General features: G+C 37.9%; 2 long non-coding RNA genes, 1 other non-coding gene and 1 pseudogene across 6 annotated transcripts; 3 read left to right on the forward strand and 1 right to left on the reverse strand.

The window, feature by feature from the left end:
* The first annotated feature begins 6934 nt into the window (after positions 1 to 6934).
* LOC143662691 (uncharacterized) lies at positions 6935 to 11204 on the forward strand. Of its 3 annotated transcripts, none has more exons than XR_013165551.1 (5): positions 6935 to 7189; positions 7275 to 7354; positions 8012 to 8065; positions 8200 to 8384; positions 9148 to 9288. It is a non-coding gene; the product is annotated as an uncharacterized LOC143662691 (long non-coding RNA). The 3 variants fall into 3 exon arrangements; XR_013165548.1 differs by lacking the exon at positions 9148 to 9288 and adding an exon at positions 11059 to 11204 and having other exon boundaries at positions 6936 to 7189; XR_013165555.1 differs by lacking the exons at positions 7275 to 7354; positions 9148 to 9288 and adding an exon at positions 11059 to 11204 and having other exon boundaries at positions 6937 to 7189.
* Positions 11205 to 12029: 825 nt separating this feature from the next.
* Positions 12030 to 97235, forward strand: LOC143662710 (uncharacterized). 2 transcript variants are annotated; one of them, XR_013165566.1, is made up of 3 exons: positions 12030 to 12238; positions 95379 to 95487; positions 97018 to 97235. It is a non-coding gene; the product is annotated as an uncharacterized LOC143662710 (long non-coding RNA). The 2 variants fall into 2 exon arrangements; XR_013165565.1 differs by lacking the exon at positions 12030 to 12238 and adding an exon at positions 94973 to 95011.
* On the forward strand, positions 86964 to 88039 carry LOC143654356 (ubiquitin-conjugating enzyme E2 E3 pseudogene; annotated as a pseudogene).
* A 20473-nt stretch (positions 97236 to 117708) lies between the features above and the next one.
* On the reverse strand, positions 117709 to 117779 carry TRNAG-ACC (transfer RNA glycine (anticodon ACC)). Its single transcript has one exon. It is a non-coding gene; the product is annotated as a tRNA-Gly (tRNA).
* Between the last annotated feature and the right edge of the window lie 26400 nt (positions 117780 to 144179).

Below are 144179 nucleotides of genomic sequence, written 5' to 3' on the forward strand. Positions count from 1 at the left end.
CATAAACTAATTAAGACCCACCCAAATGGGTGGAGACTTGCCTCTACCTAATTCAGTTTAACAATCACTCTTGATTAAATCATATCTCCAGGGAGATGATCTAATTACAGTTTTGAACATACAATATTGAATAGGGATTAGAAGAAACAGCTGCCTTTACAAAATGGGGGTAGGATTAAAACATGACTTTTCTAGGATACATACATCCTTTCAAACCAGGACACACTGTGATGATGGAGACACAAACAGATCCATAGCACAGAGGGGCACATTATAGGTGTTCAATAATTGCCTCTCCAAAATGCTGACAGCTGCATCAGGTGCTGAATCACATTCTTTGGATGAAGGAGGTCCTCTTAGTGACTTAAGTTATTGTGCAGGTTGGCTTGGCAGCAAAGCCAAGGTTAGAACTTGATTCTTTGCTTCCATCCGTGGCTCTTAACAAAGGGCATGTGTATCTATTTCAGTGCCTTGGTCAGTTAGGAGAGGTAGATAGGTGACAGTCTCCCTACCTGTGGGCTGGAGTATGTGCTCAGGTGCTATTTAAGAATGGAGAAATCAAGAAGTAATCAATGGAGAAGTATCATCTTTCCCATCCACTCTGATCAGGAAATGGATAAAAACTAGTTTGTCTTTACATAGTAGATTTGGTCATTAGCAGCTGAAGATAAGTAAAATGTTTGTGGATTAAATTTGTGGGGACCCTGGGCCCAGGACCCCTCCCCACCTCCATACTGAAAGTAAGTTACTGCATTTAGCTGCCTACAATGACCAGGACAGAAGTTAAATGTCATCAGGCCTCCTTGGGGTTGGGGGTGAAGAAGGTACAGATGGTATCATAAACAAAGCATTAAAACTCCCCTCTCTTAATCATTGTTGATAACAAACCTCCAGACTCCTGTATCATGAGACCTTGCTGAAACTTTGTTCTCACACCCTATGGAATGTCTTTGTCCTAAACCCTTATAGCTCTTCCCACCCCTTTTTAGAGCACTGACTTCCATTTTCTGGATGTCTACCACCAGGAAAGTTCTTCTGTTAGTAAGTCCCAATGAAATTCATGTGTAACTCTCTGTCTAGTGTGTTGTTTTATCTTGGGACTGCACTGACCTGGGCTTTTCAAGAGCTGAGTTGGAACAAAGTTGTATTTTCAAAACTGCTCTCTGACAACAGGATTGGCAAACTGTTGGTAATTGTTGAGTTGAATGAATGGTGTATGGGGACTCATTATACTAGTCTCTCTATTTGTGTGCAAACTTGAGAATGTTTCTAATAGAAAGTAAATAAATAAATGAATGGGTAAAATATCTCTCCTTCTGGCAGAGGATCTCTATTAAAATGGAAAAATTTCTTCTTTAAAATCAAGTTTTTAAAATTATTTTGAATTGTTTTCACACGTTTTTTTTTTTCTGAAGCCAAGCATAGCATATTGAAATGATTTGCAATATTTGCAGTATTAGTCTTGCCTCTCATTTCTGATAGTGGAAGAATTGGATAAAATTTCTACTTATGAGAGATATGTTAAGAAAACATCAAAAGGAGACAACATGGTTGACATGGTCATAAGAAAGAAAATAGATGTAGCTGGAAGTAATGAGACTGATGTCTGGCCCCATCTCTCTTCTGGCCTGGTCTGTGGCCATGGGAATGTCTTCTCATTCCTCAGGGCTTCAGTTTTCTCATGGGTAAAAGAAGAGTTTTCCCTGGATTACCCCAAGGATCCTTCCCTTGAGTGATGTAAAGACAATTCTTGGAGTTTAGAAAGATTGTAACTTTGTGGAAACACTGAAATCCCTGGAGAAGGTCAGGACAGGGAAGAGCTATTACCATTACACAGTTTCTTAAAATAGGAATTGAGTGCAACCCTTCAAAGTCTTCAACAATTTCCATATCATCCATAGGTTCCTCACTTGCTTTGCTTTCTTTAAGCTAACATTTTAAACAGCGTAATAAAGGAAACTGGTAAATAATGAAAAAATGACCTCTGGGTAGTGAAAACATTTTCACAATAGATGGAAGAATTTCTAAGATAACACTGGACATTATTGTCATTCTCTTCATTTGGAAGAATGTAAGAAGACCTTTAACCAAACCATGACTACTTGGCAACCTTGTCAAAAACTCTACACCTGCCTCCCTTACCTTATCCTACCTCTTCTGTTCTTTCACCTGGACAGGTAAGGCAGCCTCACATGAGTTTCACTCTTCTTTATTCCACCAACAATCCCAACTGTATATATATGAGAGACAGGAAGAAAGACACCAAATGCTCACTTTTTAATATGCTTATAATTCTTTCTAGGTGGTAGATCAGAAATTTTAACTTTTCTTAAATTTCTTTCATCTTAACCTTTGTTTTAGTGCTTTTCTGCATTCTACAAGTTATCTTTAAATGAACATGCATTCCTTTGTACTCAGAAAGTGAAAAATGCACACTATTTCTTTAAAGTGAATATTGTTACTCCCTGTGCTGGTTTGAAAGGATTCATGTCCCCTAGGAAAGTCATGTTTTAATCTAAATCCCATTTCATAAAGGCAGAATAATCCTTATTCAATACTGTATGTTTGAAACTGTAATCAGATCATTTCCCTGGAGATGTGATTTAATCAAGAGCAGTTGTTGAGCTGGATTAGGTGACGACAGGTCTCCACCCATTTGGGTGGGTCTTGATAAGTTTCTGGAGTCCTATAAAAGAGAAAACATTTTGGAGAATGAAAGAGATTCGGAGAGAGCAGAGAATGCTGTAGCACCATGAAGCAATGTCCACCAGCCAGTGACCTTTGGAGATGAGGAAGGAAAATGCCTCCCAGGGAGCTTCATGAAACAGGAAGCCAAGAGAAAGCTAGCAGATAATGCTGTGTTCGCCATGTGCCCTTCCAGTTGAGAGAGAAACCCTGACTGTGTTCACCATGTGCCTTCTCACTTGAGAGAGAGAGACCCTGAACTTCATTGACCTTCTTGAACCAAGGTATCTTTCCCTGGATGCCTTAGATTGGATATTTCTATAGATTTGCTTTAATTGAGACATTTTCTCAGCCTTAGAACTGTAAACTAGCAACTTATTAAATTCCCTTTTCTAAAGGCCATTCTGTTTCTGGTATATTGCATTCCAGCAGCTAGAAAACTAGAACACTCCACTACTTATAAGCTTTCATGGACCCTCCATTGCCTGTAGCATAAAATCTAAACTCCTTAGTTTGGTTCTTTCATCTCCAGAATCTGACCATTCTTCTAGTATTACATCTCAGCACTTCCCTGCTGTGCTGGTTTGACAGTTTTATGCACCCTAGAGATGCCATTTTAAGCTGACCTAATCCTGTGGGAGCAGATGTTTCCTTTAATCCTGACTCAATATCATAGACTGGAAACATTTGATTAAATTATCTCTATGGAGATGTGGCACCATCAGTTGTGGGTGTGAACTTTTGATTACATGGAGATGCGACTCTACCCATTCCAGGTGGAATGTTTTGTTTCCAAATGTTAGGAAACGTTTGGGAGAGAGCCTGAAATGATAGAGCCAACAGAAACTTCAGAGCAGAGCTGACACAGATGCCAACACTTGGAGAACGAGACATAGATGTTTGGAAGCCAGCAGATGTCACCATGAAATGTTAAGCAAACCAGAACCCGGAGAGAGCCAAGGGAAGCCAAGAGATGAAAGCCAGCCCTGAGAAGCAAAGTGAGGAACTTCCACAGGAACAGAGTTTAAAAGCAATGGAGCCCAGGAGCAAGGGACCAGCATGGGACCAGTGTGACTTCCCAGCTGACATAGGTGTTCTAGGTGCATTGGCCTTTCTTGAATTAAGGTATCTTTCTGAGGATGCTTCGTTTGGATGTTCCCATAGGCTTAGAACTGTAAGTTTATATATTCCCCCCTTTAAAAGCTGGTCCAGTTCTGGTACATCACATTCCGGCAGCTTGCAAACTAATACACCTTCTTCTCCCCACCCCTCTGCCCATACCCTCTCCAACCCTGTCCCTGTTCCTCACACCCACACCTTACCCAGCTGTCTTGAAAAACCTGTGGTTCCTGGAACTTGCACCTTTCACTTCTGTTCTCTCCATTCAAATCTTTTCCTTCACCCCCCTCCCATCCCACTGTAGCTTTCCCCACATACCCCTAAGCTTTCTATAAAGCCATTTTAACATTCATCTGTGCTGATTCCCCCAGAATGTTTCCTTGCTCTTTCTTGGGTTCTGCCTACACCCTGTCTGACCATTCTCTTGGGAAAACAATCTCCATCCTGCATCAGCCTGTATCCTGAAAACAGGTATTATTTCTGCTTCTTTTTTCAGTTCCCAGTATACAACAAGTGACTGATTGTTCATTGAATTTTTACTTGAATTTGAAAATGCCTATACAATTATATATAACCAGAGTCTTTTTTTTCTTCCAATGAATGGCACTTAGGTATAAAACCATGAAGAGTTTACATGCACAGGATCATCAATAATACACGTAACTTTCAGGGGACATTACCTGAAGCCAGGTTACCTACTCTATGTGTGCTTGACTTACCTTCTACTGAAACACCCTTCTTTTTCTTGCCTACTGGCAAATCCTAATCAACCTTCAAGACTCAGAGTAAATGTTCACTAAAGGGCTTTTCCTGCCCTCCCCAGCAACCCAGAGAGACAGTGACTTATGGCTTTACAGACCTCTATGCCATCTATTCTGCACTTCCCTCCCTGAATAGTGTTAAACACAGCTGTTGTCACCAGTAGTTCCCAGGGCACTCTTTGACTTTCAGGATCCAGCACACTATATGTGCTCATTTAATGCTTGTTGAAGAAATGGATTTCACACTTTAGATCATCCAGGTACCCAGGAAGTGTTCAGATAACATGAACTGATGGAGTTAAATGCTGGGATCACAGCAAGGACATTTGCAGTTTGTTCCCTGAACTGGGCCTAACCAATGGGGTGAGTGGGTTAAAATCTATACCTGCATCTCCCACTCTCCACCCAGGGCTGCATGCCTAAAGAAGACATGTTCTAAATTCATCTGAGTGTATTAGTTTGCTAAAGCTGCTAGAATGCAATACCAGAAAAGAAAAGGTTTTTATAACAGGAATATATTAAGTTTCAAGTTTACAGTTCTAAAGCTGTGAAAATGTCCAAATTAAGGCATCAACAAGAGGTTATCTTCACTCAAGAAAGGCTGATTCCACCTGGAACACCTCTGTCAGCTGGGAAGGCATGTGACTGGCATCTGCTGGTCCCTTGCTCCTGAACTCCTTTGCTTTCAGCCTCTGTTTCTATGAGGATCCTTAATTTGCTTCTCTGGGGCTCACTTTCATCTCATGTCTTCCCTTGGCTGTCTCCGTGCTTGCTTAGCATCTCATGGGAAGACACATGGTGACATCTGCTGGGCTCGGCCCATGTGTAGGCATCTGTTGTCTCTCAGCACTCGAAGCGTCTCCCAATGTCTGTGTCTCCATCAGCTCTGAAGCAACTGTTCTCTTCTGGTGAACAGTTGAGGTTTCTCTGAAATGTTTCCCCTTTTAAAGGACTAATCAAGACCCACCTTGAATGGGTGGAGTCATATCTCCATCTATTCAAAACACTACACCCACAATTTGGCATGCCACATTACTGTAGAGATGATCTAATCAAAAGTTTCCACCCCACAATATTGAATCAGGATTAAAAGAAATGGCTGGTCCCCACAAGCCTGGATCAGGATTAAAATGTAGCTTTTCTGGGTACATAATAGTTTCAAACTAGCACACCAAATTTCATGTGGGCTAAAAAAGTAAGCCAAATGTTTTTAAAATGTTTGTCTTTCTTCCTTCCCATATTAAGCTCCAAATCCTCCATTATTTTTGAATTCTCCTTCTCTGTAATTTTCCAGAGCTTTTTCAATCCTGAAACCAAGATTTTCAGAGATCAAGAGTTTCATTCTTTAGGCATGTAGATGATTCTTGTCCCAACATGGCTTTGTTTAATGATACACTCAACAAATTCAGGGAGGTAATTTGGGTCAAATACAGTTTTTCCTTTTCATACATTTACTGCTTTCTTAAACAAATTCTGGGAAAGAATGCAACATCAGCAATTTGGCAATTTGGAAATAAAATAGAAAGACCAGAGTCTGGAATTCCATGTCTGTTCTAATTAAAAGAACAAAAATTTTTTGAAGTAATCTATCTGTGTTTGGTAATGTTTTCATCTGTTGTGGTTTAATTTTTCACAAACCAAGGTAAAGTGAGAAAAATTAACTCCTCAGTCCTTTACCTTTAAGATGATATGCCTTCCAAATTTTTCTAATAACCAGGGCAAGACTCTTCTGAAAAGCAGTCTAGACTCCTTCCATCAAGCCAGACCACAGAGAAGTCCCCTTGCCTCTTCATCATCCCAGGCACTTTTTCCCTACCCAAAGGGATACTATCACAGAATTGCAACACTGATTGTGAGAGATTGAGTTATGTACCCCAATTTAGACATGTTCTTAACCTTAATTCACAATTCTGTGGGTGTGAACCAATTGTGAATAGGACCCCAGGGAGATGTGGCCCAATTAAATAATCTTAATCTGGATTACTCGAGACTGTTCTAATTAAAAAGATAAAAATTCTTTGAAATGGATCAATCTGTGCTTGGTGATGTTTTCATCTGGCATGGTTTAATTTTTCACAAGCCAAGGTTAAGTGGGAAAAATTAACTCCTCAATCCTACACCATTAAAATTCTTAGCAAGAAACTAGAAGACAGTGAGAGAAGGCCATAGGGAGGAAATGGAAGTCAGAAGTCAATGGAACCCATGAAAGAAAGGAGAGATCATTGCCATGTGATACAAGGTAAGAATACAATTCAAGGAACCCTAAGAAGCACTATAGCAACATCAGAATGTTACAGACTTTTGAGAGAAAGCATCATCTTGCTGACACCTTGATTTTGTACTTCTCTTAGCCTGATAACTGTGAGTCAATAAATTCCCATTGTTTAAGTCACCACCTTGTGTGGTATTGACCATAGCAGCCTGGCAAACTAAGACACTGTCCACCAGGCATCTGATGCCTTCAGAAGCACCCGAAGATGGAAAATGGTAGCAGGTTTAGGTTGGATGACTATCACCTCAGTGGCCATCATGCAAGTCTCCTTCTCTTCTTCTTCTTAGATGACATGAACATTGGGTTGGAGGTGTTTGACATTTCAGGAAAGAGGGCAGCTCTGGTTAATGAGGTGATGTCTATACTTTGCTCTTACCAGGGATTCTGCCTTGATGGTAGTAATAATGTCAGCTAGTTGATCTGTTGTCTCCTCACAGAACTGTGCACATAAAGGTTTCTAGATTCCTTTACTATATTTTGGAGCACAGAAAAATGTACCACTTGAATTTTGGAAGAGGTGAAGGTAAAATAAGTATGTTGAAGGGCTGCTTAATCCTACAGAAAACAAATTTACAGCACCTGATATTCAAGAGAATAATTTGGCCAGAGCACCTTAGCCTCTCCCTCACCATATGCCCTAGGAATATGCCTTTGTTTGCCATGCTGTTATAACAAATATCAGTTGGCTTAAACAATAACAACTTTCAGTCTTACAGTTTTTCAGGCTAGACATCCAAAATTGAGGTGTCAGCAGAAACATGCTCTCTCTAATGTCTGGAGTGTTCTGGTGGGTATTGCCAGCAATCCATAGCTCAATCTCTGCCTCTGTCACATGACTGTCTCTCCCCATCTGTCTCCTCCTCCTGTGTCCAAATTTCTACTGCTTATAAGGATTGTCATATTGGATTAAGACCCACTGTGATTCAGTTTGGCCTCACCTTAACTAATAACATCTTCAAAGTTCCTATTTACAAATGAGTTCACAATTCACATTCACAGGACAAGGAGTCAGAACTTGAACATGTGTTCAATCCATACTAGAACCATGCAAGAGTGCCTGGTAGATACTGGTTTTACAGTATTTTGAAATTGGACAGACATTTGGGGGTCTAAAAAGGTTTTTTACTTTCTGAGCCAGAGATAAGAATATCTTCTAATTTCTCTTTATTCCCAGAGGGACTCTTACCCATTGTCTTGAGGAAATCCTGAATGCAGTGGAGTAAGCCAGGTAGAGATGCTTTGAATTGGATGTTGTATTCAATATAAGTTGGGCACTTTACTAGTACTATTCCCTTGCAGAGGTGGAAAAATAAATTAAGTCTGTATTTACGCTGTTTTATGACTGCAAATTTTTGTTCTTAGAAGGTGTGTGCTCGTGTCCAAACAGTCGCTTACAAGAGTTGGGAGCTAAAGACTAAGGCAGGAGTGACAGTTTCTCTTCATCCAAAATTGGAGAAAAGCTTATAAACGAACTGGAGCAGCTTGGAAGAACACCCTGGGGCTGGACTACTGACATCCTCTGTGTGGTGTTTATTGAGACTGAATTAGTAAGACATTGGGAATGCATGATGGGTTATTTTGGATTTTTTTTTTTTTTTTTTTTTTTTTTGCTTTGGAGTGTTTTATGGACTATGATTGCCTTATTCAAGCCATGGAGACTTACCACACACCTGGGTGGGAGTGGGGCTTTTCTTTTGAAGGGAATTGATGTTCCCAACATTTGTGGAAAAGATTGATCCTAGGGTAGGCTATCTGGGAATGAAAGACCTTCTTTTCCTTGGAGCTTAAAGGGGAAGGGCCACTTGACAAGGAACTGAGGATAGCCTCTGGTCAGAATCCAACAAAGAACTGAATCCTGCAGCAGACGCTTGAGCATAAATTGGGATCTTTTCCCAGTTGCCCCTTTAGGTGATACACTATCTGTCGCTGACAATTTTATTGGAGCCTGTTAGAGATCCTGCTGCAGAAGACCCAACCAAGCTGGGCTCGGACTCCTGACTCGCAGAAATTGCGACATAATAAGAGGAAGTTGTTTTAAACTGTTAAGTTTGTGGCTTTTTATTATATATCAGATAGACAAATAATACAAGTATGGTCTATAAACACACTCAGAAATATCTGACAGATGTAATTGGGAGTGCCATTACTGGCAATTAGGGTGTTAGGGAGCTTTTTTTATAAAAGTGTATAAAAAGGAAATTCAATTTAATTTGTAGTCATACATTGATAGAGTTACAGAAGACTGGCTAGTCAAGAAGTTGCTTGTGGATTCTTTATTTCTCATAACTGTGTATCTCACTCTTTTCTCAGTAAACTCTTTCCTGTTCTTCTTCCTACTGCCTCCCACATGGATTCTGCCTTTCACTTTGGATAAGTGACTCAGTTGAACTTTTTGCCTGTATTTGACTTGAGTTTATTAAAAAAGAATTGACCCCCATTGTCTCTTCTCATTACATCTAGCGATCAAGCATCACTCCTTCTGCCTCCACTACCACCCCAAGTCCAGGTCTGGTTTGGGGGACATCATACCCTAAATAGAACCAGGGTTTGAGAACCCTCACATATTCAGAAGGGGGATTGGATATGGTATGCATTTGTTCAACAAAGACTTTGAGTAGTTAATGTGTATTCATTCCACAGAGAGTTAATGATAGGAGCAAAGGGTGGTATTTAAGGGATCATACAACTTCTACCATTGAAGCCTTTGGGGGTCAGCCATGCCCATTTACAATCTGCATGTTGGAATCACTGTTTTTAATGGGATATGGGACAGAATATGGAATAGAATACAGGTCAACCCATTCTAGTATGTCACTTTTGCTTGTGGTCCTTTGATCAGATGTGATCTTAGGTATCTGTTCATGAATGGTGGCAATTCCGAATTGAGACTTGCCACCATGCAAGTCTGAAGAATAGCCAGAGAACTTTGTCATCTATAAAGCTGCTTCCTTTTGTCATTCTATACATCCATCTCAACTTTACTCTGATTAAAATTGAGACCTAAGTTCTCAATATGGTTTTATTTGGTAGGAATCCAATTGAAATGGAGAATCAGGATATTTCTATGTTTGAAGTTAGAATTATATTATCCCTAATTTTTCATTAGCCTTTCAACTTTAATTTCTCAGATATGGTGCCAATGGGCACTGCCTTTTAGGTTTCCTTCATGATACTGCTTATTGTATTGAGATACCTTCAAGGTTTGAGGAAACATTGAAAAATATTTCTGCAGCAAACACAATGATGTGCTTAAGAAATTACTCCCATTTTGTTTTAAAAATATTTTCCTGCTTAATAAACTGTTTGGAAGGTTTTCTTTAATATGCTAGCCATTTGTACCCTCTCATTCTGAAAGACTACAACAATATCACCATTTAGAGTTAAAGAAAGATAAAGGATCCAGGTGGGTGCAACTTTCTCATGCCTGACCCTCATACTAATGCTCCTAGACCAAGGTTCAGGGTGAATAATATCTTGGCCATTTTTGCACACAGCATTCTTGGTCTTGGGAAGCTGGTTGTTTCTCAGACCAGGAGGGAGGTTACCTCGGTAAGTGAGATGTCTGGTTAACAAGGTTGGAGACTACAAGGTGTTAGTGATGCCACAGTTTCTGGCTGAACATTGGGCAAGTTAATTCCAAACTGTTCTATCTTGATAAATGTAGCCAAATCCTGTCCTCATACCACTGTTGGAGTAGGTAAGTCAGGGAAATTATGTGGAGCAGGAACTTGACTGTGGGTGTGCTCATTTGAGGCAACAGGAAAGTCAAGAGTGACAGAAAAATCAAAACTGAATTGTGTGTTCGAATCAAATTGTTTCCCTTGGCAGTGGGAATTGTTTCCCTCTGACTTTGGTCTGGGTTCTGGGAGGCGGCCTACAATGGAGGCGGGGGTGGGGTTGGAGGCCTTGGAACCTGAACTCAAGGTCCAGATTCTAAGAGTTAGAATGGCAAATCAATTGGAAGGGGCTGAACTGAAGGGAGGAAATAGTCTTGCAACAATGAGACTACAACTGGAAATGCCAAGACGAACCCCTTAGAGATGGTGCCACTAACAAGTCACGTGCCTTCCCTGGGATGCAGCATTCATCTCTGGTCAACGGAGGTGGGAAAAGGAAGAGTTCTAAAGCCCTCCCAGTTTAAAGGCTATAGGTTAAAGTTCAGGCCTACTTCAAAAATTATGTTCTGGCATTTCAGTTTCAACTTTTTCTTTTGACTTTCAGCACTGGCACAAAAGAGAGCCCTCAATAATGCCTTTTGCCAACAAGAAACAGATGTTTTGTAGAAGTGTGAGTTTTGAATGAGAAGAGTCTTGAGAGAGTAAGTAACTGGTTCATCCCTCTGATTTTGAAGCAAGACCACAACTCAGCCCCTACTACTCAGGAAGTAGTTCCTGAGTAAAGGTGAAGCTCTGAAATTGACGCCCCATTGGCTTCATGGTAAATCTTTCTTGACATGAAGGGATGGAAAATAAAATCTTTTCTCAAATATTCTAGTTTCTTACAAGTCATGTCTTCAAGATTTCATTTTTGTTCCTAAAGACGTTTTTTTTTTTTAACTCCTTCTCATTTAGCACATTTTCATATGGAGAACACTTTAAAAGTGGCTTCCTGTATGTTGACATGAGGTAGTTAGGATTCTTTTATTTGTGGTTATCATTATTATACTCAAAGTACAAATTTTTCAAATGTAAAAATAATTTGTTAGCATTATACAGAAATACAGGGAATGAGCAGCTCACTCCATTCTCATGACAGATTTTTTTTATACCTCTCTCAGTGGCTCATCTTTGGATTTAGAAGAGTTTGTAAGGTATTGATATTGCAGGGCTCAGAAAAGGATATTCAACTTCCAAGGTTAACATTTAGGCCATTATATTTTAAATCACCAGCTTAAAAAACAGTCTGAAAAATTTAAACCACAAGTATTTCTAAAATGTTGGAAACATTAAAAAATAGGATGTTGGTAAGTGTAAGGTTTCTTAGTTCCATCCATTCTCACTCACATGTGATGATTCAGGGTATTGGTTTTAGGCAGAATGTCCAACTCTGCATGATGTCTGAAATGAGCACTAGATGCAGGACTAGGACACTTAAAACACTGGTGTCAGTCTAGCCACTGAGAGACGGTGCCACTAACAAGTCACGTGCCCTCCCTGGGATGCAGCATTCATCTCTGGTCAACGGAGGTGGGAAAAGGAAGAGTTCTAAAGCCCTCCCAGTTTAAAGGCTATAGGTTAAAGTTCAGGCCTACTTCAAAAATTATGTTCTGGCATTTCAGTTTCAACTTTTTCTTTTGACTTTCAGCACTGGCACAAAAGAGAGCCCTCAATAATGCCTTTTGCCAACAAGAAACAGATGTTTTGTAGAAGTGTGAGTTTTGAATGAGAAGAGTCTTGAGAGAGTAAGTAACTGGTTCATCCCTCTGATTTTGAAGCAAGACCACAACTCAGCCCCTAGAAAGAGAGGGGAAATATGTTCTATTTAAGAATCACCAAACAAGAAAATTCAAGAACTCATTCACTCATTTAATAATCATTAATTTAGCATCTATAGGAGCCTCAAATTATGTGTTGGAGACTCAAAGATACAAGACATGTCTGGGATTCACTTGTAGCTAGGGGGTGGGATGTGCACTCTAGCAAAGTCCTCACAAAAATGGAGACAGCTAAGACGGCATCAAACACATGCATAGTCTTCGGACCTGATTTGGTTCCCAAAAGTTTCACAATTCTGAAATAGTTGCCAATATTTGAAAATTCCAGGCACACAAATGCATACACGCTTCCCCTCCAACATACATTTACAATTCAGATTTCCAATTTCTCTTTTAAAACTTAGGAGATTCAGCATCAACCAAGTCCACATTTCTGCTTACCTATTGTGGGCTGTTGCTGTGGAACATAGCTTCTTCCTGGGGCACGTACTTAATCTCTGCGGTCATTTGACTTTGTGACCCATTGATGTAGAGCTGCTGTGTCCAATAGAAACATATGGCCAGCCATGAATGCAAGTAAATGTATAATTCAAAATTTTCTAGAAGCTGTATTTAGAAAGTAGAAATAGGTAAAATTGATTTTAATCACTTATTTTAACCTGATATATAAAAAAATATGATGCAACCAATATAAAAATGTGGAGATACTTACATTTTTATATATGTATATATATGAAGTCTCCAAAATCCAATGTGTATTTTATACTCATGGCACATCTCAATGCAGACTAGCCACATTACAGGTGCTCAGTAGATAGCTCCATGTGCAGTGTTGGACAGTGCAGGGTTAGAGCTAGGCAATGGAAGGAGAGCTGATGAATGATAGAAGATTAGGCTGGAAAGAGATGCCAAGGCCAGGTTATGGATGGCCTTGAAGGAGCTTTTAGATCTTCCTTGTAAGGATAATTACAAGCCATTGGAAATCTGAGGGCTCCAAGCAAATGTTTTAAATGACCTTCACTTTATCTAATATTCTTCCTCTCACATTTAAAAAAATTTGTATTAGAGAAATTGTGGGTTTATGGAAGGATTCCCATATAACACCTCACCATCAATACTTGCATTGGTGTGAAAAATTTGTTACAATTGATGATAATATATTTTTTTATTCTACAATTTTTTTATTCTACAATTTTTAACAGTAGTTTAACATTTGTTAAATAGATGAAAGATTCTTAAAGTAGTACTGAAACTACTGCCTGCAGTTTACATAGGGCATTTTTTCCATATTCCCAACCTATTATCATTTTTTTCATGCATGTCTTTATTTTATTACCCATTTCCCTACACACTGGATAAAGGAAATGGCAATCACATGGTTTTACAATCACATGGTCATATGATAAAAGCTATGTGGTTATGTAATCATTAGCAAAGATCAAGACTACTGGATTGCAGTTCAACGATTTCAGGTATTTCCTTCTGGTTATTCTGATACACTAGAGGAATATTTCTATAATGAGTCAGTAGTCATACTCATTTGTTAAATCCTAATTTCTTAGTTATACCTCCTACTTCTCATTTGAACATTCTCTCAATCTTCAGGTATATCTGGACAATGACCAGTTTAGCTTTTTCATGCTGGAAAGGAATGTTGATCTTTTGGAGTAGAGGAATGAAACTGGCTGATGTTCTTGGAGAGTCTGGCACCTCTAGGTTTCAGGGCTTATCTGGCATAGAAACAATCTGGAGGCCTTAAGTTTCTGGAAAAATAAATTTACTAAGTAAAACATTCATAGAGTCTTAGATAGAGCTCAGGGTATTCCTTAGGATTTTCAGGAATACTGTGGGTTAACATACTGTGGCAATTTGCAACATTTGGCTAAAATTTGCAAAAGAGTAACCTCTAGAATGACTTCCTGACTCTATTTGAAATATTTTAGTCACTTAAGCTTTATTTTGTTTCATTTCTTGTCACCCTTTTGGTCAAGAAAGCATTCTGAATCCCATGATGCCAGGGCCAGGCTCATTCCTGGGAGTCATGTTCCATGTTGTCAGGGAGATGTACACACTTGGGAGTCATATTCCATGTAGGGGGGGAGGGAGGGAGTTTATTTGCAGAGTTGGCTTAAAGAGAGAGGCCACATCTGAGCAACAAAAGAGGTTCTCTGTCCTCCCACATTTTAAATTAATTGACTCTTAGACTGTCTTGAATGTATTAGAACAGATGATCAAGAGATTCTGGAAGTATCCAAATTTTTTTCTGTAGAGCCCTGGAGTTCATAGACAGTGACTAAAGAGGAGTGGGTGATGGAAGAACTGGATCTAGGACATCATCCCAGCATCAAATGCTTTACATATTGCACGTTTGTGCACAATTTTATTTATAGAAAGAGTTCTAGTGTTCTTTTAATGTTTGAAAAACACTCTATAATCCTCTAGAATTTATAAAATATTCTCTTCCATAGTAGTTATTTAAGTCCTTGCTATATTCCACACCCCCTTCCTTTATCTTTTATGGATCCTCTATTTATTTTAAGTCCCTTTGTCCTGAGTGATCCAATATAAGTTGGGCACCATACTATGGTCATGCTGAGCTAAAAGAGGCCTTTAGGGAACATAGTGAGGAGGACTGTGGAAAAATAGTAGTATAAGAAACTACAGAAATCAGTCCATCCATAAGAGCAACTGTTAAATTGGCAGAAACCACCTGAATCAACCATTTTGAAACTGTAGAGTCCAGTAAAACACTGTACAGCATCTAGGAAAAAGTGGGAAGAAGAAGCTGGTAAATTATGGTAAAGACCAATAAATTGTTCTCTCTGTGTGGCAGTTACCAGTAAGCCCATTTCCCACTCTCACTGCAGCCTACAATAGGATCCAGCCCTCAGTGTAGCTTGTTGGTACCAGATAGGGACATACAAATCCATTTCCCAAGATCAGGGGTGCACATGGGTCAGTTGTTGATTATAGCTTTTGATAAATGACTTAAAAAGCACTGGGGGCCCAGCTCTGAGGATGGCCAGTGTTCCAACCTGCCCCAGACAGAAGAGATAGAGGGGACTTGGAGATATTACGCTTTCTCAGAGTTGTGGAGGACAGTTGAAAGTTGGCATGTACTGGGCAGGATAAGAAAGATCAACTTTAAGAAGCTGTGGAAGAAGTTTCTAGTGCCTTTCTTAGCTTCTTCCTCATCTCTTCTTGAGAACAGATTGGGGCCAGTCTGTACCACTTTTGTCGGTCCCTTGACCTTGTTCCAGTTGGGAATACTGACTTGGGAAGCTCTTTTCTGGTGTTCTCCCACTTTCCAAAATTTGCCCTCGAGGTACTTGAGACAACTAAAGCAATTGAGTTAGCTAGGGCAAAGACTTAGCTGCTTTAAATCCAGGGTAGAGCACCAGGGAGAGGAAGAAGGTCTGAGTCCTGGGAAGTAGGAGGGATATTCAAATTCCTTTAGCCTCCTGTAAGCAAGGCTAGGACAAGACATAGATCCAAATAAGACAAGGAGGACCCAGCATTTTGCATTTGCCTTGGGCAGACATTCCCGATAGAAGGGCTGACACTCAAGACAATCTCTGTCATACCAGGAGCTGGTGACAAACTCAAGAAACAGACATCTCATAGAATAAATACCATAGTTAACATTTTAAGATATTAAAATATATAATGTGCAACAAAAGAATACAAGAGAATAAAGAAACAGGAAATGATGGTCCATCTGAGGGAAGAAGATAAAAATCTAGAAACACCAGTGGAGAAGACCAGAGTTGGACATATCAGGCAGAGACCTAAAAAAAAAAAAAAAGATTTTAAAAATGCTCAAGGAGATGATAGAAAATACAGAGAAAGAGCAGAAAGATATCAGGAAAACAATGAATGAACAATATAAGCACCTTAGTAAAGGGACAAAATTTAAAAGGAACCAAATGGAACTACTGAAGGTGAAAATCATAATAAATGAAATGAAAAATTGCCAGAGGGGTTTCAATAGCAGATTGGAGCTGCCAGAAGAAAGAATAAGAAAACTCAAAGACATCACAATTGAAGTAAGTCAGGCTAAGAAGCTGAAACAAAAAAGAATTATAGAAAGCAAAAGGAGCCTAAGAGATCTCTTAGATAGCATCAAGTATATCAATATATGCATTATGGGAGTTTCAGAAGGAGAAGGAAGAGAGAAAGGAGCAGAAAGATTATTAACAGAAATAATGACAGAAAACTTCTCAAACTTAGCAAAAGATATGAATATGCAGATTTGAGAAACCTAGAGAATATCAAAACAGGATAAACATGAAGAAAAATACACCTCATCACATACTCATAAACTTTTGAACACAAAGGACAAGGAGAGAGTTTTGAAAGCTTCAAGAGAAAAGCAATCTGTTTGTATTAGGGAGTCCTGATTAGACTGAATGCCAATTTCTCATCAGAAGCTATGACGACAAGAAGGCAGTGGGTTGAAATACTGCAAGCGCACAGTCTTGCCTCTTGAGTCCCGTGCACCCATGCCCAGCCTCTCGACCCCCACCTCCCCTTCTCTGCTCCCTGCAGGTGGTCACTTGTGCATCCAGACCATGGGTGCTCACCTTCATACACAGGCCACACCCGACCCCACCCCATACAGTTGCACAACCTCCCACAGGACCCCCTGAGCTTGCCCATGTGTACATCAGTGTAAGGACCTCACAGATAAATGCACGCACAGGTGCTCACTCAAGCCAACTCCCCCAGCCCTGGGCAACTGCTGACCTGCATATCCAGGTCACAACCACCTTCATCCTGAGCAGGCATAACCCCAGCTGGCCACACACCTAGACCAGCACACAGCAGAGCCCTGCCCGACAGACCCATGCACCCGCACAACCACATCCTCCCCACTGGGTGCCCATGCATCCATGCACTGACCTCTTGACCCTTGTTCTGCACACGTGCATACCCTTATGCCACCCCTGGCACAAGTGCCCTGATCCCACACATGGCAGGTGATCATGTACGTATCTGTACTATGCAGCTCTCCCACACACACAAATGCAACCCTGAGCCAAATCCACATCCCCCACACCTGCACACTTGTGCCAGGGCCCCACCCACCCAATATTACCCACCTCTGACCCATGTCCTGCAACTTCTGTGACCTGTGCTCTGCCTGTACACACTCACACATCCACAATCATGGGCCCTCTGAACTCCATGATCTGCACAAGGATACACCTATGCCCTGCTCTCCCTATGCCATGTCTTCTGTACCACCTACCTCACACCCTGATACCAATCCAACTCCTGCTGCACTGTACCTCTGTGTCCCCCACACCAAGCACTGCTCCTCTGCTCCAAGGCCTAAGTTGCACCCCATCCCCACAGCCCCTGCACCACACCCCTACAACTTCATGCCCTGCACCCCAGACTCACAGGCACCAGCATAGCATCCCCAACCCATATCTATACCTGTGCTGTAATCTGTCACTGCACTGTTGTGCCCTGTATCCTGCTCCACATCCATGCTACAAATACAAATCTTTAGTCTGCTGAAGGAAATCAACTTCCAAAGTAACCCCATCAAGATATTTACATGTCTCAAAGGCAATAGAAGGTTACTAAGCATATCATGATGCAGACAGGTATAGCCCAGTCTAATGAACAATTGAAACACTGGAGGGGGCACAGATTTTGGAACAAATAATCAAAGATGCTCATGCAACTACACTAAATAAAATCAGTGGTATGGCTAGTAACATAAAGGAGATCAAAAAGACACTAGAAGTGTGCAAAGAGAAATTTGAAAGAACAGGTAGAAAAATAGCCAATACAACAGAGATTAAAGACTCTGTTTTAGTAGACTAAAAAAAGATAGACTAGAGACACACAAAAGCAGACTTGAAGAGGTAGAAGAAAGAATAAGTGAACTAAAGGACAGGGCAACTGATTTCTAATACAAAAAGAGAAAATAGCAAAAAAAGAGAAAAAGAAAAAAAACAAAAAAAAAGGAAAAATTTGAGCTGGATCTCAGGGAAATGATGGAAAAAACAAAGTGCACAAATATAAGAATCATCAGTGTCCCAGAAGGAGAAGAGAAGAGTAAAAGGTTAGGAAGATTAGTTGAAGATATAACGGGGGAAAACTTCCTAACCCTTATAAAAGACATAAATATGCAAATCAAAGAAGTCCAACAAACTCCAAATAGAATAAATCCAAATAGGCCTTCTCCAAAATATATACTAATCAAGCTGTCGAACGTTGAAGAGAAGCAGAAAATCCTGAAAGCGGCAAGAGAAAAACAATCTGTTACATATAAGTGAAACCACGTAAGACTGAGTTTGGGCTCCTCAACTGGGACTAAGGAGGCAAAAAGGCAGTAATGTGATATGTTTAAGATTCTGAAAGAGAAAGAATTCCAGCCCAGAATTCTGTGCCCAGCTAAATTGTCCTTCAAAACTGAGGGAGAAGTTAAAAATTTTGCAGACAAGCAAATGCTGAAAGAATCTGTCAACAAGAGACCAGCCCTACAAGAAATACTAAAGGGAGATCTGCCAGCCAAAAAAAAGACAAGAGAGGGAGGTCTGGAGCAGGCCACAGAATTGAAGAGTATCAGTAAGGGTAACTGACAGGATAAAAAGAGAGAGCAAAATGCATATATAGATCTGACAAATAAAATCCAAACAATAAGATGGTGGATTCAATAAATGCTTTTACAGTAATAACTTTTAGTGTTAATGGACTAAACTAACCAATAAAAAGATGCAGGTTGGTAGAATGGATTAAGAAATATTATCCAGCTATATGCTGCTTACAAGAGACTCATCTTAGAAACAAGGATACAAATACACTAAAAGTGAAAGGATGGAAAAAGATGTTCCATGTAAGCTGTAACCAAAGGAAAGCAGAGTAGTCATACTAATATCAGACAAAATAGACTTTAAATGTAAAAATGTTATAAGAGACAAAGAAGGACACTATATATTAATAAAAGGGATAGTTCACCAAGAAGAAATAACAATCAGAAATGTTTATACTCCAAATCAAGGAGCTTCAAAGTACATGAGACACATATTAGTAAAAATGAAGGGAGCAATAGAACTTTCAACAATTATAGTAAGAGAATTCAACACATCACTGTCCTCTATATATAGAACAACCAGATAGAGGAAAAATAAAGGAATAGAGAACTTATACAATTTGATAAATGAATTAAACCTAACAGATGTATATAGGTCACTACACCCCAAAACACCAGGATATATACATTCTTCTCTGGTGCTCATGGAACATTCTCCAGAATAGATCATATGCTGGGACACAAAATAGGTCTTTGTAAATTTAAAAATATTGAAATTATTCAAAACACTTTCTCTGATCACAATGGATGAAGCTGGATATCAGTAACCGCCAAAGACTGAGAACTTTCACAAATATATGGAGATTAAAAAACACACTCTTAAACAACTGGTGGGTCAAAAAAAATTGCTAGAGAAATCAGTAGCTATCTGGAGATGAATGAAAATGAGAATACAACATATCAGAACTTATGGGATGTGGCAAAGGCTGTCCTGAGAAGGAAATTTATTGCTCTAAATGCCTATATTATAAAAAAAAGAAAGAGCAAAAGTCAAGGACCTAACCTCTTGCTGAACTTAAGAAAGAACAGCAAACTAACCCCAAAGTAAATAGAAGGAAAGAAATAACAAAGATTCAAGCAGAGTTAAATGAATCGGAGAACAAAAGAACAATAAAAAGAATCAATAACACCGAAAGTTGGTTCTTTGAGAAAATCAATAAAATAGATGGGCCACTAGCAAGACTGACAAAGAAAAAAAGAGAATGCAAATAAACAAACTCAGAAATGAGAGGAGAGTCATTACTGAAGACACTGAAGAAATAAAATAATTATAAGAAGATATTATGAACAACTACACACCAACAAATGACACAACTTAGCTGAAATGGACAAATTCTTAGAAACACACAAACGAGCTATATTGACTCAATAAAAAATAGAAGATTTCAACAAACCAATCACAAGCAAAGAAATTCAATCAGTCATCAAAATTCTTCCTACAAAGAAAAGTCCAGGGCCAAATGGCTTTACAAAGGAATTTTATCAAACATTCCAAGGAGGACCAATACCAATCTTGCTCAAACCTTTCTAAAAAATTGATGAAAAAGAAACACTATCTAAATCATTTTATGAAGCTAACATCATATTAATACCAAAGCTGGGTAAAGATGCTGCAAGAGAAGAAAACTACAGGCCAATCTCCCTAATGAATATGATACAAAAATTCTCAGCAAAATACTAGCAAATCAAATCCAACAACACATTGAAAGAATTATACAATTCCTGGCCCATGCACTTCCCAAACAAACAAACAAAGATACCAACAAAACCAAACAAATTCAACAAATGATGCTGCAATAATGGGATACCCACATGAAAAAAGAATGAGATGTGATGCTCCCATACAGCATACAAAAAAAAAGGGATTATGCACCATGACCAATTGGGGATTATACCAGTAATGCAAAGATGGCTCAACACAAGCAAATCAATTAATATAATACAGCACATTAACAAAACAAAAGGGAAAAATCACATGATCTTGATTGATGCTTAAAAAGCAGTCAACAAAATTCAACATCCACTAATGATAAAAGCACTTCAAAGGTGACTTCCTCAATATAATAAAGAACACATATGAAAAACCCATAGCCAGCATCATATTCAATGGAGAGAGACTGAAAGCTTTCCCCCTAAGATTGGGAATGACATAGGGATGCCCTCTGTCACTACTATTAGTCAACATTGTACTAGAAGTTCTAACTAGAACAATCAGGCAAGAAAAAGAAATTAAAAAAAAGAAAAAAAATTCCAATCTTTTTCTATATTGGAAAAGAAGTAAAACTTTCACTATTTGCAGATGACGTGATACTATACTGGGAAAATCCTGAGAAATCTACAACAAAATTACTTGAGATAATTAACAAATTCAGCAAGGTGGCAGAATATAAAATTAATGTGCAAAAATCAGTAATATTTCTATACACAAGGAATGACCTAACTAAGGAGTCAATTAAGGAAAAAATTCCATTCAAAATAACAACTAAAAGAATCAAGTATCTAGGAATGTATTTAACTAAGGATGTTAAGGACTTGTACCCAGAAAACTATTTAACATTGCTAAAATAAATCAAAGAAGATCTAAATAAGTGGAAAGACATTCTCTGCTCATGTATAAGAAGGTGTTCTAGTTTGCTATCTGCCAGAATGCGATATACCAGAATTGGAATGGGAGTTTAATAAGTTGCAAGTTTACAGTTCTAAGGCTGAGAAAATTTCCCAATTAAAGCAAGTCCATAAAAATATTCAATCTAAGTCATCAGGGAAAGATGCCTTGGTTCAAGAAGGATGATGATATTCAGGGTTTTTCTTTCAACTGGAAAGGCACATGGCGAACATGGTGGTGTCCACTAAGCTTTCTCTCCAGGCTTCCTCTTTCAGGAACCTCCCCTGGGGGCATTTTCCTTCTTCATCTCCAAAGGTCTCTGGCTGCGTGGGCTCTGGTAGTTCTCAAGATGGCTATCTTGTCATTCTAAGGCTTTCTCCAAAATGCTTTCTCTTTTAAAGGATTCTAATAAATGAATCAAGACCCACCTGGAATGGTGGGCCACATCTCCATGGAGATAATCTAATCAAGTCACCAGCCTGCAATGCTGGATAGGGATTAAAAGAAGCTTCCTCCACAAGATTGGATCAAGATTAAATCATGGCTTTTCTAGGGTACACATCCCTTCAAACAGGCACAGTTTACCCTCTGGACCCTAAAAAAGACATATTTATTCCCATATACAAAATACATTCATTCCATCATAATATCAGAAATCCTTAAACCATTTCATTAACAATACAAACACAATACAAGATTCTTAAAACCAGTACAAAACCTCCTCAAAGTCAGCTACAGGCAGAGTCCAATCTAAGGCAAATTTTTTCTCTGGCTCTGGACCTATGAAACTCAAACAAGTTATTTGCTGCCAACATACAAAGGAAGAACAGTGATAAGATACATATTTCCATTTCCATAGGAAGAAATTGGAAGGAACACAAGGGTCATTGGACACAAGAAGTCTTGAAAACCTGCAGGGCAAACTCCATTAGATTTCAAAGTCTGAGAGTCATTTATCTTCAGGGTGTTAGAAAGCAAAGTCCCACCCTTTCTAAGGACATATGCAGTGATCCACAACTCTCCTAATGCAACCTGGTGGGACATTGTGGAGACCACCTTTTTATTGGCTCCATCCTCTCCAAGCATTGGGGCTGTACCCAGGCTTTTTGCCACCTCCGGGGTACATGCTCAACCCTTCCATATGGTGGCAGCAAATAACTTGTTGAAGCAAGTCTGTAAGGAATGTGATCCATCCTCTCCAAGGCCTGAGGTGGCACCACTCTTCCACTGCAATGAGGTAGAAGGCCCATTCTCTGCCTTCAGGGCAAATTCACCCCCTCCACATGCTTGGGTGGGTCTTCTCTCCTCATACAAGGTTCTTGACTCTAGACTTTAGCTTCCATAGTTCTGCCTCTGAAGTTATTTTACCTTCACATTGTTGCTATTCTAGGTCACTCAGTTGAGACTGGCAGCATTTCCTTTTATACAGGTACAGAACTCTTGTTGGTTATCTGTGTAGCAAGTAAGAATCATGCCTATCAGGCAGCAGGAATTTTCACAAATCTTCCTGGATAACTCCATCTCCAATCTGGCTTTCTCTAATATGGCAGACTGGTTACACATTTGACCAAACCCTCATGTGGGGCACCATTCTCTGGGGTCTCCTTTCCTGGAAGTCCAGAACTTTCTGGAACATCAATTTTTGGTTTCTTTATACCCAAAAGTTCAGTTCTCAGTTTATCTCTTCCCTGTCACATTTCACTATAAGCTGTGAGGAGAAAATAGGCTGCACTTTCAACATTTTATCTAGAAATTTCTTCTGCTAAGTATCCAAGTTCATAACTTTTAAAATCTACCTTCCAGCCAAAGCAACTAGTCAATTTTGCCAGATTATCTGCCATTTTAAAACAAGGATCACCTTCCTTGCAGTTTGAAATAACACATCTTCATTTCTGTCTAGTACCTTGCCTGAGGCATCCCTAGAGTCCACTTTCTGCCAACAGTCTTTTCAAAGTAGGATAGAGACCTTTGGAGGTCTCTATAAGTTTCTCACAACTTCTCCAAACTCTTCCCTTTATCCATTTAAAAAGCCTTTCCAATGCCTTTAATATTCACAAACTGCAGCAACACCCACTCCCAGTACCAAAATCTTTTCTAGTTTGCTAGCTGCTGGAATGTGATATACCAGAATTGGAATGGCTTTTAAAAAGGGGAATTTCATAAGTTACAAGTTTACCATTCTAAGGCCAATAAAATGTCTGAATTAAAGCAAGTCTATAAAAATGTCCAATCTAAGGCATCAGAGAAAGATACCTTGGTTCATGAAGGCCGATGATGATCAGGGCTTCTCTTTCAGCTGGAAAGGCACATAGTGAACATGGCAACCTTTGCTAGCTTTCTCGTCAGGTTTATTGTTTCATGAAACTCTCCTGGGGGCATTTTCCTTCTTCATCTCCAAAGGTCTCTGGCTGCAGGGGTTCTGGTAGTTCTCATGAGTATCTTGTCATTCTGAAGTTTTCATCAAAATGCTTCCTCTTTTAAGGGATTCCAGTAAGCCAATCAAGACCCACCTAGAATGGGTAAACCACATCTCCTTCTAGTACCACAATTGGGTGAGTCGCGTCTCCATGGAGATAATCTAATCAAGTCTCTAGCCTACAGTGCTGAATAGGGATTAAAAGAAGTGGCCTCCAAGATTGGATCAGGATTAAAACACGGCTTTACTAGGGTACATAATACTTTCAAACAGGCACAGAAAGCTAAATATAGTTAATATTTCAATTCTACCCAAATTGATCTTAGAATCAATGCAGTACCAATCAAAATTTCAGCAACCTACTTTGAATACTTGGAGAAGCTAGTTACCAAATTCGTCTGGAAGGGAAAGAGACTCCAAATAGCTAAAAGCTCCTTAAAAAAGAAGAAAGACTGGGAGTATTAACACTCCCTGATTTTTAACCTTATTATAAAGCCACAGTGATCAAAACAGCATGGTGCTGGCACAAAGAAGTATTGACCAACAGAATCAAATCAAGAGTGTAGAAATAGACCATCAAATCTATGGTTAAGTAATCATCAACAAAGCCACCAAATCCACTGAACTCAGACAAAATAGTCTTTTCCATAACTGGGCATGGGAGAACTAGATATCAATAGCCAAAAGAATGAAAGAGGACCCTTACCTTATACCCTGAACAAAAATTAACTCACAGTGGATCAAACACCTAAATAGAATCAGTACCATAAAGCTACTAGAAAAAAATGTATAGAAACATCCTCAAGACCTAGTAATAGAAGGTTGCTTCCTAAACTTCACACCAAAACACAAGCAACAAAAGAAGAAACAGATAAATGGGGACTCCTCAAAATTAAATGTTTTTATACCTCAAAAGACTTTTTCAAAAAGGTGAAGAGTCAACCAACTCAAAGTAGGAGAAAATATTTGGAAACCATACATCAGATAAATGCTTGATATCCTGTATACATACAGAAACCATACAACTCAACAACAAAATAACAAGCAACACAGTTTTAAAATGGGCTAAAGATATTGTGCTGGTTTGAAGGGATTATGTTCAGAAAAGCCTTGTTTTAATCCTGATCCATCTTGTGGAGGTAGCCACTTCTTTTAATCCCTATTCAGTATTGTAGGTTGGAAACTTGATTAGATGAACTCCACGGAGTTGTGGGTATTAACCTTTGATTAGAGGGAGATGTGACTCCACTCATTCTAGGTGGGTCTTGATTAGTTTACTGGAATCCTCTAAAAAGAGGAAACATTTTGGAAAGAGCCATGAGAACCACAAGAGCCTACACAGCCAGAGGCCTTTGGAGATGAAAGAAAATTCCCCTGGGGGAGCTTCATGAAACAAGAAGCCTGGAGAGAAAACTAGCAGATGCCACCATGTTTGCCATGTGCTTTCCGAGTTGAGAGAGAAACCCTGAACTTCATCAGCTTTTCTTGAGTGAAGGTACCCTCTTGTTGGTGCCTTAATTTTGACATTTCTATATCCTTGCTTTAATTTGGACAATTTTCACAGCCTTAGAACTGTAAACTTGTAACTCAATAAATCCCCCTTTTAAAAAGCCATTCTGTTTTTGGCATATCACATTCTGTCAGCTAGAAAACTATAACAGTTATGAATAAGTGTTTTTTTGATGAGCAAATACAGATGGCTAAAAAGCACATGAAGAGATGTTCATTCTCATTAGCTATAATAGAAATGCAGATCAAGACTACAATGAGATACCACCACATACATATAAAAATAGCTGCTATTAAACAAACAGGAAACTACAAATGTTGGAGAGGATGTGGAGAATTTGAGACATTTTTGCACTGCTGGTGGGAATGTATAATGGTACACCTGCTATGAAAGACAGTCAGACAGTTCCTCAGAAAACTGTATATTCAGTTGTCCTATTACACACTACTCAGTATATATTCAGAAGAGCTGAAAGCAGTGACACAAATGGAGATTTGCACACTGATGTTCATGGCAGCACTATTCAAAATCACGAAAAGATGGAAGCAATCCAAGTGCCCATCAACAGTTGAATGGATGAACAAAATGTGGTATATACATATGATGAAATATTATAAAGCAGTAAAAGAATTGCTATCCTGAACCACATGACAAAATGGATGAGCCTTGAGGACATAAAGCTGAATGAAATAAGCCAGATACAAAAGGATAGATACTATATGATTCCATTTTTATGACCATGGTAAAAGTAAACTTAAAGCTTATAATACAGAATATAGGGGACCTAGAGATACATAGAAATTTGAGATGGATGAACAATTAGCTAATGAGGTTGAATTTAACTGTAAGTGAATGGATAGAAGTGAAAATGGTTCACTAGTGGCTCTATAAGTAATATTAATATTACCATATTGAAACTGAGTGTTATGTGTCCCACCAATTAACACTAGAAATATAAATAAGTTCTTGCATGAACTGCAAGGATATGAATCTTCTACAAAAAGTGTATAATTTTGGGTTATAAGGATAAAAATGCAGTTGCATGCTATGGGTGGCTTAACAGTAAATCATCAACAGGACCACAACAGTACCTAGGGTACATAATGGTGGGAGGGATAAGAGTTAGAGGGAAGTTTGGATTTTCTATTTGGTGAGGATGTGTTTATTGGATGTCTTTCTCTTGGGAACAATGAAATTATCTAAAATTGATGGACTGTTGACTTTGGTTGTTATACATGAGACCCACCAGATGGAGGTGGCTGAAAATGCACTGACCTAGAAGTAGATTGGTGAACAATGGTGCACACAGATGATTTAACATTGTGCTGTTACAAAAAGGAACGATGCTGTGAGGCATGCAACAATATGAATGAACATGTGGGACATATGGTGAGGCAAAATAAACCAGAAACAAAAGAGCAAATATTGTGTGATCTCATTTAGAAAATACTTGTAATAAAACTGGGGCCTAGATTGTAAGCTCTTGTAGCATTCACATTTAGTCTGGAATGGCAATTGTTATTTTTGGATTTTGAGGGGCTGTTTTACGTATGTATACTCTGATATTTAGAGATAAGAACAAACCGATCAGATCAGGATAAAGGTAATTCAGAATACAGGGGTGAGGATGACATTGCCTGTATTTTAGAACTTCACTTACTCTTTGAGACCAAAGGAAGAAAGGTTTATTTTATCCAGAACCAAATTTTCAGTAGAACATAATCTAACTCAACATGTCTGGATAGATCATTTAAACAATCCAAAGACAGGGAGCCCAGAATAAGAATGAGGGCCTGATTTTCAGAGATCTTGAGTCTGCAGCTACAGGAAATAAGATTTTCCTTCAGGACACTCATAGAAATATTTACATCTGTCATACTGTGTGTAAGCTTCTCATTTGAAGCCGTCAGCTCATCCCTTTCCCTCATTAATGTATATAGCATATCTAACAACAACCAGCCAACATCTCTATACCTCCTATTTCCACAAAACTCTGTAAAGGTGTCAAAAACATTATTCCCTAGAGCCAGGCTTTGTACAATTGAAGCATTAGAAGAATCCAATGGTGATATTTTGACTATCTGTTTTGCCAACTCACCCCATGGGTTAGCAGTGTCAATCTGATTATGGGAAAAAGAGTCCTTAGTGCCTTTGAGTTCAGCCAAAGTAGAAAACCAATTGTAAAAAAAAACATTTTTAAGATTCTATTTCTTAAGAACCACTCCCTGTACCAAGCTATATTAGCTAGGGTTCTCTAGAGAAAGAGAATCAGCAGGAAATATCCATAAATAAAAAATTTATAAAAGTGTCTCATGTAATCATGGGAATGTAGAGTCCAAGGACTATAGGGCAGGCTGCAAGCTGGTAACTCCAATGAAGTTCCTCAACAGACTCTCAGGAGAGGCTGGCTGGACAACTGTAGGGATGGAAGAGTCCAAATCCATAGGGCAGTCTGTGAAGCTGGTGACTCCAATGAAGGGTCTGGACAAACTCCACAGGAGAGGCTCACTGGCTGAAGCAGGAAGAGTGACGGTCTTTTCTAAATCCTCCTTGAAAGCCTTCCACTGTTTAGATTGTGTCACTCATTGCAGAGAACACTCCCCTTAGCTCATGACAAATGCAATCAGCTGTGGATTCAGCTGATATAAGCATGATTTAATTCCATGAAATGTCCTTTTAGCAACAGACAGGCCAGTGCTTGCCCAACCAGATGACTGGGCACCACCTGGCCAAGATGAGACATGAACCTGACCATGACACTGACCAGTGGAATCAAATTGAGTGTTCAGAAACAGACCCTCTCATCTATGGACAACTGATTTTTGGTAAGGCAGTCAAGGCAACTCAGTTGGGATAGAGCAGCCTCTTCAATAAATGGTGCTTGGAGAACTGCATATCCAAAAGAATGAAAAACTATTCCTATTTTACATCTTATACAAAAATTAACTCAAAATAGATCAAAGACTGAAACATTAGAGCTAAGAACATAAAACTTTTAGAAGAAAATGTAGGGGAATATCATAATGATCTTGTAATAGAAGATGATTTTCTAGACCTTATACCAAAGCATGGGCAATGAAAGGAAATAGATAAATGGGATGACCTCAAAATTAAACACTTTCGTTCATCAGAGGATTTTGTCAGAAAAAGTTGAAAGGTAGCCTGTGCAATGGGAGTCAATATTTAGAAACCACATATCAGATAAGGGTTTAATATCGAGAACAAATAAAAAGAGATCCTACAAGTCAACAATAAAAAGACTAACAACCGAATTTAAAAATGGGCAAAATACATAGACACTTTTCCAAAGAGGAATAGAAATGGTTCAAAAACATATAAAAAGATGCTCAACATCATTGTCTATTACAGAAATACAAATCAAATCCACAATGAGATATCATCTTAACACCTACTAGAATGATCACTATAAAAAAAAAAAAACAGAAAATTGTAAGTGCTGGAGAAGATGTGGAGAAAGAGGCACACTTATTAACTGTTGGTGGGAAAGTAGAGTGGTGCAACTACTCTGGTGGGCAGTTTGGTGGTTCTTCAAGAAGCTAAGTTTAGAATTGCCATATGATCCAGCAATCCCATTACTAGTTTTATATTTGGAGGAACTGAAGGCAGGGACATGAACAAACATTTGTACACCGATGTTTATGGTAGCATTATGCATTATTGCCAAGAGATGAAAATAACCCAAATGTCCATCAAAGGATGACTGGATGGAAAAACTGTTATATACATGAAGTGATAGTAATACACAGCAGTAGACAGAATAAAGTCATCAAGCATACAAGAACATGGATGAACCTTGAGGACATTATATTGCGTTAAAGTAGCCAGAAACAAAAGGACAAATACCATACGGTCTCACTAATATGAACTAACATTCATGAATAAACTTTGAGAGTTAAAGTTGAGAATGCAGGTTTTCAGTTGATATGTAGAAGATAGAGATTGGGCATTATGTTGAAGGAGTGCAGAATGTGTAACAAGATTGATTGTATAGAATCAGAAATGGATAGCACAGTACTACTTGATGGTAGCAAAATATTGAATGTACACTGAACAAAGATGAGTGAGAATATGGTTGGAAGAGGGAGGCTAGGGTCATGTATGGCACCAGAGGGAAAGATAGAAGATAAAGACTGGGACTATATAACTTAGCAAAACCTAGAGTGGTCAATGTTGTTGATTAAATGTACAAATATACTTTTACATGAGGGAGAAAAAATGAATGTCAACATTACAAAGGTTGAAAATGTGATGGTATATGGGAAAAATACAATCAATGGAAACTAGAGTCTAGAATTAACAGTAACATTGTAATATGATTCCAGTAAATGTAACAAAGGTAATATACCAAAGCTAAATGTCAATAAGAGGGGAATATAAGGGAGGAGTATGGCTTCTTGGTATTGTTGTTGTTGGTTCTCCTTTTTATTTCATTTTTTACTTTTTTCCTTCCTCTTCCTCTTTCTTTGCAGAAGAAATGAAAATGTGCTCATATAGATTGTGGTGATGAGTGCATAACTCTGTGATTATACTAGGAACCACTGATTGTTTACTTAAGATGCATGGTATGGTGTGTGAATAAAACTATTTAAAAAACAAGCAGAAAGATACAGTGCTGGAGAAAATGTGGAGAAAAGGATGTGCTTTTCCCTATTCACTGTTGGTAGGGAAGTAGGATGGTGCAGCCTATCTGGAAGGCAGTATGGTGGTTCCACAGGAAGCTAAGTACAGGATTGCTATATGATTTTGCAACCCTACTGCACTGGTATGAATCTATTGTGAACCCTATAAAAGCCAAGTTCTTTAATCCTCATTCAGTATTGCTAGGTGGTAGCTTTTTGATTGTTTCCACGGAGATATGACCCACCTAATTGTGGGTGGTAACTTTTGATTAAATGGTGTCCATGGAGATGTACCTCCACCCATTCAAGACAGGGTTGCTTACTTTGGAGCCCTTTTAGAGGGAACCATTTTGGAAAAAGCTTTAGAGCCCATGCAGCCAGAGCCTTTGGAGATGAAGAAGGAAAAAGTCTCTGGGGGAGCTTCATGAAACAAGAAGCCTGGAGAGAAAGCTAGCAGACATCATCATGTTCGCGATGTGCCTTTCCAGTTGAGAGAGAAACCCTGAATGCCATTGGCCTTTTGAACCAAGATAATTTCCCTGGAAAGCTTAGATTGGAAATTTCTGTAGCCTAGCTTTAATTTGGACATTTTCGCAGTCTTAGAACATGTAAACTTGCAACTTAAAAAATAACCCCTTTAAAAAGCTATTCTGTTTTTGGTATATCACATTCCAGCAGCTTGCAAACTAGAACACCCAATATAAGGTATATACTGAGAAGAACTGAAAGCTGGGACATGAATGGACATTTGCATACTGGTGTTTATGGTGGCAGTATTCACAATTTGCAATGGGTGGAAGTGGCCTAAGGGTACATTGACTGGGGAAAGGAAGGGCTAACTGTGCTGTATACATACAATAAAATATTGAGTGGCTGCAAGAAGGAATGAAGTTTTGAGGCATGTAAGTAGGTGAATGGATCTTAAGCACAGTATGTTGAGTAAAATAAGCCAGAAACAAAAAGACAAACATTAGAATACCTACTAATATGGACTAATTATAATGTGCAGACTCTGAGAATTGAATCTGACAGCACAGATTATCAGTAGAGGCTTAATGTAAAGGTTCCCAGATTGTAAGTTCTTACAGCAGGCACATCTATTCCTGAGCTGTAATGGTTATTTCTAAATTCTGAGAGGCTGAGCTCCTTGTGTATAACCTGGTCAGTCTCTAGAACTTTGGGCATCTGTGTGACAACTGAGACTCAGAGCTAGAGTTCTGCAGTTCTTAAAGACAGTATTACCCCATACTGCAACTGTTTAAAAAGCTAAAAAAAGAGATCAGTCTTCAACAGGAGATCTGAACAAAGCTGATCTGGTTAGGACTATGGTAAATCAGACTAAAAGGAAAAGAATGCTTTAACTATGTTTCAAATCTTCAATTACTGTGTAAGACCAAAGAAAGATGTTTATTTGGTGCAAAATTTATATTTTCAGTAGCACACTGTCTAATTTATCTTGTGTGGTCAGTTTATTCAAACACCATTATTACATGGTTCCTTGAATAGGGAATGAAATCATGTTGGTTTATACAGGTTAGTGTGATGCTCCAATACATTCCAGAGTAATTTGGGTAGAGAATAAAAAAGTATTTGCAAAGCCCCCTTGAGGGAGTGGTGAAAATGTGGAAATATTAAACTTCCTTATATGGGAAATTCCTGATATTCTCACAAGCACTGGAGACAACAAATTTAATAGGCTGAACCCTTGATCTTGGAACTTGCCCTTATTAAACTTATTCTTGCAAAGGAGAAGCTAAGCCTACTTATGATTATGCCTAAGAGTCACCCCCAGAAAACCTCTTTTGTTGCTCAGATGTGGCTTCCCTCTAAGCCAACTCAGCAGGTAAACTCACTGTCATTCCCATTATGTGGGACATGACTCCTAGGGGTGTAAATCTCTCTGGCAACATAGGATTTGACTCCTGGGGATGTCAGGACCTGACATCATGTGATTGAGAAAACCTTTCTTGACCAAAAGGGGAAAGAGAAATAAAACAAAATAAAGTTTCAGTGGCTGAGAGATTTTGAATATAATTGAGAGGTAATCCTGGAGGTTATTCTTGTGTATCATATAGATACCCCTTTTTAGTTTCTAGTGTATTAGAATAGCTAGAAGGAAATACCTGGAACTGTTTAACTGTATTCCAGTAGCCTTGATTCTTGGAGACAAATGTATAACTATTTGGCTTTTACAGTGTGACCATGTAACTGTGAAAACCTTGTGGCTAACACTCCCTCTATCCAGTGTATGGACAGATGAGTACAAAAATAAGCAAATAATAAATATGGGGTATAAATAAATAAATAATATGGACAAATAAGTAAATAATATAATAATAATAATATAAATAAATAAATAAATAAGTGTCATGAGATGCTTGGGTATTCTTTTTCATTTTAATTTTTATTCTTAAATGTATTTTTTGAGTAATGAAAATGTTCACAAATTGCTTTTGATGATGAATGCACAACTATATGATAATACTGTGAACCAATAATTGTATGCTTTGGATGATTATATGGAACATGAATATATCTCAATAAAATTGCATTTAAAAAACTACCAAAAAAAATCCATATCCAGATGGCTTCACTGGAGAATATTATCAAATATTCCAAGAATTAATACCAATCCTACACGAAATCTTCCAAGAAACTGAAGAGGAGGGAACACTCCCTAATTCATTCTATAAGGACATACTGATACAAAGCCAGATAAAGATATCACAAGAAAAAAAGTTCCAGATCACTATTCTTTATGATTATAAATAGAAAAATTCTCAGCAAAATACTAGCAAATCAAATCAACCAACACATTAAAAGAATTATACACCATGATCAAGTGTAATTTATCTCAGTTATAAGGCTGGTTCAACATAAGAAAATTGATTAATATAATATTTTCCATTAATACAATAAAGCAAATAACCACATGGTCATTTTAATTAATATAGAAAAGGCTTTTGAGAACATTTGATCCCCTGTTGAGAAAAAGTTTAGAAGAATAAGAATACAAGTAAACTTCCTCAACATGATGAAGGGCATATATGGAAAACCCACAGCTAATATTATACACAATGGTAAAAGACAAAATCTTTCCTCCTATCATCAGGAACAACACAAGGATGCTTGCAGTCACCACTGTATTCAACATTTTACTAGAAACTCTAGTTAAAGCGAGCTTGCAAAATAAAGGTATAAAAGACATCCAAATAGGAAATGATGAGGTAAAACTCTCTGTATTTGCAGGTGGTATGATCCTATACAAAGAAATTCTTGAGTAATCCACAACAAGACTACCTGAGCTAATAAGTGAATTCAACAATATGAATAAATCAGTAATGTTTTATACACATTAATAATGAATAATCTGAATAGGAAATAAAAAATTCCTTACAATAGCAACTAAAGAATTAAATATCTAGAAATAAATTTAACAAAGGATATAAAGGACTTGTACATGGAGAACTTCAAAACATTGCTAAAGGGTACCAAAGAAGACCTAAATAAATAAGACACTCCATGGTCATGGTTTGGAAAATTGAATATTGTTAAAATGTCAATTCTACCCAAAGTGATTTACAAATTCATTGCAATCCCAATCAAAATTCCACCAGCCTTCTTTGCACAAATGGAAAACAAATCATCATATTTATATGGAAGAGTAAGAGGCCCCTAATAACCAAAACCATTCTGAAAAAGTAGAATAAAGTTGGAGGATTCACCCTCCCAATTTGAGAACTTTTTACAGTTACAGTAAATAAAGCACCATAATATTGGCACCAGGACAGACATATAGACTGACAGAATCAAACTGAGAGTTCAGAAATCAACCCTCACATCTATGGCAATTTTTTTTTGGGGGGGGGGTACATTGTCCAGGGATTGAACCCAGATCTCTTGCATGGCAGGTGGACATTCTAACCACTGAACTATCTGTGCATCCTTGGCCAATTGGTTTTTGACAAGGGTGCCAAGTCCAATCAATGGAGAAAGAATACTAGATTCAACAAATGGTGCAAGATAACTGGATAGCCATATGCAAAAGAATGAAGATAGACCCCTACCTCACACCATGCACAAAAATTCACTCAAAAAGGATCAAAGAACTAAACATAAGAACCAAAACTATAAAACCCCTAGAAGAAAACATAGGGAAGTATCTACAGGACCTTGTATTAGGGAATTTTTTTTAGACTTTATGTCCAAACCACAAGCAAAAATAAGAAAAATAACAGGACATCATCAAAATAAAAAAAAAACTTTTGTGCATCAAAGTACTTTATCATGAAAGTAAAAAGACAACCCAGCCCTCAATGGGAGAAAATAATTGGAAACCACATATCCAATAAGTGTTTATTATTTAGAATGTATAAAGAATCTACAATTCAACAAAAAGAAGACAAATGACCCAATTTTTAAAAAATAGGCAAAAACTTAAATAGATGTTTCTCCAAAGAAGATACACAAATGGCCAATAAACAGATGGAAAGCTGATCAACATCATTGGCCATTAGGAAGTGCAAGTCAAAACCACAGTGAGATATCATTTCATCCCCATTGGTGTGGCTACTAAGAAGTGGAAAGTACTCTAATTTGCTAGCTTTTGGAATGCAATATACCAGAAATGGAATGGCTTTTAAAAAGAGGAATTTAATAAGTTGCTAGTTTACAGTTCTAAGGCTGAGAAAATGTCCCAGTTAAAACAAGTCTATAGAATTGTCCAATTTAAGGCATGCAGGGAAAGATACCTTGATTCAAGAAGGCTGATGAAGTCCAGAGTTTCTCTCTCATCTGGAAAGGCACATGGTGAACATGGTCAGAGTTTCTCTCTCACCTGGAAGGGCACGTGGCAAACATGGTGTCATGTGCTAGCTTCTTCTCCTGGCTTCCTATTTCATGAAGCTCCCCAGGAGGCATTTTTCTTCTTCATCTCCAAAGGTCACTGGCTGGTGGACTCTGCTTCATGTGGCTACGTCGTTCTGCTCTGCTCTCTCTCAGATCTCTCTCATTCTCCAACTTATTTCCTCTTTTATAGGATTTCAGAGACACACCTCTACCTAATCCAATGTAATAACCACTCTTGATTAAATCATATCTCCGGGGAGATGATCTAATTACAGTTTCAAGCATACAGTACTGAATAGGGATTAGAAGAAATGGCTGCCTTTACAAAATAGGATTAGGATTAAAATATGGCTTTGCTAGGGCACATATATCATTTCAAACCAGCAAAGAAAGTAACAAGTGTCGGAGAGAATGTGGAAAATAGGAACACTTGTTAATACAAAATTGTACAGCCTCTGTGGAAAAGAGTATGGCAGTTCCTCAGGAAGTTAAGTATGAATTATGATATGACCTTGGGCAGGCCACAGTGGCTCAGCAGGCAGAGTTCTCACCTGCCATGCCAGAGACCCAGGTTTGATTCCCAGTGCCTGCCCACACACACACACAAAAGAATTATGATATGAAACAGCAATCCCACTCCTAGGTATATAACCCCAAAGAATTGAAAGCAGGTACTGAACATATATTTCCCACTGTTGTTCACAGAAGCATTATTCACAACTGCTAAAAGATGGAAGCAAGCCTAGTGCCCATCAATTGAAGAATAAATGAACAAAATGTGAGACACACACATACACATGCATGCAATGGAATATTATCCAGCAGTTAAAAAGAATTAAGTTCAGATACATTTGCCAAGAAGATGAACCTTGAAGACATCATGTTGAGTGAAATTAGCCAGACACAAAATGATAAATATTACATGATCATACTGATGTGAAATAAATAGAATAAACAAGTTTATAGAGTCAGGAACTAGAATACAGGTTACCAGGAGCTGAGTTTGGAGTAAGGAATGCAAAGTTAATACTTAACTGGTGCAGAGTTTCTGTTGAGAGAGATGTAAAAGTTTCAGCAATTGATGGTGGTGATAGCAGCTCAAAATTATGGATGTAATTTACATATCTGTATTATATATTTGAATATGGTTAAAAGGGGAAAGTTTAGTTTGTATGTATGTTAGTAGAATAAAACAGTAGAACTGTATAACACAGTGAATTAATCTATGAGTCATAGCTATAATTATAATAATATTGTTTCACCAGTCATAACAAATTTACCACACAGATGCAAAATGTTAATAGAAGGAAAATTGTGTTTGTGGGGAAGTATCTGTATGGGAACCCTATATTTTCTGCATGACTTCTCTGTAAACCTACAGCTGGTTAAGAAAAACATAAGAAAATATTAAAATAACACATAGTCACATCTAATACCTAAAACACCTAAAGAAGTTATCTAGTCACAGTGTAACTTCACAAATCTCATTTGAGCTGGTAAATATGAATCTGATTGCATAATTTTTAAGCAGTTTTAAATTACAGTTTAACCTGTTTTTTTAATTAAATAAGTCAGGATAATAACCTTTTGTAGAAATGGATTTTCTAGAAATGAGAAAATTAGCTGTGAAGAAAGAATTTGTCCCTAAATCTTTCAACAAAAGAAACTAAGCTTATTTGCTCCCTTTCCCACACCTTCTGTAAGTTGATCTCCTGGCAAAGGAAAAAAGGCTTTCCATTTTGTGGCTTATATAGAATGAAAAAAAATGTGTCTGTCCCCAGCCTGTGACCACCTATGACTTTATTGTGATTTTGTGGCTTGTTCTTACCATGTGGTGATAAGGTGGAATTAACCAGGGAAACATATTTTTAGACTGCTCTGTAGACAGTCTTCTTGGAAGAGTTTATTTTCCTATATTGCTGAGCTTCTCAGTCCCTTCTTCTCCCTCTTTTTATTTTAATTGACAATTCCTCATCTGCCAATCAATAGAAAAAATTTATAATTCAGACCACAACTTCACAACACCAAGTGGTTTCTTTTAATTAATTCCTTATATGTGAATCTGGTATGTCCAAGCAGTCTTTGACAGAACCCACCCACATCCAGAAATATTTCTAAAGAAATTCCTCAGAGTGTGTTCAATTACAGAGCTATGATATAACCTCTGTAATATTTATTAGGCATCTGTAGTAGTTAGGTTCAGGAGTCAATTTGGCGAGGTGATGGTACCTAGTTCTGTTGCTGTGGATTTGAATCATTGGCTTGTGAGACTCATCTATGGCTGATTATATCTGCAGCCTGTAGGGGGAGTGCCTTCTACAATGAGTGATGTTTAATTTAATTCATGGGAAGCTTAAAAGAGAGCTCAATGCAGCACAGCCCAAGCAGCTCAGCAAACCTCATCTCAGCACTTGCAGCTCAGCCCAGACCATTAGAGATGCAGAAAGGAATCACCTGGGGAAAGGTGTTGGAACCCAGAGGCCTGGAGAGAAAGCCAGCAGAGATTGCCCTGTGCCTTCCCATATAAGAGAGAACCTCAGATGAAAGTCAGCTGTCTTTCCTCTGAAGAACTATATGTTTTTAACTAAATAAATCCCCTTTTATTAAAAGCCAATCCATCTCTGGTGTGTTGCATCCTGGCAGCTTTGACAGACTAAAACAGCATCCTTTACTCTCTTCTTGCACAGCAAAAGGGAAACTAGATGTATCTGTGAAATAATGAAGGTTGACCTGAAAATGGCCAGGGTGGAAAAGGTCTGATTGGGAGCCAGGAAGACTACCTGGATTGAAGAAGGGCTGGTGCACTAAACAAGTATGTTCAGAAATTCATTCATTCATTCTACTTAAAGATATTGAGGATGTCCCAGGTATAAAGAGATCATTGATCCAGGGCTGGCACACAAGGGCACCTCCAGAGAGGACTTCATTGTAGACATATAATAAATCCTCAATAAATTTCAATATATTATATAAATGAATGTTCCAGGCCACCATGGAATTAAAGCTCCTATCCTTTTAACCCTCTGCTTTGGCCAGGATCAGTATCTAAGAATGATATAGAGCTGTCTTATAGGTTTATCTATCAAGGTTAGAGGTATCTGAGGAAGTAGGGATTAAGATGCCTGCTGCTATGGCTGAACTAGGGAACCACTTTCAAGGTCCAAAGATCTCATGGGATTCATAAGTATGTTTAAAAGCCAAGGGACCAAAATTCTTGCAGTTAGGAATCTCAATGGGGCATGCAAAGATTACTTACTACAACCAGTGGCAGCCTGAAGAAGGACAGGTCTCTCTGCAGGCTGAACTACAGTCTACACATCTTTGTAGATGCTAACTTGAAAATCCATTTATATAACCCAGATAGCAATGTAGACTATATAAATGGAGCAGACAAAGTAAGAAAAGGCATATAATTCCATGTCTGATCTTGAAAATCATATTCTAGATATATAAATATACAAAATGCACATGTTTATATGACTGGAAATCTTGCAATAATTCACCCATTTGTTCTAAAGACTAGGAAAATAAATTAGGTAATTATTCTGGCTCATTGTTTTTTATAAATTAACACAGAGACATAAATAAATATACATGCATTTGTATAAATTTTAGGCTTGTCCAAGTATTTTAACTCTGTAAAACTTATAGCGTTTCTATGTTGAGTGAATTATATTTACCATGGGATGTGTTCTAGTTTGCTAGCTGCCAGAATGCAATATATCTGAAACAGAATGGCTTTAAAAAGGGAGATTTAATCAGATGCTAGTTTACAGTTCTGAGGCAGAGAAAATGTCCCAATTAAAACAAGTCTATAGAAATGTCCAATCTAAGGCATCCAGGGAAAGATACCTTTGTTCAAGAAGGCTGATGAAGTTCATGGTTTCTCTTTCAAGTGAGAAGGCACATGGCAAACACAGTCAGAGTTTCTCTCTTTTCTGGAAAGGCACATGGTGAACACAGAGCCATCTGCCTTCTTTCTGTCCTTTCTTCTGGTTTCATGAAGCTCCCCAGGAGGTGTTTTCCTTCTTCATCTCCAAAGGTCACTGGCTGATGGACTCTGCTTCTCATGGCTATGTCATTCTGCTCTGCTCTCTGAATCTCTTTCATTCTCCAAAATGTGTACTGTTATATAGGACTCCAGAAACTTATCAAGACCCACCCAAATGGGTGGAGACATGTCATCACCTAACCCAGCTTAACAACCACTCTTGATTAAATCACATCTCCAGGGAGAGGATCTGATTATAGTTTCAAACATACAGTATTGAACAGGGATTATTCTGCCTTTATGAAATGGGATTTGGATTAAAACATGGCTTTTCTAGGGGACATACAGCCTTCCAAACCAGCACAGATGGTATCTTTTTAGAAACTCATTTGGGGAGGAGGTATTCTTAAATAGGAAAACGATCTACATGTGTGGCATGGCTTAGGTACATTTTAGGAAAAACTAAAATCATACGTAAGGTTAATCATAGAATGCTTCAACTGAAAACCTTTTAGGAAAATGATAAATATATTTAATAGTAAAGAAACTAGTAAACTATATAATGAATTCATAATATGGGTTCCACCAATTCTGAACTTTTTCACAGTAATGTTGAAATTGACAATGCTATATGAAGTCTACCAGTTGGAGAATAATAATGAGAAGAACTGAGGCATTTGGGGGAAATATTGACATTAATAGCCATAAAAGGATATTATCCTAGGATGTAAACAAAAGTAATTGCAAAGCAAACAAGTATTTTCTGTTTACATGCACAGTAAAACACCTGGGAATCATCCTCTCTGGCACTACCCATATTCAAACCATGCCTGAGTCCTTTCAATTTCATCCCTTAAATCTCTTGACTGACTCTGCCACTTTCCCCTTCTCCCACAATCTCAGCCCCAGGCTCTGACATTGACAGGGTGACCTTAGAATGTAAATTAATTTCTGCCCCTCTCCCCCAATGCCCTCCAACCTTCCCACTCAATTTTAAATAGTCGTAAGTTGTAACCATCTTGGGGCTTTTCATTTCTTACAGAATTAAAATCAGAGTCAAAGCTTTGAGGCTCTTAAGAGTCTGGTTCCTTCTGGCTTCTGCAGTCCAAACTTAAGTTCTTCTTCCCCTAGCCCCCTGCTCTCAGGACATTCTAGCTCTCTTTCTGCTCCTGGAACACTAAGCTCTAGCCTCTCCCTAGACCTTTGCTTATTTTATTCCCTCTGCCTGGCACCCTCTGCCTCCTTTGCCAACTTACTCCATTTCCTTCCCAGAGGTTTGATCTAATTTTGCTCATAACTTCTGAACTTTGGTAGTACTTAGCACATTTTACAATTATGCATTCCTTTGTGTGGGATAATTTGATAAATGTCTACTTCCAAACTAAACCACGTCTTCATGACATAGGTACCACATCAGTTCTGTTCCTGGGACCAAATGCCATGCCAGCAGAGAGGAGGTAAGTGCTATATTGAATGCTTGCATTGTAAAGAAGGATTTTATAAAGCTTAACAGTAGCTAACTTTTCTTAGGTAAAGAAGGATTTTATAAAGCTTAACAGTAGCTAACTTTTCTTAGGTAAAGAAGGATTTTATAAAGCTTAACAGTAGCTAACTTTTCTTAGGTAAAGAAGGATTTTATAAAGCTTAACAGTAGCTAACTTTTCTTAGGTAAAGAAGGATTTTATAAAGCTTAACAGTAGCTAACTTTTCTTAGGTAAAGAAGGATTTTATAAAGCTTAACAGTAGCTAACTTTTCTTAGGTAAAGAAGGATTTTATAAAGCTTAACAGTAGCTAACTTTTCTTATGTAAAGAAGGATTTTATAAAGCTTAGCAGTAGCTAACTTTTCTTGCGTAATTTAGCTATTTACATGTATTTTAGCTTCTGAATGATAGAAATATCTAGCAAAAGGATTTGTGTCATTTTATATTCACTACTATGCATTTGGTGTGAGTTAAGGATTGTAAAGGAAAGAGTTATGGGCCCCATCAGGCTAAGAAAAACAACTCGGGACATTCCGGGGTGGTTATCTGCCTCTCCCAACCCCCATGACTCCTTGCACCAGAAATGCTTGTTGTGAAAATGATCGTTACCTGCTTCTTGCATGAAGCAACACCTGTGACCCATGCTCGATCCCCACCCACCTCCTCCTCCCCCTTAAAAAGCTTCCCCAAACCCAGGCTAGGGGCTCTCTGTTCCTGCATGTTCAGTGAGCCCCACGCATGTGTGGTAAATAAACCCCTTGCGTGTTGCATGAGAGAACGTCTCTTGGAGTCCTCCTTTGCGTGGAAAAACTCTCGAATTCTTACAGCATCTTCAGACAAATCCATTCAACTGTTCCTTTCATACAACTACCATCTTTTTTTCTAAAGGGAAAGAGGGTATACATTTAAATAGGCTTAATCCTTTTTACAATCCCGTCTTCTCACTCTTTCCCCTTCAAACTTTAAATAATTTGCATATGTTGATTTTAAAAAATGATCTAAAAATAGATTTCAGCCCCAGGCTTGTGGGATTCTTAAGTGATGAGAACATTTATTATGAGAAACATCTTCTCATTAAAAAAGGAAAATGATCATAAAAATGATCTTATCTTCATCTTTAAAGCTCAGCATAAACATTATCATAAACTGTTAGCCTTTTATCAATGTCGGTTCTGCCTTCACATGGGAAGCTTTGTCAACTGCTTTGTTGATGAGAAGATTAAAAGTGAATTATTCATGAGATCCAGTCAAACAAAAGAAAAATAGGCACTTTAGCTCAGGAATAGGAGCGGGCTCTCTAAAAGACACACTGATCTCACTTTTAATGAACCTTTCTCCCTGGGCAGTACTTGACCCAGCTGTGACCTCTCTGATCAGAACCAAGATTCCAGCTTCAAATCTGTGCTGGCATTGCATCCTCAACCCCATAATTGTTTCCCCTCAGGACAGCTCCTGAGAAGATTTCCTATTTAGAAGAGCAGTCTCAAAGACATTGTTTTGGTTTGTTAATGCTGCCAGAATGCAGTATACTAGAAATGATTGGCTTTTACAAAGGGGATTTATTAGGTTACAAAATTACAGTTCTAAAGGCATGAAAATGTCCAAATTAATACATATTAGGTTACAAAATTACAGTTCTAAAGCCATGAAAATGTCCAAATTAATACATCAACAGGAGATAACTTCACTCAAGAAAGGTCAATCATTTCCTAGGTTTCTCTGTCACACGGTGTTCTAGTTTTCTAGCTGCCAGAATACAATATACCAGAAACAGAATTGCTTTTAAAAAGAATATAATAAGTTGCTAGTTTACAGTTCTAAGGCTATGAAAATGTCCAAACTAAAGCAAGACTACAATAATGTCCAAATTAAGGCACCAACAAAAGGTTTCCTTCACTCAAGAAAGGTCAATGAAGTTCTGGGTTTCTCTCTCAACTGGAAAAGGACATGGTAAAAATGGCAATGTCTGCTATCTTTCTCTCCAGGTTTCTTATTTCATGAAGCTCCCCAGGAGGCATATTTATTCTTCATCTCCAAAGGTCTCTGGCAGCAAGGGACCAGAGACCCTATATTATTCTTCATCTCCTGTTTCATGGCTCTCTCTTTGTTTTCAAGCTTTCTACAGAATGCTTCCTCTTTTAAAGGATTCCAGTAAATGAATCAAGACCTACCTGGAATGGGTGGAGTCACAAACTACCTCTAATCCAAGGTTAATATGCACAATTGGGTGAATCACATCTCTGTGGAGATAATCTATTCAAATTTCCAGCCTACAGTACAAAATAGGGATTAAAAGAAACAATTGCTCCACAAATGGATTAAGATGAAAACACGGTGTCATGGTCAGGTTCATGCCTCAACTTGACCAAGTGGTGGGACGTGTTTGTCTGGTTGGGCAAGTGCTGGCCTGTCTGTTGCAATGAGGACATTTCATAGAATTAAATATGATCATGTCAGCTACATGCACAGCTGACTCCATTTGTAATCAGCCAAAGGGGAGTGTCTTCTGCAATGAGTGATGCTTAATCTAATCACTGGAAGCCTTTTAAGGAGGATTCAGAAGAGACAGGCTCCATTTCTGCTTTGGCTGGTGAGATTCTCCTGTGGAGTTCATCCAGACCCTTCATCGGAAACATTGGCTTCACAACCTGCCCTGCGGATTTTGGACTCTGCATTCTCATGGTCACGTGGGACACTTTTGTAAATTTTGTATTTTCGAGTGCTCCCTGTTGATTCTGTTTCTCTAGAGAACACTATCTAATACGTCTTGGTACTGGGAGTGGTTCTTAAGAAACAGAATCTTAAAAATGGGTTTTTGTGAATGGTTTTCTACTCTGACTGGACTCAAAGGCATTAAGGACTCTGATTCCCATAATCAGAATGACATTCCCAATCCATGCAGTGAGTTGGCAAAAGAGATAGTCAAAATATCACCATTCAATTTTCCTAATGCTTTACTTATACGAAACCAGGCTCTGGGGCATAAGGTTTTTGACATTTTTACAGAATTTTGTGGAAATAAGAGGTATAGAGATGTTGGCTTGTTGTTGTTAGATATACTGGCTATATTAAGGAGTGAAAGTGATGGGCTTAAGGCTTCAAACGAGAAGCTTAAGCACCGTCTGAAAGATGTAGATGTTTCTGAGTATCCTGAAGGAAAATCTTATTTCCTATAGCCATAGGCTTGAGATCTCTGAAAATCAGACTCAGAATCTTATTGTTAGAGCAGCAGCTTTACAATGTAAACTGAAATCTCAATGTTGCATGGTGTCTGCCATTAAAGTGGGGGCATTGATTGGAAAGGAGTGGGACCATGAAAAATGGGATGGTGACATATGGATTGATAATGATGTCTGGGGTGAGGTTGAAACACTAGGTCATGCTGAGTCTTCTCTGGATAACCCTGTAATAGTTTTCCCGGAAGACATAACCACCCCACCTCCAGCTTGCCTTGAGGAGTTGGCCACCCAACCTCCTCCTGAAGGGATTAGCCCTAGAGTGATTAATCCTGTTTCACCAGATGAAACTGCAAATGAAGACCCTGAAGCAAATGGCTTGGAAGCTATTTCTAATTCTTTTTATGACCCACCCCTCATTTCTTCCAGACCTATAACTAGACTTAAGTCCCAACAGACCCTTAAAGGTGAGGTACAAAGTATCACACATGAGGAGGTATGTTATACTCCAAAAGAACTGTGTGAGTTTTCCAATTTATAGACAGAAATCAGGGGAATATATGTGGCAATGGATTTTAAGGGTGTGGGATAATGGTGGGATTCCTCTCACCATTATAAGACTGGATCAGGTTGAATTTATTGATATGGGCCCACTAAGCAGAGATTCTGCATTCAAAGTTATAGCTCAATCAGTTAGAAAAGGTATTCACAGTTTGTTTGGATGGTTGGTTGAAACATGGATCAAAAGGTGGCCAACATTACCTGAGGTTGAAATGCCAGAACTGCCCTGGTATAATGTAGATGAGGGGATCCAGAGGCTTAGAGAGATTGGAATGTTAGAGTGGATTTATCATGCAAAGCCTGCTCTTACACCCCAGGAATGTCTGGATAATTCACTTTTTACCAGAATAGTGAGAAATAAATTTGTGAGACTAGCACCATTATCCCTGAAGAGCTCTGTGGTTGCACTTCTCTGTAGGTCAGATATTACTGTAGGAACTGCTGTCACTGAGCTGGAATACTTAAACACGATGGGGATGATGGGATTTCCTATTTGGCAGAAGCCAGGTGGCAGTACTTAATCACCAAAGACAGCGTAGATGTGGCTTTTATAGTAGGCACAAACTCAAAGCAGGCGTCAAAATTATATGACTTGCAGAGATTTGTGGCATTGGCTAGTAAATCATGGGGTACCTAGAAATACATTAGAAGGGCAGTCTACTGAATTCTTGTTCAAGCTGTATAAATACAAGAGTTCTAGGTTAAGTGAACAGAAGTCTAATCTGAATTACAAAAACACAGAGTCACGGCTGCTTAATGAATTTCCAGACTTGAGACAGTTTACAGAGCCAGAGCCCCTTGAATGAAGGGGAGGCCAGGTCTCTTTCGGGGAGAACCCTGTTACACTGCCACCAATTTACACTGTTAATCTTTCTCCAAACCTTCCCCAAGGAGATCGATGGCCTTTTACCAAGGTAACTGTGCACTGGGGAAAAGGAAATGATCAGATATTTTGGGGATTATTAGACACTGGTTCAGAAGTGACATTAATTCCAGGGGACCCAACACATCACTCTGGACCACTAGTCAGAGTGGGGGCTTATCAGGTGATCAATGGAGTTTCAGCTCAGGTATGTCTCACAGTGGGTCCAGTCGGTCCCTGGACCCATTCTGTAGTTATTTCCCCAGTTCCAGAATGTATAATTAGTATAGACATACTGAGCAACTGGCAGAATCCCCACATTGGCTCTCTAACTCATGCAGTGAGGGCTAATATGGTGGGAAAGGTCAAGTGGAAGTCACTAGAACTGCCCCTACTTAGTAAAATAGTAAATCAGAAGCAATACCGGATTCCTGGAGTGATTGCAGAGATTACTGCCACTCTTAAGGACTTGAAGGATGCAGGGGTGGTGATTCCCACCACACCCCCATTCAACTCTCCTTTTTGGCCTGTGCAGAAAACAGATGGGTCTTGGAGAATGACAGTGGATTATCATAAGCTCAACCAGGTAGTAACTCCAATTGCAGCTGCTGTTCCAGATATGGTATCATTGCTTGAGCAAATCAATACATTCCCTGGCACCTGGTATGCAGCTATTGATCTGGCAAATACTTTTTTCTCAATAGCTATTAGTAAGGACCACCAGAAACAGTTTTCTTTCAGCTGGCGAGGTCAGTGATATACTTTCAATGTCTACCTCAGGGATATATCAGCTCTCTGGCCCTATGTCATAATCTTGTCTGCAGGGAACTTGACTGTTCCTCACTCCCACAAGACATCACACTGGTTCATTATATTGATGATATCATGTTGATTGAACCTAGTGAGCAAGAAGTAGCAACTACTCTAGACTTACTGGAAAGGCATTTGCATGTCAGAGCATAGTAGATAAATTCAACAAAAATACAGGGGCCTTCCACCTCAGTGAAATTTCTAGGTTTCCCGTGGTGTGGAGCATGTCAAGATATCCCTTCTAAGTTGAAGTATAAGTTGCTGCATGTGGCCCCTCCTATGAGCAAAAAAGAGGCACAATGCCTAGTTGGTCTCTTTGGATTTTGGCGACAACATATTCCTCATTTGGGTCTGCTACTCCAGCCAATTTATTGAGTGACCAGAAAAGCTGCTAATTTTGAGTGAAAACCTGAAGAAGAGGAAGCTCTGTGACAGGTCCAGGCTGCTGTATAAGCTGCTCTGCCACTTGGGCCATATGATCCAGCAGATCCAATGGTGCTGGATCCAGTGGCAAATAGAGATACTGCCTGGAACCTTTGGCAGGCCCCTATAGGAGAATCACAATGCAGACCCTTAGGATTTTGGAGAAAAGCCTTACCATCTGCTGCAGATAACTAGTCTCCTTTTGAGAAACAGCTTTTGGCCTGCTACTGGGCCTTAGTAGAGACTGCACACTTAACCATGGGCCACCAAGTTACCATGGGCCTAAGTTGGCTATCATGAGCTGGGTGTTTCTGACTCACAAACCCATAAAGTTGGATGTGCACAACAGCACTCTATTATAAAATGGAAATGGTATATATGAGATAGTGCCAGAGCAGGTCCTGAAGGCACAAGTAAGTTACATGAAGAAGTGGTCCAAATGCCCATGGTCTCCACTCCTGCTACATTACCGTCTCTTTCCCAGACCAGAGCTATGGCCTCTTGGGGAATTCCTTATAGTGAATTGACTGAGGAAGAGAAAACTCGGGCCTGGTTTACAGATGGTTCAGCACGATATGCAGGTACCACCTGAAAGTGGACAGCTGCAGCAATACAACTCCTTTCTTGGTGTCCTTGAAGGATAGTAGTGAAGGGAAATCCTCCCAGTGGGCAGAACTTTGAGCCGTGCACCTGGTTGTTCATTTTGCTTGGAAGGAAAACTGGTCAGAGGTGCATTTGTATAGTGACTCATGGGCTGTTGCTAATGGTTTGGCTGGATGGTCAGGGACTTGGAAAGACCATAACTAGAAAATAGGTGACAAAGAGGTCTGGGGAAGAAGTATGTGGATAGACCTTTCTGAGTGGGCTAAAAATATGAACATATTTGTTTCCCATGTGAATGCGCACCAGAGGGTGACTTCAACAGAGGAAGGTTTTAATAATCAAGTGGATAAGAGGACCTGTTCTGTGGATACCATTCAGCTTCTTTCCCCAGCAACTCCTGTCATTGCCCAATGGGCTCATGAACAAAGTGGTCATGGTGGTAGGGATGGAGGTTATGCATGGGCTCAGCAATATGGACTTCCACTCACCAAGGCTGACTTGGCTACAGTCACTGCTGAGTGCCTAATCTGCCAGCAGCAGAGACTTACATGCAGCCCCTGATATGGCACCATTCCCCGAGGTGACTAGCCAGTTACATGGTGGCAGGTTGATTACATTGGACCACTCCCTTCATGGAAGGGGCAGTGATTTGTTCCAACTGGAGTAGACACATACTCTGGATATGGGTTTGCTTTCCCTGCACACAATGTTTCTGCCAAAACTACCATCTGTGGGCTTACAGGATGCCTTATCCTTCATCATGGTATTCCACACAGCATTGCTTTTGATCAAGGAACACACTTCACAGCAAATGAAATGTGGTAATAGGCACATGCTCATGGAATTCTTTGGTCTTACCATGTTCCCCATCATCCAGAAGCAGCTGGATTGGTAGAACAGTGGAATGGCCTTTTGAAAACCCAATTACAGTGCCAACTAGGTGGCAATACCTTGAAAGGCTGGGGTAATGTTCTCCAAGAAGCTGTACATGCTCTGAATCAGCATTCACTATATGGTACTATTTATCCCATAGCCAGGATCCATGGGTCCAGGAACCAAGGGATGAAAATGGAAGTGGTATCACTCACTATTACCCCTAGTGATCCACCAGGAAAATTTTTGCTTCCTGTCCCTGCATCCCTGAGTTCTGCTGGTCTACAGGTTTTAGTTCCAAAATGAGGAGTGCTTCCACCAGGAGAAACAACAATGATTCCATTGAACTAGAATCTAAGACTGCCACCTGGTCACTTTGGGTTACTTATGCGCCTGGATAAACAAGCCTAGAAGGGGATTACATTATTGTCTGGGGTATTGACTCTGACTATCAGGGGAAGTAGGACTGCAACTACATAATGGAGGTAAAGAAGAGTTTTCTTGGAATATAGCAGATCCCCTAGGGCATCTTTTAGTACTATAATGCCCTGTGATGAAAATTAATGGAATACTGCAACAACCTAATCCAGACAGGACTAGCAATGACTTTGAAACTTCAGGAATGAAGGTTTGGGTCATCCCACCTGGCAAAGAACCATGGCCAGCTGAAGTGCTTGCTGAGGATAAAGGGAACATGGAATGGTAGTGGAAGAAGGTAGTGATAAATATGAACTTTGACCACATGATCGGTTACAGAAAGAAGGACTGTAAGATATACTATTTAAGTTGTAAGATATCAAGTTTAAGAATGAATATTACCCAAAGATTTGCACCCTATCCTGGAGAGATTTAATGTGTTTCTTGTTATATGCAGGACAGTTGAGTATTATTAGGTGAAAGAAAAAATGTGTGCTTTATTGTTTTTTGTTTAGAAATTAGGTATGGTTTAAGGTGGTATGTATAGCTGCCAAGTTGACAAGCGGTGGACTGTCATGGTCAGGTTCATGTGTCAGCTTGGCCAAGTGGTGGTACCGTTTGTCTGGTTGGGCAAGTGCTGGCCTGTCTGTTGTGATGAGGAGATTTTATAGAATTAAATCATGGTCATGTCAGGTGCATCCACAGCTGATTCCACTTGTAATCAGCCAAAGGGGAGAGTCTTCTGCAATGAGTGATGCTTAATCAAATCACTGGAAGCCTTTTAAGGAGGATTCAGAAGAGAGAGGCTCTATGCCTGCTTCAGCTGGTGAGCCTCTCCTGTGGCGTTCATCCAGACCCTCCATCAGAGTTGTCGGCTTCACAACCTGTCCTGCGGATTTTGGACTCTGTGTTCCTGTGGTCACGTGAGACACTTTTATAAATTTTGAATTTGCGAGTGTTCCCTGTTGATTCTGTTTCTCTAGAGAACCCTAACTAATACACATGGCTTTCCTAGGTCACATAATCCTTTCAAACCAGCACACATGGGAAGGCACATGATGACCTCAGTTGGCCCTCCTTTCCTGGGTTGGTTTCGAAATGGCTCTCATCTCTCTGCTTTCCATCAGCTCTGAGTTCTCTTTCATAAAGGGCTCCAGGAAAGGATTAAGACCCACCTTGACAGGCAGGGTCACATCTCCATGGAAACAACCTAATAAGAGGTCCCCTCCCAAATAGTTCTGCCCTCACAAAATTGAATTAAAACAACATGGCTTTCCTGGGTACATAACAGCTTCAAACCAGCACAAACGTCCATCACCTTTTCCCCCAAGGACGACTGACAATTATGTGCAGATGATTCTAATTCAAACTCCTTCAAGTACAACAAAATGGGCATGCTGGATGTGGCCATTTCTTGACAGTAGCTGGAGCTGGAGCACAGAGAGAACACAATGAGCTTCTTCTCCAAGTGGAGGCTCCAGCTGTGGGAGAACAGACAGCTCCTAGGCTGCCCTGCTCCTTCCAGACCTTAGCTGAACCCCCAAGGCAGCTAATTCAATTTTCAGATGTGTGCCTGATCTATTTCCATAGCTTTCCCTGGTTGTGCTTGAGCATGGCAACCCCACCCCAATCAAAGCCCTCTTAGGAGATTAGGACAACCATGACTATCACAAGATAAAAGGGAAGTGCCAGGGAGCAACAGGGAGGACAACCTTAGTGTCAGCAGAATATTACCACCAGCCCTCTTGCATCCAAGACATACACTTCCATTCTAATGAGAAACACTTCCTGGATAAGGGCTTGTTAACAGGTCCATCGGATGAAACAAGGAATTCATGACCACCTGGTATACTATAAAATACAGTATCTGTGGAATTATATATTCCAATTTAGACATGTTCTCGATCTTAAATCACATTGCTGTGGGTGTGAATAGGACCTAATAAACATGATATTTTAAATTAAAGTGCAGCCAAACTGAATAAAATTGGTTCTTAATCTGGATTACTGGAGACCTTATAAAGGGAAAGAAACTAGAAGCTAGAGTGGGAGAAAGCCACAGGGAGAAACTGGAAGCTGGACATCAACAGAAATCCAGAAGAGAAAGGAAAGGACATCACTATGTGATAGGAAAATCAAAGAACCCAAGGGCTGCAACCAGCTATCAAACTACTCACCCCAGGAAGAAAGCAAGTCTTTTAGCCTCTGAACTTTGAGCCAATAAAATCCTGTGGTTAAGCCAAAATCAATTTGCAGTATTTTTCATAGCATTTCAGGAAACCTAAGCCTGTACCTAACAAATAATACCACACACATGGTTATAAAGTGTCTCATAACAAACCAAACCACTGAATCTATTGCTTTGGTCACGAATTGCCCAAGAACAGCTTTAATTTATCTGTTGGTTTACTTGTATTTTGTTTATTTATCTATTATATTTGTTAGCATATGCATATATTCTCTTAGGTTATATAAAAGATATAGACCCAAATGAGGGTTCATTGTAAGGACCCGAAGGGAGAAGAAGTGACATAGGATGTTAGCTCCTTCTGAGCTAATGGTCTAAAGGGCTTCATGGAGAACTGAAACAACAGCTCAGGATCACTGAGATACAGACAAACTCAAGAGCCCTGTTTGGCTTTCATCCATACAAAGGAAAAGAGTTTGAATGGGTTACTTTGCCACTTCCCAATGTGAGTGCCTCTTTCAGCAATTTCTTTCAAAGCCACCTCATATCTTGCTTCTATCCTACTTGTTTTTGGCTTGGGCACCAATAAGTCCCAGCTCAGGGGGAAGGATTATTTCCACATGGCACTGTGTGATGGTGACCACTGAGAGCAAAAAGAGCTATTTGAGTTGCTTTCCCTAAGAGGGAAATATGGACTGGCAGCCACCAACGTTTAATGGGCACTTCTGTTCTTGCACTTTACATAGCCTCACATAATTTAACTCTCATAGCAAATCTAAAACACAAATATCCCAGTTTTAAATAATGGAGAAGCAGTGGTATCAGAAGTGTTTAGTCAGAAGTGATAAACCTGGGATTTGAATCAAGATCAGAACTTATTCTAGAACAGTGCAGCACTTCAGTAGAGCAACGTGGGCTTGTTGATGGTTTCCCTATTATTTAGACATGATTAATTCAATATTTTATAACCCTACCGAATTGATGGATTCACTCTTATATAGTAGCAGTCAATTTTCACAGTCACAAGCCTGGATGGGAAAAACATAACTCTCAATTGTCATAATTAAATTAATTCTGATGCTGAGCCCTATCTAGACATTTAAAGTTAAACACGTATTCTAGTCATGTCCAGGAAACTCAGTCAAATGCGGGGACTTCTTTGCAGTTTTTGGTTGAAAGATCAGTTTTAGCTTCATTTTCCCACAATCCTGGGGTTGTGCCAATGTGAACACAGCAGATGAGGGTGGGGACATCCCCCTCTTAGTCTTATCTGCCTCTGGCCACAAGTTCCAGAAGTAGCTCACCCTGACTAGTCCTTGGCATTAGGATGGACTATGACAGTGCGATGCTCCTTCTTGTACTGACTGGGTAATCTGTTAGTGTGGATTCCACTGTGCCTTGGCTCTCTGGAGCTGAAAGCCTTTTCTAGTGCTCCCAAAATAATGCATCTCTTTGTGCAAATCAGAGGCCAATTCATTTTATCTCTCTTTCCACACTTGGGGCCATGGAAACATTCAGATGCTATACCCTACCTCACTGGAGCCACAGACATCCCCTGAGTCTGCCTCTGGTCCTCTTAAACCTAGTCCACTGGCCACCATGACATGCCTGGGGTGGAAACTGGCTTGCTTGAGTCTCTGGACTGCACCCTGGAAGTACAGCACTGGTCTTCTTCCTGCAGACCTCCTAAATTTCAAGAAGTGGCTCCCATCCTCTCAGCCCTGCTCCTACCCCAGTTCTTGGCCTGCCTGAGAAACAAACAGGTACAAAGTCTCCTCTGCTTCTTCTCAAATTCTCTTTTCCCTTTTGGGCTCAAAGTGGTTACCTAATCTGAACAGAGGGAGGGAAGTTGGGATGCTCAATTACAACTCCTTTCAAATCCTTTCTCTCTCATGCCTGGCCCAGTGATTTTTGAAGTTAATAGTGAATATTGTTCCATTTTTTGTTTTCTTTCCCCAAAGTAGTGGGGTGACTTAAGCCATCCTATGATGGGGGAAGGGGCAAGAAGCAGGTTGCTATGCTCCACCACTTTTCCCAAGTCTCTTTAAAACTATCCACCAGAGGGCGGGCCATAGTGGCTCAGCAGGTTAAGAGTGCTTTCCTGCCATGCCGGAGGAACCGGGTTTGATTCCCGGTGACTGCCCATGTAAAAATTTTAAAAATAAATAAATAAATAAAAAACTATCCACCAGAGGTTCACTTTGCATACCCTATAAAATACAATTCCCTGTCACTCCAGCCATCTCGCTCTATCCCCACATCTTATTTTATTTTTCTTCATAGCACATATCATCTGCTAATATGCATATTTATTTACTTGTTCATTATTTATTCTCCACTCTTCCACACACACACCTCACATACACTAAAATATAAGGTCTATGATGGTAGGACTTTCTTTTGTTTACTGCTGAATCTCAAGCACCTAGAACAGTACTTAGAGCAATATTTATCATAAAAACTCTCAATAAATATTTACTGAAGGCATTACTGAATTAAAACTCCACAAATCCTCACTTAAATTGTTTTCACAATAAAGATCAAATCTTAGTCTTTAAAAATTGCCCTGTTAGAGCATCATATGGTAACCCATGACAAACTTTGGGATCTGTCCTGTAACTATTTGTTGAAGAATGCTTTGAAAACTATTGCTTTTTTATTTCTTTTGCTTTGTGTATATGTTATACAATACAATAAAAAGTTTTTGAAAAAAGGAAACTAAAACAATAACTTACCTTTTTCACTTAGTAATAAGATGAACATCTTTATCAGTACATGTATTTCTGTACCATCAGTTTTATTTGTTTTATATTTTTATTAGAGCAGATTTAAGTTTACAAAAACATCGTGCGTGAAATACAGAATTCCGCCTCATACACCCATACATGGAGTTTCCCCTATTATTAATATTTTACATTAGTGTGGTGCCTTGTTATAATTCATTAAATGATATTGTTATAGATATTAAATTTAGCATACTGTTTTAAAAAAAAATGAGTTCCTGGCTGTACATCTCAAAGCAAAAAAAAAAAAAAAACCACCAGCATAAGCTATACTACAATGTGAGATCCTGACAGTGAAAGAAAGGCTGGGGTTTCCTTCCTTTGCTCATTCCATCTGACTTCAAGGCCATCTTTAACTCTTGACTACACTGTAATAAAAGAAACTAATGAATAAATGAAGTGATGGTCTACATATTTCCACTGTCTTGCAATATTCAATGGTCTTCCCTCTGGAGTGACTGAAATGAGAAATTAGGGAAAAGCATAGAACACTTCTGGAAAAAGAAATTTGTTGGAAATTTGTAGCTAGTAGTGAAAGGCCATCATTTACCACTTGGCAGCCAAATATTCTTTCCCATGCTCTTGACAATATCTCCAAATCAGTATTGGTCAGCTTGCCCAAAGATTATATATCCATTCATTTCCATGGGAAATACAGTAAATATGGGGGAAAAAGCATTCCAGTTTGAAGAATGAGATTAATTTTTCTTGCTTGATAGCATCATGCATAGTTTTAGAGATAATGGAATAACTGTTTGACTAAAGTTAGCAAAATGCTAACATTATGTAATCATTGTTGCCTAAGATCCAATATTTCACATACACAAACACTAAAGAGTAGCTAAATGTAAATGGCAGCATCTGAAACATCAAACAGAAGAACCCTGTACCAATGAAACTTTCTCTGTTGGAATTAGATTGGGGAGCATAGATTTTCTATTACTTCCTTTGTTCTCCCCAGTTTTTAGCTGAGCACAGATTCCCAAATTTGATTCAATGTTCTCTTGGCTTTTAATCACCTGTTATTCAGCGACTCTGGTTTGTTTCCTCAACTTTGCTCTTCTAGTCAATCCCAGCTTTGACATTCCACTAGTTTTGGTTTCATGATGCCCCACAGTCTAGTTGTGTTCCACAACTAGTATGATCTAGTATGGGGTCATCTATGCTCAACTTGACCTCTCTTTTTAAAGTGTGTGAACAATTATAAATCCTGTAGTTAGTCAGTACCTTTTCTGAGAAGTGTGAGAATAGCCATTCAAGTTGAAAACTAAAAACTAAGCATCCATTAAGAATTCCATTTTCAGCCAAGTAAAATTAACATAGTGAAGATATGCATGATTGTCCCCATGCTGACTAGACTTTTGACATTACATTAAACCTGGCATTAAAGAATATTTAACATATTTATACTACCAGCTGGCAGAAAGAATAAATCTGGGATGAAGGAAGAGATTCTTATCTCTGGAAAACATGGGCCCTTTCAGCAAAATAAGTGCTTTACTGTGGATTGAATTGTGTCCCCAAAGATAGATATTCAAGTCCTAAACCCTGACATCTGAGAATGTAGCCTTATTTGGACACAAAGTTTTTACATATGCAGCCAAGTTAGGATTGGGCCATACATAATTAGGATGGGCCCTATTTTAATTACTTGTATCCTTACAAAAAGAAGGAAATTTGGACAAGCAGATATTTATAGAGGACATGTGAAAACTGAGGCAGATGGGAATGATACATCTACAAACCAAGGAATGCCAAGAATTGCTAGAAACCACCAGAAGCTAGGAGGAGGCAAGGAATAGTTCTTTCCTAGGCCTTCAGGGGGAGCATGGCACTACCAGCATCTTCATTTCAGACTTCTAGCTTTCAAAACTCCATGCAATAAATTTCTGTTGTTCTAGGCACCCAGGCTCTGATAATTTTTTAATAGCAATCCTAGGAAGCCAGTACAGATTGGCTAAGCAGAAGGGAGGACTGGGAAACTCACCAGCACTGGGACGGCCAACCATTGGACATGGTTCCTATAGCTCCTCAGGCAACCAAGTGTGCTGACCAGACCCTGAAATGGGCTGGTAACTGTGGCTGCAAGGCCAGACATATTTTCAGGGGTGATGGTTGTGGGAGTATAGTGAGTATGCAGCATTTTGAAATAATTACTCCAACTATTTGCCATTTAAAGTGGTCAAGATCTGATTCCTTCAATCTCAGGTATGATTCTTAAAGATAAATGGCAAATTTGTGGACCTTAGGTCCATTGGTCTCCTTCTGCCATTGGTAGAGGTTGTTACTCCATTTAAGGATGACTCCTGTTCTCAGCATCTACCCCAATAAATCCCTAATTCTGGAAAGTGACTGAATACTGAGAACACAGCTGTATTGAAAATATTGATTCATTTGGTTTTTAGGGCCTAAGCTCCCATACTCAGATTTCATGAGTATGGCATCTCTAAAATTTTAAGAGAATAAATAAAAAGTATTACCTATGCTAGAGTGGACAATGACAGTGACTAAGTGTACAAATTAAAAAATGTGTTTGCATGAAGAAGAACAAAGCAATGTCAATATTGCAGAGTGTTGAAAATAGATGGTCATTCATATTTTAAAACTTCAACTTCTATGTGAGACTAAAGCAAAAAATGTTTATTTGGTACCAAAAAACAGTTGTTTCCTAAAAAAAAATTGTTACCTAGTATTAGCTAGCTCTGTGACTTCTTAGGCACATGCTCATTGTGCCATGGGCATGGCTTTAATGACTGTTGCTCCTTTTGAGTATAATTAATGAGTATCTTTGAACTAATTTAAGCAATAGCATGAAATTGATGTTATTAATAAAAGCTTAAAATTATTGACAAGGGCAAACTAAGTACGACTGAGAACCTTCATGGACACTTGATTCAAATTAGATCACATTTGAATCAAATACCAGATTGGACCTGCTCTACTCACTCTTTCTGAATCTTATCATGATCAGTCAAACCCATGTTGCCTGTTTGTGTAAGGACTTTTTATCTCAAGTCCCATTCTGTAAAACACATGGCTGCCCTGAGTTAAAAGGCTGAGACAGAGGAGATGCTTTTTTCCAATGAGACAAGTAGCAGAGGACAAGCCTAAGACCAGAAGTCTTTCTACCCGCAGAAACTATTCATAGTAGCTGGAGGAAGAGAAAAAAGAGTATGGAGCCAATATGAAAAAAGGCACAAAAAAAAAAGTCATAGTCTTGGTTGATTATAATAATGTAACTTAATCAGATTGCTTTTTCTGACACATAGCATTAAGCATGGGGATAGAGATTGAATTGGTGGTGGACAGTAGTTAAGGAAATTTGAACTATAAAATATTTGAGGGAAAGAAATGTGGCAGGAAATATTTTGACATATTGCTTGTAGTTCTATGCCCTATTATTCTTGGTATCCATCGCCTTTACCCACCATTTGTGGTGTTGATGTTCTTTATACAGGAAGCTCAGGAGAAGAGGTGATTAGACAAGTCTAGAACCACATTCTTGGCCCTAAGTTTCTATGGCAGAGGCAAAAATACTAACAGTTATGGGATCTGAGAGTTGGGGGTAGAAATTTCTTTTGGAGTTCACAAGTTTGACTGACTACAAAGAAGCAAAAGTTCCAAAGGCTGTGGGGCATGAAATTTATGTAAATGGAGTGTAGAACAGGGATGTGAGGACAGTTATCCCACTGAAAAGAAGAGTAAAAGCTTTGCCAGCTGATTGGTATAATACCAGATATGACTTGCTTTGACCTCAGATGCCGATGCGTCCCCAAGGAGGACACTCTACCCCTGCCTTGCTTTGGCTCAAACCCTTGCTGGTGGGAGAATGATAGCAATGTCAGAAAGATTGGAAATAGGGGACATGGAGTTGGGGCCCTGGATTTATCTCTGAATGCTGAGGAGACAGCGAGCCTTAAGGGGAGACCCCCTATACAACATGGAGCAGCTTTAGGAGGATCAAAATGATTTGTGTGATTTTGAGGCAGAAGGAACCTAAGGCAGTGACCTCTCCCCCAGTCTCCTGTACACCCACTATAGAGAAGATATGAACGTGTCCTGTTCCCCTGAGAATAAGACAGAGATAATAATCACTCAGGGAGCCGAGCAGCAGCAGACCAGAGGGGTAGAGGTAGTGCCAACTGCATTGCCTGGTGAGTGGGGTAGGAGAGTGGTATCCAAACACCTTAATAAGGATGCAGCAAGGAAATGTGACAATGACAAAGTCTATCAATTTGGAGACTAGAGTGAAAAGGAAGGTTGAAGGCATTTTTAAAGGTCACTTTGTAATGTCTGAGTCCATTATATAGAAAATTTGTTCATCCAGCCTCAGAGGTGTGAAGGAGGTCCTGGAGTATAGAGGGAAGAGGTGACAAGTATCAAGACAACATTTTCCCCTTCCCTTGTATGGGTACCAAATTTTCTTACTCTTCTGCCATTTCTTTGCCCTTCCTCATGGATACATACCTTTGCTCTCCTGCCTTGCATAGAATACTGAGGTCAGCAGGGCTGGAGTAAGACATTTTTTCTGAATCAGTTCTGATGTAATAAGTAGCAAGAAGAATGAAGCCATGTTCTTCCATCAGAAGCCATGCTTTGAACCACAGTGCATGAACCACCCTCATTCATCTCTCTTGCTCTTACTGTACAGTTGGCAGGCAGGAGGAAGATTTCCATGAATCATCATGTGTGGCTAATTGTGGGCTGTGCTTTTTCAACTAGGTCTTAAGGAGAGAAATATTTATTTTCTCTTTCTCAAATTGTAAAAGAATATCAATTATGACAGCTCTTAATCTTCAGTAGATCCATGTGAATCTAATAAATGGTGACCAAGAGATAAAGAAAAAACTGTATAGTAATATCAATAGATGCATACAAAGCATTTTTTTAAAAATGTAGCATCTATTATTAAGAAAAAACTTCCAGAAAACTAAAAATTAAAAGAAGCTTTCTACCTTGATAAAGAGCATGCATGAAAAACCTATGGTGAAATGCTGAATGTTTTCTTTCTAAGTGGAGGAATAAGGCAAGGAAGTCTTTTCTCATCACTTTTATTCTATATAACCCTAAAGGCCCTAGCCAGTGTACTGAGGCCAAAAGAATAAATTGATGGCACACAGATTGGAAAGGAAGAAATAATATCTCTTCATAAATAACATGATTTCCTATGGCCAAAACCCAAATCTCAAGGAAAATAGGTACTAGAACTAATACATAAGTTTAATTAGATACCATGATACAATTTCAATATACAAAAATCAACTCTATTTGGTATACTGAAAACATAGAAAAATGAAATTTTAAAAACATCACTGCTTTAGTTTCCTGAGCTGTTGAATCAAATATGATGAGGTGGTTCACCTTAAAGAGTGGAAATTTATTTGCTCACAGTTTTAAGTTGGGAAAATGTCCATAACAAGGCATCATTAAGGTGATGCTTTCTTCCCAAAGACCAGCTGGTGGTGATCCTTGACTCCTTTGTCATATGGCAAGGCACATGACAGCGTCTGCTGGTCTCTTCCATGTCTTCTGTTTCATTGCTTTTAATGTCTTGCTTCCATGGGTTTTTCTCTCCTTGTATTTATTCTGTTTTTATAGTCCTCTAGTAATAGGATTAAGAACCATCCTGAATGAATGATGTAGCTCATACCTTAAATGAAGCAGGCTCATCAAAATGGCCTACTCACAATGGGGTCACACCCACAAGAATGGCTTAACTTTAAGAACGAACATGCTTTTCTGGGATACTTACAACTTCAAACCACTGCAATTACCAATTCCAACAACAACAAAAAGCAGAATATATGTCGGTCTTAATCTAACAAAATATGTGCAAAAGTTGCATATTCAAAGCTACAAAACACTATTGAGAAAAATTACAAGAAACCTAAATAATGGAGCAATGTATTTTGTCTATAGATTGGAAGACTCAATATTGTTAAGATGTCAGTTCTAAAAAATTGATCTACAGATAGAACTCAATACCACTCAAAATCTGAATTGGATTTTTTTGTATAAATTGACAAGGTGATTCTAAAATGGGTATGGAAAAGCAAAGGAAATAGAATCACTAAAGCAATTTTGAAAACAAGAACAACATTGGAAGACTCACACTATTTGGTTTCAAGACTTATTATATAAGGGGGCAAGATGGCAGCACAAAAAAGGTGTGGAATTTAGTTTGTCCTCCAGGGCAGCTTGTTAAGTAGCCAGGAACTGTATGGGACAAATGTTGGGGGGACTTTAGGGACTGGACACACATGGTATACAAGTCTGGAATGGGTGGAACGGCTAAGATCCCACACAGAACTCCTCTGTCTCAGCCACAACCCTGACTGGGAGAGGCTGCCGTGAATTAAAAGTACCATATCACTTTACACTGATGGAAAGTTGTGGGCTGGCAAGCACCACCTCCTGAGCAGGAGAGGAAAAGCACAGAATCTTGAGGCTTTGCAGGAAAGTTTGACAACCTGCTGGGTCTCATCCACAGTGAAACTTGATACTGATTCCACCCTCCTCCTGAGACATAGGACTGTCTGGTCTGGGAAAATCTGATTGGGGTCAATCATATGTGGGGATACCCTCCTTAAAAAAAAGTTCCATGTAAGCAGGGCAAGAACCAGAAAAACAAAAGTTGAAAAATTCTGAGCAGTTAAACAAGCTAGCTAGAGGTCTAGAATAAGTTGAAATGAATGCCAAAGAAGATATAGAACAAAGCCAACCAACAAGAAAACTGTAGGTGAAAATGACTCCTAGAATAAAATAATTAAGGATATCAAATGTGTACAAACCAGCAAAAAATACTGAGTCATACTATGAAAATCAAAGATATGGCTCAAAGGAACAAACCAACATTTCAAATGAGATATGGGAGTTTAAACAACTAATTAAGGATGTTCAAAAAGAATGTAAACTCACCTAAAATATCAGAGCAATGAGTTATGGGAAGCTACGGCAAAGGGAAAAAATATAAAGAAGACACTGAGCAAACATAAATAAGAAAAAACAAATAGGATTGAAAGGCACAACAGAAGAGATGAAAAACACAAAGGAGACCTACAACAGCAGATTTGAAGAAACAAAAGAAATGATTAGTGAACTAGAGGACAGAACATATGAAATTCCACACAAAATACTATATGTCATAAATCCTGAAAAACGATAGCAAAGCTACTAGAGCTAATAAATGAATACAGCAAAGTAGCAGGATACAAGAGCAACACCCCAAAATCAGTAGTGTTTCGGGTACACTAGTAATGAGCAGTATGAGGAGGAAATCAAGAAAAAAAATTCCACTTACAATAGCAATCAAAAGAATAAAATATTAAGGATACAATTTAACTAAGGATACAAAAGACACAGAAAACTACTTGAAGCTGTTACAAGTAACCAGAGAAGACCTAAATAAATGGAAAGACGTATCATGTTCATGGATTGGAACACTAAATATAGTTAAGATGTAAGTTCTAAGCAAATCAATTTGTAGATTCAATGCAATACCAATTAAAATCCTAAAAACTCCTTTGCAGTAATGTAAAAACCAATAACCAAATTTATTTGGAAGGGCAGGGTGCCCTGAATAGTAAAAATATCTTAAGAAGGAAAAATAAAATAAGAGTTCTCACACTGCCTGACTTTAAAGCATATTGCAAAACTACAGTGGTCAAAACAGCATGGTACTGGCATAAAGATAGGTATACTGACCAATGGAATCAACTTAAGTGTTCAGAAATAGAGCCTCTCATCTATGGACAACTGATTTTTGATAAGAAGTTCAAGCCAACCCACCTGGGACAGAGAAGTCTCTTCAATAAATGGCGTTTGGAGAACTGGATATCCATATGCAAAAGAATGAAAGAGGATCCATATCTCACACTCTATACACAAATTAACTCAAAATTAACTCAAAGACCTGAACATTAGAGTTAAGACCATAACATTTTTAGAAGAAAATGAAGGGAAGCATCTTATAGATCTTGTGATAGGAGGTGGTTTCCTCAATTTTGCACCCAAAGCATGAGCAATGAGAAAAATAAAAAGATAAATGGGATCTCCTAAAAATTAAACGCTTTTGTGCATCAAAGAAGTTTGTCAAGTAAAAAGGCAGCCTATGCAATGGGAGACAATATTTGGAAACCACATATCAAGTAAGGGTTTAATATCCAAAATACGTAAAGAGAGTCTACAATTCAACAACAGAAAGACAAATAGCTCAATTTAAAAATGGGCAAAAGATATGAACAGACACTTCTCAGAAAAGGAAACACAAATTGCTAAAAGGCATATAAAAATACACTCAACTTCACTGGCTATTAGGGAAATGCTAATCAAAACCACAATGACTTATCATTTCACACCCACCAGAATGGCCATTATCAAAAAAACAGAAAACAACAAGTGCTGGAGAGGATGTGGAGAAAGAGGCACACTTATTCACCATTGGTGGGAATGTAGAATGGTGCAACCATTCTGAAAGAAAGTTTAGCAGTTCCTCAAGAAGCTAAGTATAGAATTACTGCATGATCCAGCAATTCCATTACTAAGTATGTATGCAGAGGAACTGAAGGCAAGGACACAAACAGGCATTTACACCCCTATGTTTATAGCAGCATTATTCATGATTGTCAAGAGATCGAAACAGACCAAATGTCCATAATGGATGAATGGCTCAACAAGCTGTGGTATATACATATGAAGGAATATTACTTAGCTGTCGGACAGAATAAAGTCATTAAGTATATAAGAATGTGGATGAACCTTGAGAATATTATACTGAGTGAAATTAGCCAGAAACAAAAGGATGAATACTGTATGGTCTCACTAATATGAACTAACATCAATCAGTGAACTTTGAAAGTTAAAGTTATGATTACAGGTTATCAGGTGATAGAAAAAGGATAGGGATGGGGCATTTGGTGCTGAAGAAGTATAGGATGTGCAACAGGTCCAATTGTAAAGATCCAGAAACGGATAGCACAATATTATCTGATGATAGCACAATAATGTAAATACGCTGAATGAAGCTGGATGTGAGTATGGTAGAGAGAGAAAGGCTGGGGGCATGTATGTTATGAGAAGGAAAGATTGAGGATAAAGACTGAGACCATATCACTTAGTGGTACCTAGAGTAGACAATGATAGTGATTAAATGTACAAATATAAAAATGTTTTTGCATGAGGGAAGACAAATGAATGTCAACATTGCAAGGTGCTGAAAATAGGATGTTATATGGAAAAATACAATTGATGCAAACTAGGATCTATAGTTAACAATAATATTGTAATATGCTTCCATTGAATGTAACAAAGGCAATATGCCAAATCTAAATGTCAATAAGCTGGCGATATTGGGGAGGAGTATGGGATTCTTTGCAGAAGAAAAGGAAATATCCTCATATAGATTGTGGTGGTGAAGGTATAGTTATGTGATTATACCTGGAACTATTGGTTTTTCTGACTTAGGCTGGATTGTATGATGTGTGAATAAAATTGTTTAAAAATGAAAAAAAAAAACAATATGTAAAACCATGATCAAGACAGAGAAAGGATAAAAAACTAAATGAATGGAACAGAGTAGAGGCCCCAGAAATCCACATTTAAATGGCCAGCTGATTTTTGACAAAGACATAAAAGCAATCCTGTGGAGAATGGATAATATTTTAAACAAATTATGCTGAAACATTGGATATCCATGTGCAAAAAAAAAAACCCTCAGTCTTTACCTTGCACCTTACAAAAAATTAACTCAAAATATATAATACAGCTTAATGTAAGAGCTAAAAACTAGAAAACTTCTAGAAGAAAATTTAGGATAAAATCTTTGTGATCTTGAGTTAGGCAAAGATTTCTTAGGAAACAAAAAGTAAGATCTATCAAAGAAAAAATGGTAAATTTGACATTATCAAAATTAAGAATTTCTTCTCTTTGAAAGTCACTGTGAGAGCATGAAAGACAAGCTACAGACTGGGAGTGAATATTTTCAAAGATCACATATTTAACAAAGGACTGATATCCAGAATATGTTTTTTAAAACTCTCATAACTCAATAATAAAAAAACAAAAAAAGTCCAATTTAAAAATGAGTAATAAAATTGAACAGGCATTCACCAAATAAGATATACATATGGCAGATAAGTACATGGAAAATATATTCAATATAATTATTGTTGAAGAAAATGCAAATTAAGACCACACTATAAAAGCACTACACATCTATTAGAATGTCTAAAACAACAACTGAAAACACAAAGTGTTGACAAAAATGCAGAGCAATTTTAACTCCATACTACTAACTAGAATATAAAATGGTATAGTTGCTTTTGAATATCAGTTTGGTGGTTTATATATATAGTTAAGCACACTTAACCTTATGATCCAGCAATCCCACTCCTAGATATAATATCAAAGAGTATTGAAAACATATAAACAAATGAATACAGATGGATTTGCAAAGTCCCCTTGGGAAACTGGGGAGAAAAGAGGAAATATTCAGCTTCCCCATTTGGAGAACCCCTGGTATTCTCACAAGCAATGGGAATAAACAATTCAATAGGCTGAGCCCTCAATCTTGGGGTTTGCCCCTAGGAAACTTATTCCTGCAACGGATAGGCTAAGCCTACTTAAAATAAAATAAAAATATTTTTAAAAACACAGATGCCTACACAAAAATCTATATGCAAATGTTTCTATGGCAAAACTAGAAACAACCCAAATATTCATCAATTTGTGATTAGATAAACATACTGTGTGGTACACGCACATTACTCAGGAATACAAATGAGCAAACTACTGCCACATGCAAAAATATGGATGAATATCTAATAGACTGTGCTAAGTGAATAAAGCCAGGCTCAAAAAGTTACATAGCATATAATTCTATTTATATGACATATTGCAAAGGTAAGACCACGTGGACAGAAAACAGATCAGTGGTTGCCAGGGGCTCTGAATATGCAGGAAGTATTGACTACAAACAGGCATGAGGAAACTTTATGGAGTGATATATTTACTCATCACAACATTTGTAAAAAGTCATTGAATGGTATACCTAAGAAAAGTGAGTTTTACTGTATATGAAGTATATGTCAATAAACCTGACCTCCTTTCAAAACAAAAAAAAGCTTTTCAAGACTCCTCTCCTCTTTTCTTTGTGAGAGGATTAAAAAGTAAAAGCCCAGAGAGCCCAGAGACCTTTAGAGAGAGAAAAGAAATGCCCAGAGACATATTGGAGAGAGAGAGATAAGGACCCCAGAGAGAAGGAGAAATGCCCCAGAGATGCTAAAAGTGGACCCACAGGACACAGAGAGTTCAGAGAGGTGTCTCTGGAGGAGGAGGAAGCAAGGGCCACAGAAGCTCAAATAGAAAGCTCCTGGGATCAGAAGCTGAAAACAACGTAATCCGGGAGCGAAGGGCCAACATACGCCAGCCACATGCCTTCCCATGTGACATGGAGCCCCAAATGTCATTGGTCTTTCTTCAGAGTCAAGGTACCTTTCTCTGGATGCCTGAATTTGGACATATTCATGGTGTGAGAACTTATAAATTTATAACCTAATACATATCCTTTATAAAAAACAATCCATTTCTGATATATTGCTTTCCAGAAGCTTTAGCAAACCAAAACATGAAACGTGAAACAGCCTCTTCTTGACAAAGTACCCTAAATGCATTAACTTTGGGTAGTACATATATATGGCAAGTCATATTTTTGTATCCATATTTACTAGGAGGCTTTGTCCAATAAATGAAAACTTTGCAGCTGATAGATAAAGCCTACAATAAATTTCATTAATCACAAAATCTCCTCTAACTATAATGACTTTGAGTTGCTGGCTTAGCTATAGGAGCAACCTAGTAAGACTATCAGTAGTCATTAGCTGAAAATTTTGTTTGGTTTCCTATCTATGTGAACCATATCTTCAAATCTGACTTGGTTATATAAATCTATACTGCATGTTAAAATCACCCAACAGTTTATTATGATACAGTATGATGAGGGAAAAAGAGGCTCAAACAAAGGGTAAATATACAATGTCCTACAGTTTGGAAGGATCTCTGGGATGATGAAGAATAAAACTGATAAGAAAAGACTTACTTGCCTTATTCTTACTCTTAGAGAGAAAACATTCAGTATTTCATCACTAATTATGCTATAGGTTTTTTATGGGTGCTCTTTATCAGGTTAGGAAGTTTCTTTTAATTTCTAGTTTTATGGGAGTTTTTATTAAGAATAGATGTGGAATTTTTTTTTAATTCTTCTTCTGCATTTATTGATATGACCATACAGAGTTTTTTCTTTAGTCTCTCTTTTATTGGTCAATTCTACTTTTTTTTTTTTACTTTTTAAAATTGTATAACATATGTATAAAGCAAAGAAAGAAAAAAGCAATAGTTTTCAAAGCACTCTTCAACAGGTAGTTACATGACAGATCCAAGAGTATGTCAAGGGCTACCATATCATCCTCTCAGATTTTTCCTACAAGCTGCTCCAGAATATAGAAGGCTAGAAGGAATAAATATTTTTTTATCATCACAAGTGGCTTTTACTTCTTTTTTGTGAAAAATAGCATATACAAAACAATGAATTTCAAAGCAAGAATTAGTCATAGAAGAGATTTCAAAGTTTGTTATGGGTTACAATTCCACAATTTTAGGTTTTTACCTCTAGCTGCTCTAAGATACTGGAGACTAAAAGAAATATTGATTTAATGATTCAGCAATCATATTTGTTTGTTAAACCCTACCTTCTCTGTATAACTCCACCATCATCTTTGATCTTTCTATCCCATGCTTTAGGGGTATTTGGGCTATGGCCAATCTAACTTTTTCTTGTTGGATGGGGCTGCCAATAATAAGGGATAGGGAAATGGAACTAGCTGATGATCTGGAGAGGTTGGGCCTCTAGGTTTTAGGACTTACTGGTTCAGGAACCCATCTGGAAGTTGTAGGTTTCTGAACACTTACCCTAGTGCATGGAACATTTGTTGAATTTTATTTATTGCCCTAGGTGTTCTTTAAGATTGGATGGAATGGTTTTGGTTGGGGTTTAGCAAGTTATGATAGGTAACAATGTCTAACTGAAGCTTGCATAAGAGAGACCTCCAGAGTAGCCTCTCAACTCATTTGAACTCTCTCAGCCACTGATACTTTATTTGTCACTTCTTTTCCCCCTTTTGGTCAGGATGGAATTGTTGATCCCATGGTGCCAGGGTTGAATTCATCCTTGGGAGTCATCTCCTATGCTGCCAGGGAGACTTTCACCCCTGGATGTCATGTCCTACTTAGCTGGGGAAGGCAATGATTTCACTTACAGAGTTGGGCTTAGAGAGAGTGAGGCCACATATGAGCAACAAAAGAGGTCCTCCAGAAATAACTCTAAGGCATATGTATAGGCAGGCTAAACTTCTCCACTGCCTACCTCAACTTCACAAGAGTAAGACTCAAGATCAAAGGCTTGGCTTATTGATTTGGGTGTCCTTAATATTTGGCACAGTAACAGGGGATTCCCTGATAGTAAAGTCTAATAGTTCCACATTTCTTTCTCCCATCCCTCAAGGGACTTTGCCAATGCTTTTTCATTATCTGCTTAATATATTCCAGGATGTATGCAGGCATTACATTAAGCTATACAGGATTAAAGATCTTCATTCTTATTCTGGGCTCCCTGTGTTACCATTGTTCAAATGAGCTATCCAGACAAGTTGAGTAATATTGTGTGCTACAGAAAATTTAAGTTCCAGACCAAATATACCTTTCTTCCTTTGGCCTCAAAGAGTTAGTGTGGTTCTAAAATATAGACAATGTTTTCCTGTTTCTTGAGTTCTGAATTATCTTAATCCCAACCTGATCAATTTCATTTTTATCTCTAAATACCAGGTTATAGATATATAAAACAGCCTCTCAAAATCCAGCCTCTCAAAATTACTGCTCCAGACTAAATGTGTTTGCTATAAAAGCTTACAAACTAGGCCCTTGTTTTCTTATAAGCATTGTTCTTTCATTTCTGGCTTATTTTCCCTCATGAAATGTCCCACAGGTTCATTCACAATGCCACATGCCTCATTACTTTGTTGCTTTTTGTAGCAACACAATATTCAATCATATGCATACACCATTGTTCACCAATCTACTTCTCAGTTAGTGCATCCTTCAGCCACCTGCATTCATTAGGCATCATGTAAAGTGCCCAAAGTACACAGTCAATCAACACTCCCACTTTTAGATAATTTCACTGTTCACCCACACCAAATAGGAAATCTAAACTTCCCCTTAACTCTTGTCCCTACTGCCATTTTTGAAGTCTGCTATTGCTGTGGTACTGCTGATGTTTTCCTGTTAAACATAGCCCATAGCATGCAATGGCAATTTTTCCCTGCGCCCTGGACTTAGACGTTTTTTGTACAAGAATCATACCTTTGAAGTAGTTCTTGCATGAACTTATTTATATTTATAGTGTTAATCAGTGGGACACATAGGTCTATACAACCACTTTCAATATTGTTCACCTTCAGTATGGTAATATTACTTATAGACCCACTAGAGAACCACCTTTACTTCTATCTATTCCCTTATATTTAAGTTCAACCTCGTTAGCTAACCATTTACCCACCTTTAGCTTCTATGTATCTCAATGTTCCCTATATTCTGAATTGCAAGCCTCTGATTTTACCTTTACCATGGTCATAAAAGTGGAGTCATACAGTATCTATCCTTTTGTCTGGCTTATCTCACTCAGCATTGTGTCCTCAAGGCTCATCCATCTTGTCGTGTGATTCAGGATGCATTTAATCTTATTGCTGCATAATATTCCATTTTTTGTGAGTGTGACTAATGCTGCTATGTATATCAGTGTGCAGGTGTCAGTTTGTGCTACTGCTTTCAGCTGTTCTGGGTACATACAAGTAGTGCTATTGCTAAATCATAGGACAACACGACATTTAGTTTCCTAAAGAACCACCAAACTCTCTCCCATAGTGGCTGTACCACTATACATTCCCATCAGCAGTACATAAGTGTCCCAATTTTTGCATATCCTCTCCAACATTTATAGTTTCCTGTTGATTTAATAGCAGCCATTCTGCAAGGTGTGAGGTGATATCTCATTGTAGTTTTGATCTGCATTTCCCTTATAGCTAAGGAAAATGAGCATCTCTTCGTGTGCTTTTTAGACATTTGTGTCTGCTTCTCAGAAAAAATGCCTATTCATATCTTTAGCCCTTAGCCCATTTTATAACTGGGTTGTTTGTTCTTTTGTTGTTGAGTTGTATAATCTCTTTAGGCATATAAGAGATCAAACTTTGTCTGATGTGCGATTTCCAAATATTTTCTCCCATTGAGTTGGCTTCATTTTTTTTTCTAACATGGCAGGCACTGGGAACTGAACCTGGGTCTCTGGCATGGTAGGTGAGAACTCTGCCTGCTGAGCCATGATGGCCTGCCCATCTTCACCTTTTTGACAAAGTCTTTTTTTATTTTGAGGAGTTCCTGTCTATCTATTTTTGTTGTTGTTGTTGTTTGTGCTTTGGGTCTAGAGTTTAGGAAGCTATCTCCTATTACTAAGTCTTGAAGATGCTTCCTTACATTTTCTTCTAGAAGCTTTATGGTGCTATTTTTTATATTTAGGTGTTTGATCCACTTTGAGTTAATTTTTGTATAAGGTGTAAGGTAAGGGTCCTCTTTAATTCTTTTGGTTATTGATATCCAGTTCTCCCATGTCCATTTATTATTTTGTCCCAGTTCAGTGGATTTGGGGGCTTTGTCAGTAATCAATGGGCCATAGATTGGTGGTCTACTTCTGCACTTTCCATTCAATTCCATTAGTCAATACGTCTATTTTTGTGCCAGTACCATGCTGTTTTGACTACTGTGGCTTTATAATAAGTTTTAAAGTCAGGAAGTGTTAATTCCCCCACTTCATTCTTTTTAAGGATGCTTTTAGCTATTTGGGGTCTCTTTCTGTTCCAGGTGAATTTGATAAGTAGCTTTTCCAAGACTTCAAAGTAGTTGTTGGAATTTTGATTGCTGCTGTGTTGAATCTGTAGATCAATTTGGGTAGAATTGACATGTTAACTACATTTAACCTTCCTATCCATGAGCAGCAAATGTCTTTCAGCCTATTTAGGCCTTCTTTGATTTCTTTAACAATGTTATGTAGTTTTCTGTATGCAAGTCCTTTATGACCCTAATTAAGTTCATTCCTAAGTACTTGATTCTTTTTTTTTTTAATTTTTTTTTATTAATCAAAAAAAGAAAAGAAATTAACACAACATTTAGAAATCATTCCATTCTACACATGCACTCAGTAATTCTTAGTGTCATCACATAGATGTATGATCATTTCTTAGTACATTTACATCGATTTAGGAAAAGAACTAGCAAAACAGCAGAAAAAGATATAGAATGTTAATATAGAGAAGAGAATTAAAATAATAATACTAATAAAAAATATATATATATATAAAAAGGAAAAAGAAAAAAACAAAAACAAAAGATACAAACACACAAACAAACAAACAAACAAAAAACCATATTTCAGGTGCAGCTTCATTCAGTGTTCCAATCTAGTTACATTACACTTAGGTATTATTGTGCTGTCCATTTTTGAGTTTTTGTATCTAGTCCTGTTGCACAGTCTGTATTCCTTCAGCTCCAATTACCCATTATCTTACCCTGTTTCTAACTCCTGCTGGTCTCTGTTACCAATGATATATTCCAAGCTGATTCTCGAATGTCGGTTCACATCAGTGGGACCATACAGTATTTGTCCTTTAGTTTTGGGCTAGACTCACTCAGCATAATGTTCTCTAGGTCCATCCATGTTATTACATGCTTCATAAGTTTAGTCTGTCTTAAAGCTGCATAATATTCCATTGTAGGTATACGCCACAGTTTGTTTAGCCACTCGTCTGTTGATGGACATTTTGGCTGTTTCCATCTCTTTGCAATTGTAGATAATGCTGCTATAAACACTGGTGTGCAAATGTCCGTCTGTGTCTTTGCCCTTAAGTCCTTTGAGTAGATACCTAGCAGTGGTATTGCTGGGTCGTAATCCATTCTGCCATTCTATGTCTTTTGATTGGGAAATTCAGTCCATTAACTTTTAGTGTTATTACTGTTTGGATAATATTTTCCTCTACCATTTTGGCTTTTGTATTATATATATCATATCTGATTTTCCTTCTTTCTACACTTTACTCCATACCTCTCTCTTCTGTCTTTTCGTATCTGACTCTAGTGCTCCCTTTAGTATTTCTTGCAGAGCTGGTCTCTTGGTCACAAATTCTCTCAGTGACTTTTTGTCTGAGAATGTTTTAATTTCTCCTTCATTTTTGAAGGACAATTTTGCTGGATATAGGAGTCTTGGTTGGCAGTTTTTCTCTTTTAGTAATTTAAATATCTCATCTCACTGTCTTCTAGCTTCCATGGTTTCTGCTGAGAAATCTACACATAGTCTTATTGGGTTTCCCTTGTATGTGACAGATTGTTTTTCTCTTGCTGCTTTCAAGATCCTCTCTTTCTCTTTGACCTCTGACATTCTAACTAGTAAATGTCTTGGAGAACGCCTATTTGGGTCTATTCTCTTTGGGGTGCGCTGCACTTCTTGGATCTGTATATTTAGGTCTTTCATAAGAATTGGGAAATTTTCAGTGATAATTTCTTCCATTAGTTTTTCTCCTCCTTTTCCCTTCTCTTCTCCTTCTGGGACACCCACAACACGTATATTTGTGCGCTTCATATTGTCATTCAGTTCCCTGATTCCCTGCTCAAGTTTTTCCATTCTTTTCCCTATAGTTTCTGTTTCTTTTTGGAATTCAGATGTTCCATCCTCCAGTTCACTAATTGTAGCTTCTGTCTCTTTAGATCTACCATTGTAGGTATCCATTGTTTTTTCCATTTTTTCTTCTTTGTCCTTCACTCCCATAAGTTCTGTGATTTGTTTTTTCAGATTTTCTATTTCTTCTTTTTGTTCAGCCCATGTCTTCTTCATGTCCTCCCTCAATTTATTGATTTGGTTTTTGAAGAGTTTTTCCATTTCTGTTCGTATATTCAGCATTAGTTGTCTCAGCTCCTGTATCTCATTTGAACTATTGGTTTGTTCCTTTGACTGGGCCATATCTTCAATTTTCCAAGCATCATCCGTTATTTTCTGCTGGTGTCTGGGCATTTGATCAGATTTCCCTGGGTGTGGGACCCAGCTGGTTGAAAGGTTTTTCTGTGGAATCTCTGGGCTCTGTTTTTCTTTTCCTGCCCAGTAGGTGGCGCTCGTGGCGGTCGTCTGTCTGCGGGGCAGTCGGCCCGGGAAACTGCGTGTGGAGGCGGGGGTCGTTGGCCGCCGCGGCTTGGGGGAGTGCCGGTCCAAATTGCCCAGCTGGCCCAAAACGCCAAGCGTGAAGGGAGGGCTCCGCTATCCAACGTTCCCAGTCAGACCAGGGAGCCACGTGCGTGGAGGGGACCCCAGTCGCCAGCCGCCCCGGCCGGGAAAACATGCGCCCCTCGGGTATCTCACCGCAGCGGATTCTCCCTGCCCGTTCAGCCGTTCCAGAATGGGGTACGCTGTCTTTTTGGTCTCTGTCGTGGCTCCGGGAGCTGTTTCATATTGTTTCTGTTTCTTTAGTTGCTTTTCTGGAGGAGGAACTAAGACCCACGCATCTTACTAAGCCGCCATCTTCTCTGGAAGTCAGTCCAGTACTTGATTCTTTTAGTTGTTATTTTGAATGAAATTTCTTTCCTTAACTGATTTCTTGGTTAGGTCATTGTTTTTGTATAGAAACATTACTGATTTTTGCACATTAATATTATATCCATCACCTTGCTGAATCCATTACCTTGCTCAAGTAACTTTGTAGATTTCTCAGGATTTTCCAAATATAGTATCATGTCATCTGAAAATAATGAAAGTTTTACTTCTTCCTTTTCAATTTGGATGCCTTTTATTTCTTTGTCCTACCTGATTGTTCTAGCTAGAACTTCTAGTGCAATGTCGAATAATAGTGGTGACAGGGGGTATCGTTGTCTCATTCCTGATCAGTCATTCTTCACTGAGTATGATGCTGGCTATTGGTTCTACATATATGCCCTTCATCATATTGAGGAAGTTACCTTTGATTTTGATTCCTGTCTTTTGAAGTGTTTTTGTCATAAAAGTATGTTGAATTTTGTCAAATGCTTTTTCAGCATCAATTGACATGATCATGGGATTTTTCCCTTTCCATTTCTTAATGTGCTGTATTACATTAATTGATTTTCTTGTGTTGAACCATCCTTGCATTCCTGGTATAAACCCCAAATATTTGTGGTATATAATTCTTTTAATGTGTTGTTGGATTCAATTTGCTAGTATTTTGTTGAGAATTTTTGTATCTATGTTCATTAGGGAAATTGCCCTGTAGTTTTCCTTTCTTATAGCATCTTTACCCAGTTTTGGTATCAGAATGATATTAGCTTCATAAAATGAGTTAGGTAGTGTTCCTTTTTCCTCAATTTTTTTGAAAATTTTGAGCATAATTGTTGTTAGTTCTTTTTGGAATGTTTGATAAAATTCCCCTGTAAAGCCACCTGGCCCAGGCCTTTTCTTTGTAGGAAGATTTTTGAAGACTGATTGAATCTCTTTATTTGTGTTAGGTTTATTGAGATCTTCTATTTATTCCTGAGTTAGTGTAGCTTGTTTATATGTTTCCAGGAATTTGTCAATTTCATCCAAGTTGACTAGTTTGTTGGCATATAGTTGTTTATAGTATCATCTTATGATTTCTTTTATTTCTTCTGTGTCTGTGGTAATGCACTCTTTCTCATTTCTGATTTTATTTATTTGCATCCTCCCTCTTTTTGTCTTTGTCAGTCTTGCTAGTAGCCCATCAATTTAATTGATTTTCTCAAAGAAAATCAATTGGTTTTATTGATTCTTTCTATTGATTTTTTGTTCTCCTATTCATTTAACTATGTTTTAATCTTTGTTATTTCTCTTCTTCTATTTGCTTTGGGCTTAGTTTACTGTTCTTCCTCAAGTTCCTGAAGGTGAGCAGTTAAGACCTCAATTTTTGCTCTTTTGTGTTTTTTAAAATAGACATTTAGGGCAATAAATTTCCCTCTCAGCACAGGCTTTGCCACATCCTGTAAGTTCTGATATGTTGTATTCTCATTTTCATTCATCTCCAGATAGCTACTGATTTTTTGAACAGTTTCTTCTTTGACCCACTGCTTGCTTAAATGTGTGCTATTTAATCTTCATATATTTGTGAAAGCTCTCATTCTTTGGTGGTTATTGATATTGAGCTTCTTTCCACTATGATCAGAGAAAGTGCTTTAAATAATTTCAATTTATAAAGACCTGTTTTGTGCCCCAGCATATGATCTTCTGTAGAATGTTCTATGAGCACTAGAGAAGAATGCATATCCTGGTGTTAGGGGGTGTAATGACCTATATACATCTGTTAGCTCTAATTAATTTATCAAGTTGTTTAACTTCTCTGCTTCCCTGTTGATCTTCTGTTTGTTCTATCTGTAAAGGAGAGTGGTGTGTTGAAGTATCCTGTTATTGTTGAAACATCTATCGCTCCCTTCAGTTTTGCCAATGTCTGTCCCACATACTTTGGAGCACTTTGATTGGGGGCATAAATATGTATGATTGTTATTTTTTCTTGGTGATTGTCTCTTTTATTAATATATAATGTCCTTCTTTGTCTTTCATGATGCCTTTATATTTAAATTCTATTTATCCAATATTAGTATAGCTACTCCTGCTTTCTTTTGGTTACAACTTGCATGGAACATCTTTTTCCATCCTTCCACTTTCAATCTATTTGTTTTCCTGTGTCTAAGATAAGTCTCTTATAAGCAGCATATAGTTGGATTATATTTCTTAATCCATTTTGCCAATCTTTTAGTTGTTAAGTTTGGTCTGTTAACATTCAAAGTTGTTACTGAATGGCATTTCTTGAATCCAGCATATCTTTTGGATTTCATTTGTCAGATCTATATATTCTTTTCCCTCTTTCATTTTTTATCCTTTAAGTTACCCTTACTGGTACTCTTTAATTCTGTGACCTCCTCCAGAGCTTCCTCTCCTTTTTTTTCTCTTTTTGGCCAGTAGGTCTCCCTTTAGCATTTCTTGTAGGGCCAGACTCTTGCTGACAAATTCTTTCAAGATTTGCTTGACTGTGAAAATTTTAATCTCTTCAGGATTTGTTTGGCTGTAAAAAATTTAATCTCACTTTTGAAGGACAATTAGGCTGAGTATAGGATTCTTGGTTGAATGTCTTTCTCTTTCAAGATCTTAAATATATGATACCACTACCTTATTTCCTCCATAGTGCCAGTTGATTGGTCTGAATTTGGTCTTGTGTGGTTACCCTTGCATGTAGTAAACTGTTTTTATCTTGCCACTTTCAGGATTTTCTGCTTCTCTTCAACATTTGATAGACTGCTTAGTATGTGTCTTGAAGAAGTTCTATTTTGATTTATACTATAAATAAATATTGTAGTTCATTGAGCATCTCTGACTTGCATATTTGTGTCCATTATAAAGGTTGGGATGTTTTCTCCCATTATATCTTCAACTAATCTTCTTAGCCCTTTACTTTTCTCCTTATGGGACACCAATGATTCTTATATTTGTGCACTTTGTTTTTTCCATCATTTCCCTGAGATTCAATTAAAATATTTCCATCTTTTTTGCTATTTGCTGTTTTGAGTGTTTAAAATCAGTTGTCCTGTTCTTTAGTTTGCTTATTCTTTTTCTGCCTCTTCAAATCTGCTGTTGTGTAACTCTAGTATGTTTTTTTTTTGCATGGATAGGCACAGGAAATAGAACCCAGATCTTCAGCATGGCAGGTGAGTACCATGGCCCGCCCCCTAGTATGTTTTTTATTTGGTCTATAGCATCTTTAATCTCAGTGGTATTTGCTGTTTTTCTATTTATTCTTTCAAATTCCTCCTTATGCTCTTCTAATGTCTTCTTGATTTCTTTTATGCCATTAGCCATCCCATTCATTTTACTTAGTAGAGTTATATGAACATCTATGTTTAGTTGTTCCAACATCTGTGCCTCCTCTGGTATTTTAATTTGGTCATTAGGCTGGGCTTTATCTGTCTACATGATGATATGCTTAGTGATCTTCTGTTGTCTTTGTGGCATGTAAATATCTTGATTGGTTTACTTTAGAAGTTGATTTCCTACAGTAGTATAAAGCCTTTACTGCAGGATGGATATGGAGCAGGATGCAGGACATGGGGCAGGGCACAACAATGCAGTGATCCATTGCAGTACAGGTATAGGCACAAGTTGGGGATGGTACATTGTTGCCTGTGAGTGTGGTTGCCCAGTGGCAGGGAGGATGTGGCTCTATGGGTGCACCAGTTTTGGGGACAGGACCCTGGTGTGCACTGGTCTAGGGGCATGGCCCTTTGTGCACATGAGCAAAGCTCAGGTTATTGGGTTGGTGTTCTAGTTTGCTAGCTGCCAGAATGAAACACACTAGAGACAGGTTGGCTTTTAATAAAAGATGTATTTCATTAGTTCTTCAGAGGAAAGGCAGCTAACTTTCAACTGAGGTTCTTTCTTACATGGAAAGGCACAGGGTGATCTCTGCTGGCCCTCTCTCCAGGCCTCTGAGTTCCAACAACTTTCCCCAGGGTGATTTCTTTCTGCATCTCCAAAGGCCTGGGCTGAGCTATTAGTGCTAAGATGAGGTATGCTGAGCTGCTTGGGCTGTGCTATGTTGAGCTCTCTCATTTAAGCACCAGCCAATTAAATCAAACATCATTCATTGCAGCAGGCATACCTCCTAGCCAACTACAGATGTAATCAACAACAAATGAGGTTCACATGCCATCGGCTCACATCCACAGCAATAGAACTAGGCACCTTCACCTAGCCAAGTTGACACCTGAATCTAACTACCGCAGTTGGCATTGGACATCTGTGGGCTGGGGGCAGATGTAGCCTGGCTGTGCTGGTCAGAACTTGCCCAGAGCTGGGATGTCATGACTGGGGGGCATGCACTTGTGTAGATCTTAGAGGGCCATAAACTGATCTACACATGTGCAGAGCTTGGAGGTCTGGGGGTGGTGGTGCATGGTTGTATGGGCTGGGGGTGGGTGTAACCTGGGTATGGAGGTAAGTACCTGCAACCTTTACATGCTGGTGACCACCTACAGGGGTAGGGAGGAGGAGGTAGTGCTCAGGAAGGGTGGGGTGAGACTGTGCTTATGCAGAAGAGGTGGGTTGGGCTTGGGCAGGCATGCATGCCTGGGGTGGGGTCATGAGGAGCATAAGCACATGAGAGGTTGGTGGGTGGGATTGACTGGAATGCTGGGAGGGAAGGCAAGTGACGGGGTTCAGTTGTGTGGGGTATGGAGTAATTGCTAGTTGTGGGGCTGTGCTGGTGAGGGTGTACTATCTCCCCATCTGTGCACTCCTGAGGGCTCTGAACTCCTGTGTTAGGCTGTTTGCACAAGCTGGGCAGGCTCCAGTTCTCTGCTTCTTAGTTCCTCAGCTTTTGCAATGAGGGCTGCCCTATGTAGTGCAGCAGACTCTCCAAGGTCATTTACACGTTGGAACCTCTGTCTCAGTCACCCTCCCATCCCTTCTCTAACTGTTCTTTGGAGTAGGGTTGAACTCAATCTATCTTATTCCACCATCTTCCCAGAACTCTCTTTAGTCTCTTGATTTGGTAACTTACACTGATTGATTTTGGAATGTAGAACTAATCTTGCATTTCCTAGCTAAACCCTATTTGATCATGATGTGCTGTCTTCTTTATACATTGAAAGATTTAATTTGTTAATATTTTCTTGAGGAGTTTTGTTCCTTTGTTCATAGAGAACATCAATCTGTAATTTCTATTGTCTGGTTTTGATATTAGGTTAGTGCTGTTCCCATAAAATGATTTGGGAAGTTTTTCCCACTTATTCTATTTTCTAGTATAGTTTTTGGCAAATTGATACTATTTCTTTCTTATATGGTTGGTAAAATTTGCCAATGAAGCCTCTGGGCCTGGCATTCTCTCCATTGGAAGATTTTTACTATGAATTCAACTACATTAATAGGTATAGGGATATTCAATTTATCAATTTTTTGAATGATCTTTGGTAGTTTGTGTCTTTCAAGGAATTGATCCATTTCATCAATACTCTCAAATTTATTGGCATAATGATATTTATAATACCCTCTTTGGCATGTCTATGGGATCTGTAGTGATGTCTCCTCTTTCATTCCTGATATCAGTAATGTGTGTCTTCTTTCTTCCTTTCTTGGCCAATCTAGTTAGATTATCAGTTAATTCAATTGATCTTTTCAAAGAAACAGGTTTTTTTCTGTCACTGGTTTTCTTAATTTCTTTTTCTGCTTCAATTGCAGTGATTTTTTGCTCTCATTTTTATCATTTCTTATCTTCTGCTGGATCTGCATTTAACTTGCTCTTCTTTTCCTGTTTCTTAAGGCTGAAGCATAGATCATTGATTTGAGGATTTTGTTTAGCTAGTATAAGCATTTGATGCTATAAATGCCCTCCTCTACATGCTACTTTATCTGCATCTTATAAATTTTTATATGTTGTTTTCATTTTCATTTTAATTAAAAATGTTTTTCCTTGTGACTTCCTCATTGGCCCATGGATTATTTTTTTTTTTAATTTTTTTATTAATCAAAAAAAAGAAAAGAAATTAACACAACATTTAGAAATCATTCCATTCTACGAATGCACTCAGTAATTCTTAGTATCATCACATAGATGTATGATCATCATTTCTTAGTACATTTGCATCGATTTAGGAAAAGAACTAGCAAAACAGCAGAAAAAAATATAGAATGTTAATATAGAGAAGAGAATTAAAATAATAATACTAATAATATATATATATAAAAAGGAAAAAGAAAAAAAACAAAAACAAAAGATACAAACACACAAACAAAAAACCATATTTCAGGTGCAGCTTCATTCAGTGTTCCAACCTAGTTACATTACACTTAGGTATTATTGTGCTGTCCATTTTTGAGTTTTTGTATCTAGTCCTGTTGCACAGTCTGTATCCCTTCAGCTCCAATTACCCATTATCTTACCCTGTTTCTAACTCCTGCTGGTCTCTGTTACCAATGATATATTCCAAGCTGATTCTCAAATATCGGTTCACATCAGTGGGACCATACAGTATTTGTCCTTTAGTTTTGGGCTAGACTCACTCAGCATAATGTTCTCTAGGTCCATCCATGTTATTACATGCTTCATAAGTTTAGTCTGTCTTAAAGCTGCATAATATTCCATCGTAGGTATATGCCACAGTTTGTTTAGCCACTTTCTGTTGATGAACATTTTGGCTGTTTCCATCTCTTTGCAATTGTAGATAATGCTGCTATAAACACTGGTGTGCAAATGTCCGTCTGTGTCTTTGCCCTTAAGTCCCTTGAGTAGATACCTAGCAGTGGTATTGCTGGGTCGTAATCCATTCTGCCATTCTATGTCTTTGGATTGGGAAATTCAGTCCATTAACTTTTAGTATTATTACTGTTTGGATAATATTTTCCTCTACCATTTTGGCTTTTGTATTATATATATCATATCTGATTTTCCTTCTTTCTACACTTTACTCCATACCTCTCTCTTCTGTCTTTTTGTATCTGACTCTAATGCTCCCTTTAGTATTTCTTGCAGAGTTGGTCTCTTGGTCACAAATTCTCTCAGTGACTTTTTGTCTGAGAATGTTTTAATTTCTCCTTCATTTTTGAAGGACAATTTTGCTGGATATAGGAGTCTTGGTTGGCAGTTTTTCTCTTTTAGTAATTTAAATATCTCATCCCACTGTCTTCTAGCTTCCATGGTTTCTGCTGAGAAATCTACACATAGTCTTATTGGGTTTCCCTTGTATGTGACGGATTGTTTTTCTCTTGCTGCTTTCAAGATCCTCTCTTTCTCTTTGACCTCTGACATTCTAACTAATAAGTGTCTTGGAGAACGCCTATTTGGGTCTATTCTCTTTGGGGTGCGCTGCACTTCTTGGATCTGTAATTTTAGGTCTTTCATAAGAGTTGGGAAATTTTCAGTGATAATTTCTTCCATTAGTTTTTCTCCTCCTTTTCCCTTCTCTTCTCCTTCTGGGACACCCACAACACATATATTTGTGCGCTTCATATTGTCATTTAGTTCCCTGATCCCCTGCTCAAGTTTTTCCATTCTTTTCCCTATGGTTTCTGTTTCTTTTTGGAATTCAGATGTTCCATCCTCCAGTTCACTAATTGTAGCTTCTGTCTCTTTAGATCTACCATTGTAGGTATCCATTGTTTTTTCCATTTTTTCTTCTTTGTCTTTCACTCCCATACGTTCTGTGATTTGTTTTTTCAGATTTTCTATTTCTTCTTTTTGTTCAGCCCATGTCTTCTTCATGTCCTCCCTCAATTTATTGATTTGGTTTTTGAAGAATTTTTCCATTTCTGTTCGTATATTCAGCATTAGTTGTCTCAGCTCCTGTATCTCATTTGAACTATTGGTTTGTTCCTTTGACTGGGCCATATCTTCAATTTTCCGAGCGTCATCCATTATTTTCTGCTGGTGTCTGGGCATTTGATCAGATTTCCCTGGGTGTGGGACCCAGCTGGTTGAAAGGTTTTTCTGTGAAATCTCTGGGCTCTGTTTTTCTTTTCCTGCCCAGTAGGTGGAGCTCGTGGCGCTCGTCTGTCTGCACGGCAGTCGGCCTGGGAAACCGCGCGTGGAGGCGGGGGTCGCTGGCCGCCGCGGCTTGGGAGAGTGCCGGTCCTAATTGCCCAGCTGGCCCAAAACGCCAAGCGTGAAGGGAGGGCCCCGCTATCCAACGTTCCCAGTCAGACCGGGGAGCCACGTGCGTGGAGGGGACCCCAGTCGCCAGCCACCCTGGCCGGGAAAACACGCGCCCCTCGGGTATCTCACCGCAGCAGATTCTCCCTGCCTGTTCAGCTGTTCCAGAATGGGGTACGCTGTCTTTTTGGTCTCTGTCGTGACTCCGGGAGCTGTTTCGTATTGTTTCTGTTTCTTTAGTTGCTTTTCTGGAGGAGGGACTAAGACCCGCGCGTCTTACTAAGCCGCCATCTTCTCCGGAATCGCCCATGGATTATTTATAGGTATGTGAGTTTATTCCCTATTAACATCTAGGGACTTTCAAGACATCTTCTATTTTTTATTTTCTAGTTTAGGATTATTGTTGTCAGAAAACATACTTTGAATGATTTCAATTCTTTAAATTTGTTCAAGTTGATTTCATGGTGTAGAATGTTGTTTATCTTGGTGAATGCTCCTTGTATTCTTTAAAAGAAAATGTATTATGTGTTGGTGGAGTATTCTATAACTTAAATTAGATCAAGTTGCTTGATAGTGTTCAGGCCTTCTATATTCTTATTTATTTTCTGTCTACTTATTCTATCAAATACTGACTGAATAGTTCAGAAGTATCCAAGTATAATTGTTGATTGGTCTATTTCTTCTTTAAGTTATTTCAGTTTTGCTTCATATGTTTTAAAGCTCTCTTGTTTGTTGCATACAAATTGAAGATTGTTATGCCTTCTTGGTGAAGTTATTCCTCTATCATTATGTGAAAAACTTATAAATCTGTTAATACTTATTGTTTGTGATCTACTTTGTCTGCTATTACTATAACCACTCCAGCTTTCTTCTGATTAGTATTAGCATTGTATATGTTTTCTATCCCTTTATTTTAACCTATCTATGGCTTTATAGAAACTTACAGTAAGTTTCTCATAAACAGCATATAGCTGCATGCTATTTTTTCTCCAAACTATCAATCTCTGTCTTTTAAGTAGGAGACTCAGACAATTTACATTTAATGCAATACTCATGTGATCATATTTAAATTTACTATCTTACTAGTTTTTTTCTATTTGTTCCATCAATTATTGTCTTTCTTTTACTGGCTTCTTCCACTTTGAATATTTTTTTTATGAATTCCATTTTATTTCCACTACAGGCTTGCTAGGATTTACTATCTATATATATATTTAATGTATCATTTTTGGCAGTTTAACCATAAATTTTTAGATGTATTTGTTTGTTTTTACTTTTTATTTTGTGTTATTTGTAGCCCTTGGAGTTCTCTGATCTTCTTGGCTCTATGGCTTACAATATTTCCTTACGTAAAAAAAAATTCTCAGACATTATCTCTTCAGCTATTTCTTTTCCCATTTGTCTGTATCTTCCCCATCTAGAACTCAAAATAGCCATACTTTCCTACAACTCTTGGATACTATGTTCTCTGTCTCTTAGCCTCTCTGTCAAACTGCATCTCTTTCTTTGGTCTGTCTCTTCCTTTACTCTTTGTATCTCAACTTGGGTAATGTAAAAACTTCCATTTTCCTTTTTATAATACCCAATGACTTATATTTATGTTTACTTATTCTTTCCCAATTTGTGTTTCATCTAGTCGTTCAGCTCATTGAAGGTATTCTTTATTTCTGTTGTGTTTAAAAATTATTTCTAGCATGTTACATTTAACTCTTATAGTTTCCATTTATCTATTGAAATATCTCATCTATTCATGAATGTCCAACTTTTCCACTGCATCCTTTAACATAATAATCATAGTTATTTTAATCTTTATTTCTAATGATTCCAAGACTGGATCATCTGACTATGGTTCTCTTGATTGCTTTATGTCTCAAAAATTAATCAGTTAGTTTTTTTCCCTCTTTTATCCTTGTAATTTTTTATTGAATGCTGGAGATGGTGTGCAAAGCAAGAGATACTGAAGTAGATATTTATGTCTGGAAATGTGCCTGCAATTTCTTCTGTAAAAGTCATTCATGGGTGAATCAGTCTAGTCTGGGGTTGCCCTGGGTTTGTGCATGCATCTTCTTCCACAAGGCCATGCATGTGAGAGTCTGAGACAAACCTAGGTTTGAACTCTTTTGCTGTTAAGGTTTCAGTGCATCCCATGGTTGAAATTCCTCTAATTAAGTCTTGTGATTGGGGTGTAATGCTGGGGTTTCAGATGTGTTTTCCATTCATGCTCCACCATTAGATTTAAAAGTCATTTTTGTGTATCTACATCACATAGAATGTCTCTCTGTACTCTTTCTCCACACCTAGAGGTTAATTTTTCTTGCTTTTTATTCTGTGCTTGCTAGGCTGGAAGAGGCAGACAGTGTTCTCTATTGTCCTTGTCCAGTCTCAATCTTAGGCAGACTCTATTCCTGGGCATTAGGAGTGAGATTTTCTGTATTTTTTTTCCCTCCTCCTCATGGAAGCCAAACTTGCCCTGTTTTTGAGGCAGATATTGATTAGAGGAGGGTTTTTTGATCCTCAACCAGCATTAGTAAATCTCTTATTATATTGATATAGGATCCTGGACCCAGGACTCTTTTCTCCCCATTCCCCAAAGACAAAGTTTTGCTTTTCTTTTGTCTTTCTCTACCAGTAACAACAGATCTTTACCTGTGTCCTAGGTATTTCAAGGTTTTCTTTCCTTCTCTCAAAAGTTTATATGTTTACTTGATGAGAGAAGGTTTGAGGCACGGAGGCAAAGTTTCAAGCATTTTCCTCAGTGTAGTTGTTCTGTTTCCCAACCTTTGCACCACTAAGAGCTGATTTCTTTATATCCTATTTGGCCCTTAAGCTTTCTTGTGAGCACCTACTGGATACATGTGGAAAACACCCTGTGAATGAGTACAAACTCCCCTCATGTCTGGAACTTCCATGGATTCCATCCTGTTGTGCTGGCCCATATTTGGCATTTAGCCATTCTTCAAAATTTCAGCTGCTTTTCTCTTATCATTATCTGTGACAATTTCTCCTCCTCCCATGCTCTTTAAGAGTGAGCCAGTCTATCCATCCTGACTTTCTTGGGGAACTTGTCCTTCCTCAGATGTCGTTCAATTGTACACAAAATTGCCCTTTTGGTTGTGTTTTTGAGGCTTAGTGTAAAGTTCCAGCTAATTATATAATTATCTAGAAGGAAGTTTTAAACCTGTAGCAAAAGTTCTCTTGAAATAATTCCTGATAAAAGATAACAGAAAGAAATTGGCCAGTTTACTCTAGGATGAATTTTTTCATATGGATCAATTCAGTAAAATTTCACACAGACACATGCACACATACATATGTGTGTGCAAACAATGATTAGTTGATGGCCTTGGGAAAACAAAATGTTTTGTTAACTTAATTTTAGATTAATGTATAATACTATGCCAGTTTGAAAGTATGTACCCCAGGAAAGCCATGTTTTAATCTTGATTCAGTCTTGTCAGGACAACTGTTTCTTTTAATCCTGATTCAATATTGCAGGTTGGAGGCTTTTGATTAGATTACCTCTACAGAGATGTGACATGCCCAATTGTGGGTATGACCTTGATTCGATGGAGCTATGACTCCACCCATTCCAGGTGGGTCTTGATTAGTTTGCAGGAATCCTTTAAAAGAAGAAACATTTTGGAGAGAGTCAGAGGTGACGGAAACAGAAGCCACTGAGCTGACAGAGACAGCTGATGTAGATGCTTGGAGAATAGTTGCTTCAAAGAACAGAGACAGGGATGCTTGGAGATGCTTGGAGTCCAGCAGATGTTGCCATGAGATGGTAAGCAAGCCTGAAACTGGAAAGAGCCAAGGGAAGCCAAGAGATGAAAGCCAGCCCCAGGAAAACAAAGTGAGGGACCCTCACATGGACAGAGACTGAAAACAACAGAGCTCAGGAGCAAGGGACCAGCAGATGCCAGCCACATGAGTACCCAGCTGAGATAGGTGTTCCAGACCACTCTGCCTTTCTTGAGTGAAGTTAACCTCTTGCTGGTGCTTTAATATGGACATTTTCACATCCTTAGAATTGTAAACTTGTAACTTATTAAACTTTCCTTTTTAAAAGCCATTCCAGTTCTGGTATATTGCATTCTGGCAGCTTGCAAACTAACACAAATACATATCATAAAATGCACAGAAATATACAGTTCAACAAGACTATATCCTTGTGTTATTAAAGGTTGATCTTTGTTTTCCATGTGAAGTACTCAGCTTCCACAACAATTAAATAATACAGAGGATGGAAATAATTATGTTTTGAATTGAGATGAATCTGTAGTTTTGTGTGACATCTATTTCTCCACTTATTTTCCCAAGTCTCATAGCCTTTTTGGATGAAGTTTAAACCTCTCAAATGTCTTTTGCCAAAAATTGAATCAGAACAGGAGCTGCTAACTTTTGAAAACAAGGGCTTTACTGATCTTCTTAAATCCTTGCAAATGGAGACAGAACTGCTCCATTGTTTGGGACCTGGGAATATCAGCTCCTATCTCCTGTGACCTGGCTGGTAAGGAAATTATAGGAAATTAGGGGCTCCAATCTAAATAACAGAAAAAAAGAACTTTTTCATTTACCCAACTTCTTCCTCTCAGAAATGAGTTCAATCTGGGGAAGCCTCAACTTCAGGCAATGATGTATAGTCTCCAAATGATACTGATCCTGAGGAGAGGACTAGTTGTTCTCCTTGTGGACCATAAGTTTCATAGTTGACCTGGACTCTCTGAATGTGTTGCTGAGTCTCATCAAAACAAGAAATGGCAGTCCAGAGAGCTTCTTCATTGACAAATCGCTCTTAAAATTTCCTGGGAGTCAATGTCCTCTGAAAACACTTGACTTCCTTGTCAGGTTTCAGTTTTCAGAGCTCTGAGACTTCTCTCCCATGTGTAATGTAATTGCCATCAGACAATCAAGGAAACATTAGCAAAAGGTCTAATAGAGAAAACTTTTTACCCTCTTCTTCAGTAATAGTAGAAGACTTCCTTCACATTCATACAGTATTTCAGAGAATGTTTATCTATTAATTCACTATTTGCAAATCAACTCAGTATTTCACTTTTTCCTGTAATACCATAAAGAAAATGCCCCTGATTTTCACCCTCCATCATTTTCAAATGAGGTAAACCAAAATGAAAAATTTGGCATGAACTTCATTCTTGAGTCTAGGCTATGGTGGTATCAGAAGATGGAAAGGGGAGGGAACTAAAGAGGTTTAAGATTACTGACTGATTATTTTGCTTGAAGCACCAAGTCAAACTAGGCATGTCTCACTGATGGAGTTGGCCTCAGAGGTCCTGGACTCCTATTGTTGTTTCAGGGGAGACTGAGCTGACAAAGATGAGGCTTTCTGCATGCAGAAATGAAGGACAACTGCAGTACTCCTGACTTTCTCCAAGCCCAGGTCTGAAACTTTCCAAGGACAAGGAAGCCCAGGTATCTGGACAAGTTCCCAGTTAGCTGTTGAGCATAGTTTTCTCTTCTAGCACAAAAACCAAAGATTTGATTAAGAAAGCAAACTCACTTCTCTTGGGAAGATCTGGAATTGCCTTGCCAGCCCTTTAGACATAGAGTCATCAGTACTGTGGTGGCCTAATAGCCCTGATCTGAATCTTGAATAAAAGTCTCCAGAATAAAGCTGACCCCAATTTAAGGAACACCTTTATAAGGCAGCTCTTCTCCTTGGCACATTTATTTTTGGAATATGTGCTGCCCCACCCACCCCCAGTTCTGCCCCTGCATGACCATCTGCCCAGATGACCTCTCTATCCCTAGCCTATGACCTATCCCAGACATATTGTTCTCTGTGGATTAATTTGCCCAGAGATGACCTTGGCTTTTGGTCTGAAAAGCTCTTCCAGAAACCCTAAGCCTAACAGCTTCTAAGAAGGTCTGACCTAATATCATTGAATCAACCAAAATTAAGGGATAAAAATTCATCTCCTGAAAATTGCAGCCAAGGAGTTTTCAGGTGAGATGGAAAAGTAGGGAGTGAGAACGCAACTCAGTTCTTCCTCTAGGGCAGATAGTGAACAGCTAGAAATTGTCTGAAACAGACGTTCAGGGGCCCCAGAGACCAGAAAATCGCTGTGCACCTTCCAGCAAAGAGTGGGAGGAAGAGACTGATAAAGTGCCATGAAGAATTGTGAGAACTCTCCCCAGGCAGAGTTGCTGCCCATCCCCCACCCTTGCAGCAAGCTACCTCCAAGTCCAGTCTGTGGCTAGAAATAAAAGTCCTCTTCTCCAAGAATAGAGTAGGGAAAGAATGGCCAGACACTGATCACAGCTTTTGGTTAGTGAACTCAGATTGCTGGGTCCTGGTCTTGAGACCAGGCATAGTTTCAACCCACCCAGGACAAAAAGCTAATGACATCCTCTGTCCCAACCCTGCTCCTGATAGAGGTGGAAGTGAAGGTGAGATAGAGACACAGGACCTTCTTGGGGTTGTGGGAAATAGTTTGCTGAAGGGTGGACCTTCTTGGGGTTGTGGGAAATAGTTTGCTGAAGGGTGGCTCTTCTTCAAGGAAAGGGGGCTGGGCATGGCTGAGCAGCAATCATGGGTTTTGACTAGCTAATTAAGATCACTGGGTCCCAGATCTGAGCTAAGATTTCAAGCCATCCAGGACAAAAGTGACTGGCAATCTGTTTAAACCACAAAGGAGGAGGTGAATGAGACTTAAAGGCACAGTGCCACTTTAGGACTGCAGGGAACAATTTGCTGAAGAGTGCCACCTGCTGGACAATCCAGGAAAGCACAGATTCAGGGGGCTGTCAAAGAGAAGTTTTGCATCCTTCTCGGTCTCTTCTCCAGGCAACGCTGGAACTGCTATATACCCCCTTTCATGGGTCCCTGGCCCTGTTTGACTGGTAAATACTGACTTAGCAAAATCCTTTCTGGGGTGACCCTCTTCCCAGAATTTGTTCCCCAGAAAAAAGCAGATAGAGACAATGAAAAGAGTGTCTTAAAAAAACAAAAAACAAAACAACAACAGCGAGAAAAACAACTATAGAGACAAATAAAAAAAAAGAACAGGCTGGAGGAGCTGAGCCCAGCACCAGAGGCTGGAGGCCACAGTTTGCAGAGTTCTTCTGCATCCCATCTGAATCACCAGGAACTCATGCCCTTGCCCCACCATGCTCCCAACACATTCTCCTCCCCTTTTTATTCTGAAGGTGCTGAACGGGGCTCCCCTCCAGCCGGAGCCGGGCACTGCTCAATCCCCTCCAACTTTCAATGTTCCACACTCCTCGGCCAGAGCCTCTCAAGCTTCTTTTTTCCCCTCCCCCTTCCACCCACACCCTCCCCCAGCTGCCTCCATTTCCTTAAAGATGGGTATTTTCCATCTCTCCCTCCCCAACACTGTAGCTGCATGCGTGAGGGGGCTGGGTGGGTGGCTGAGTGTTTCAAGAAAGAACTTCACCAAGATGTCCAGGAATAGGCAAAGGTCCAATGATGAGAGCCCCAGCACCAGCAGTGGTAGGCAAAGGTCCGATGATGAGAGCCCCAGCACCAGCAGTGGTAGTTCAGATGCGGACCAGTGAGATCCAGCCCCTTCAGGGCCTAAAAAAACAAGAAGAAAGAGAAACTTCTGCTACCAAGCAGAAGAAAAACATCAAACTCTCTAGCAAAACCACTGCTAAATTATCCACTAGTGCTAGAAGAATTCAGAAGGAGCTGGCTGAAATAACCCTTGATCCTCCTCCTAACTTCAGTGCTGGGTCCAATGGCGATAACATTTATGAATAAACGTCAACTATATTTGGTGCACCAGGTTCTTTATGTGAAGGTGGTGTTTTTTTTTAATATCACATTTTCATCAGATTATCCATGTAAGCCACAAAAGATTATTGTTGACACCAGAATCTACAACTGCAACATCAGCAGTCAGGGAGTCATCTGTCTTGACATTCTTAAACACAACTGGAGTTCTACTTTGACTATCTCAAAGGTTTTGCTGTCTTTTTGTTCCCCATTGACAGACTGCAACCCTGAGGCTCTTCTGCTTGGAAGCACAGCCACTCAGTATTTGACCAACAGAACAGAACATGACAGGATAGCTAGACAGTGGACTAAGAGATACACAACATAATTCACATAATTTCTACACAGTGTGAAGGAGCAGAAGACATCTTCTCACTGTGCTGCAAATCTTCATAGCCTTTTCAATATAGACTTCTGTGTATATTCTACACTCTGCTTTTATCCTTTGGTGACTGGGAGACTTTCCAAAAAGGTAAATGCTATCAAGAGTAGAACTTTGTAGCTATAGATTAGTTTCTTTTAAAATGCCTACTTTCAAGTCTTGCTTCTTTGGGATATCAAAAAGTATTTTGTGATATACTAAGGATACTGGTCCTTAAGTCTACCAAATAATTATAGTTCATTTTAGCCTAATTCATTATCTGTATGAAGATATAAAAGTAGTTGTGGATGACTAGGAATTATATCATTTCTATTAAATCCAGATCTACTTCTGAGTATGTGGTGCATGCTGTTGTAAAAAATCTTTTAACTTTTACCTTTGTCAGTTTGTAATGAGAAGTGTCATGGTCAGTTTCATGTGTTAACTTTGCCAGGCGGTGGTGCCCAGTTGTCTGGTTGGGCAAGCCCTGGCCTGTCTGTTGCTATGAGGACATTTCAGGGACTTAAATCATGATCACATTGGTTGCATCAACAGCTGATTGCATTTGTTATCAGCTAAGGAGAGTGTCTTCTGCAATGAGTGATGCTTAATCCAATAATCTGAAAGGTTTTAAGGAGGATACAGAAGAGACAGTCACTCTTACCACTTCAGCCAGACAGCCTCTCCTGAGAGTTCATTGAGGACCTCCATCAGAGTTGCCAGCTTGAAGCCTGCCCTACAGATCTTGGACCTTTACATCACCATGGTTGCCCAGCCAACCTCTCCTGTGAATTCGTTGAAGACCTTCATCAGAGCTGCCAGCTTGCAGCCTGTTCCACAGACCTTGAACTTACCATCCACAAAGTTATGTGAGACACTTTTGTAAATTTTATATTTACAGCTGATTCTGTTTCTCTAGAGAACTTTAGGTAATACAAGAGGATTTCCTTTTATCCTTTGTAGCTCAGACATCACCTGATTATCATCTCAAACACAATAAACATGCTCCTGAAGGAAATTTAAAAAACAACAGAACAGATCAACCCTCTTAGAGAAGGAATAGAGGAAAGAAAGCTTCCCCTTTGGGATGAAGCAATTGTACAAATAGTGAAATTTAAAAATTGTACCACAAGCTCAGTGGAAGACTCAGATGAAGAGGAGATGAAAAAACTGCTCAGTTAAACATGAGCTATTTGGAAAGTCTAAAATAACTTGAATCAAGTATCAAACAAGAGCCTTAGCACAAGGCCAGTCAACAAGAAAACCCTAGATAAGAGAGAGAATCAAATGCAGATGACTAGTGTACCAGTTTGAAACTATTATGTACCCCAGAAAACATGTTTCAATTATGATCCAATCTTGGGGAGCCAAATATACTGTTTAGGGTGGAAATCCTTTGATTAGATTGTTTCCATGGTGACATACTCCACTCAATTGTGGGTGCAGCCTTTTGATTAGATGGAGCTATGACTTCACCCATTTAAGGTGTGTCTTGATTAGTTTACTGGAGTCATCTAAGAGGGGAAACATTTTGGGAAGAGTTCAGAGCTGACAGAGCCAACATGAGACCCAGATGTTTGGAGATTCAGGGCCCAGCAGACACCACCATGTGCCTTCCCATGACATGCTAAGCAAGCCAGAACTTGGAGAAAGCCAGGAGAAAACAAAAAATGAAATTGAGCACTGGAAAAGACAAGTGAGGAACCCCTATAGGACACAGAGGCTGAAAGCAATGGAACCCAGGAGCAAGGGACCAGCAGATGTCAACCACAAGCCTTCTCAGCTGACAGAGGTGTTCCAGACAGCATCAACCTTTCTAGAGTGACGATTACCTATCATAATTAGTGCCTTAATTTGGATATTTTCAAGGCCTTAGAACTGTAATTTGGCAACTTAAAAGATTTCCCTTTTAAATGCCATTCCATTTCTGGTATATTGCATCCTGGTGGATTTAGTAAGCTAATATACCTAGACATCAGCAAAAAACAAAATAAATAAACAAACAAAAAAACAAACCATACTAAGAAACAGGAAGATATGGCCCAGTCAAAGGAAAACATTAAAATTACAGAGGAGACACAGCATTTAGAATAACTAATCAAAGATGTTCAAACAAATCTCCTAAATCAACTCAGGAAATGAAGAAAATATAGCTAAAAAAGATAAAGGATATTAAGAAGACACTAGGTGAGCACAAAGAATAATCTGAAAATATAAAAAGAAACTTAATACTAATTATGAGAATGAAAGACACAATAGAAGAGATTAAAAATAAACTAGACTTGCCTCTATGAAACTTATTCCTGCAAAGGATAGGCTAAGCTTACTTAAAAATATGCCTAAGAGTTACCCCCAGAGAACCTCTTTTGTTGCTCAGATGTGACCTCTCTCTCTAAGCCAATGAGGCAGGTGAACTCACTGCTCTCCCCCCTTCCCCGCATGGTACATGACTCGCTAGGGTGTAAAACTACCTGGCAACATGGGATAGAAATCCTGGGATGAGCCAGGATCCAGCATGAAAGGATTGAGTAAACCTTCTTGACCAAAAGGGGAAGAGAGAAATGAAAAAAAATAAAGTGTCAGTGGTTAAGAGATTTCAAACAGAGTCGAGAGGTTATCCTGGAAGTTATTCTTATGCATTATATTGATATCCCTTTTTAGTTTATGGTGTATTGGAGCAGCTGGAGGGAAGTACCTGAAACTGTAGAGCTGTGCTCCAGTAGCTTTGACTCCTGAAGATAACTGTACAATGATATAGCTTTTACAATGTGACTGTGTGATTGTGAAAATCTTGTGTCTGATGCTCCTTTTATCTAGGGTATGGACAGATGGGTGAAAAATATGGATAAAAAATAAATAATAGGGTGACAAAGGTTAAAATAAATTGGGTAGATGGAAATATTAGATGGCCAATGAGAGGAAGGGGGAGGGGTATGGTGTGTATGACTTTTTCCTTTTTTTAATTTCTTTTTCTGGAATGATGCAAATATTTTAAAAAATGATCATGGTGATGAATACACAACTATGTGATGATATTGTGAGCCATTGATTGTACATCATGCATAGAATGTTTGCATGTTAAGAATGTTTATATATTAGGATTTATCAATAAAAATATTTAAAAAAATAAAATAAAATAAACTAGAGGATACAATAGCAGATTAAAATAGGCAGAAGAAAGAATGAGTGAATTAGAAGACAGAATAATGGAAATCTTTCATATGAAAAAGTAGATAAAGAAAAGAATGGGAAACACTTAGCAAAGTCTCAGAAATCCAAATGGCAGCACAAAGCCCTCAAATATATATGTCATGGTGTCTCAAAGGGAAAAGGGGAAGAAAGAATATTTGAGGAAATAATGGCCAAAAATTTCCCAACTTTCATGAAGGACATTAATATCCATGTTCAAGAAGTACAATGTACTCCAAACAGAATAAATCCTAATAGACCTATTCTGGAACACATACTAATCAAAATGCCAAGTGAAAAAGATAAAGAGAGAATCCTAAAAGCAGCAAGAGAAAAGTGATTTGTCAAATACAAGGGAAAATAATAAGGTGAAATGCTGATTTCTCATCAGAAACTATGGAAATGAGCATACATTGGAATGATATATGTAAAACACTAAAAGAGAAGAATGGCTAGCCAAAAATTCTTTATCTGTAAACTATTCTTCAAAAAATAAGCGAGAGTTTAAAATATTCACAGATAAACAGAAATTTGTCAACAAAAGACCTGCCCTACCAGAAATAATACAGGGAGTTCTGCAGGCTGAAAGGAAAGGATTGGAGAAAGAAATTTAGAGGATAGTGTAAAAATGAAGATTATCAGTAAGGGTAACTAAAAGGGTAAAAAGAGAGACAATAATAAGATATAGTATATAAAAACCAAGGAATAAAATGGTTAAAGTACTGCCTATACAATAAAATTGAAGGTTAATCGATTAAAACCCTCAAACAAAAGACACAGATAGAATGGCAGATAGTTTAAAATAAAAAGTATCGTCCATCAATATGCTGTTTACAAGAGACGCACCTTAAAGGCAAGGACACAAATAGGTTGAGGGTAAAAGGATGGAAAAGATATTCCATACAAACAGTAACCAAAAAAGAGTTGGGGTAGTTAGCTAATGTTGGAAAAAGTAGACTTTAAATGCAAAACTGTTATAAGAGACAATGAAAGACACTATATATTACTAAAAGGAGCAATCCAACAAGAAGAAATAACAATTACAAGTATTTGTGCATCTAACCATGGTGGCCCAAAATACATGAGACAAATACCAGCAAAATTGAAAGGAGGAATAGATATCTCTACAATAATAGTAAGGATACTTCAATGTACCACTCTCATCACTAGATAGAACATCTAGATAGATGATTAATAAAGAAACATAATTTGAACAATATGATAAATGAACTAGACCTTACAGACTATAGAGTGTTCCATTCTTCTCAAGTGTACATAGATCATTCTCTAGGATAGACCACATAATGGGTCACAAAACAAGTCTCAATAAATTTAAAAAGACTAAAATTATACAAAGCACTTTCAATTATCCCAATAGAATGAAGCTTGAAAGTATTAATAGGCAGATGAAAAAAACATTGAGAACATTATGTTGACTGAAATAAGCCACACACAAAGGAACAAATATTGTATAATATCACTACTATGAACTAACTATAATAAGCAAACACACAGAATTATAATTTAGAATACAGATTACCAGGAAATAGAGTAAGGGTAGAGAATGGGGAGTTTGATGCTTAATTTGTACGGAATTTTTAATTAAGTTGATTGTAAATGTTTGGAAATTAATAGAGGTGATGGTAGAACATTATTATGAGTGTAATTAACAGCACTGAACCATGCGTGTGACTGTGGTTAAAAGGGGTAATTTAGGGTTGTGTATGTCACTAAAAGGAAAGCTAGAGAATAAAACAGGGGACTGTAAAGCACAGTAAACCCTGCTGTGGATGATAACTGTGGTTAATAGTGCAAATATAAAAGTGCTCTTTCATGAACTAGAACAAATGTACATCACTATTACAAGGTGATAATAATAGATTGGTACACAGGAAAAATACATATATGCAAACTATGGACTATAGCTAACAGTAATATTTCAATATAACTTAACAAAGTTACCACCAATGCTAAGTGTCAATAATAGGAGGGTATAAGGAGTATGGGGCTTTTCTTTTTGGAGTAATGAAAATGTTCTAAAACTGATTGTGGTAATGAATGTGCAACTCTGAAATTGTGAGCCATTGACTATGTACTTTGGATGGAATATATGGTGTGTGAATATATTTCAACAAAACTGCTTAAAAAATTCATCTCCTTTTTCTATAAGGTCATTCTCAAGGTTATGAACACTATTTTTTCTATAAATTTATCTTAAGAATATTTTTCCTATTACAAAGAATTATGGTTTATCATCCTAAAAAGTAGAAATTATATAATCCACATCCCTAAAAGTTACTGGGTAAAGATATGCAAAACATTAAGTCTTTCAGTAGGCTTCTCTTCAATTATTTCTCTGGGAACTTCAGGACTCACTCGCTTGAAACTCTGGAAGTTCATTCCTAGGAAAATGCTTGTGCCATGAATACTAGCATCTTTTAAAACTAAATTTATCTTGAGACTATTTTTCTTCACTAACATAGACCTGCAGTAGAGAATCTTCTTTTAAAACATTTCCATTTAGTGGGTGAGAAAAAATAATTTGGCATTTTACAATTACGAGTCTAATTTTCATGAGATCTAAGCCCATGAACTCAAATGTCCTTCTCCCTTATCTCACATTGTCTCTTTGCACTGTACAGTTGTAAAGTGGAGATTTATCTTCATGAGCTTCTAATCATGAGACAGTTCCATGAATTGTGGAAAGATAGGTATGACTTTGGTTCACATATTCTTAAGTGATTACTAACAGCTCTTATTTATTAAGATACAGAAACCATGCTGAGGAATATAATCATTGCACAACCTTATGAGGTAAGATTGATTGCCTTGGTGCTATATATGAGGAAGTTTAGAGGTTCAGAGAAAATAAAGTCTCTATGGTTAGCTGATCAATGACAACTATTGGGTTTGATTCATAGTCTGTCCCTGACCCCAAAGCTTGTGTGCTCATCTTTCCTTCTTCCAGACTTAAGCCATCACTCTGAACCAAAAACAGCTCTGAACCAGGAAAAAGGGTTGAAGAAAAGCACATCTGCCTAGCTCTCTAACAGACCACAGTTCCCTCCTGAAGTTTGCAAGGTTTTAATAGTGACTATTAAGATTCCTGTTTGAAACCCAATATGCTTGACAAATGGTCCTGGCTTCATTTTTCTCCCTGAGTTTCCACATGGCTTAGTTTGCTTAAACTGCAGTGACAATTTAAAGATGTGTCTTTTTCCAAGCACATTGTAAAATGGAAAGTTTTTCTGCCCCCCTCCTACCCCTCCTACCCTGAACCTCACTGCTTCCCTCGCTTTTTTAATCTCGGGCTGAGGACACAGCTGCAAGAATCCACTGCCACCAAAGCAAAGCAGAGCCTCTTATTTGCATTTGGCTCTTCGAGAGGCCCTGGGCTGTGTGACAACCAGTGTGAAGAACAGATGAAGCTACTCTGCCGAGTCCAGCAGCTATCCTGGCTTTTCTGTACATTCTGTTTCAGACTCTGGATTCTCTTTCTTGGGAATTTCAGTTTACACAATGACTGCATGTTGTTTAATTTGGATGCAAATTTAAAAACAAAGCTTCATTATGCCAACTCAGGATCTGCTTTATAGCTGTCTGCAAAGAGAAAAATCTATTTACCAAGGTTTCAGGCAAGTACATTGCCTTGAGGTTAAAGTGCAGATTTCATAGGAGATGCTTTAAGGATTTACTGCTATTGCTGAACTTTGTTTTGCTTTAAAAATTGCATACTTTCTGAAATCTCATGTTTTTTAAAATATATATATGTAAAGCCTGCCTCAACTTTTTTTCAAGGCTTGAGCACCATTCCCTCAAAATCTGATTCCTGCACATTCCTCGGTCAGACATCTTTCCTCAGCTGTTTGGGTGAAGTACATGTTTTCTTGCAGAAGTCTTCTAAAACTGGTATTTTTTTCTATTTATAACATCCAAAGGATAAAAACCTAATGGCAGGGTGGGCCACGGTGGCTCAGCAGGTAAGAATGCTTGCCTGCCATGCCCGAGGACCCGGGTTCGATTCCCGGTGCCTGCCCATGTAAAAGAAAAAAAAAAAAAAACCCTAATGGCAGAGAGTGAAGTATATGCATGAAATTAATGAAAGGAAGAAGGAAATTTTGGTACATTTAAAGTTCTAAATATTGTTTTTATTTTTTAAAATGAATATTCTGTTCTTATTATGGTTGTAAAGTTAAGGTAAAAATAAAGTCACCCATTTCCTTATTCCTCAATTCAGACAGCATATATTAAGCACTGACTACATATCAAGCTGTGTGCTAAGTCATGGATAATATGCCATGATGCTTCGCCTAAGAAGGGAACCCACGTGCACATAGTGGAGAAAGGTATACAAAATATATAATTATAATAAGAGCAAAAGAGTGAATAGTGAATTATCTGCAGGATGGCCAGCAACAGTTCACCTCCACTTCCCAGTGTGCATGGGCAGCTCCTCCCATCAAGGGGAGCGGTCTATATCCCCCCATGAAACTGGGCTTGGGGTGGGGGGTGGGGGAACATCCTTCCAGCGACAGGATAGGGCAGAAGTTTTAGTATACCATGGAAGTCTTGGCCTCAAGAGGCCTCAGAGCTTTAGTTTTGCTCTCTCGGAAGCCCAAGCTAGATTCTGAAGCACAGAATCAAAGTTAATAAAATGGTTGTTGTTTTAAGCCACTAAGTTTTGGGTTGTTGTGGATATAGCAATAGAGAGAGTAACCTTCATGACATGGAGTGGTAGTAAAGAGAAAATATGACTCAATTAACCTGGGTCACTTGGGAATGCTTCAGAAAGGCTGTAATATACATTGGGCTTCAGAAACAGCTTATCAAAAGTTCCTATTACTGCCCATACACTTCCCAAACAAACAAAAATTCAACAAATGGTACTGCAGTTACAGGATACTCACATGGAAAAAGAAAGAAATATGACCTCGCCATTCAGCATACAAAAGAAAAGTTCCTGTTACCAAGCTTCTAATTCAGGAAACAGATTTATATACAACAGTAGCTAACGCTTACATAGTGCTTATTACCTCCCAGGCACCATTATTAGTGCTTTGCATGTATTAACACACTTAGACCTCACAAAAACCTGATGAGGCAGGCGTGCAATTATCATCATCCCCAATTTAGGAGTGGGAAATCTGAGACTCACGGGTGAAATAACTTGTTCAGAATCACACAGCCAGTAAGTGGTATAACAAGGAACCAATTTCAGGGACTCTAGCATCAGAGCCCCCACCTCTTACTGGCTCTCTGCCTGTAGACTGGGTTCAGGTCTGGCCACTTAAGTCATGTAGCTGCTCTAGGGCTCAGCTTCCAAATCTGTCAATGCAGGGGGCTGTATGAGAGTGATGGTTTTCAAATTGTGACTCCTGGTGCTGGAGGATTTCTTAGAGATCAGGAGAGGCTGAGAGATGGGTGCTTTGAGCTTTCTCCCTGGCCTGGCCAGAGGTGGAGCTCCTTATAGCTGGTTTGTATAATGGAATTCCTAGTTCTTTTGAGGACAGAGTTCTGATGATGAAGGTACAACTGAAAATCATGTGTCTAGCTAAGAAGCAAGGTTCTGGGACTCTATTATTCTGAAATTTGATGAGCTCAGTCTTCAGATTCCTAGCACTGTACCTCTCATCACCCTGCCCACTGTGGTCGCCTTTATGGGGTGTTTTGAATCAGCTTTTGCCGAGCATCTGGCTTCCATTCTCTGGCATCCTGCATCAATTGGCTATTTCTAAAACGTGCAGCACCTGGGAACAGTTTCTGGGCCCTTGGTTTGTATGTGATCCTCACCTAGGGTTTCTGGGCATAGGAGTCAAGGGAAGATTAGGGTCTCTTCACTGTAGATAACTGGACACAATTTCTTTCCCCCCATAAAGGAGAGTCCAGTATGAAAACCTGCTCTCACACCTCACAGTGACCAAGAGTTTGTACCTGGGTTATCAGCTGAAGGACCAGTCTTATTTGATGCTCTTCAGGATTAACAAAGTCCAGAGCATGGTGAAATGAGTTCTGAGAGATTCTGTTGGGCCCCAGATGGCTAAAATACTGAACTGAGAATGAGAAGCACCAAATCTTTCTTGTGGCATTGTTACCACATCATGTGGTTTGGGTGAGTAATTTAACTTCTCTTTTTACTGCTTATTTACAGGATAAAGATAATCATGTCTGTTTTTTCAACTTTATGTAATAATCAAAAGGATTAAATGAGATAAAAAATGTTTTTGCATGAGGAAGAACAAAGGAATGTCAATACTGCAGAGTGTTGAAAATAGATGGTCATTTATATTTTAAAACTTTAACTTACATGTGAGACTAAAGCAAAAAAAAGTTTTATTTGCTACAAAATTTATATTTTGACTAGTGCATTTCCTAATAAAACTTATGTGGATAGTTTAATTGAACACCATAAGTACATGGAACCTTGAGTATGGCATGAGATTTTGTAGGTTTGTCCAGAGTGATGCCCCAATAAATCCCAGAGTGATTTGAACAGCTAATAAAAAAGTATTTGCAAAGTCCCCTTGGGGGAATGGCCAGAAAGGGGGAAAATTCATCTTCCCCATGTGGAGAATTCCTGATATTCTCACAAGCAATGGGGATAATGAAAGCAATAGTCCAAGTCCTCAATCTTGGGGTTTGTTCACATGAAAGTTATCCCCGCAAAGGATAGGCCATGCCTACTTAAAATTAGGCCTACGAGTCACCCCTAGAGAACCCCTTTTGTTGCTCAGATGTGTCCTCTCTCTCTCAGCCAACAGGACAAGCAAACTTATTTTGACTCCCAGGGGTGTAAATCTTCCTGGCAATGTGGAACAGAAATCCTAGAATGAGCTGGGACTCAGCATCAAGGGATTTAGAAAACTTTCTCAACCAAAAGGGAGAAGAGAGAAATGAGACAGAATAAAGTGTCAATGGTTGAGAGCTTTCGAACAAAGTCTCAAGGTTATCCTGGAGGTTATTCTTATGCATTATATAGATATCACCTTTTTAGTTAAGGTATAATGGAAAGAATGGAAAGAAGTGCCTGAAAATGTAGAGTTGTGTTCCAGTAGCCGTGTTTCTTGAAGATAATTGTATAATGATATAGCTTTTGCAATGTGACTGTGTGATTGTGAAAATCTTGTGTCTGAGGCTCCTTTTATCTGTGGTATGGACAGATGAGTAAAACATATAGATTAAAAATAAATAAATAGTAAGGGGAACAGATGTTAAAATAAATTTAGTAGGTTGAAATGCTAGTGATCAATGAAAAGGAGGGGTAAGGGTATGTATGGTATGTGTGAAATTTTTCTTTTTCCTTTTTTTTCTTTTTCTGAATTGATGCACATGTTCTAAGAAATGATCGTGATGATGAATATACAACTATGTGATGATATTGTGAGTTATTGTGATTTATTATAACCAAGAATGGAATGATCATATGGTAATGTTCGTGTTTGTATGTTGTTATGTTTAAATAACAAAAAAAAATTAATTTTTGAATAAAATTTTTAAATAAAAAATTAAAAAACTTTTTAAAAGGATTAAAGGAGAAATGGCAAAGGTTAATGTTGTACATGTGCATACAATAACATTTTTCTTAAGTTATTATATGCTATATACAGAAAACTCATTTCTGTCACAAATCTGTGATAATTTTTTTGTTTTCTGATGTTGCTATTTTTTATAAAATCAGGGTTAGTTTAAGAATATTAATCTCAGCCCAAATTTGATCAAGATAGTGGAATGAGATACTTCAGGGCACCATCCCCCTACAGAGGCTTTGTCATACAGTTTTTCCCTTGGGTTTCCTTTCTCTGGGGGGGTGGAGTGCACGGTCTGGTAATCGAACCCCGGTCTCCCACAGGTAAGGTGAGCATTCTACCACTGAATCACCCATGCACCCCCCACAGAGGCTTGAATCATTCAGAACTGGCAGAAACAATTTTTCTCAAAGCTCCAGAAAACAGTTAAAGGGCTGTAGTAACAGGGCAAGTGCCAAATCAAGAAAAATACTACTTGAAAGTGTTAGAATCTTGTGGCTCCCTGACTGTCCCCCTCCCACCTCTCACTGTGTCCCCAGGGTGGATCATTGGCCCCCATTCTGTAGGAAGCAGAGTAACCCTGTGCACCTACTGGGAGCATATATGTCACCCAATCGTCTAGTAGTGGCCTGAGGGACTTGCCATCCCAGAACTTGCCCAATATGTAGAAGAAAACTAATCTCCTATAGCACACAGTGGGAGAGCAGTCAGGTTGCAACCATCTGGAGCAAGAGTTTGCTGGCTGTAGGACATATAGTGCAGTGCCTGGGACCATAAGAAAACTATTTCTTAGGGAAGGGGGTAATGTTTGTGGTCAAGACAAGCTGCATACACAGAAAAGATCAAGGAGTCCCCTATGCTTTGGCCTGACATATTCTCTAAAATCATTATATGGATAAGCTCTGAAGGAGATCACTTGCACAGTTAAATCTGCAAAGATTGGGAAAGCTCTGTCATAACACTTGTTGAATATAAGCTTAAGGAACAGACACTTCAGAACCTAAATTCCAGTGATAATGCATTCAAATATGAAAAGTCCAGGTTTCAACAAAAGGTTAAAAAGCATACAAAGAAACAGGAAGTGATTAGAAACCACCAATGTGGAGTATCTGACCTGAGACATATCAGACAAAGACATTAATTTGAAATGTACTCAAAGAGCTAAAGGAAAACATGGACAAAGATCTAAAGGCAATCAGGAAAATGATAGATGAACACAAAGAGAATATCAATAGAGGCATGCAAATAATGAAGAGGAAATAAATAAAGCTGAAGACAACAGTAACAGAAATTAAAACTCCCTAGATGGTTTGACAGCAGATAGGAGCTTACAGAAGAAATAATCCATGAAATTGTAGATAAGGCAACTGGAATCATTCAGTCTGAGGAGTAGAAAGAAGAAAGAATGAAAAAAAGCAAACAGAGCCTGAGGAACTTGTGACTCCTGTGATATGCTTTATAAAGCATAACAGCATATGTGTTGTGAAAGTCACAGAAGGAGAATAAAGAGAGAAACGAGCAGTAAGAATATTAAAAGAAACAATGGCTGACATCTTCCTAAATTAATGAAAGATAAGAATATACACATCACAATGCTCAATGAACTCCAAACAGGAAAAACTCAAATAGATCTGTGCCATGCATATTAGAACTGTCAAATGGCAAAGACAGAGAATTCTGAAAGTCACAAAATAAGAGCAACATGTCCCATACAAGGGAGCCCTAAAAAGAATAACTTCTGATTTCTCATCAGGAACGTGGAGGCAAGTAGGCAATGGGATCACATATTTAAAGTGCTGACAACAAAAGCTGCCAACCAAGAAGTCTATATCAAACAAAGCAGTGCTTTAAAAAATGAAGGAAAGATTAAGACATTCCCAGATAAACAAAAACTGAGGGAGTTTGTTACCACTAGACTGGCCCTATGAGAGATGCTCAAGAGAGTTCTGCATGTCAAAAGGAAAGGACACTAGATAACAGATCAAAGCCACAATTGGTAATGATATGGGGAAATATAAATGTCAGTATTATTGTATTTTTGGTTTGTTATTCCATTTTTTACTTACTACAGGCACTAAAAGGCAAATGCATAAAATGTAATGAGAAATGAGTGGTTTTGGACCCATAATGGACAAACATGGAATTTGTGACAAGAACACAAAAAGGTGAGGGACAGAAGGGTATATAGTTTGTGTATACTATTTAAGTTAAGCTTGTATCAAAGACAACAGCTCTGCTACAGATTTAGGATGTTAAATTTAAGCGCCATGATAACTATGAATTTCTTCATGCACCTTTGATCTGTTCAACCTGCAGAACTCTCTATAATATTTCTTGTAGGGTTGATCTACTGGTGACAAACTCCCTCAGTTTTTTTATCTGGAATGTCTTAAACTCTCCTTCATTTTTGGAAGATAGCATATCAGAGAATTTACAAGCTCATAGAGACAGAAATTAGAGTACAGATGACAGGGGAAGGGGTGGGACAAGGGAAATGGAGACCTAATGCATAATGGGTTTAGGGTTTTTGTTTGGGAAGATGGGAATGTTTTAGTAATGGAATGAGGAGAAGGTACTGCAACATAGTGAATATGATTAATCCCCTGAATGATATGCTTGGGAATGGTTAAGATGGGAAAGTTTTTGTTGTATATATGTTACCACAATTAGAAGAAAAAAAAAAGAAAGAGCAACTAAAAAAAGACAACTACAATAAAATGTAATACATGTTCCTGATGGGATCTAATATCAAAGGGACATTATTGGGATATATGAAAAATTAGAATCAATATTAAATTTCTTAAACTTGATAACTGCACTTAAAATGGTTACATAAGTGAATATCTTTGTTCTTAACAAATGTACTTGGCTGTATTAAGTATTCAGGGACCTATACACTTGATCTATATGCAAGTGTTCAGAAAATGGATTAACAAATAGATACACAGATGACAGATAGATAGATAGAAAGAGAGAATGATATGACAAATGTGGCAACACTTAAAATGGTGAATCTGGGAATCTGGGTGGCAGGGAGCATGTTGGATTTCTCTGTATGGGGTTCGCATTTTTTTTTTAACTGTCCTGTACATTTGAAAATATCTGAAAATAAGAAGTTAAAAAAATCTATTATTCTCTTTCCAACCTATTGTGTTTCTAGTACACTACTAATAAACTCTGCACAAAAAAGAAACAATGTATTAGACATCATAATCTTAAAACAAATGTTGAGTACCCATTGACTCTCAAATCCTTTTCAGTAAACTGTTCTTTGCCAGTTCTTCTTGGGAGCAACTTGGTATGTCAGCATTCCCAGTTAGTGAAAAGCTGCTCAAAACATCTAAATGGAGACCAAAGAATGTCCCCAAGTACAACTATGTGCACAATAGGGACTGGCAGTAGGAGTTGAGTCTTTTTAGGGGAGAAAAGATGGACATCAAACCTGTGGTGGGGACACTAAGACCCTGTTTTCAGAGGGCACTTTCTGTTCTCTGAGTATTTTCACTGGAGGAGAAGGCCTGAGACGACAAGACTTGCATTTGCTGAGGCAAGAATGCTCAGTTGGGAGAGCAAAAAGCAAAAGACATGTGTTTTGGAAGTTGAGTTTGGGGTAAGTGTTCCTTGGCTTAGGGTAGCACTTATAGAATGTAATTGCACTGACCAAACCCCTGTTGAAGCAGCAAAACTGGAACCAAGACCTATTACTTTGAGGTTCACTTCCTACCAGAACTTTTTTTTCTATTGTTTGAGCAGAAATTTGATATATGCTGGAGTTGTCAAAAAGGTTGTTTATCTGCCCCCAATATAATCTTAAGAGACCAATGGCAGATGAAAACTGATCTTCTCCTCTGGACCCAATGGAAGTTTCCAAAGAAGCATCATAGGTAGCTGTTCTCAGCACTCTAACAGGAAGCCTGAGTCAAAGTGGCTTCCTCTAACTTTATGAATTTATTCTTCCCACCCATTGAACACTTTAAATCTTGTTTTTTAAACCATGTCCAAAAGTTTTTCTCTTTCTATTTTGTACACTCAAATGTTTTAACATTTTTAAAGGAGATGGATAGATATGAAAAGTTTAAAATGTCCCTGCCTTGTTCACATTGCTACCTCTCTAAATCTCATTCCTTGTCGTCACTGGCTGCCATTGGAAAAAATGTCCCACATGTGATGGAAATGGGAAAGCACCATGTGTGGTCAGCAAATAATAAAGACCCGTGACATTTTCCCTTAATTCCCATAACTTTTCCCATTTCCTCAAAACATTTTCAAAAGTTGGAAACCATTTAAACATTGGCACAGGTCATACAATCCTAGGATCCTTCAGTGTACAACACTCATAATTAAAAGTTTCAATACTGACATGAACTATTTGGGTTGTTGATTAGTTTAAAGGCTCCTGTCCCTGAAAATGAAACCAATGCCATCCACAAAGACAAATGTCATTCTTGTTTGAAGCTAGCAGGCATTGGGCTTTGTTGCCATAGGAGCATTTTCCATAAGATTCAAAACACACCAGTTTCTTGTGGCTTTGCAAGAGAATTAACAGCTGAAAAGTACAAGAGGAATTAGAATAAAGATAAATGCTTCTGCTGTGTTTGCATCATTGTAGCTGCTAAAAATTATATGCTGCATTTAACAAACATATATGTAGTGCTTTCTATGTGCCAGGCACTCATCCAAGCACTGTACAAATATTAACTCAATTCTCATAACAACCACCCAAGGCAGGTACTACTATTATCCCCATTTTAGATGAGGAAATCAAGTCATAGAGAGGTTAAAAACCTTGCCTAAGATGACAGATCTCATAAGTGATTGAACATGCAATGTGGCCCCAAAGGCCTACCACACCATAATGTCTATGAAAAAAGTCTAAAATAGGGACACTTGCTTTATCAAACCACAGACTTCATGGGAAAGACTTATGAGAAGATAAATGTAAATGTTAAATAGAAATAATATATAGAAATAATTATATGTTATTAACTATGACTTTCTAATCATCAACATAGGGTCTACCATCTGAAAACGAGGATCAACTGACAAGCAATGCCAGAGGTAGGAAAAGGAATCCTAAGTATTTATCTCTTTTTTAGAGTAAAAGAAGGGGAAGAAATTGGCAATCTGGATAGTGAAGGTCTAAATTTGTTACAAGCATACTAAATCCTCAGATGAAAGATTTCCCCCACTGTTTTCACTGTCAAATTGGATCTTATTTCCTCATTATTTGAAAATTGTTCTTATATGGGGAACAAAAGTCTACATTGGGATTCTAAGTTCCAGCTCTAACATCTTCATCATCTGGTTGAACATCCCCCAACTCATATCTCCTGTTGATCTCAAACAGTGGTGCTGCCTGGGCTCTGCTTAAGCAGAGACAGCTCTATAAAACACAGAATGCCTTAGAGTGATCAATTTTCCCCTGGCCAGGTATTGAGAGAGTTCTGGGAATGAGGGGCATGCATCACTAAAACCTATAAAGTCCTGAAGGAACTGAGATGAGTTGGTCACACTACACTATGCACAGAACCATTTCTTCAACAGTGGTAATGGATTTATAGCCATTGATCTCTAGCCTCTATATTTAGCCCACTTGTGACAAGTGCCATCCATTTGTTATCAGCCTGGTTGGAACATAAGAAAGACCTAAAGAAGGACCACACTGCCAGTTCCATATGGTGTCATGTCACGCCATATCTAACAAAGCTCTTGAGCAGTAGATTTATGTATTCACTGCCATGGAAGCCCCTCAGTTAAAATGGAAGCAAGCAGGGATTCCTGCTGGGAATATACCATCCCACACACACTCTCTATCCATACAGCACCCCATAGCTGGCCATGAGGCATTGAGTAGACAGTGTACTTTTAAAAGAGCATCCCCTGGAAGAACTAGAAAATAGAGTAAACAAAACCCAAGGTGAGCAGAAGAAAGAAAATTACAAAGGTTAGAGTGGAGATCAATGAAATATAGAATAAAAAAAAGAGAGAGAGAAAAGTAACAAAACCAAAAGTTGGTTCTTTGAAAACATAAAAAAATAGACAAATGTTTAGCTAGACTGTCAAAGAAAAAAAGAGAGAGGATGCAAATAATTAAAATTAGAAATGAAAGGGTGACATTACTACTGAACCCACAGAAATAGAAAGGATTTTAAGAGGATACTATGCCAATTAATTAGATAGCCTCGATGAAGTGTACAAACTCCAAAAAAAACACACAAACTACCTACATTGACTCAAGAAGAAAAAGAAGATTTCAACAGACCAATAGCAAGTACAGAGAATGAATCAGGAATTAAAAACTTTCCAACAAAGAAAAGCCCAGGAACAGATGGTTTCACTGGTGGATTTTACCAAACATTCCAAGGAGAATTAACACCAATCCTGTTCAAATTCTTTCAAAAAACTGAAGAGGAGGGAACATTCTCTAACTCATTCTATGAAGCCAATATCACCCTCATACTAAAACCAGAAAAATATAATACAAGAAAAGAAAATTACAAACCAATATCCCTTGTACATACAGATACAAAAATCCTCAGCAAAATACTAGCAAACTGAATCCAACAGTACATTAAAAGAATTATTTACCATGATCAAATGGGTTTTATCCCAGGAATGCAAGGTTGGTTCAACATAAGAAAACCTATTGATTTCATATACCACATTAACAGAACCAAGAAAAATATATAATCATCTTAACTGATGTAGAAAAGGTGCTTGAAAAAATCCAGTTCCTCCTCTTGGTAGAAACACTTAAAACCTAGGTGAAGGAAAACTTCCTTAAAGGATATATCGCATTGAGGAAAAACCTACAGCTAATATTCTCAATGGTGAGAAACTGAAAACATTCCTCCGATGATCAGGAACAAGACAAGGATGCCCACTGTCGCCACTCTTATTCAACATTATACTGGAAGTTCTGGAGAGAGCAATTTGGTAAAATAAAGAAATAAAGGCATTAACCCATCTACTAGAATAAAAAAAATTGAAGAGACTAACCATATCAAGCACTGGTAAACATATGGAAGAAATGAATTTCTCATCCACTGCTGGCAGAATGTAAAATGGTATAATCTTTTTGAAAAACAGTTTGGCAATTTCTAATAAAATCAAACATGCACTACAATTTGATCTAGATATTCCACTATTAGACCTTTACTCAGGGGAAATTAAAGCATATGTTCAGACCCAGGTTCTATTCCTGGAGCCTGCCCATGCCAAAAAAAAAGAAAAAAGAAAGAAAGAAAATCATATGTTCATAAATATTTACTGAAACTTTATTTTTAATAATCCCAAACTGGAAACAACCCAAAATACAGCAAATTGATAGTTGGTTGGGGAAAGGGTGTGAGCAGTGAAGAGAATTTACAAAGGGCCATGAGGAAACTTTTTGAGTGGTGGATACTTTCATTATCTTAATTGTAGTGATAGTTTCATGGGTATATTAATATATCAAAATGTATCAAATGGTATGTTTAAATATGTGCAGTTTATGGTATGTGAATTAAACCTCAATAAAGTTTTTTTTTAAAATCTGAATATTCTGATGAAGTTTAAAGGCTAGTACTGAGACAATGCTCCAAATCTGATTATTTGCAACTATGTTAGAAAAGAAAATAGCCTCCAAGCATTAGTGATTATTATAGTCATCAGACTCTTTGTGTTTCTGTATATACTCATTCAAAGACCCAGTAATTCATGTCTAGGTTTTCCATCACCTGGGAACCTTAAAGGAGGCAGTGAATGTGCACTTTGCTCTACTAAATAGCTAAAGAAGGAAAGATTGGACCAAGAGGTAAATTGTAGGAAAGTTGGCCTGAAAAGTCAGAGGTCAAAGTTGGGGATGCTCTTTTATTTGTTAAAGAAGTTATGGGTACACAGAAAAATAATGCAGATGGTACAGAGTTCCCATACTCCCTTCACACATACAGTTTTCCATATTACTAATACCTTGCTTTAGTGTGGTTACCTTGGTTACAATTAAAGAGGAAATATTATTATAACTATATTATTAACTATAGCCCATAGTTTATATTAAGGTTCATTGTTTTTATTGAACAATTTTATGGTCTTATAAAATTTTTATTCTGGTGACATATATATATAGCCTAGAATTTCCCCCTTTAACCACATTCAAGTATATATTTAGTGGTGTTAACTGCATTCACAATGTTGTGCTATCATCACTACCATCCATCATCAAAATTTTTCCATCGGCCTAAAATGAAACTCCTATTAATCATTAACTCCCTATTCCCCACTCCCATTCCAGCCCCTGGTACCTGTATTCTAATTTCTGACTCTGAATTTGCTTAATCTAATTATGTCATAAAACTGAGATCCTACAAAACTTTTTCATTCATGTCTGACTTATTTCACTCACATGATGTCTTCAAATTCATTCACACTGTTGCATGCATCAGAACTTCAATCCTTTTTATGGTTGAATAATAGTTATTGTATGTATATATCATGTTTTGTTTATCCATTCATCTACCGATGGATGCTTGGGATGCTTCCATTTTTTGGCAATTGTGAATATGCACATATGTATTTGAGTCCCCGATGAATCAAGATTACCAGGAATTGCCAAAGTATCTTCCACAGCAGCTACATCATTTTATATTCCCATTAACAATTAATGAGTGTTCCTATTTCTCCACATCCTCTCCAACACTTGTAATTTTCTGTTTCTTTAACAGTAGCCATTCTAATAGATAAGAAATGCTATCTATTGTGGTTTTGACTTGAATTTCCTAAATCACGCAATGGAAGCTGACAAGTGCTACAAACCCAGCACTCCACTCTCTTTGCCCATTTACACTGTGTCCAGCCATGAAGTTAATGATGTTGACCATCTTTTCATGTGCTTTTTTGGTTATTTGTATATCATTGCAGAAATCTCTATTTAAGTTTTTGCCTATTTTTTAAATGGATTGTCTTTTTATTGTTGAGTTGTAGGATTTTTTTTTATATATTCTGGATATTAACTCTTAATGGATATGTGGTTTACAAGTACAAGAAGCCAAAATATAACCCACGAAGCCATAAATTTGGGTATGCATACAAAGACATAGGCTCCTGTCATTAAATATAAGTGGTATAAATAAGATTGGGCTCAAGAAGCCCCTGCAAGCACAATTAAATTCCATGAGGAAGTGGCCCAAATGCTCATCGTCTCCACCCTTACTACATTACCTTCTCTCTTTGAACCCATGCCTATGATCTCATAGGGAGTTCCCTATTGTCACTTGACTGAGGAACAGAAAATTAGGACCTGGTTTACAGATGGCTCTGCAGGATATACAGGTACCACCCAAAAGTGATAGCTGTGGCACCATATCTCTTTCTGGAACATTCCTGCAGAGCAACGATAAAGGAATTCTCCCAAGTGGGCAAAATTTGAGCAATAAGCCTGGTTGTTCATTATGCTTGAAAGTAGGAACAGGCAGAGGTACAACTGTATACTAATTCATGGGCTGTGGCAAATAGTTTGGTTGGATGATCAGGGACTTGGAAGGAACATGATTAGAAAACTGGTGACAAGAAGTCTGGGGAAGAGATATGCAGATAGGATTCTCTGAATTGGAAAAAATATGAAGATATTTGTGTCAAATGTGCATGCTTACCAAGGGGTGACCTTAGCAGAAGAGGATTTTAATAATCAAGTGTATAAGACGATCTGTTTTGGATACTAGTCAGCCTTTTCCCCTAGTGACTCCTGTTACTACCCAATGGGCTCATGAACAAAGTGACCATCATTATAGGGATGGAGGTTATGCATAGATGATGATTGTGCATGGGCCCAGGAACATGGATTTTCACAGCCAAGGTTGACCTGGCAAAACCTCGCTGAGTGCTCAATCTGCCAGCAGCAGAGACCTTCAATTGGTTCCTGATATGGCAGTATTAGCTGGGATGATCAGGCAGGTACCTAGTGGCAAGTTAAATGCGTTGAACCACTTCCATCATGGAAGGGGCAGCATTTTGTTCATCCTGGAATGGACACTTAAGCTGAACACAGATTTGCCTTCTCTGCATGCAAAGCTTTTGGCAAAACTGCCATCCATGGATTTATAAAATACCTCATCCATTAGCATGATATTCCATATAGCACTGCTTCTTAGTAAAGAACTAACTTCAAAGCAAATGAAGTGTGGCAATGGGGCTGTGCTCATGGAATTCATTGGTCTTACCACTTTCCCCATCATCCTGAGACCGCTGGCCTGATAGAACAGTGGAATGACCTTTTGAAGTCTCAATTCTTGCCAGTGAATAGAAATAAATGTCTTGCAGGGCTGTGACAGTACTCTCCAAGCGGCTGTATGTGCTCAAAACCAGTGTCCAAAATATGGTGCTATTTTTCCCACTGCCAGGATTCATGAATCAATTGGTAGAAATGGGAGTTGCATCACTCTCTATTACCCCTTGAGATTGAATCTACTACCAAAATGTTTGCTTCCTGTCCCCATGACCCTATGATCTGCTGGTGTAGAAGTCTTTGTTACAAAGGGAAGAATGTTTCTACCGGGAGGCACAACAATGATTCCATTGAACTGGAAAATAAGACTGCCACCCAGCCACATGGGGGTCCTCATGACTCTAAATCAGCAAGTAAAGAAGAGAGGTATGCACTGGCTGGAGTGATTACAAGGGGGGAATTGAATTGCTACTACACATTGAAGCTATGGAAGAGTAGGTCTGGAATACAGAACAGACCTTAGGGTCTCTCTGTATTGGAAAAATACAAGATGCAATTCAGATAGGATCACCAATGGCCCAGCCCCTTCAAGAATGAAGGTTTTAGTCATTCCACGAGGCAAAGAACCAAGACTAGCTGAGGTGCTTGCTGAGGGCAGAGGATATACGGACTGGGTAATGGAAGAAAGTAGTTATAAATATCAGATATAGCCATGTGACCAGCTGCAAAAACAAAGACTGCAATTTTTATGAGTATTTCTTTTTTATTTTATTATAAATGTGCATAAAATATTTTTGTTTTATTCCTTCTCTTATTCCTTTATCATATAGCATGTATTAATAGATGTATTAATAATCTTTAACTATTATATCACAAAATAAAAGGAGAAGAGTGAACATCACTCAAAGAATTTGCACCCTCTTCTGGGGAAAGGATGCATAAATATTTCATTGTACAAAGGACACTAGTATTGAGTTAGGTGGAAATATGATTTTGTTATTGTTTTATTTGGAGATTAAATATGGTTTAAAAAGATGTATATGGTTGCCAAATTGAGAAGGAGTTGAAAATAATGATTCATTTTTCATGTCAACCTGACTCACCTATAGTACCCAATTATTCAATCAAACACTAATCTAGGTGTTGCTATAAGTTATTTTGTAGATGTTGTCAACATCTACAATCAGTTGAGTTTAGGTAAAGGAGATTACCCTCAATAATATGGGTGGGCCTATCCAACCAGTTGAAAGGGGTTAAGAACAAAAACTGAGAAAATGGTGTCTCGGTAAATATCCTGTGCGTCCTTAAAAAGAATGTGTATCCTGCTGTTTGGGGATGGCACATTATATAAATGTGAAATAGGTGATTTGGTTGATAGTGTTGTTCAGGTCTTCTCTAGCTTCCCTAATTTTCTGTCTATCACTCTATATTACTGAGAGAGGTACTGAGAACTTGCAATTCAACAAATTTTTTCTTCATGTATTTTGAAGTCCTGTCATTAAATGCAAAAAGTTAGGAGTTCCATACGCTATTGATCATTTGACCCTCTTATCAGTATGAAATTGTCCTCTTTATCCTTGATAAAATTCTTTGCTCTAAAATGGACTTTGTCTGATATTAATTTAACCATACTGCATTTCTTTTGATTAGTGTCAGCATGGTATGTCTTTTTCCATTCTTTTACTTTAAATCTATTAATATCTTATATTTATAAAATGTGTTTCTTATAAGCAGCATATTATTGAGCCTTTTTATTTTTATCAATTCTAACAGCTCTGCCTTTTAATTTAGATCTTTAGACTATTTATGTGTAATGTTATTCCTTAAATAGTCAGGTTTAAATCTAACATCTTGCCATTTGTTTTCTATTTGAACTGTCTGTTCTTTGTTTTCTTTGTTCTTTCTCTTCACTTTTTATTAATTTTTATGATTCCATTTTGTTTTGTTTGATGATTTATTCAATATAATGTTTTTTATAGTAGCTGATTTTAGGTTTATATATATCTTTAATTTATCAATGTCTACCTTCAGGAAATATTATATCAAATCACATAGTAAATAAGAACCTTACAATAGTATGTTTCCATTTCTCCCTTTCCAAGTTCTGCTCTATTGTTATCATATATTTTGCTTCTACATATGTCATCAACCCAAAGCTACATTCTATTATTCCTAAATAGCCAATTGTCTTTTAAAGAAAATGAAATAATAGGAAAAAAAGTCTTTTGCATTTGCCCTTATAGTTACCATATAAGGTGTTCCTCATTTTTTAGTGTGGATTCATATTCTAATCTGACAGAATTTTACTTGTGCCTGAGGGATTTCCTTTAACATTTTATTGTAGTGTGGATCTGTAATTGGTGATTTATTTAGTTTTTATATGTCTGAAAGAATCCTTATTACACCCAGAATTTTGAAGGAAGTTTTCACTGAATAGTGTATTCTAGGTTAATATTTTCTTTTTCCTTTCAATACTTTAAAGATGTTGCTATGTTGTAGTCTCACATTGCTTCGAAGAAACTTGTGTCATCCTTGTTTCTCTGCTTACTACACATCTTTGCCTCTGACTGCTTTTAAGGTTTTACCTTTGTTGATAGTTTTGAGGAATTTTATTTTGATGTGCCTTGGTTTTCATCGTGTTTCTTATGTTTGTGGTTCCTTAGGATTCTCACATCTATGGATTTATAGTTTCTAGAAAATTTGAAAAAAATTCAGTGATTATTCCTTCAAATGCATTTTGCCTTTCTCCCTCCTTTGGGGGTCCTAATTACACATGTAATGGACTGCCTGAAGAAGTCTTGCAGGTTACTGATGCTTTGTTCTTTTTTTTTTTTTTTAGTATCATTTCTCTCCAATACATTTTGCAACGTACCTATTACTATATTTTTAAGTTCACTAATATTTTTTAGGTTTCATTCAAATATTTTTAGTTTTCATCTAAAAGTTCAACTTGTGCCTTTTTATATATTTCATGTCCCTTCTCAACATGGTAAATCTTCCCTTATTTTGGAACTATGTAATACTGCTAAATGACTGTTTTAGCATATCCTTCTCTAATAATTTTTACATCTGTGTCAGTTCTGAGTTGATTTTGATTGATTGATTGGGCTCTTCATTTAGTGTCATATTTCTGGTAATTTTGGATTGGATGCTGAACATTGGGTATTTTGCTTTGTGAGGGTGCTGGCTAATTTTGTATTCCTATAAAAATTCTTGACATTTGGCCTGCAATGTGGCTAAATTACTTAGAAACAGCTCCATTTTAAGTCTTTTTTTTAAAGAGTTGATAGTCAATATGACATAATCATTTAGACTAGGGTTAATTATTTCCACTATTGAAGCAAAACCCTCCTGAGTATTCTACCCAATGCCTAGGGTATATCAACATTTATGGACTGGCTGGTGGGAAAACATTGTTACCCACCCTAATACAAACTCCAGGTACTATTTCCTACATTATTTTTGGATGTTTCTTTACGCTGTCTTCTGTGTTTTTCTCACATGGATTCACTGATTAGTTTCTTCCTGAAAAATCAAGATGGATCTGGCTCAGTCTGAGCAAGATCATGGACAGATCCATGAAACTCCTCTCTAGCACTCTGTCCTTTGAGCTCTAGGTGCATTGGCATCACTGGATTCTCAGTTCCATCCTCTTTACTCAGTTTTTTCATCAGTCTCTACCTTGGCATCTCTTCCATGTAATATGACCTGGAATCTCTCTTTAAGACAGTAAAATGGGGCCATTATAGGTCTTACTTCATCTGTTTCATTTTTCTCATGAAATCAAGGATCACTGTGCTTGACTGTCTTTTACCCAATATCTTGCAAACCACTTTCCTAGATACTTTATCTTTTTTTTTTTTAGTTGCTTAATTAGGAGGGCAAATCAAGTCCCTGTTACTCAATCTTCACTGGAAGTGGGAGTCACTAGGCAAAGAAATTTCACTCTGGCAACAGCACAAACTAAAACCAAGGGTTGAGAAGTTGAATCTGGAAAGAGATCAATGTGTCTCCCAGTATTAAATTTTGAAGGTACATTATGCTATTACTATTTTAATTAATAGATATTACTTTTAGAGCAGTTTTAGGTGTACAGAAAAACTGAATGGAAAGTTCCCATATATCCCCTCTATCTTCATCCCACACCATCTCTCTCTCCATTTCCCTTATTGTTAACATCTTGCATTAGTGTGGTTCATTTGTAAAAATTGATGAGGAAATATTGATACATCATTATTAAAGTCTAGAGTTTACATTAGGGTTCACTCTGTTTGTATAGTTCTATAGATTTGATAAATATGTAATGCATTTTCCAGAATGTCATATATTTAGAATCATACAGTAGAGAGCCTTTTCAGATTACTTTTTTTAACTGAACAATATGCATTTAAGGTTTCTCAATGTCTTTTCATGGCTTGATAGCTCATTTAATTATTTCACTGAATAATATTACATAATATGGATGCACCACAGTTTTTTTATACATTCACTTATGGAATGACATGTTGTTTGCTTCCAAGTTTGGTCAATTATGAATAAAACTACTACAGACATTCATGCACTGGTTTTGTGTGAACATAGGTTTTCAAATCATTGGGGTTTATACCAAGGAACAAGATTGCTGGACTATATGATAAGACCATGTTCAGTGTGCCTATTTGAAAGTGTTGCATACCCCAGAAAAGCCATATCCTTTAATCCTGATGTAAGACTGTTGGATGGAAACCCTTTTGATTAGATTATCTCCACAGAGATGTGGGGCACTCCCAGTTGTGGAAGTGACTTTGTGATTAGATTATCTCTACGAAGATGTGGTTTGCCCAATTGTGGTTGTGGCCTTTGGTTAGATGGAGATGTGATCCCACCCATTCAAGGTGGGTTTTGATGAGTTTACTAGAGTCCTTTAAAAAGGGAAACATTTTGAAAAAAGCAAAAGAGCAGATGCAGACACCTGGAAAACAGCTGCTTCCGAGCTGACAGAGACACAGGTGTTTGTAGATTCTTGGAGTGTTGACAGAGAGAGCAGATGACTAGACATGGGTAGAGCCCAGCAAATGTCACCATGTGCCTTCCCATGAGATGCTAAGCAAACCAGAACCCAGAGTTTTTACCAGAGGAGCTAAGTGAATGCCCACCAACACTTAGAAAGGAACCACTGGCATCAAAAGCTGGAAGCAATGGAATTGGGAACAAGGACCAGCAGATGCCAGTCTCATGTGTTCTCGCTGACACAGGTGCTCTAGACAGCACCAGCCTTTCCTGAGTGAAAGTAACCTCTTTTTGGTGCCTTAATTTGGATTTTTCATGGCTATAGAACTGTAAACTTGAAACTTATTTAATTCCCTTGTTAAAAGCCCTTCCATTTCTGGTCTATTACATTCCAGTAGCTTTGACAAGCTAAAACAGATTTTGGTACTGGAGAACTAAGGTCCTGCTGTGCTGTGCAAATACCAAATACATTGGGACAGATTTTTTTTTGTATGCTATATGGTGGTCACATTTCATTCTTTTTCCATGTTACTATCTTGTTATTGCAGCACTATTTTTTAAATTAATTTTTTGGTGGGTGAGTGCATAGGCTAGGAATCAAACCCGGGTCTCTCACATGGCAGGTGAAAATTTTACCACTGGACAACCCTTGCATCCCTGGAAGAGATTTTTAAATGGATCAGTGGAAGATTCTGGAAGGGTTGTGAGGAACTTGAGTCAGAAAGGCTAGACTGTTTTGAAGAGACTGTTGGTAGAAATGTAGGCTCTAAGGATACTTCTAATAAGGCTTTAGAAGAAATGAGGAATGTGTCATTGCAAACTGGAAGGAAAGTGTTCTTTTTGTATGGAAGGAATAATTTGAGAGTGATGAACTTGGATATTTAGGAGAAAAAATTTCCAAAATAAATGTAGAAAATGCAGTCTGGCTGCTCCTTGCAGCTTATAGTAAAATTTGACAGGGAAGAGATAGGAACTGAACTCTCAGTACAAAGAAACCAGAAACTGATGGTCTGGAAAATTCTGAGCTTCCAGGAAGTGAGATCCCAGTGAACAGGGTCCCAAGTGAGTATTTAATGAGGCATGGAAACAGCCAGCCATTACAGGACTAGTGAGGATTCGAGATGTAATTATCCAGAAAGTATATATGGAAAGTCCAATTGTCTGGTGGGTATGATCCCAGTATGCTGCACAGAAAACCAACAACAATGTTGTGGGATCTGTATAAACAAAACCACTGCCAGTCTGGACTTACAGGGATGGAAAAAGGACATATTGAAGGGAAAATGGCTCCAGAGGCAGAACCATGAAAGCTAGGGTCTGGAGCCAGGAAATCTTGGGCCAGGAAAGTAAATCAAGCTATACATGTGGAAACAGTGAGTGGACCTTCTGCTGCATTGCTCAGGAAGAGTTTTGATATCCCCAGGCCTCAAGGAAGGTGGAATGCATAAATGAGGGGTTGGGGGAAAGCCTGGCTGCTACCCCATTGTTCTGAAGGGGTTGAGCATATGCCCTGGAGATGGTAGAGATCTGGAGTGCTGCTCTGAAGCTTGGAGAGAGAGTTGCTGAGAGAAAGGCAGTCCCATCAAAGTGCCCCAGTGTTGCAATGCACCCCAGCATTTGGAGACAGAGCAAAGCTGCTGCGTAGGACCTTGGAAATGGTGGGACTGCCAAGGATAAGTGACTCTCAGACTCTGAAATTGGATGGAGTTTGCCCTGCAGGTTTTTGGAACTCTTTGGGTACAGTGACCCCTATTTACCTTTTGATTTCTCCCAATGGCAATGGAAACATGCATCCTATGACTGTCTCTCATTTGTATATGGGCAGCAAATAACTTATTCTGTATTTCGAAGGTCCAGAGCCAGAGGAGAATTTTTTCCTTAGAATGGACCATGCCTGTAGCTGAATTTGATGAGGTTTTGTGCTGTTTGGGACTTTGCATTGCATTTGTATGGATATTGGAATTGTTTTAAGGCTTTTGTGATATTGTGATGGCATGAATGTATTTTGTATATGGATACAACAGAACTTTTTAGGGTGAAAATGTGCTAGTTTTAAAGTGTTGCATACCCCAGAAAAGCCATGTCCTTTAAGCCTGATTCAGTATTGTAGGGTGGAAACCCTTTTGACTACATTATCTGCACTCCATGTTGTGGTACTCCCAGGTATGGGAGTGACCTTGTGATTAGATTATCACCATGAAGATATGGTGTGCTCAACTGCAGTTGTGACCTTTTCATTAGATGGAGATATGACTCTACCCATTCAAGGTGGGTCTTGATTAGTTTACTGGAGTCCTTTAAAAAGGGAAACATTTTGAAAAAAAAAAACAGCAGAGCAGATACTTGGAAACAGCTGCTTCAGAACTGACAGAGACACAGATGTTTGTAGATGCTTGGAGTGTCAACATAGAGAGCAGATGCCTAGACATGGGTAGGGCCCAGTAGATGTCACCATGCACCTTCCCATGAGATGATAAACAAGATGGAACCCAGGGTTGTGTTCCAGAGGAACTAAGGAAGTGCCCACTGATGCTCAGAGAGGAAATCACTGACATCAGATGCTGGAAGAAATGAATCTAGGAACCAGGAACAGTATATGCCAGCCACATGCTTTCCCAACTGACAGAGATGTTCCAGATGGCATCAATCTTTCTTGATTGAAGCTGACCTCTTATTGGTGCCTTAATTTGGACATTTTCATGGCCTCAGAATGGTAAATTTGCAACTTATGTAATTCCCTTTTAAAAAGCCATTCCATTTCTAATATATTGCATTCTAGAAGCTTTAACAAATTAAAACATTGAACTTTGTAAGAAACTGCCAAACTGTCTTCCAAAGAAGCTGTACTATTTGGTATTTCCACCAGCAATATGAATGGAAGTTTCTTTTGCTTCCTATTCCTACCAGCATTTTGTGTTGTCAGTGTTTTTTATTTTAGTCATTCTTACAGATTTGTAGTGGCATTTTATTGTTTTAATTTGCAATTTTCTACTGACATATGATGTTGAGCTTTACTTTCATATGCTTATTTGCCATTTGTGTATCTTCATTTGTGAAGTGTCTCTTCAGATCTTTTGCCCATATTTTAATTGAGTTGTTTCATTCTTATTGAATTTTAAGAATTCCCACAAATCTTTTTAAGATATGTGCTTTGCAAATGTCAGCCTGTGGCTTATCTTTTCATTTTCATGATGATGTCTTTCACAGAGCAGAAATTTTAAATTTTAATGGAGTTCAATTTAATACCACCAAAAGCACAATGGATAAAAGAAAAAATTGTTACGTTGAACCCCATTTGTGATACCCAAGTACTGGTCAATTCTTAGCAATGATTTTTTTCATTCTTACTTTTATTTTGAGATAGTTTCACATATACAGGACATTTGAAAAAATAATAAATAAAAATAACAAAACACTGATAGAAAAAACAACACGCCTCCTGCCCAGATACCCAGATCAGATCCATCAATTATAACATTTTGCCACATTTTCTGTAGCAGTCCATCCAATCATCCATCCATCCATTTACATATTTTCCAACTATTTTAGAGTAGTTTGCATACATCATGCTCCCTTAACATTTACATTTCTTGAAACAAATATATTCACTTCTTCTTTGAGGAAATGTCTATTCAAGTCCTTTGTGTATTTTTGAGTTTTGTCTTTCAATTGTTGAGTTGTAGGAGCTCTTTATTGCAGACATTATCACACTGAGGATTTTTTTTTTTTTGGTTTGCTGTATGGTGGGGTCACATTTTGTTAATTTTCCATGTCAGTATCCCATTATTAGAGCACCATTTGTTGAATTTCTTTTGTTTGATTGTTTGTTTGATTTTTGTTTGTTTTTTGGGAAGTGCATGGACTGGGAATTGAACTCAGGTTTCCTGCATGGTAAGCAGGAATTCTACCACTGAACTACCCTTGCACCCCCCAACTTTTTAATCTACAGTTCCTTAATGCCTAATGAAGCTGAGCAACCTTTAATGGGCTTCTGGCCATCCATGTATCTTCTATTAGGAAGTGTCTCTTCAAATCTTTTGCCCACTTTTTAAATTGGTTTGTTTGTTTTTATTATAGGATCGTGAGAATTCTTTTTCTATTCTATGTGCCAGTTTGAAAGGATTTATGTTCCCTAGAAAAGCCATGTTTCAATCCTAATCCATCATGTGGAGGTAGCGGTTTCTTTGAAGAGAGACACAGAGTCCACCAGCCAGCAACCTTTGGAGATGAAGAAGGAGAATGCCCTTGGGGGAGCTTCATGAAGCACGAAGCCTGGAGAAGAAGCTAGTAGACATTGCCATGTTTGCTATGTGCCTTTCCAGTTGAGAGAGAAACCCTGAATTTCATCAGCCTTTCTTGAGTGAAGGTAACCTCTTGTTGGTGCCTTAATTCGGATGTTTTTATAGACTTGCTTTAATTGGAACATTTTTGCAGCCTTAGAACTGTAAACTAGCAACTTATTAAATTCTCCTTTTTAAAAAGTCATTCTATTTCTGATATATTACATTCTGGCAGCTAGCAAGCATTTTTTAATCCAATATATGCTTTGCAATGTTTTTTCCAGTCTGAGGCTTGTCTTTTCATTCTCTTAACAATGTTTTGCAAAGAGTAGACATTTTTAATTTTGATGAAATTCAGATTTACTATTAGTTGATTGTGGATTGTGCCTTTAATGTCATATCTAAAACATTTTTGCCTAATCCAAGTTACTAAAATTTCTATTTTTTCCACTAAAATTTTTATACTTTTCCTCTTTAATTTTAGGTTTATAATTGATACATTATTTTTGTAATTGTTGTGATTTATGGATTATAAGTTATTTTTTGTTGTTTGTTTATGGATATCCAATTGTTATAGTTCCACTTATTAAAAAAACTATCCTTTCTCCATTGAATGACTTCTACATCTTTGTCAAAAATAAGTTGTGCACACAGGAAGCCAAGAATGGGAATGAGGTGCTGTAATTCTGTATAACTTAATGTAATGCCCAGAATATGTTGAGCACATAATCAAAAAGTATTGGCAAAGGTGCTTGAGGGATGGGAGAAAAATGTGGAACTATTACACTCTACCACCAGGGCAATCCCTGATACTGTCTTAAACATAAGGGATCCCCGAGTCACCAGGCCAAGTCCTTTGATCTTGAGGGTTGATCTTGTGAAGCTTATTTATGCAGTGGAGAAACTAAGTCTAGTTATATTTATGCCTAAGACCAGAGGACTTCTTTTGTTACTCAGATGTGGTCTCTCTCTCTCTAAGCTCAGCCCTGTAAGTGAAATCATTTCCCCTTTATGTGGGACATGACATCCAGGGGTGAAAATTTTCCTGGCAATGTGGGATATGACTCCCAGGAATGAACCTGGCCCTGGCACTGTGGAATTGGCAATGCCTTCCTGACAAAAATGGAGTAAAAAAGGGTAAGGAATAAGATATCAGTGGCTGAGAGAGTTCAAATACAGTTGAGAGGCTACTCTGGAGGCTACTCTTATGCAAGCTTCAGTTAGACATTGCTATTTACCATGGCTTACCAACCCCCAACCAAAACCATACTTCCAACCCTAAAGAACACCTAAGGTGTTATCTGAGATTCTACAAAGTTTACATGCACTATCACTACTTTTCAGAAACTTACAACCTCCAGATGGATACCCAGGCCAGATAAGTCCTAAAAACCAGAGGAACCAGCCTCTCCATGAACATCAACTAATTCCATCCTCCATACTATTGACATCTCTTTCCAACATGAAAAAGTTAGAATGGGCGTAGCCCAAATATCCTTAAAGATTGAAAGAAAGATTAAAGGAGAAGGTGGAGTTATAACAAAGAAGATAGGATTGAACAAATGAGTATGACTGCTGAATCATTATACTGATATTTCTTTTAGTCTCCAGTGTCTTGGAGCAGCTAGAAGTAAAATTGTGGAATTGTAACCCATACAAAATTCTAAAATTTGTTCTACAACTAACTGTTGCAATGTGTTTTGAAATTTATTGCTTTTTTTATATATGTGTTATTCTTCATAATAACAAAAATGAAAAGAGAAAAACCAAGTTGTTCGTATATATGTGGGAGTATTTCTGGACTTTCTATCTTGTTCTATTGATCTATTTGTCTACTGTTACAACGACACCATGTTATCTTGATAATAGTATTGTTCTAGCTTGCAAAAGCTGCCAGGAATGTGATATACCAGACACCGAATGGCTTTTAAAAAGGAGTATTTATTGGGCGGGTCATTGTGGCTCAGCAGGCAAGAATGGTCACCTGCCATGCCAGAGGACCAGGGTTTGATTCCCAGGGCCTGCCCATGTAAAAAAAAAAAAAAAGGAGTATTCATTAAGTTGCAAGTTTACAGTTCTAAGGCTATGAAAATGTCCAAATTAAGGCAAGCCTATAAAAGGGTTCAAGTTAAGCATTCAAGGAAAGACATCTTGGTTCAAGTAGGTCAGTGATGTTCAGGATTTCTCTCTCAGCTGGAAAGCCAGATGGCAACATCTGTTAGCTTTTTCTCCAGTCTTCTTCAATGATTTCTTCGGGGGCATTTTCTTTCTTCCTCTCCAACAAGTCTCTGGCTGTGTGGGCTCTATTAGCTCTGTTGTTTCTTTAGGCTCTGTATTTTCTGACTCTCTTCAAAATGTTTCCTCTTTTAAAAGATTCCAGTAAACTAATCAAGACCCACCTGGAATGGGTCACATCTCCATCTAATCAAAGGTCACACCCACAATTAGGTGGGTGATTCACCAGTGAAGCCTTCTGGATCTGAAGTTTACATTGTAGGAAGCTTTATAACCATAGATTCAATTTCTTAATTAGACAATTCAATTTCTAATTAGAATAGAATTCGATGAAAAATCCCTGTATTTTCATCTCAAAAGAATGAGAAAAAGCATGTATCAAGTTTGACATCTATTCATAATAAAGACTCTCAGTTTTCTAGGAATAGAAGGAAATTTCTTCAACATGATAAAGGTGTCTATAAAAACCTACAGCTAACATTATACTTAGTGGTAAAAGACTGGATGCTTTTTTTACCAAGATCATAGAAATGTAAGAGTGTTTGCCTACTCCTTTTTGTGAATTTTGGTAGTTGGAATTATTCCAGAAGTGTGTCCATTTCTTCTAAATCGTCAAATTTATTAGTGTAGATTGTTCAGAATAGACCTTCATTACTCTTTAATATCTGTAGAATATATACCAATGTCATTTTCTTCATTTATGATATTGGTCATTTGTATTTTTTCTTTTCTTTCTGATCATTCTAGTTAAGTTTGATCAATTTACTGATTATAAAAGAACCACATCTTGGTGGTGTTGATTTTATTTGTTTTCTTTAAATCATAATCAGTTGTCTATTTTGGTGCAGTTTCAGATTTACCAAAAAATGAGCACAGAGTTCCCATATTTCCTCTCTCCTCCTTGATACAGTATCCCTATTAGCAACATCCCCCATTAATGTGGTATATTTATTACAATTAATGAACTAAGTAATACATTATTGCAACCTAATGTCCATAGTCTAGAGTTCACTTTTACATTGTACAGTTCTATGGATTTTCGCGAATGCATAATATCACATATCTACCATTTCAGCATCACACAGAATATTTTCCCTGCCTAAAAATCTTCTGTGTTCCATCTATACAGCACTCTTCCTTTCCACCTGAAATCCTGGAAACCAATACTTGTTTTATCACCTCTAGAGAATTGCCTTCTCCAGAAGTTCATATATTTAAGATAATACAGTATTTTAGTCTTTTCAGGCTGACTGCTTTTTCTTAGAAATATACATTTTAGGTTCTTCCATTTCCTTTTTTTTTCAAAGAGAGAAAGAGGCATGTGTAAGAGAGGAGATAGCCTAGCAGAGCAAAATCTGTCTCCCTGAGTTTAGCTGGTTCAAGGTTTTTAAGGCTTTTAGCAAGGGGAGATTATTTTAAATAGCAAGTTCAAAGCAGAAAAGGAAGCAATGTTATTATCATTTCAATAGGAGAACATAAGTTGAAAGCAGGGGAGGCAGAGCTATTACTTCAATACTAAAGGTGTAAGCTGAAAAGAAGGGAGACAATAGTAGAGTCTAGCTGTACTATTTACTAATGTCTGGTGCTGAAGCTAGTTAATGGCTGGTTTCAAATTCTTCATTAGCATTAGCCCTGAAAGAAAATGACCAGATAAAAGGAGTAACAGCTCTTTCTGTCACAAAGGCACAGGATAAGGGCTTTTACAATCATTTCAGATATCATGGCAGCTAAATTATAGTTTAGGGATTTCAGGTATTCCCCTCTGTCTACTCCAATATCCCAGAAAGTAAAAAGGAATATGATTCAGTAATCAAAATCATCCCTTAAATCCTAATTTCTCAGTTACAATTTCTCCCTCTCATTTGATAATTATCTCTCAATCTTGAGGGATGCTTGGGCAATGACTCTCTGCTTGAAAGCTGAAAAAAGGTGCTGTCATTAGGGGCAAAAGAATGAAACAAAGAAACCAGTTGTTCTTTGAGAGTCCAGCATTTCTGGGTTTCAGAACCTCTCTGGCATTGGAACAATCTGGAGGTTTTAAGTCTCTGAAAAACAAACTTAATTAGTCAAATTTTCTAGAGTCCAGGATATCTTTCAGGATTTCCAGGAATACTGTTGGTTGTGGTTTGCCATATTGTGGCAGTCTGTAATATCTGGATGAAACATGCATGATAATGACCTCCAGAATGAGCTCTCAACTCGATTTGAAATCTCTTAGCCATTGAATCTCTATTTTCTTTTCCCTCTTTTGGTCAACTAATCCACAATGCCAGGGCTAGGCTCATCTTTGGAACTTAGGTCCCACAATACCAGGGCCGGTTATGTCCCACAATGCCAAGGCCAAGCTTATACCCCTGAAAAATTAGGTGCCATGTAGGGGGGAAGGTCAAAGGTTGGTTTGGAGAGAGATCACATTTGAGCAACAGCAGAGATTTTCTGGAGATGACTCAGGCACTAATTCTATTAGATTCAGTTTGCTATTACAGAAGTAAGTTTCATAAGGGCAAGCCTCAACATTGAGGTCTTGGCCTATCAAATTGAAAGCCCCTCTTGCTTAAGAAAATGTCAGGAATTCCCCAGGTGAGGAAGATTAATAGTTCTATTTTTCCCAGTCCCTTAAAGGACTTGGCAAACACTCCTCATTTTCTGTCAAAGATACTCTAAAATGCATTATGGTATAGCATTAACTTGTACAAAATATTAAGATTTTATTCCTTATTCTAGGGTCTATATAAAATAAAACTGAATTAGGTTGTTTAAATTAACTGGCTAGACAGATTAAATTAGATAGCATGCTATAGAAAATTTAAATTTTGGACAAAATAAACATTTTTCCTTTTGTCTCATACAAAAATTGAAGTTTTAAAATACAGATTTTATATATATATATGTTTAACCATGTATATTGATATACCTTAGTTTTAACCAGATCAGTTTCATCATATCTTTAATCAGAGTTCGATCTTTTTCAGTATTTTTTTAAGTTGCTTTATGGACCCATACTGAATTTCAGAGCTGGCGAACCAAATCTGAGTCTCAGGTGTTACATAAACAAAGTTCCAGGGAGCAACTAGGCTATGCAAAGAGTAAGGCACCTCAGAATTAGAGATAACATTTAAGGTTTACAATCTAAGATCTAATTTTTATAAACATTTGTAAATGAAGCTACTTTCATAAATAAGAACATTAGACAGCTGTTTTATATTAACAAACTATAATAGAGGTTTTGTTCTGTTTCACTTTTACAAATTTACCTGAGTTAAGTTAATTAACAGGTAAAAATATAATTTATATATTTGTCCTGCTTCTCTTAAAGTCTTTCCTTGTTAAGATGAAGTGCTGACCTATAGTTGACTACATATACCTTTAGAGAAGTAGGAAAGCAAAGCAGTGCAATTGGAAAATTTGACTGTTTCTATTATCTGTAGCTTTTTAAAGAATAACTAAAATTATGACTAACACCATACCACTGTTCAACATCATACAGATTAATATAAGGATATACACAGACAAGTGAGAAGAGTGTCAAATTTTTAGGAATTTTATACAAGCACTAAATATATGAATATTTTATTCTTACAAATTTAACCAGCAACATGATAGAAAATCTCTTTTAACCACTGTAATACTTCCCAAATACTTCCTCTGCAATAGGCTAAACTATTTTAGCATCTTACTTATACAAGGTGAAAGAACAAATTATTTGTAAGTTTTCCCTTAATAGTGAGAAGACTTGTCTTCTAAGATAAAGATAAGGCAAACATAAACATTAACAAGGTTTTATTCTTAGGTAAGGTCTTTGTTTTCTAGACAGAGTACTCCAATGATTAGGAAAAACTTTTTTGAAAACTTTACATTAAGAGCAGATTAACAATCCACATTATTTTCACTGGGAGAAAACTAAACTTTAGTTTTATATAAATACCCAGCTTGGCATAAAAGCTTTCTGTTTTTGAAATACATGATAAACAGACATTAAATTTTGGTCAGCACTGATTATGACAGACAAAATTCACTTTCATAAACTGCTTCCTTGCAATTCTCTACATTCATTCAGAGCTTATAGTCAATAATGACTACAACAAAAAAATTCACCTCCTCTAACTCTCTACTACTTTCTGTATCCATTCAGGGCTTGTAGTCAGCAATGACTAGAACAGAAAAAAAACATTTCATTAATCTTTCTATCATCATCGTCCATATCCATTTTACCTATAGTTTTTAATTATCTAGACTGCACATAATCAGAAATAAATTTGATAATAAATTCACAAAGCTTTTAAACCTGCATAATTTATTCTGATAACAGTATTCATGAAGGGGAGAAGAGACAGAGATCCTATGAAATAATGGAAGAAGGAAGAAATTAATGCTTGGGTTTGGAACACAGTCTTGCATCTGTATACTGTACAGTTAGCAACACAGAAATGATTACTTTATAATATACCTAAAATCTCTCAGTCTGATCCAGCACTGCTTTCAAAGGTCAGAAAAGTCCAAGTTTGAAACATAATCAGCTTTTCAATATTAAGGGATTTATTTCCAGAAAAACACTCAAAATTTCCACAACATTATTCTCAAGCACTAAATAATACTAGGGATATGTTAGTTTACAGAATTAAGTTATGGCTTCTATAAACTACTTCAGAGTTCTATTTATTTAAATGCTACTTTCTTATTTAAAAGTCTTACAAGTCTCATTTCTTCTATGAGATCTTCTTAGGTCATCCTTGATCTATCTGCTTTTTAAGTTTTCCATCATTTTTACTCTTTCATTATGACTCTTAGACTATGCCCTGAGACAAGTATATTCTAACTAGAACATAAACTCTTTGAAGCTAAGACTTCTGTTTTTTCTATTCATGACAATATTTGTTAACAGCAATATACTGATTGATATTAACAGAGTCACTACAAATTCAAATTCTCAAAGTGACAAGTGGCCAAGAACCAAAAGCCATATTCTTTGAAATCTAGGTAATCAAGATGATTTAAAAATCCACTTAGATTTCTTACTAAACTTAACTGATTTCTTAAATGAATATGTGTGAAGCATTAGCATGCTCTTATTTTATTATACTTTATGTAAGTATTATTATTATCAAGTACATTGCTCCATTCATGTAACCTAACCTGTCCAAATTAGGTTATTTTTAAGAAGAATATTGAGAATATACTTATAACTCAAGCTTATTTAATTAGTAAGCATGTATAAGTTTAGGGAAAACATACCCAAGCAGAATAAAATTGCATGTGTTCAATTCAAAATTTATCATAAAATTCCTTTTATTGGACATTGAAAAAATCTGTTTGCTTTCATAATGTCTTAAAATTACAAGCAATTTTAAAGGTACACTGACTATTATTTCTGGTAAATATATTGCCATTGTCTAATTTCTTCCAGGTCTAGATCCAGGAAAACTCTTCCATATCACCCAAAGACCTTTCACTTTACTTGGGAAATTTGATAATTAGATTTTACTCAATTAATACTATCCCAAGGCTATTTATATTTTAATAATGGTCTGATTACTGCAGTTACCATTGCAAAGGTATTGGAAAAGCAATATTAATAAACATAGCCTATTCTGTAGCATTTTTAAATGCTTACTATTTCTAATCTCCAGGCCCAGTAAAAAAAGAATTCTACACCACATCTCCCCCATCTTTCTGTGCCTAGCCCTCTCCCCATAACTGAACTTCTAATACTTCCAATATAACCCAATATTTGCAGAACTAAATGTTCCAAAAATTCAAGTGCTCATAATCTAGGTAGCCTTTAGTAAACAGGACCAGTTTAATATTGTTAGTTAAATTTAAAAAGCTACAATTTTATTCTTTTTAGGTATGCTCTTCCTAAATTTATACAGATTTACAGATTAAATTAGCTGGCATTATATCTACTAGATGAAAAATGTAGCTGTGCATTTAGCCAAATGAGTTATTATTCTGATAAATTTTATTTCAAGAGTTATTGTGTTTTGTAGGATATCACTTGAAGACAATTTTTGAGATCTCTTTTAAGTTATGCAAGATGTGTTTTTGTGAAGGAAAAGGACCACGTAGAATGAGAAACAAAAAAAGTGAAGGACAAAACCTGAATGGATATAGAAAGTTGCAGAAGGTTTGTGGAAATGAATTTTATTCATTTTAGTCACAGCTGATTAAAATTTGATAGGCAGCTTATTTACAACATTTTCTTAAAGAACTTTCATATCAAAGAGTATATTCATGCAAAATTAGAATTTGGTTTTCTGTGTCAAAATAATGAAATTTCTTGGATTATTGGTCTGCTAGAGGTGAGAGGTTAAAAAGGTTTTTCTTAGCCATCTAAGTACTCTCCCTAGAAGGCAAAGATTCTATGTCATATCAAAATAATATCCTTATTGATATTTATATTGACCATACCATCCTTTATTAATAGAACAAGTCTTCTCACTTTTAAAGGAAATAAGTTTTTGTTTCCATTTTTACAATCACATTACTTCATGTATTTTAAAATCTTTGTCACTTTGGTTAAGCAGGCAACTAATTGCTGATTATCAGTGACCTATGCTTCTATTTTGCTAAATGTTCAAACTCCTGACAGTTTTTGATGTTTTGTTTTCCCAAATGAATCCTAAAGGATATCTTTTTTTAATTTCAAAATGTCTTTGGAATTTTCCAGAAGGCCCCTGCAAAAACACAAAAATCTGTTCTTTCACCTTATAGAAAGAGAGGTGTTCAAAATAGGTGCTCTGAACTGATATGAGTTGCATGGGAAATGCTGTCAAATTAAAAGGGATTTTTGAATCTTCAATTGGTTAAATTTGTCTATTAGACAATACTATAATGTTACCAGTCATAATTTTACTTATTCTTTTAAAATGCTACAAGCCACATAAACAAGCAAATCTTTGTTTTACTCTGGTACTTCTCTGAAAGTGTTTGCAATCAGCTACAGGTCAGAGCTTTATCTTCAGTGAAAAAGAGGGACAAGATATAAATGAGAAGCAAAGTGACCATATAAACCATGTTCCACCTGTCAATTAACTAAATGCTGGTAAAACTGTAAAGGTAGAACCAGGTCAAATACCTTGACCAAAAGGGCCCTTTCGGACATCTTCAAATAGGCTTTATACAGCTACTCTCTTCTACGGGATGTGAATATGTCCTTGTTATCATATGTTTATTTTCCGGATGGATTTTCTGGATGGATAAAGGCTTTTTCCATGTCACAAGGCTACTGCCCAAAGATGACTAAAAGGCAATTACACTTTCTTTTCTCCACCTGAGGAATTCCTGCTGGTCTCTCAAGTGATAGAGGCTCCCAATTTGGTAGAATTGTAATCAATAAATTTTACAAGATCTTACCTATCAACCAAAAGCCTCACTGCCCCTACCATCCTCAATTGTCAGAAAAGGTAGAAAGGACAAATGGTATCTTAAAATTTACTAAATTATCTGAATCCCTTACTCTAACTTAGCCTAAGGTTCTTATCTTAGGTTTGATGGTCATAATATCTAGTCCATTGGGAAAACACCAGCTATACCCCTATGAAAAGATAATGGGAAGATCCATGAGGCTTATTTCTCCTACAATCTGGATGCCACCCTCTTACATGAAATTGCTGATTATTCGGAGGGAATAACCACATATGCCCAGTTCAACCATTCAAAGACCTAGGCTGACTTACCCAAGATTCCTCTACAGCAGACTCTAAATGACACTGAGCTTGGAAAATTGATATAATGGAAGATAAATCAGTGAAAGACTGCTTTAGAACTTACATAGAAAGGGCCACATCAAGTCTTAATGACCATTAAGGGAGTAAAACTATAGGGAATTGACCCCTGGATCCATGTATCACATCTAAAATGTGCACCAAGCCCTTGGAAGTTTTCTCTCATTTTGGACTTCAAGCTAAAATTGACACAAGGAGTCCAGAATTAGATGGCATCTAATATAGATAGCTCCTGTTCAAGACATCAGAACAAGCAAATCAGATAATGCCCAAGATAAAGACATCCCTGAATTTCTTTATTATATTCTCAGTCTTTTCGTTATCACCACATGTCTAAATGTTCTGTTATTCATTATATACCACTTACAACACCAATATGTATCCTAGCCAACACCCTACTTCCACCATGATTTTCTTTTATAAACTCTTTATCCTATTCTGTCCTATGTACTCCTACTGTAAATAGATTTTTTTGTTGTCCTTCTAGCACACCTATGTAGTGAATTAAACCAATCAGAATATTTGTTGGGTCTGTACTCATCCCCCACTTAATCCCAAAACTGATATTTCTTTACAGGCATACCTTGCTTTATTGCATTTTGCTTCACTGTGTTTCACAGATATTGCTTTTTTTTTTTTTTTTAACAAATTGAAGGGTTGTGGCAACTCTGTGGCAAGGAACTCTTCCAGTGCCATTTTTCCATCAGCATGTTCTCACTTTGTGTCTCTGTGTCATATTTTAATTAAGGTATGCAAATTGTTTTTAATACATGCTATTGCACACTTAATAGACTCCTGTATAGTGTAAACATCACTTTTATAAGTACTGGGAAATAAAAATATTCACTGTGACTCACGTTATTGTGATATTCACTTCATTGCAGTAGTCAGGAACTGAACCTGCAATTTCTCTGAAGTATGCCTGTAATAAATCATCTGCCTTCTGTTTGCAGACTCAGCCTTGACAGGAGATGCCAGATATACCCAATCAGATAAAGCACCCTTTTGGGATAACTTCTCTTTAAGATCCCTCAAGTATGGGGTTATGATGTGGCTTCTCTAACCCAAGGAATGTGGTGTTTTTACTAGAAACCATACAAATAAAAATGGCTACTCTATAGGCCATAGTAAATGCTCAGTTTCTTTTTTTTGTTTGTTTTTTTATTAATTAAAAAAATTAACAAACAAAACACTAAGATATCATTCCATTCTACATATACAATCAGTAATTCTTAATATCATCACATAGTTGCATATTCATCATTTCTTAGAACATTTGCATCGATTTAGAAAAAGAAATAAAAAGACAACAGAAAAAGAAATAAAATGATAATGGGGAAAAAAAAAAGATTACACATACCATACCCCTTACCCCTCACTTTCATTTACCACTAGCTTTCAAACTAAATTTATTTTAACATTTGTTCCCCCTATTATTTATTTTTATTCCATATGTTCTACTCTGCTGTTGATATAGTAGCTAAAAGGAACATCAGATACAAGGTTTTCACATTCACAGAGTCTCATTGTGAAAGCTATATCATTCTTCAATCATCATCAAGAAACATGGCTACTGGAACACAGCTCTACATTTTCAGGCAGTTCCCTCCAGTCTCTCCACTACATCTTGAACAACAAGGTGATATCTACTTAATGCATAAGAATAACCTCCAGGATAACCTCTCAACTCTGTTTGGAATCTCTCAGGCATTGACACTTTGTCTCATTTCACACTTCCCCCTTTGGTCGAGAAGGTTGTCTCAATCCCTTGATGTTAATTCTCAGCTCATTCTAGGGTTTTTCTCAGTCCCTTGATGCTGAGTCTCAGCTCATTCCAGGATCTCTGTCCCATGTTGCCAGGAAGGTCCACACCCCTGGGAGTCATGTCCCATGCAGAGAGGTGTAGGGTGGTGAGACTGCTCATCATGTTGGCTGGAGAGAGAGGCCACATCTGAGCAACAAAAGAGGCTCTCTTGGGGGTGACTCTTAGGCCTAAATTTTAAGTAGACTTGACCTATCCTTTGCGGGGTTAAGTTTCATATGAACAAACGCCAAGACTGGGGGCTCAGCCTATAGCGTTGGTTGTCCACACTGCTTGTGAGAATATCAAGAATTCAACTTGGGGAAGTTAAGTATTCCCCCATTCTCACCATTCCCTGAAGGGGGCTTGCAAATACTTTTCCAGTCACTGATCAAATCACTCTGGGATTCATCGGGGCATAACTCTGGACAAACCAACAAAATCTCATGTCCTACATGAGATTCCAAGTTCTTACGACATTCAATCAAACTACCTACATGAGTTATATTAGGAAATGCTCTAGTCAAAATATAAATTTTGTAACAAATAAACATTTTTTGCTTTAGTCTCACACATAAGGTGACATTTTAAAGTATTAATTATCATCTATTTTACAGCATCCTGCAATAATGACATTCCTTTGTTCTTCCTCATGCAAAAACATTTTTAAAGTTTGTATATTGTACATTTCACTATTATTATACACTCTAGGCATTCCTAGATTATACCATCTAGATCTTTACCATCTATCTTTCTTTCTGATTTCATTTATGTTCCCAGCCCTCCTCCCTCTATCATTCTCACATGCAGCTTCATTCAGTGTTTTAACATAATTACATTATGGTTAGGTAGTATTGTACTGCCCATTTCTGAGTTTTGTATCCAGTCCTGTTGCACAGTCTGTATCCCTTCAGCTCCAATTACCCAATATCTTACCCTATTTCTATCTTCTGATGGTCTCTGTTACCAATGACATAGTTCAAGTCATTGGACAAATTTATTCACTAATGTCAGTTCATATCAGTGAAACCATACAGTATTTGTCCTTTATTTTTGGCTAGTCTCACTCAGCATAATGTACTCAAGGTCCATCCATGTTGTTACATACTTCACAAGTTTATTCTGTCTTAAAGCTGCGTAATATTCCATCGTATGTATATACCACGGTTGGTTTAGCCACTCATCTGTTGATGGACATTTTGGCTGTTTCCATCTCCTTGCAGTTGTAAATAATGCTGCTATAAACATTGGTGTGCAAATGTCCATTTGTGTCTTTGCCCTTAAGTCCTCTGAGTAGATACCTAGCAATGGTATTGCTGGGTCATATGGCAATTCTATATTCAGCTTTTTGAGGAACCGCCAAACTGCTTTCCACAGTGGTTGCACAATTTGACATTCCCACCAACAGTGAATAAGTGTGCCTCTTTCTCCATATCCTCTCCAGCACTTGTCATTTTCTGTTTTGTTGATAATGGCCATTCTGGTGGGTGTGAGATGATATCTCATTGTGGTTTTGATTTGCATTTCTCTAATGGCCAGGGACATTGAACATCTCTTCATGTGCCTTTTGGCCATTTGTATTTCCTCTTCTGAGAAGTGTCTGTTCGAGTCTTTTTCACATTTTGTAATTGGGTTGGCTGTCTTTTTGTTGTTGAGTTGAACACTCTTTTTATAAATTCTGGATACTAGACCTTTATCTGATATGTCATTTCCAAATATTGTCTCCCATTGTGTAGGCTGTCTTTCTACTTTCTTGATGAAGTTCTTTGATGCACAAAAGTGTTTAATTTTGAGGAGCTCCCATTTATTTATTTATTTCTTCAGTGCTCTTGCTTTAGGTGTAAGGTCCATAAAACCGCCTCCAATTGTAAGTTTTATAAGATATCTCCCTATGTTTTCCTCTCACTGTTTTATGGTCTTAGACCTAATGTTTAGATCTTTGATCCATTTTGAGTTAACTTTTGTATAGGGTGTGAGATACGGGTCCTCTTTCATTCTTTTGCATATGGATATCCAGTTCTCTAGGCACCATTTATTGAAGAGACTGTTCTGTCCCAGGTAAGTTGGCTTGACTGCCTTATCAAAGATCAAATGTCCATAGATGAGAGGGTCTATATTTGAGCACTCTATTTGAATCCATTGGTTGATATATCTATCTTTATGCCAGTACCATGCTGTTTTGACCACTGTGGCTTCATAATATGCCTTAAAGTCAGGCAGCGTGAGACCTCCAGCTTCATTTTTTTTCCTCAAGATACTTGTAGCAATTCGGAGCACCCTGCCCTTCCAGATAAATTTGCTTATTGGTTTTTCTATTTCTGAAAAGTAAGTTGTTTGGATTTTGATTGGTATTGCATTGAATCTGTAAATCAATTTAGATAGAATTGGCATCTTAACTATATTTAGTCTTCCAATCCATAAACATGGAATGCCATTCCATCTATTTAGGTCTTCTGTGATTTCTTTTAACAGTTTTTTGTAGTTCTCTAGGTCTTTTGTCTCTTTAGTTAAATTTATTCCTAAGTATTTTATTCTTTTAGTTGCAATTGTAAATGGAATTCATTTCTCGATTTCCTCCTCAGCCTGTTCATTGCTAGTGTATAGAAACACTACAGATTTTTGAATGTTAATCTTGTAACCTGCTACTTTGCTGTACTCATTTATTAGCTCTAGTAGTTTTGTTGTGGATTTTTCCGGGTTTTCGACGTATAGTATCATATCGTCTGCAAACAGTGATAGTTTTACTTCTTCCTTTCCAATTTTGATGCCTTGTATTTCTTTTTCTTGTCTAATTGCTCTGGCTAGAACCTCCAACACAATGTTGAATAATAGTGGTGATAATGGACATCCTTGATGTTCCTGATCTTAGGGGGAAAGTTTTCAATTTTTCCCCACTGAAGATGATATTACCTGTGGGTTTTTCATATATTCCCTCTATCATTTTAAGGAAGTTCCCTTGTATTCCTATCCTTTGAAGTGTTTTCAACAGGAAAGGATGTTGAATCTTGTCAAATGCCTTCTCTGCATCAATTGAGATGATCATGTGATTATTCTGCTTTGATTTGTTGATATGGTGCATTACATTAATTGATTTTCTTATGTTGAACCATCCTTGCATACCTGGGATGAATCCTACTTGGTCATGATGTATAATTCCTTTAATGTGTTGCTGGATTCTATTTGCTAGAATTTTGTTGAGGATTTTTGCATCTATATTCATTAGAGAGATTGGTCTGTAGTTTTCTTTTTTTGTAATATCTTTGTCTGGTTTTGGTATGAGGGTGATGTTGGCTTCATAGAATGAATTAGGTAGCTTTCCCTCCACTTCAATTTTTTTGAAGAGTTTGAGCAGAATTGGTACTAATTCTCTCTGGAATGTTTGGTAGAATTCACATGTGAAGCTCTCTGGTCCTGGACTTTTTTTTTTGGGAAGCTTTTGAATGACTGATTCAATTTCTTTACTTGTGATTGGTTTGTTGAGGTCATCTATTTCTTCTTGAGTCAAAGTTGGTTGTTCATGCCTTTCTAGGAACTTGTCCATTTCATCTACATTGTTGTATTTATTAGCATAAAGTTGTTCATAGTATCCTGTTATTACCTCCTTTATTTCTGTGAGGTCAGTAGTTATGTCTCCTCTTCCATTTCTGATCTTATTTATTTGCATCCTCTCTCTTCTTCTTTTTGTCAATCTTGCTAAGGGCCCATCAATCTTATTGATTTTCTCATAGAACCAACTTCTGGTTTTATTGATTTTCTCTATTGTTTTCATGTTCTCAATTTCATTAGCTTCTGCTCTAATCTTTGTTATTTCTTTCCTTTTGTTTGCTTTGGGGTTAGTTTGCAGTTCTTCCTCCAGTTCTTCCAAGTGGACAGTTAATTCCCGAATTTTTGCCCTTTCTTCTTTTCTGATATAGGCATTTAGGGCAATAAATTTCCCTCTTAGCACTGCCTTTGCTGCATCCCATAGGTTTTGATATGTTGTGTTTTCCTTTTCATTCACCTCAAGATATTTACTAATTTCTCTTGTAATTTCTTCCTTGACCCACTCGTTGTTTAAGAGTGTGTTGTTGAGCCTCCACATATTTGTGAATTTTCTGGCACTCTGCCTATTATTGATTTCCAACTTCATTCCTTTATGATCCAAGAAAGTGTTGTGTATGATTTCAATCTTTTTCAATTTGTTGAGACTTGCTTTGTGACCCAGCATATGGTCTATCTTTGAGAATGATCCATGAGCACTTGAGAAAAAGGTGTATCCTGCTGTTGTGGGGTGTAATGTCTGATAAATGTCTGTTAAGTCTAGCTCATTTATTGTAATATTCAAATTCTCTGTTACTTTATTGATCCTCTGTCTATATGTTCTGTCTTTTGATGAGAGTGGGGAATTGAATTCTCCAACTACTGCAGTAGATGTGTCTATTTCCTTTTTCAGTGTTTGTAGTGTATTTCTCATGTATTTTGGGGCATTCTGATTCGGTGCATAAATATTTATGATTGTGATGTCTTCTTGTTGAATTGTTCCTTTTATTAGTACATAATATCCTTATTTGTCTCTTTTAACTGTTTTACATTTGAAGTCTAATTTGTTGGATATTAGTATAGCTACTCCTGCTCTTTTCTGGTTGTTGTTTACATGAAATATTTTTTCCCAACCTTTCACTTTCAACCTATGTTTATCTTTGGGTCTAAGATGTGTTTCCTGTAGACAGCATATAGAAGATTCCTGTTTTTTAATCCATTCTGCTAGTCTATGTCTTTTGATTGGGGAGTTCAACCCATTAACATTTAGTGTTATTACTGTTTGGGTAGTACTGTTCTCTATCATTTTGCCTTTTGTATTTTATATGTCATATCTAATTTTCCTTCTTTCTACACTCTCCTCCACACCTCTCTTTTCTGTCTTTTTGTATCTGTCTCTAGTGCTCCCTTTAGTATTTCTTGCAGAACTGGTCTCTTCATCACAAATTCTCTCAGTGACTTTTTGTCTGAAAATGTTTTAATTTCCCCCTCATTTTTGAAGGACAATTTTGCTGGATATAGAATTCTTGGTTGGCAGTTTTTCTCTTTTAGTAATTTAAATATATAATTCCACTGTCTTCTTGCCTCCGTGGTTTCTGCTGAGAAATCTACACATAGTCTTATTGGTTTTCCCTTGTATGTGATGGATTGCTTTTCTCTTGCTGCTTTCAAGATCCTCTCTTTCTCTTTGACCTCTGATATTCTGACTAGTAAGTGTCTTGGAGAATGTCTATTTGGATCTATTCTCTTTGGGGTGCGCTGCACTTCTTGGATCTGTAATTTTAGGTCTTTCATAAGAGTTGGGAAATTTTCAGTGAAAATTTCTTCCATTAGTTTTTCTCCTCCTTTTCCCTTCTCTTCTCCTTCTGCGACACCCACAACACATATATTTGTGTGCTTCATATTATCATTCAATTCCCTGAGTTCCTGCTCATATTTTTCCATTCTTTTCCCTATAGTTTCTGTTTCTTTTTGGATTTCAGATGTTCCATCCTCCAGTTCACTAATCCTAACCTCTGTCTCTTGAAATATATCATTGTAGGTTTCCATTGTTTTTTTTCATCTCTTCTACTGTATCTTTCATTCCCATAAGTTCTGTGATTTGTTTTTTCAGACTTTCCATTTCTTCTTTTTGTTCATTCCTTGCCTTCTTCATGTCCTCCCTCAATTCATTGATTTGGTTTTTGATGAGGTTTTCCATGTCTGTTTATATATTCTGAATTAGTTGTTTCAGCTGCTGTATCTCATTTGAACTATTGGTTTGTTCCTTTGACTGGGCCATATCTTCAATTTTCCTGGCGTGATTTGTTATTTTTTGCTGGCGTCTAGACATTTAATTACCTTAATTAGTTTATTCTAGAGACTGTTTTCACTTATCTTACCTAGGGTTTTCTTGCTATATGAGTTTGTTGTCTATCTGTTCTTTGATCTTCAGTTCAGCTTTTTCTGGGTCTCTAGCTTAAGTTTTGTTTAACAGAGGGTAATTTTTCAGTTCTTGTTTTCTTGTTTCTTGTCCTTCTTGTAAGGTGCCTTTTCCCTCCCCACCCTTAGGAGGGTCTACATAGGTGTTACAGACTCCAGCCGGGTTTTCCCAGACTAAACTGGCCTTCTATCAGGGGGAAAAAGTCAACAGCGTCAGTTTTCCCTGAGGGTGAAACCCAGCAGGTTGAAAGACTTTCCTGTGAAGTCTCTGGGCTCTGTTTTTCTTATCCTGCCCTGTATGTGGTGCTTGTCTGCCCGTGGGTCCCACCAGCAAATGATGTTGTGGCTCCTTTAACTTTGGAAGGCTCTCCCTGCTGGGGGCATGGTGGAGACAGAGGAGAGGTTGTAGGCTTGTTTCAATGGCTTCAAATTGCCAAGTCCTGGGGTCTGAATTCCTTGAGAGAGGAGTTCCACCTAAGTTGGGCTTCACCCCTCCCCTGGGGAGGGCACAGATAGGAGACAGCCCTGAAAGCAGTCTGTTTCTGCCTATGCGTGGGGTGGTTGCAGCCTGAGTAGTTCCACTGCTGAATCCAGAGGCAGCCAAGCCTCCATAGAAACAGCCAAAAACCCTCCATTTCATCTCCTTTCCTCTTTTTCAGTTATCCCAATAAGCGACCTCCGCCTTGACCAGGTTTGCCTGAGCTGGGGGCCTCTTTTTAGTAGCCAGAATTTGATTATTAATGCCACAATTGTTGTTTGGTTGGGCTCAGTCCCTGCTACTGTTAGAGTCTCTTTCCTTTCCCTCTGGGAAGCTGCCTGCGGGGAAGGGGCACCAGGTGCCGGCCGCTGTGGCTTGGGGAACTCACGGTTCCAGAGACTCGCAGCCAGTCCACCTTGTCCAGACTGGGGTATGCTGTGTGTTCGATCACTATCGTGGCTCCGGGAGCTGTTCTGTACTGTTTCTGGTTATTTAGTAGTTGTTCTGGAGGATGAACTAAAACGTGCACATTGCTAAGCTGCCACCTTGGCCCCCTGTTCAGTTTCTTTATGGCAAGACTCCTTTTATTTTCATGAGCCAGGAGCACATAGTAGAGGTCAGACATCATTCAGAGACACCATTTTCCCCAAGCACCTCAAAGTGCTAATCACATAAGAACTTATTCCACTCAAGGCACAAATTACTAGTGGTCTAAAAGATCAGGCAAAATAAATTGCTGGTTAAATGGGACTAAGATATCAGACCACAATGAAGATGATAATGGTTATGATTCTCCTTTTGAAGCTTATACCCAATTAGCTCTACATTCCAGTATCTCATTCATTAAAGGCAGTAGATAATCTTATTAAGCTCTTCAAGAACATTATTTTGTATGTGAACACAAGACATATGAAGTATTACACATAAATTGGTTTAGTTTTTGTTGTATAGCTTATGATGTTCCCCAATTGGCTCAACACAAGAAAATCAATTAATGTAATATACCACACTAAAAAATTGAAGGGGTAAACCACGTGATCACCTCGATTGATGCAAAAAAGGCATTTAACAAAATCCAGCATCCTTTCTTGATAAAAACATTTTGAAAGATAGGAATAGAAGCAAACTTCCTCAATATGATAAAGGGCATATATGAAAAACCCAGAGTTAATGGTGAAATGCTGAAAGCTCTCCCTCTATGATCTGAAACAAGTCAATGATGTTCATTGCCACTTCTGTTATTCAACATTATGTTAGAAGTTCTAGTTAGTGCACTTAGGCAAGAAAAAAGGAAATAAAATGCAGCAAAGTTGGAAAAAAAGAAGTATAACTTTCACTATTTGCAGATATGATCCTGTATATAGAAAGCCCTGAAAAATCTACAACAAAGTTATTAGAGCTAATAAACAAATTCAGCAAAGTAATGTGATATAAGAACAACATGCAAAAATATCAGAAATGAGCAATCTCAGGAGGAAATCAAAAACAAAAAAAGCAATTCCATTCACAGTAACAACTAAAAGTGTCAAATATTTAGGAATAAATTTAAAGAAGGGTGTAAAGGACTTGTACACATAAAACCACAAAAGAAAAAAGAAAACATAAGTAAATGGAAGGACAATCTGTGTTCATGGTTTGGAAGACTAAATATTGTTAAATTACAATTATATCCAAATTGACTTACAGATTCGACACAATTTCAATCATAATTCCATTACTTTGCAGAAATGGGAAAGCCAATTATTGAATTTATTTGGAAGGGCATGGAGCCATGAATAGTGAAGAAGAAAACTGAAATTAGAGGACTCATACTTCCTGACTTTAAAGCATATTACAAAGCTCCAATGGTCAAAACAGCATGGCACTGGCATAAAAGTAAATATATTGACCAATGGAATTGAATTGAGAGTTCAGAAACAGACCCTCACATGTATGGACAATTGATAGTCGACCAGACTGCCAAGTCCACATAACTGGGACAGAAGAGTCTCCACAACAAATGTGCTGGGAGAACTGGATATCCATATGAAAAGAAAGAAAGATGACCCCTATCTCACGTCTTATACAAAAATTAGGCTCAAAGACCTAAATATAAGAACCAGAACGATGAGCCTCCTATAAGTAAATGTAGGAAAGAATCATCAAGATCTTGATTTAGGCAATGGTTTCTTGAACTTTACATCCAAAGCACAAGCATCAAAAGAAGAAATACATAAATGGAACCCCCTCATAATTAAAAAAATGTAGGCATCAAAGGACTTTGTCAAGAAAGTGAAAAGACAATTTCCCTAAGGAAATTACATTTCCCATAAGGGTTTAATGTCCAGAATATAGAAAGAAATCCTACAGCTCAACAATAAAAGACAAACAACTTAGTTAAAAATAGGCAAAAGATTTGAATAGACATTTTTCCAAAGTAGAAATACAAATGGTTAAAAAACACATGAAAAGATGTTCAACATCACTAGCTAATAGGGAAATGCAAGTGAAAATTACAAGGAAATATCATTTTACATCTACCAGAATGGCCACTCTTTAAAAACAGAAAATCCAAGTATTGGAGAGCATGTGAAGAAATAGGAACCCTAGTTCACCCTTAGTGGGAATGTAAAATGGTGCAGTTGCTATGAAAGATGGTTTGGCACTTCCTCGGGAAGCTAAGTATAAATTGCCATCTGATCTGGCAATCATACTGCTAGGTATATGCCCAGAAAAACTGAAACTAGGAACTCTAACAGACATTTACACACTGATGTTCACAGTGGTATTATTCACAGTTACCAAAAGATGGAAGCAACTCAAGTGTTCATCAACAAATGAACAGATAAACAAAATGTGGCATATACATACAATTGAATTTTATTCAGCTGTATGAAGGAATAAAATCCTGATGCATACAACAACATGGACGAACTCTGAGGACATTATATTGAATGAAATAAGCCAGACACAAAAGTATGGCTTGTATGTTCATACAGATTTGTATGATCTCACTGATATGAATTAATAATATAATTATAATAAGCAACCTCATAGAGTTACAATCTAAATTATAGGTTACCAAGGTATAGAATGGGGGTAGAGAAAGGGAGCTGATATTTAATTTGTGCAGATCTTCTATTTATATTGTAAATGTTTGGGAATGACAGTGGTGATAGCACATTATTGTGAGTGTAATTAACAGCACTGAGTTATCTTGGTGAATGTGGTTAAAATGAGAGTTTTCAATTGTATCTCTTACCAGGAGGAAAGGTAGAAGACAAAACGTGGGACTGTACAACACAGTGAATCTTGCTGTGTATCATGAACTGCAGTAACAGTACAAATGTAAGAATGTTCTTTCATGAATTATAACAAATGTATGACACTGTTACAAGGTGTTAATAATAGGTTGATGTATAGAAGAATACACCTAATGCAAACTATGAACTATAATTGACAGTAATACTTGAATATGCTTTCATAAATTGCAACAAAATTACCACACTACTGCAAAGTGTCAAAAGTGGGGGGCATATGGGAATGCTGTATTTTTTACTTGACCTTTCCATAAACCTTTAACCACTGTAATTTGAAAAATAATAATTTTAAAAAACAAACATTAGTTAAGGGAAAGAAACCAAGCATAAATTATTACACATTGTATGATTCCATTTATATAAAATGTAAATATAAATAAATTTATAGAGACAGAATTAGATTAGTGGTTATAGAAGGCTAGGAAAAGATAGAGAACTTGAGAGGTGACTGCTAAGGAGTATGGGTTTTTCCTTTTGGAGTAATGAAAATGTTCTAAAACTGATTGTGGTGATGAATACCCAGCTCTGTGATTATACTAAAAGCCAATGATTGTACACTTTGGATGGACTGTATGGTACATGAATATATTTCAATAAAACTGCTTTTAAAAGAAATTTAAGAAGCTCATGGAGAGACTATTGCCAGACTAGAGACATCAGTAAATGCATAATGGAAAAAACATTAACCCAAGCTAAACTCACAGAGTGTTCTGTTCTTGGTATTGTTCCCCTTGTCATGGGATAGCTATTTTCTGTGTTGGAAGAGGCCCTACAAAAAATTACAGGTGGTATTAGAAAAGGCAGCTACAGAGTTAGAGACATCTAACACCCTCCTAGGGCCAGCCATGAGCTCACTAACTGACAAAGCATTTGAACTCCACTCAAAAGGAGTCTACAAAATTGATTAGCATTAGACTATATTCTGGCTTCCCAAGAAGGTGTGTGTGCACTAGTAGGGATCCATTGCTATGTATTTGTAAATGGCAGTAAATAGGAAGAGGTAATGGCAGCAGACACCCATGCTAGAAAAGCAACCAAATCAGCTTACACAACTACCAAATTTGATTGGTCTCTTTTTGGTTGGTGTCTAAGGTCACGAGGACTTGGCTCAGAGATATCCTAATGGGGAACTGGTTACCCTCTTAATCATATTTATAATATCCCTCATTCATTGTCTTATCTCTCTACTCTTGTATATTACTATGTAGCCACTAACTTGAAACACAACACAACTGATGATACAATACTAGTGTCAATGGAATGAAAGAAATTTTGAACTTCAGCTAACCAATGAAAGGAGCAATGAAACATGAGAGACTTTTAATGTTGAATGAGAGACTAACAATATCTTTGGTCAATCCCTCATAAGGAATGACCCAAGGTGGGAAATTTGATAAAAGTAGAAAGAGAAAGCCTGAGGACCCCTCAGAACCAGAAATCCCATGCCATAGTTCCTCTTTGAACTTCCTTAAGTTTCTTCTTAATACCCTTTGAAATTTGAAATCCCCACCAAGACAGCTGACCCAGATGACCAGTTAAGCCCCTAGTTTGTTAGGCTTGACCCAATACAAAATAAAGTCGACCTGTGCTAAACCCACCCCTGCAAGACTGAGAAACCCTCAACCAATCAGAAGGAGTCAGGCTAACTTGCTTTTTTTTTTTTTTACATGGGCAGGCACCGGGAATCAAACCCGGGTCCTCTGGCATTGCAGGCAAGCATTCCTGCCTGCTGAGGCACCGTGGCCCACCCCTAACTTGCTTTTAATGTCTATAAAAATCCTTCACAATCCCTAGAAGCCAAAAGTTACTTCCATTCTTGCAAGTGATTGGGCTTCCTTTGCTTCAGCAAGTCTTTGGTGTCCTGAATAAAATACTATAGTCTGCAAACTAAATTCCTATATGTTTTTTGATACTCTGATGTTGCTGTCAGCCAACCATCCTTCCTTCTAAGCCCATCATCAGCCATTTATCTATCAGTGGTGATGCAATCCTCCATGGGCATGGCTCCAGACCTTACTTCTTCTTACTTCATTTTTTGGAGCTCACTTTCAGCATCACCTATTTTTACTCCCTCTTGGAATGCTACCTTTTTTTTTTTTTTTAACCTCATCTTGAAGTTGGCTCTCACCCTCTCTCCACTTAAACTAGGGGAAATAGAGATGGTACTAACCCTACTTCCTCATCCTACTCAATGGCAACAGCAGGGCTTGTCCCAGCCTTTTGCAAAGCCAATGGTGCTCTGCTGCCTTCTATCTTTTCAGACCAACATCACACCTACAGATAAGAAGTTGCAAGTTGGTAGCCCCAGACTAGATCCATCCTTCAGAGATATTTACTGGGCCATATCTTTAACTTCCAACACTTTTCAGCTTGGAAGACATTTAACATTAAAATATTAACTTCCAGGCACTTCTGGGCCAAGATGGTGGCTTAACAATGTGCACATTTTAGTTTGTCCTCCAGAAAAACTACTAAATAACCAGAAACAGTACAGAATAGCTCCTGGGGCCACGTCAGTGACCAGACACACAGCATAACCCAGTCTGGACCAGCTGGACCGGCTGTGAGCCACCCAGAATGATGAGTTCCCCAAGCCACAGTGGCCAGCACCCCTCCTTCACAGGCTGCTTCCCAGAGGGGAAAGGAAAGAGACTTTACCAGCAGCAGGGTCTGAGCCGAACCAAACACCAATTGTGGAATTAATTGACAAATTCTGACTACTAAAAATAGGCCCACAGCTCAGGTGAACCTGGTCAAAGTGGAGGTTGCTCATTTTTTCTCCAGCACCAAGGGGGCAGGGCTGATGGAAAGAAAAAAAAAAGGAACAGAGGTTTTTGTGGCTGTGTTTCTACAGAGGCTTGACTGCCTTTGGATACAGTGGCAGGGCTTCTCAAGCTGCAACTGCCCCAGGCATAGGCAGAAACAGGTCGTTTGAGGGCTTGTCTGGAGCCTGTGCCTTCCCCAGAGGAGGGGTGAAGGCCAACTCAGGTGGAATCCCTCCCTCAAGGAATTCAGACACCAGGGCTTGGTAATTTGAAGCCATTAAAACCAGCCTACAACCTTTCCTCTGTCTCCACCATGCCCCCAGCAGGGAGAGTCGACCAAAGCTAAAGGTACCACATCATCTTATGCTGGTGGGACCTGCAAGCAGACAAACACCACATACTGGACAGGATAACAAAAAACAGAGTCCAGAGACTTCACAGGAAAGTCTTTCAACCTGCTGGGTCTCACCTTCAGGGAAAACCAATGCAGGTAACTCTTTCCTCCTGATAGGAGGCCAGTTTGGTCTGGGAAAACCTGGCTGGAGTCTATAATACCTAAGTAGACCCTCCTAAGTATGTGTGGGGGTAAAGGCACCATATAAGCAGGGCAAGAAACAAGAAAACAAGAACTGAAAAATTCTCCTCTGTTAAACAAAACTTAAGCTAGAGGTCCAGGAAAAGCTGAACTGAATGTCAAAGAACAGATAAACAACAAATTCATCCAGCAAGAAAACCCTAGGTAGAAGAAGTGAAAGCAATCTCCAGAATAAACTAATTAAGGTAATTAAATGCCTAGACACCAGCAAAAGATAACAAATCACACTAGGAAAATTGAAGATATGGCCCAGTCAAAGGAACAAACCAAGAATTCAAATGACATACAGAGCTGAAACAATTAATTCAGAATATATGAACAGACATGGAAAACCTCATCAAAAACCAAATCAATGAATTGAGGGAGGATATAAAGAAGACAAGGAATGAACAAAAAGAAGAAATCAAAAGTCTGAAAAAAGAAATCACAAAAGTTATGGGAATGAAAGGCAAGGTAGAAGGGATGAAAAAAACAATGGAAACCTACAATGGTACATTTTGAGAGTCAGAACATAGGATTAGTGAACTGGAGGATGGAACATCTGAAATTTGGCAAGAAAAAGAAAATATAGGGAAAAGAAATGGAAAAATATGAGCAGGGACTCAGGGAATTGAAAGACAATATGAAGCACATGAATATATGTGTTGTGGGTGTCCCAGAAGGAGAAGAGAAGGGAAAAGGAGGAGAAAAACTAATGGAGGAAATTATCACTGAAAATTTCCCAACTCTTATGAAAGACCTAAAATTACAGATCCAAGAAGTGCAGCGCACCCCAAAGAGAATAGATCCAAATAGACATTCTCCAAGACATTTACTAATCAGAATGTCAGAGGTCAAATAGAAAGAGAGAATCTTGAGAGCAGCAAGAGAAAAGCAATCCATCACATACAAGGGAAGCCCAATAAGACTATGTGTAGATCACTCAGAAGAAACCATGGAAGTGAGAAGACAGTGGGATGATATATTTAAATTACTAAAAGAGAAAAACTGCCAACCAAGAATTCAATATCCAGTAAAATTGTCCTTCAAAAATGAGGGAGAATTTAAAACATTTTCAGACAAAAAAATCACTGAGAGAATTTGTGGCCAAGAGACCAGCTCTGCAAGAAATACTAAAGGGAGCATTAGAGACAGACATGAAAAGACAGGAAAGAGAGGTGTGGAGAAGAGTGTAGAAAGGAAGACTATGAGTAAAGGTAAAAAGAAGG

This window comes from Tamandua tetradactyla, chromosome 2, assembly GCF_023851605.1.
Source record: "Tamandua tetradactyla isolate mTamTet1 chromosome 2, mTamTet1.pri, whole genome shotgun sequence".
Classification (NCBI taxonomy): Eukaryota; Metazoa; Chordata; class Mammalia; order Pilosa; family Myrmecophagidae; genus Tamandua; species Tamandua tetradactyla.